Here is a 142,309-nt window from a genome sequence, read left to right on the forward strand (position 1 = left end):
CCGCTTGGCGTCCCGGGTTATAAGATACCACACACGTATTCTTTACTATCTGTATCCTAGCTTTCAGAGATGCCAAAGAGCTCGTTAATTAGCTCATTTTCCATGGCACATTTGGCCTTCACGATGGCACCACTCCAAGCTCCCGGCAGCTTTCAGCTCGGAAGGCTCGGATTCGTTCTAAGAACTAAGGAGGAGACGAGGCAGGCTGTCACCGGAATGGGATCTTGGAATGTCATTGACTAAAACGTGCTCTGTAAATTCTTTTGGCCGTGCTGGGATTCTGTAAACTTGAAATCCATTCCCTGAAGTGAGCAAGACTCTGGGCTTGCCAACAGAGAACCGTGATCTCTGCAGGAGGAGCAACGGCTGGCTTGTCACCTATCAAGCTATCCGAGCCATCAACGGCACTCCAGAAGTCACGGGGGACGAGCGTGAAAGTGAATGCAGCTTCCTCACGGGAAAAACACGAGAACAAGGCAAAGGTTGTAGCTGGCCCCACATTTTGGTTTTGTCTAAATGAGGACCTTTTTATCTAATCATTTCATCTTCTTTCCAGGATACTCATGGGCCAGATACAAGGTTTGTCAAAGAGGGGACAGCTCTGGACCCGGCATCAGGGGGCACGAGTGTGCTTACAAGTCTGCTCCTGGCTGCTGTGTGACCTCGGTCCACCCGCTCTGCCTCTCTGGGTTCAGCAGACAACAGGCTGTCTGAGGGCCTCTCCTGACCTAAGAGTCTGTGATTTTTATGAGTCCCGCTTGGAGAGGGGAGGACCACGGGGCGGGGGAGGAAGAAAAACCGAGTCACCAGGACCTACATCTTGGCAGGAAACGGGGGTGGAGGGTGGTGCAGGGCTGAAGGAAGATGGGAGGGTGGGGGGGGGGTCTCCTCACAAACTGCCTGTTCCGGTCTACTTGTTGGGGTACCTTCCGGAAAGTCTTTTCGAGAATCCCATTATGACCGACCAGTAAGGATGCCTGTGCCGGGACTGGTGTGCACAAGGGGCAGGAGCCTGCCGGACCCCTTGTAGCTCTGACATCAGCCGGGACTGATTCTGAGCCCAGCCGTTCCTGCACTCCTCCTGGGGCTTTTAAAGAGCTCTCTGCAGTGCCCTGTGGGGCCTTGGAGATCGGCCCGGAGGCCTCAGGAGCTGTCGTGGATGCTGGGGACGCTGCCCAGGCAGAGCGGGAGGGATCCCAGGCCCGGCCCTGTGTCAGCTGAGCTCGGCTTTTAATGTACCAGCTAGACTCTCCCCTGCTAGGAATTCATCTGAAAGAGGGTGCTGTTGGCGGAAACTCTTTGAAAATCACAGCTTTAACCTTAATTCAATCAATACAAAACTGAATTTACATCTCTGTCCCCCCGCCAAAAAAAAAAAAAAAAAAAGACCAGCCTACCACCAGCCCTCACTCTCCTCCTTGGGTTTGCCGCTCCCAGATGGACGGTCCCGGAGACGGCCAGACCCCGACAGGTGCACGGACACCCAGCACCTTCACTCGAAGCCCACCTCTGGGAGGAACACGGGGCAGTTTTCCTCCCAATGGAGGCTCTGTGCATGGGGCACCCCCTCTCCCCCCGCCTCCCATCAGGACGACCCTCCTCTCAGAGGCAAGTAACTCAAAGCCATCCCAGGCCTTAAAAACCTGCACGCAGGACGAGCTATGACCCGGGCTATGGCTAAATATTAGCAAGGACGCTTCATACCTGCCAAAGCAAGGCACGCAGGAACACGCTCCGCTTAGGGACTCCAGCCAGACAGACACCTGAGTTTTGAGGACACGGCGGAAGAGAAAAGCGTGCTTAGGACTTGCAGGAGAGAAGGGAACCCATGGAGACAGCAGGAAGAGGGACGCTGTTTCCTTGGAGGCCCTCGGCTGTCTGCAGAGTGGCCCATTCAAACCCCAATAAAAGGGAAGTGACAAGACTCCTGCCCCCTGGTCAGGAGCCTTTTTTTATTATGCAGACACACGCATCAGAGTCTGGTGACGTCCAGCTGTGGGAACAGCAGTAGGCAGTAAACCAGGAGCCAGAGGAAGAGAATAAAATACATCATATCCGGCTGCTGGACAAACTGGGTCAGAGAGTCGCTCTGTGAGCTCTGGCTCTCCTGCAACACGGCTTCGCCAGAGTCGTTGGCCTTCCTGCAGAAGGGAAGACACAGGCAAGGCAGTCACAAGCGGGTCCCCGGGGGGATGGGCCTCCCCTGCCTCCCCAGCCTGCAACCTCACTGCCCAACCGGAGAGTGGAGGGCGTCCCAGTGGCGTCCCAGTCAAGTGGCCCCGAGGGGCGCGTGCAGAGACCCAAGTGTGCACGACCCTAAGGGGGTAAAGCGGTCGGCCCCATTGCGAAGGCGGGCATGTTAAGACTCGGGGCTCGGGGCTTGCTCGGGGCCACACAACTACCACTCCCCCGTCCGGGACACCTTCCTTTATACCACAGTGCCCTTAACGCAAAGCTGGGGGCTGATGGCACTGCGCCATTAGTGTGTGACAGAGGGGATGTCTTTTGTAATCTAAAGGAATAAATAGAGTTCCCTGATTATAGATCATTTAAAAACAGCCTTCAGAAACAAAGGCACGCCCTCCCCGCTTCTCTAACCCCCCCGCCCCACCCCCACCAAGTTTTTGATTTTGGCTTTGGAACAGAACCTCAAAAATAATCACTAGATTTGCGTCTGGTCAGACTTGTCTTCCCTCTTTTCATTTACAGAAGGTGGGGTGAAAGTGACATTTTGCTTTTCCCTGGCGGCTAAAGCCCAGTTCTCCCTAAGGCAAGGGCTGGGGCCATCATCCGGTTGCAAAGGGGTTGGGGGTCTCTGCTTATAGAAGCCTAGAGCGTAAGCTTCTTAGGGTGGTCATTTGGGGCATGCGGTGGAGATTATGAGCCGTGGAAACCAGCTCAACCCGAAATGATCTCCTGATACAGAAAAGCGAGGCCAACAGTGGGTTAAACGTTTGCCTTTTGGCCTCGAAACGGATTCACTCGTGACAATGGACAACGGACAGAATTTCTCTTTCTTAGAACCGTTTCTAGAAAAAATTTAAACTCCATTTTTTATTACAAAGCTAATAATCAACGCTCCAGAAACACGGAAAGCATGACTGCATTTCTCAACCTTCTAGTTTAAATTTTCGAGGTCTCTATCTCCTAAAAGCGAAACACACTCCTGTCCTCAGAGTACGTCATGCCTGGTGGGACGTGAGTTAATATTCCCATCTTACGGCCTGGGGGGGAAACAAGTCTTGCCTCTTTTTTAAAAGCCAGACGGGGGAGCTTCTGAGGATTACACTCGTGGGTGTTGGATTCACAGAGGCTTTCCATTTCAATAATCTAAGGCCTTCCCCGCCCATTGAAATCCGTGGCAAGTATTTAAAAAAAAGCAAATCAATGACATTAAGTGATTCGATATCTTTAAGAGGGATAGGAGCATCTCAGAATTGTCAGAGTTTTCGAGATTGCTCGGGTTTCCTAGGTCCTAAGTGGGCGGTTTTATGCCAACTCGGCAATATCGGACAAGGCCATCGAGTTCTCGAACGGCAAGAAATACTTTCATAGACATCCTGGTATGTTTGCACTCCTTCTTCATATCTGCTCTGATGCCATAAAACTGTAATATCAGCTCAGTGAGCTTCTGAGTATTGTACCTGCAGGGGCGACACAGAAGGAACAGGTGGTCAGGTGCTACACGTGGGGAACACACACAGCATCACGTCACTACTGCCTGGCTCTACCCCTGCATCGTGTAAAGGCAGCTGCGGGGCTGGTGACCCACACCCGGCTTTACACGGAAGCCCATTTTCTGAGCCATTCCCCGCCCATCGACGTTCATCCGTTCCCACTTGCCCTCCTACGTATGTTCGGTTTACATTCGCTTGCTCTACATGGTTTCCTGCATGACCTCTGACTACGACTATCGCCATCAACAAAGCCTAGTTGTAGCCACGCCCCCAAGGGAGGCTGCACAATTAAAACAGGAAAGGAAAAAAATCTTAAACCCCGCAAAACTCGGACTAAAGCCACCAACCTGGTTAACATTCGGTTCCTTCTGTCATCCTGATCTGCCGCGTTCCTCAACTGAACATAGCTAAAGTGGTCCTACAGTGAAATTTATAAACAAAACCCCCGCAACCCAATTAGTAAAGATGAAATCTCTGAAACAGAAAATAAAACGATTTTAAACATACGAAGCCGAGCATGCCACGCTTTTTCTCAATATCGCAAGCATTTAAGTTCCAAAATCAAACTGCTAACTGATTCTCTACCGGTGTTCTACCCTCTCCCCCAGCCCCCGGCGGGTGCCCCACCGCCCACAACCCGAATCGGGCTGCGCCCCCCCCCCCCCCCCGTGCTTTGGGCCCCAACACATCCAGGGCTAAGTAGCTGCAAAGGTAGACTGGAACCTCTACCTACATTGCGCTTCTGTCTTTGAGGGTGGTCTTTCTGGGTGCGTGTGCGGGGCTGGGTGGCAGGTCTTGGATGCGTTTTTTACAACAAAGAGGACTTCGAGGTTTACAGCCAGTACTTTATTTACATCCCCTAGAACCCCAATTGGACATCCGGTGGGACTGTGCTCAACGACAAGGTGTGAATTTGCTTGTCTTCTATCCAAAAGTACATTGGTTGCACGTCAGTAATTTCAAAGCTCTGGGCTGGGAGGAGGAAGGACGGGAAGGGATTGGTTTAGCAGGGGCCACGCAGAAGAAGAAGAAATTCCCATACTAACCGATTCCAAAGACCTGTTAGTATGTCGTCGAATGTAAATGCTGGAGTCACTGTGACTAGTCCTGAAAAATAAACACACGTTTTGAATTGGTGCCACCGGGAGCTCTTCGGGTCCCCCTGTACGGCCACCCCCGCCCCAAGTCTTCCACACGTGGGTTTAGGCCAGCTATGACTTCAGGCCCAGCCACGGAAAGGAGCAGTTGTATCCAACATGCCCACTTGGGTTGGAGTGTGCTTACAAACAGTAGGATGGATAAGAGAGAGACACATTGTGGCCTCATCCACAAGAAAGAAAAAAAAAAGCAACTGAGAATTTTAAATAGAAAGCCGACCACGTAGTTTTAAAAGTCATAGGGTTTCAAAAAAAAAAAAAAAAAAAAAAAAAAAAAGTCATAGGGTTTCAGGGAAGAAACAGAGGGCCTTCTCTGAGCATCCCAAGATCTGGGAATTGCCAAAGGTCCTCTGAACGTTCATGTCAGGCATGGGCTGAGACCTGCTATCCAGACTCCCTTTCTAGTGCTTTCTAGGCACAAGGCTGCTCTCTGTCCAGCTCTCGGGGGTCTGTACCTCTTTTTCTCTCATGCACGAGGAGGCCGATTTTCTGACCATATCTTTGAGGCTGATGGGGAACGTATCTCAAAGTTGGTTCACCCAGGGCGGCGGCCGAAGATGCCCAGCCAGTGGCCTGGGCTGTGTCCCGGCTCCTGGTCGATTAACTGGCAACCTTCGCCAAGTGTTTTTTATGTCTCGGATCAGTTTCACTCATCTGTAAAATGGATCATCATCCCCACCCCGACTACTTCATGGGGCTGCGGTATTGGTGGGAAGTACGGTATACACGCCAGGTCCCGGTGGCCCTGTCTTGCCACTCAACAGGAGAACGAGGTTTTGGGGATCAGAGACAATCACTTCCGTTTCCTCAAGGCAGACGTACCATGTGGCCATCCGGGGGTCCAAGGAAAAGGCATCTGACCCACGAGCTTATTGCCAGGGACTTCATATCGGCAGCCTGGCTATTCCCGCCCACTGGACCCTCACCAACCTCTTCCCCTGCATCGGGCATGTTTCCAGCTAATAGGCATGAAGCACCTACTACGTGCCAGGCACTGGGCCAGCCTAGGCGAGCGAGTATCACGGCACGGACACGACACAAAACGCACCACAAAGAGAAGAGACCGTCAGGTGCCTGGGCCCCAGCAATGTCCCCTAAGTGTTGACTCAACTCACGGGAGTACCTGGAGACACAGGTAACTCCCACCTGCGGATCCTATTTTCTAGTAAAAGGCGGGTCAACATCAGGAAGGGCTCCTGCTCTTTCTTCTGCTAGCTTTCGGCGTCCCTTCTTGCGGGTGGTTTCTTTGTTCTGGTACCATCCGCAGGAGGCCGATTCAGGTTGGTATCCCGAACTCCCTCCTCCCAGCAAGCATCATCAAGCGCCTACTGTGTGCCGGGCACTGGGCCGGGCGGCTGAGGGCCGGGCTCCTCAGGAGCCTGCCCTCCACAGACTAATGAGAGAGCAATGCATTTATTTATTCACATTCACCCCTGAGAATGTTTATTAAAGGCCAGCTGCAGCACTGGACCTCTGCTGGGTGCCCTCCCCAGCCTCCAGGGAGCTGCCTCACCGTCTAGGGTGAAAGCAGATGACAAATACATCCTTACACAAATAATTGGAGACATTCCTGTTTGGGTTAATGCGGTGAAGAAAAAGAGTAGAGACCGTGAGAACCTATAAAGGGGGATTAAAAGCAGCCTGGAGGAATCTAAGAAGGCTGCTTGGAGGAAGTGGTTTCAGGAGCTGAAACCCAGGAGCAAGACAGGGAACAGGCTGGGGACAGAGGGTCCTCAAAGGCAAAAGAGCTCGAGGGGCCATTCAAGGATCTCAACTAAAGCCAAGGTGCTTGGCGGGCTGGGGAGGAGGACACAGGTGACCAAGAACGGACACAGATGAGAGCCGGGGAGACCGGTCGGGAAGGCTCGGGAACAATGGCCCTTTCTGCCCAGAACAATGGGAAGCCCCAGTCAAGGTACAGCCAGGAAAACGCGCTGTGTGTGCCTGGCAGGGAGGTGCCCGGGGCTCTGTCCAGTTCGAGAGCTTTGGGCGAGGCACTGACTTCTCCGAACTCACGTTCTCGGTCACGAGAGGGGGGTGGTGGTACCTGCCGGACTGCAGGTGAAACGGCTTGGCACAGGGGAGGGGCGCAGGGGGCCTCACTCGTTCTCTCCACGAGCACACCCCTGCGCCCTCTGCGTGCGTTGGCACGCAGCCTTCCCCGTGGCTGAAATGCGACGGAATGATTACAGCTTTGCCCGAGTGGGATGGGAAGCCGCCGCCGAGGGGACCGTTGTCTGCTCTACACAGAAGGACGTGCACGTCGCTCAAACCTCTGCCGGGAAAAGTCAACCGGGCCTCACTCCCACACACACCGACAGAACGTTGCCTTTTGAACATCCGCCCCCTCTGTCTCATCTCCTCTGGGACGGGTTTTGCTTGATGTCTGGCTGCAGCAGGCGTCCCAGATGATCGATCCCCCAGTGTTCCTTCCCCTGCCTCTCCCTGACCCCCTCACATCCGACCTGCACGTCCTGGGGTGGCTGCTGTGTGCCAGCTGGGTGCTCAGGCTCTTTCTCCCACCCGGAATGCCTTCTGTCCCTCTCCCAAGTCCAGATCCCACTATCCTTCTGTACCGAGCTCGAAGGACATCTCAGCCTGCAGGTGCCCCCGACCCTCTCTCCACCTGCCTCTGAGGTCCACAACGTGAAATCCGCGCGTGCCTCTTGGCACCTAAGGTGCTCCCCTCGGTTCCAGCCCAGAAGAGGGGGCGCGCCTTCCCTCCTGCTTGCCTGAGCCCCCGGGGGGCTGGAGCCACGCCTGCATCTTCCCCTAGTGAAGAGGGACAGCCGTCTGGAAATGACCCGTGGCCCCTCCTCGAGCGAGCTGTGGTGGGGAAGACGGTAGCCTGGGCCACCTGCCCATGCGGGCCACCTGCACTTAGAGCCGGGTCCGGGCTGCACGCCAAGACACGGATGTCTGCCGGACGGTCGCGACCAGGTCTCTGCAGGGAGAGGGACTCCGGGGGTCATGGGCAAAGTGGGAACGCAGCGTTCCGCTGTGCCTTGCCCCTCCTCACCTGGGCCCCCCCCCCCCCCCCCACCTATTTTCCTTTTGTCCCCTGTAGCCCAGGAGCAGAAACAAAGCGGAGGGGAGATGGAAGGCAGGACATCCGCCAACTCTTCCTTCTGGTTCTGTCTGCCCTGGCTTCTCCCCACTTCCTCCCCAAATGCCGATCTCAACAACCTCCCTTTCGCGGCCAGTGTGGCTCCCCCGCCGCCGGCAATGAGGGGTCACGGAAAGAATGTGGGTCACGGAGCCTGACGGGTCTGAGTGCAAGACCCCAGCTCTGTCATCTCCTGGGCTGGGAGGTGTCCCCAGATCCCCCCCCCCCCCCCCCCGCGCCCACGGTGATGAAGCATGGTCCCTCCTACCCGCCTAAGGCGCTGCTGTGAGAACGGATGAGGGACCGTATGCAAAATGCTAGAACACATTAGGGCAGGTTCGACAGTGGCCATGGTGGCGACGAGGGACAGCGGGGAGAAACCAGGATCTTCTGACATTTCAGCAGCCAAGTGTTCTCCCTGGGGCCAGTCCGGCTCACCCGGTGCCCTTGGAGTGACCGAGCAGATGGGCGCTCCGAGCTTCCTCTCCCCCCCCCCCCCCCCCCGAGACGAGTCAACTGGCCTCACTTCCTGGGACCCAAACTCACAGGTGAAGCCACGTCATTCACGTCCGGCTTCCGTGTGACAGCCATGAAAGGTGCCCCCCGTGCCTAGGGAGCACATTGCTTTGAATTCTGTGAGATGCTTATAAATGGCTAGGCTGGCTCTCTCCCTAGCCCAGCCAGGGGGCATCCGGGGGCACCGTCTCACACCCCACACCTACTCCGGTTCTGCCATCATGCCCCCCACTTCCAGTTTCCGCCCAAAGGTACTCGGAGAGGGGAGAAGGCGGGCTTCGTGTCCGCCGGGCCCGGCCACGTATGAGCGGGCCTGGTAACGGGGAGGCCGGGCAGGGCCGGGAAGCAGGGTGTAGACAAGGAGGACCGATCCGTTTCTGATTCTGGCAAATGAATGACCAACTGGCTGGATGCCTTTTTGTTTGAACCTGTGTTTCCCTTGCCGTCCGGTCCCGTCCCTGTGTTCCCCCCACCCACTCCCCCCCCCTCCCCTGCCAAATCAGAAACCAAGAATGACATGCACTCAGGCAGTAACTCTCTAGCTCGGTCTCTAGGGGGAGAAGACGGTGATAAAATACCTGGAGAGGACTTTGTGGTCACCCGTGTCTCCTTCCAGGTCCTCTGAGGATCGGACGGTGCCGGGTGCTATAAATATTGAACTTTCTACGTGGTCCACGTGCTTCCTTTTTTCCTTTTTTTTACTGCTGATTGACTCTCCCGTTACCTTTTCTTCTAAAGAGTTTGCTAAGTTTCCCGAGTTTTCAGATTCCTGGGACTTAAGGACAAAGACAACCAAACACAAGTCAGCATTTGAGGCTGAGTGCTGAGTGCATGACACCCCCTCCCCCCGCCCCCAACCAGCGTCGCTCGGCTCCACCTGAATTCTAGGAAGCTAGGGCGCCCCCTCCCGGGGATTCCTTCCAGCACAGCCCGCCGTGGAAGAGAAGCCCACCCCTGGTTAGAGTGCCAAGGCCACAGACTGTAAAAAACAGCATGGGTTTCAGAGTCACTGAGATCTGGCTGTGTTAGTTACCTTAAGCAACCGGCTTTCTTCCTCTCTCTCCCTCACTTGCCTCATCCATCAAATGGGTATAATAATTATCGATCTCTTCTCACGATACCACACCGGGTTTCCCATGAAGGATGGGCCATACAGTTGGGCGATGCTTGGGCCCTTCACACAACCATCACCCACTTAAAGAGAGGAGCGAATCCTGGAAGCCAGTGGGCCAACAGGTGCAAAGGCGACCCCTGGGCTGGGAGAGGTGCACACACTGGCAAACAGACAGCTTGTGGGATGACATCTTCCCCGTGCCTTTGTTGGATCATAGTGCGACATCTCTGGCATTTATCTGACAAGGAAGTGGCTTCGACCACCGTCTACACCAGGCACTCCGAAACCCCGCGGCAACGTTCCCGAGTGAAATCGAGAAGCGTGGGGGTGGTCGGAGCCACCTCTCAAGAATCCCTTCGGGGGCCGTAAGACACTGCTCTGCAGGTGTCAGAATATGAGGATGAGAGTGGCCTGTCCCGTGCACCCCGGAGAACAACGCTCCGTGCAGGAATTAAATCTGCTCCCAGCAGTGTGAATGCCCATCCCCCCTCCGTCATCCATGGGCCAATGCTACCTTCTCTGAAAGGCGAACTGAAAAGACTTTTTTTTAAAGACTAGAAGAAGAAGAAATTTTCCATTTTCTCGTCTCATTGGAAGGTTTTTTTCTCCTTTTTAAAAAAAAAATTTTTTTAATGTTTAGTTATTTTTGAGAGAGAGAGAGAGAGAGAGAGAGAAGCGTGAGTGGAGTGGGGGCAGAGAGGGAGACACAGAATCCGAAGCAGGGTCCAGCCTCTGAGCTGTCAGCAGAGCCCGATGTGGGGCTCGAATCCACAAACTGGGAGATCATGACCTGAGCCGAAGTCGGACGCTTGACCGACTGAGCCACCCAGGGGCCCCGTGTTTTGTTTTTGTTTTTTTTTTTTTCCTTTTTAAAAGAAGGGCCAGGTATCAGAGAAATGCTTCTGTGTTGTCTTGTCTGCCAGACAGACCTCACCTGTCATCCCTGGTGACAAGCCCTCCTTGCACTCACTTGGGTGCACTCCTTGGTCTCACTTGGGACAAGAGGGGGCCTGCTCACCGGATGGGGGGCAGCCAGAGGAGGCAGCTCAGAGCCCAGAGAGGCAGACGGTGGCAAACCGTAGCCAGGAACGGAAGCTCTCCCCAGGGCTCACGCTTAGTTCAGCGTAAGGTGGATTGAAATCTACATCTCCGGGTATCATTCCCAGCCCAGGACCCCTTCAGCCCCACCCCAAATCACCTGTCCGCATGCTGGGCACACACACCTTGCACGACCTGCTCTTGGCAAATGACCTTCCTCTTTGCAAAGCAGAAGAGAATGAATCGGCCTGTGTGCAGGCCGCATTCAGTGGGTCCAGGGAGAGGAACTGAGCTGCTAATAAGCCATTTTAAATAGCACGGAGCGGCAGAGATGCCACTTAGGCTTATCTCCCTGCCACCCACTCGGTCCCCTAAAAGATCTGCTGCCCAGAAAATCGCCACAGTTGCTGTCATGGTCCCCCAACCTGGCGACTCTAAGACATGATGTCACTGAGGGCCATATCCACCCCGCTGAATCTTGGAATCCCCTGCTGGAAGGGCCTGCTCGGCCGGGCTGGCTTCCAAGAAGACAGCAGGTGGGAGGTGGTGGGGGCCGGGGACTGGGTTCCTCTCCCTGGGGGCAGAAGCGGCAGCTGGCAGGTGGGTCCTGGCACCTGTGGGACGCCCCCCTCTCTTCTCCATCCAAAGGCAGACCCAGCACGGGTGGCCCTGCCACGCTTGCTTCTAGGCTGTTCGTCACTGAGAATTCTGCTCTGCCCAGCGCATCGTCTGGGTTTGGCGAAAACACCAAGCCACCGCTTCCGGTCCATCTAGACCCTAAATGTCTTTTAAGGCCACTGATACTGTCCCTTTCTCTTGCAGCCCTCCAGGTGCAAGGATTTCTCATTCCTCTGAGCATCTTTCCGCCCCTCACTCAGCCTAGACTCCCCCCTGCCGTTAGCCAGAGCATCACCATTTATCTTGGTGTTTAATTTACCCCGTGTCCACCTTACACCCCCAAACCATCCTGCAATCCACGTTTGTTTCCTTTCCACTGCAAGCCCTGCCAGGCTGCTCTCCAGAATCCGAACATTAATACCTCAATGCTCACTCTCTCCTGGGAGGGAAAATCACAACCAGACTAGTGGCAGAGAGCTGTCCCGTGTCACTGGCTATAGATGAGAAGCAAGGGCCTCCGGGGGAGAAGCTGGGAAGGCTCCTAGGAGGAGGTGTCATTAGCATTGGGCTTCGAAGAGGAATGAGTACTTGCCAAGTGTAGCATGGGGGGAGGGGCAGAGCAGAGTGGGGCGTGCCCGGGAGGTAGGGGGGAGGCTGGCTTGGCTGGAGGGGAGGGAAGGGAGCGGACCAAGAGGAGGAGCAGGTCAGGGTCCCCTGCACCCTCTCACTGCCCCCTCCGGGGGCCCCTCGAGCTGCTGGGCCAGCTGAAACGGGAATACCACATGGCTTGTGCCCAGCCGCTAAAACTCAGAAGTGCGTGCCCCCCACTTCTAAGCCCAGGATAACTGTGCCACCAAAAACCAAGGCCGGAGTCAGATATGAGGTCCCACTTGGTTTTCTCAGGCTGCAGGAGGCGGGGGCTAAGGTTTGCTAAGTGCTTTGATCGCCGTTTCCAAGTATCACCGCTACGATGCTGGGCCCTCCAACACAGCCTCTTTCTATATCCTCTTGGCGGCCTCGTGGGCAGGGGCAGGGCTCCTGGAGGCCAGGGAGGCCCCCCAGCCTCAAAATCTCAGGAGAGCTCCTCTCGGGGGCCAGCCCTGCCCGTGCCCGAGCCTGAGTGAGCGAGCGCCTCCTCAAACTGGCCGAACCGCCTGCGATGGACGCGACCGCTTCCCCGTTTTGTGGAGGCTGAAGCTGCGACAACGGCAGAATCCCTGTGCAGGGCCCAGGGTCCCCGCATCGGCGACCGCCTACCTGATGGCTCTCCACAGGGCCGCCCTCTTCGGCCTCCCCTGGCTGGTGGCCTTCTGGAGGGGCTGGGGGTGCGGGCTCCGAGGCTGGTCTGGTGCCCTCTGCACCCCCGTCGGTACTCGGGGCCGGGATGCTGGCCTCAGGGCCCTCCTCGCCCGGCCCCGAGGAGCTACAGCTGTTCCAAGAGACCTCGGCCTCCTTGGCCTCCTCGGCCTCGGCCCCGGCCCCCAGGTCATACAGATAGTCCTCCGGCTCCAGGTCCTGGTGCTTCAGGTCCTCCGAGCCTTCCGCATAAGCCTCCAGAACCGCTGCCAGGGGCACCTCGTAGTGCGGGTAGTAGAAAAGGTCGTGGGGAATGACGGAGACCTTGGACAGCGGCGGGGAGGGCTTGAAGTCCAGGCCTTCCTGGCTGCGGCTGTGCAGGGTCTCCAGGCTGAGGCTGCCACTCGGAGGGTCGGAGGGCAGCTCGCCGTCCGGCCCCTGCGGCCCTGCGGCCTCCCCCTCGTCCTCGCCCCGACGGCGCCGCGCGGACTTGCGCTTGGGCTTCTCGTACGCCTCTGGCTTTTTTTCCACCGGTGCCTCCTCGGGGGCCGGAGAATAGCCTGGGTCCTCTCGCCCAGGGTCCTTGTGGGGTTCCTGCTTGTCCGGCCTCTCCGGGGACTCGTCCGAGTCTTTGCGCTGGTGCGCAGATTTGCTTCTCCTCTTTCCCAATTTCTCAGCGTGATCCTCCGGAACCTCTTCCCCGACAGGTCTTTTCTCACGAGGCGGAGGAACCTCATTGAAGGCCTGGCTGGTTGAGGCAAAATCTATTAGGTCGCTGTTGAACTTAGAGGCTTTTAAAGGTGTGCTTTCAAAATAGTCTTCCTCAGCCATAGCTTCTACGGTCAGCAGCTGGACCTTGATCTCCAAGGAATCGGCCATAACCGCGTTGTCCCCGAGGGGTGAAAGGGGACGGCTCTCCTTCCCCCCACCGGCCGCACCCTCTGGCGCCCCGTTCCAGGAGGGACAACTCTCCGAAGTCTGCGAATGATTGATCTTCCTGTCCACCAAAGACTCGACCCCCGGTGACTCATCAGAGGCCGCTTCCGGAATCCTCGGGGCTTCCTGCTTCGGCTTTTCCTCGGCAATCTCAGCTGCCAGGACGTCCCCATCCTGCTTCAGCGAGTCCTTTGTCCCTCTCGGGCTCCCCTCAAAGCGAAGGTCTTGACTGTAGAAAGGGTCTTTACTGCAGGAAGCCTCCTTGTAGGTGTCAGCCTCAAAGTGCACGGTCTTCTTGATTGGCAAAGAGTTGGACCTCCGGTTGTCCTTTCTGGAGGATAAAATGGAAGATTCCGGAGATGGCTCACCGGTGCTGCTGGCCTTCCCCGGGACCTCTTGGAGGGCCTGGTCGATGATCTGGTGCATGAAGTCAGTGGAGCTGTCTGAGAGCGCCTGGCTGGGCATGACACTCAGGTAGCATTCTTTCGCGCTCTCGGACTTGTCACAGACAAAGACTTTGGAGGGCGGCGGGTGGCTGGCTTCGTGGTTGACGGTGTAAGCTCGCTCCCCATTCTCCGTCAGAAGGAAGACGGTGCTCTCCTGTTCAGAAGGGGTTTCTTTGATGTGGACAAAGGTGGATTCAATAGGGGCTTCTTTATCCGAATCCACGAGATCCTCCTGTGAAGGAACACAGGGCAACATGAAATCAGAGGAGTGTTTGAGTGCAACGTCTATTCCCCCCCCCCCCCCCCATAAAACAGAAACCAGTGTGGACAAAGCCATTTCAGAACTAACGCAAGAAGTGCTCTAATTAAGAGATGGGGCTGGTTGCTCCTGCTGAAATGTGAAAACACCAGATATGTCAAAAAAAATAATAATGTGTTTTCAAAAGCTATGGATGCAAAGAAATCTCAATGAATGGAACTCTAGGGAAGGATGAGCCCTTCCTGACTGTCAGCTCCTTCAGACTGGTGGGCTCCTGCCTAGTCTGAGCAGGGACAGGAGAGTGAACTGACCCAAGATAAGGAAAGATTAGCCAAATCTTTACTGACTGCATGGGCCAGTGTGAGGGATCAAACACAGAAGGGCCCCAAATGCAAAACCAATTCTCGTCATATACAAATTCTCGACACACGGGGACTTTTGTTAAGTAAGAAACAGCTGAGAGTGAGAGCAGGGCTGGAGAGCACAGAGCAGTCTTGGTGGTATTGTAGTGCTTGGCTCCCAGCGTGCTGGTGGAGAGTTGGCTGACCCCACCCTCAAATCATTTGAAACCAGAGAGCTGACATTAAATAAACTGCAGTGTCGCCGTTACTGACTCCTGAGAAGGTCAACACGGTCAGCTCCTCAGTCAGGTCCTTGTTTGGGAACAGGCTACCTTCTCTGGGGGAAAAAGATGGCAGGCCCTCAATGTCTACTCTTATAGACCAAGCCTGGCATAAAACAAGAAGTTTTAAGACATGGAGAAGCAGGAGAATGAGACCCACAATCAAGAGAAACAACCATCATTAGAAGTAGACTCAAATATGACCCAGTGTTAGTAAATGAGAGAGTCCAAAGGTCATGGTTTGAAGACCACAAGAAATACAAAGGAAAGTGGTTCTGCAGGCTGAAGGGAAGTGACCACAGATGGAAGCTTGGGTCTGAAGGAGGGAATGAAAAGTACCTCATATGGAAACTATATGGTCAATACCGACGGCCATTTAAACGCTTTTCTTAAAAAGTCTCCTGACTGTTGAAAGCAGTAATAACAAAGCACTGGCCATTAAAACATATGCAGAAGTAAAGTAAATGACAATGACAGCACAAGGGAATAGGGAAGTGAAGGGAATTACATTGTTACGTAAAAATGCATAAAATACATGTTTTACCATAAGTGGTATAATAGTAATTCAAGGTAGGCTAAAGTAGGTTCAAGATGAGTTTTATAATCCCTAGAGAAGCTACTGCAAAGATAAAACGAGAAGATGTGGCCAAAAAGCCAACAGAGGAGATAAAATAGAAACCAAAACATAATCAAATAATCCAAAAACAGTTAGGAAGGCCAAAAGAGCATAGCACGGATAGGACCAATGAAATCAATAAGCAGGATGGTAGGTTAAATCTATGTAAATAGTTGAGAAATTCACTAATAAGGTGACACACTAATTTTTGTCAGAAGAGTTAAAAAATAAGACCTATTTATTTTTGAGACAGAGAGAGACAGAGCATGAACGGGGGAGGGGCAGAGAGAGAGGGAGACACAGAATCGGAAGCAGGCTCCAGGCTCTGAGCCATCAGCCCAGAGCCCGACGCGGGGCTCGAACTCACGGACCGTGAGATCATGACCCGAGCTGAAGTCGGACGCTTAACCGACTGAGCCACCGAGGCGCCCCAAGAGATATGCTTTAACTATAAGCACACATACACTGTGAGGAAAAGAGAAAGAGATACACCACGTGTATACTGATTGTAAGAAAGCTGGTATGGCTATCTTCCTATCAGACAAAGCAGACTTCCAGGCAAAGATCGAAATTGCGGGAAAACACAACGATCGAGCCATCAGGAAGATACAACAGTCTTAAACGTGCATGATAGCATAGCGTCGACACCATAAAGCAAAAACAAACAACCGAGAAACAATTCCACAACCACAAGTTGGAGATTTTTAACCTTTTCCCCTCACACTAATTGATAGGAAATGTAGGAAAAACATCCGTATGTGTGCAGAATATTAGAAGAGCATATTAACCAACTCAATCTAATTGGTATTTAAAGAATGCCAATTCTTTTTTTCCTTTTATTTATTTATTTGCGAGAGAGAGAGAGAGACAGAATGTGTCACTACCTAAGACACATTCTTTCGAAGCACCTACGATATATTTACCCAAATAAACCATACGTTGGGCCATGAAGCTAGGTGCAGGGTCTGGTTACATGGCTGACCAGGGCTTAGCAGAGATTTATTAAAACGAACTAAACTTGGGGCACCTGGGTGACTCAGTCCATTAAGCACCTGACTCTTGACTTCAGTTCAGGTCACGATCTCGGGGTTCACGAGATCGAGCCCCTGCATCAGGCTCTGCGTTGACTACACAGCCCGCTTGGGATTCTCTCTCTCCCTCTGCCCCTCCTCTGCGTGCTCTCTCTCAAAATAAGCAAATAAACGCTTAAAATAAGTAAGTAAAATGAACTAAACTCAGCTGAGTTGTTAAGGAAGAGTTCAGTGGGTGTCTAGATTAGCTGGGACGGCCCATCTGGATTCCCTTGGGGGCAAGGACACAGCCAGTGCCGCAGCGGTACACGGTGTTTTGTGAATCGGGACCGCTTTCTCCAGGGGTCATATTTCCTTCAGTCTCTCTCGTCCCAGCCCCAGCCTCTGACCCCAGCACTGGGGGAGATCCAAGGGTAGGATTTGCTGAAGCCTGGCAGTGACCTTAACTCACACAGACATGGTAAGTTTCAGCCGGTTTCAAACTCTGCCTACAGCTTAAGAGCTCGGGGCTAATAAAAGCCTTGGAGTCTAGTATTTCCAAATTTCATGAGGGCCTAGGAAAACTGAATTACAAAAACGGTGACAGTCACCGCCATTTGCTGAGCGTTGACTGTTGTCGCGGGCAGAAGACTGCATACTCCACATCGTCTATTTACTCTTGACCCAACTCTGAAGCGTGGGTAGGATTTTCATTTCACTGCGGACACCTCTCACAGACGTGTACCAGAGACGTTAAGTAAGCAGCTCAAGGTCACACAGCTTCAAGCGGCAGAACTGCCGTTTCCAGCCCATGGAATTCCTGCTTCTAAAGCACCCTGGGAAGTGATCTGTGGTGCAGGGACAGACAGGACACACGCACACAGAAAGGGAATGGAACCAAAGGCGTAGCCTCGGACTAGCTCTTCGGAGCTGCACAAAGTGGGGCCTGGGTTCCAGCCAGTGGTTGTAAGGGACCCAAGAACCAGAAGCGTGGAGTCACAGAGAGTGTGGTTTGACCCCAGCTCTCTACTTGGTAGCCGCGATCCTGGGGAGGCCCGTAGGCTTCTTCGACCATCTGTATTCTCATCTATAACACGAGGATCGTGACACAAAGCCACGTCTGGACGTAGGGGGCAGTCAGCCCAGATGCATGCAGGGCGCTTACCTGACCAGCCTCCAGCTCAAAGTGCAGCCCTGTCCCCCCCTGGATTGGCTCTTCATGCTAATTTGGTTCTGGCTAGTACCTCCCATTACCCAACATTCTGTGTCTGCTCACTTGTCGACTCTTTGGGCTAGGAGAGCGAAGCCGTACGAGGTCAGGGACCTCATCCATCCAGCTTACTGCTGAGTCGCCCTGAGCGAGCCCAGTAAATTACCAAGGATTTCAATAAAGGTCTATCGTCACATTGTTGCTGTCACTATTACCATCTCAAGGTTGGGCACGGGGTGGGTGGAGGTTCAATGGAGCCACGATAACTTCTGAAAGGTCTGATTCTGTTCCAAGTATAGTCTGGGATTCTGAAAATAAGAAGGCATGCCTTTTTTTTTTTTCTTTAAAGAAGACATGCTTTTGAAATGTCATTGTCCTCCATATTTTTTCACACTCGGATAAAATCTGGTAAACTGCTAGAATGTTCCATCTGACGGCTAAAGTATCAGGTGGCCAATCCACATCACAAGGGAGCATCGTTTACAGTCTTAGCAAAGTTTGGTTTGGGAAGACATTGGCAAGAGGGATGGCTGCCCAACTTCCCATCCTGCTTCTAAATGTAAATCATTTACAGTGATTTGTAGTCAGGTAAGCCGCTGACTCCGGATTTCAGCTCAGGTCGCGATCTCACGGTTTGTGGGTTCGAGCCCCGAGTCGGACTCTGTGCTGATGGTGTGCAGGGTGGAACCTGCTTGGGATTCTCTGTCTCCCTCTCTCTCTGCCCCTCCCCTGCTCACACGTGCTCTCTCTCTCTCTCTCTCTCAAAAATAAAATAAACCTTTAAAACTAATAAAAAAAATAAATGTAAAGCATCTTATCCATGATTCTGAAATTAAAATGTGCCAAGGCAACACTCGAGGGACCTGAGACCCAGTTTTGATTATTACTGCTCATTTCATCAGCGCTTCGTCTGACGGCCGGCGGGTGTAAATTGTTTCTGAATTAAAGGTAAGGAAACAAACATACAGCTTCCAACTCCGGGAAATGTTCCAGAAACTGTGCCACGTAAGTCACGATGGACTGCTCGTCTGGCGTGTCAACCATGATGTCTGTTAAGAGAGACGCAGGAGTTAGTAGGACGATCAACACGTGATTTTTAAACAGGATCGAGGGACACCTGTGGCTGAAGAGTCCTGCAGACCATTGAGGGTTTTTTCTCTTTATTTTATGCTTGAGAAATTTACGCCCAGGGAGGATGAATCATTTGGCTAAAGTCTCACATCCGGCTGATGAAGAGAAGAGGCGGGATGTGGAACCCAGGATTCCTCATTCCCAAGGCTGTCCATTATTCCCTGCGGTCTGAATTCCCCCAGCGGGAGCAGCCAACTCTCAGCTGGCCCCATCAGCGAGTCTGGTGAGCCATGACCCTTACTCACTGCTGCAGGGAGTCCCAAATCAGCCCAAGTCGTGTGGAAATCAATCTGACAGACAGCCAAGCACCTTAAAAAGGCATGTACTTTCCAACTCTGGTATTCCGCGGATGGGACCTGGGCCCGAAGGAAATAATCTTGAGATGCACACTGAGCTCTATTCAGTAAGAGGTCTGCCGCGTGTTGTATGGAAACATGACTCTTTTCGAAACAACCTCAATGTCCACCAGCGGTAGACCTAAGTAAATTTGGGGACGCCCACTAGATGGACCGTTGTGCAGCCATTAAAAACACATAACAAAGACACGATAGCAACGGGCGAAGGGCTTAGGTCATCATTAACGACTTAATTCATTAATTAATCAATTCACTCAATGGTGAGTAGAAACAAGCTACAAATACGTGATGGGGATGACGAGTACGCTTATCATGGTGACCACGGAGCACGGTAGAGTTGTGGAACCCCTACACGGCACTCCTAAAACTAATAAAACACCGTGTGTTAACTCTACTGGAATTAAAATTTTAAACACGTAGTAAAAAGTCGTAGATGCACAACCACAGCTGACTCTTGAGCAGCACGGGTTTGAATTGTGTGGGTCCGCTTACGTGCATTTTTTGGGAACCTTTCGGTACAGTCCCGTAAATGTATTTTCTCCTCCTTACGATTTTCTTAGTAACGTTTCCTTTTCTCTGGCTTATGTGTATAACACGTATCACATACAGAACACGTGTTAGTTAACTGTTCACGCTATTGGTACGCCTTCCAGTCAACAGTAGGCTATTGGAAACTCAATTTCTGGGGGGCCAGATGTTATATGTGGATTTTCTTTTTTTTTTAATGTTTATTTATTTTTGAGAGAGAGAGAGAGAGCACGTGTGAGTGGGGGAGGGGAAGAGAGACAGAGACAGAGGATTCGAGGCGGGCTCTGTGCTGACAGCAGCGAGGCTGACGGGGGGCTTGAACTCAACGATCTGCGAGATCACGACCTGAGCTGGAGTCAGGTGCTCCGTCGACTGAACTACCCAAGTCCCCTATACATGCACATTAAACCGTGGGCAGGGGGCAGTCAGCACCCCTAACACCCGTGTCGTTTAAGGGTCAACTATATACATATACTGAATGATCTCAATTCTGTAAAAAAGACTATAATGAGATGCATCGAAAAGTATTAAGCGGTGGAAGTACAGGAAACATAACAATGTCTTCATTCGATTTTCCTGTCTTTTCCCAATTTTTCTCCACGGACGGCGTGTGTTGCAGCTGTAATACAAGTTATTCAAAAGACAGAAAGAGAAAGGGAGGGAACCAGAGTCACCTTCCGGCTCCAGGAGCCTGGGAATGTGAAGGGCCTCGTGCGCCACGCGGAAGGCCTTCTCCAGGTTTTCCCGCATGGAGTCTTCCAGGGCCTGCTTCATGTCAACCAGGCTGGGGTCGATGGCCTTGATCACGGCCAGGAAAGCCATCCCGCTTCTCCAGCTGCCCGCGAAGTCCTGCACCGCCACGCCATACCTGAAGGAGAGGGGCCGCGGTGGCCGCGACACAGGTCAGGAGGTGAATCCCCTGAGAGGTCACACGCGGCAGCCTCGAGGGTCCTCCGAGCGGGGCCAGGAGCTGCGGGCTCGCCAGGGGCGCCTCAGGCCCTGAGTCCCGGGACAGCTGTGCGCAGAACTCCCCCTCCGTTCCCAGAGACACAGAACGGAAAGGTGTATGTTACCCACACCAGCCAAACCGGACCTTGTGTTCCCAGATTCCCAGACACGTAAGGAGCAATTCCACACGCTGCTCACTCTTCAGTGGCAGGCAAACCAGCAAATAAGGGTGTGCGATAAAAATGGAGCCAGAAAGGCCCAAGTTCACCTCCCGGCCGTCCCGCCCCCCCGCCCCGCGTGTTCCCAGCGCGATGCCCTCGGGCCAGTCACATCTCCCTGGCCCTCAGACTCCTCCGTTGTAACGCGGGGGCCCCGTCTGGCTGTGACCGCTTGGCAGCTGTTGTGGCAAAGCGTTAGATCTTACCCGTCAGAACGGCCATGGCACGAGGTCAACCTAACGTGTGACGCAGGGTAGCACACGGAAGCCACCAACGATCCCATTTCACAGAAACAACGTCAACAACTTAAACGTGAGGGACAAAGAGAGACAATCCTGCCAGGCGCCAACTTCCTTTGAATGCATCCCGAGACCCCGCCCATCTTCCAACGGTGGCCACTGAACTCTCTTAGAAGAAATCTGTGTATTTAGCAATCATCTGGGATTCCTAAGAAGCTGTAAAAGCGGTACAGAGCTCTCCTCTACCGTCCATCTGGCCTCCCTCGGTGCACCTCACATCACCAAGTGCATCATCAAAGGCAGGTGCTACGAGCCATCGAGCCACAGGCCTTGTCTGGATCGGTCCAGCGTCACTCCCATGGGGGTGGTATAGAGTCCAGGCCACTTTGTCAAGGACAGACCCTGTGGCCGCCACCGCCACGACGGAGACCCAGGACTGTTCCATCACCCCCACGGAACACGTCCTCTCCCTGACGGTCACCCTACCTCCTGGCAACGAGCCCTCTTCGGGTTGCTTTATTTTTAAACCACATCTGACAGATGTTTACGTTAATCAACTCTACTACGCTTGATCCCTCAGTCAAAACCCAAGGATCCAACTCTCTTCTTGTTCTTTTTTCTTTCATGGTTTATTTCCGTATACACCCGGGAGAGAGGACCCGACGGGTGAGGGAGTGCTTATTAAGTGCTGGTAAAGCACAAGGCGCTTTCTCGAGCTGACTCCGCGTCGTCCTAACTGTCCTGCAAGGCAGGCGGCGATAAGTGACCATCTCGCAGACGTGGCCGTGATGCACCAGGAAGGCCCCCGGTCTGTGCGTGGCAGAGCCGGGTGGCCCCGGGTCGGGTGTGGCTCTCCCCTAGCTTTCCAGCTGTCCCCGCCACGGCCCAGGGTCCCAGGGTCCCAGGGGCCGTCGACTGGCTGCATAAGACCCTGATACAGCACTGCTGAGAGCCCTGGCCTGCTGGTGCGGGGGTCACAGCACGTCACAGCCTCCACTGTTATTAGAGTTTAGTAGGTACAGACTCTGAAAGTCACCCCGAAGCTTAACAACGAATATGTACGTGTTATAAGGATCCAAGAGCCCTTCCCGCTTTGGGATTAAATGGGGGCAAAGCCCTTTCGATCTCGTGTTCAAATTCCCCCGTCACTTTTCTGCAAACCAAACGTTCTGCGAAGACAGCTCTGCGCGTGCAGAAACTGAAAACGCACAGCGCTCCCTGCTCTCGGAGTCTGTGTGAAGTGACAGGCACATAACCTAATACATGCTGGTGCCCCCAACCTCTGCCCTCTCCCAGGGGGACCCCCCTCCCTCTGCCTGACAACAGCATGGAGGGGGGGAGGGAGTGACGGCTTACTTCCTCGTCTTCCTCTGCACCCACGCCAGCAGGGTCCTGATAGCCTTCCTCTGATCTTTCACAGATATCGCCACACTCCTCTCCGCGGTGGGCGTGGGTGGGAAGGAAGAGTCTGAGTCTGTGCCCCCCGAGCCAGGTGACAGGCTGGAAGATGGCGAGTTTCTGCTGAGATTGCCCGTGAGCTCCTTAATCTGGAAAGAAAATGGCATTTCAGACCCCCCCGGGACAGACTTGGCGCAAATCCTCGTCTGACCTCGGGCCACAGGGAGCCTGGCTGGAGGGACCAGCGCCCGTGCAACTGGGTCTCCACGTGGGCAGAAGATGCTTCCGGTTTTATGTGACTCGTGGTGCCTACCGACACCTCATAGGAAAGCTCACCTCTTTCTGGAATCTCTCTCTTTTGTGCTTTGGCCACGCACACACGCCGGTCTTCCTGACCAGGTTCCACCTACCCCTTTCCTCTCCTGCCTATCGGTCTCAGAATGCATGATGCTGTTTCAAGGCCCATGCCTATGTGCATCCTGGTACCGCTCTCTGGATGTCCCTTCCCTCCATCACCAAATCCCCGGCTACTCAAAACGTAGCTCCTAACATGTGGCTCTTGTGAGAAATGCGGAGTCCCAGGCCCTGCCCCTGCCCCACAGCATCAGAATCTGCATTTCAACACCACTCCCAAGGAATCCGTATGCACAGCAAAGTCCGCGAACAGGTCTAACGCACTCCTACTCATCCTTCAAAACCCAGCTCTGATGTCACTTCCTCCAGGAAGTCCTCCTCACTCCCCTCCCTACTCTGGGGCAGTTGCCCCCGCTGAACATTCTTACAGCACTCTGCTCAGAGCTTGACCACAACCTGCACCACAGGGTTCTATGCTATGGGACTGCCCTCTGTGATCCCAGAGAGTCAGGAGGGCAGGACTTTGTGTGTGCAGAGCCTGACATAGGAGAAACTCAACAGACATTTACCGAATGAATGGATGGATGGATATCTGGGCCGGATTTAAGGGCTTGCCTTTGCACACAGCATGTTTCCAGAATCTATACAAGAATTTAATAACAAACATTGGTCGCTGAAGCCTGTGTATAACACGGTACAGTTGACAGAGGGCTTTCCCACAGAGCTGACCACTGCTCCCATTTCACAGATATGGAAACTGAGGCTCGGAGAGACAGCCTGAGATGTGTTAAGTTCAAGGCTCCCATAGAACTGAGTCTGTTGTCCCTGAACCTTGTTTGCACACATTCCCCTCGGCAACACAAGCAAGGAGACCAAAGCTCAAGCGAATCACCTTCCTGCAGGTGATTTTTACTCTTAGGAGGGCAGCTAAATAAGGATTTTCTATTTCAGAAGAGGGCATTTTAGAAGCTGAAACATCAGCTTACTCTCTCCTATTCAGGGATAAAAACTCGTCAGCACAGAGCCCGACGCGGGGCTCGGACTCACAGACCGCAAGATCACGACCTGAGCCAAAGTCTGACCCTCAACTGACTGAGCCCCCCAGGCGCCCTGAGACTTGAGCAGTTTTAAACGCCACCTTCAAACTCCAGCCACAGATCCTGTGCTTCCCTATAGAATCTGCATCTCCAAACAGAGGCTGGAGTTGGCCAAGGACAGAGAGCATACCACAGAAGCCTCTTCCTACTGCTTTCACTCCGGCTGTTTAATTACATCTGCTGTGCACGCGTCGTTTTAGGAAAGTAACTCCAAGTTTGATTTTTGATCACAAGCCTTTCCCAGTGTTTGTGACACTTCAGAACAAAATTATTTTCTGAAGCAAATATTTAACTCTTTAAGTCCCAAGAGGATGGCTAGACTCTTCTGGAGAACAGAGCTCGCATCACTATTAAAATCACACGGACTTTGGCAGCCGGGTTTCTCTGGTTCTTTCTCAAGAAACGGAGAAGTCAAAATATATCAGAAGCAGGATCTCCCAGTCTCCCTCGATCTGGCCCCGCTCTGTTCTGTTGGCACTAAGCGGGCTCAAGGAGATCGTTACCGTGCGTTACGGAGAGGAAATTACTTTACCTGGAAGAAGAGAATTATGTTCCATATCAGCCCAAGAACCAAAGAGGGGTTGCCGTCTGCTATTTCCGCTGCGTCGATGCTAACCAGTTTTACCTGGGGAGAAGCAATTTATGAGCTTAACACGGGGTGTAACCTGTTGTTTTCTGATGCCCTCACAGACCTGTTTCTCCTTCTCGTCTGTATCGTTCAGTGCTGCCCAAGGCCACCTCTGGGACCCCAGTGTGCAAAGCGAACGTGATTGTATTTAATAAACACGTATATTGCATTTACCACGTGCAGACCCTAGCCTCAGCTCCTTGTAAGGATGAACCCGGTTCGACCCACAAGAAGCCCACAACGCAGGTGCTCCTATTATCCCTACATCTCAGGGGAGGAAGTTTCACAGAGGCCACGTGTAATGTGGCTGGGACACACAGCCAGGAAAGGTCTGAGTCACTCTTTTCAGGGAGGGCTGGGTACGTGTCCACCGGGTCTGTCTGTATGCTACCCTAACAACACCAAACCTCCACATTCAACGCATTTTTGGACAAACGCAGAACACCAACATCAGCAATCGTGGACCGCGATGGATAATTCTCCATTGCTCATTACAAATAGCGTATTGGGATAAGGCTTCTACCCCGAACTTCTGCATCATTCCAAAATATCCCAGTTAAAATGCATCTATTATAGACACCCTCAGGGGATTACCTATTTATTTAACTACGTTCTGACCATAGGATGATGCTTTGGTGAATCCCGAAGGCGCTGGTTCTCAAACTATGCTCCCTGGGCCAGGGGTAACAGCACTGCCTGGGATTTGGTTAGACGGCAAATTCTCTCCTAGTCCTACTGAATCAGGAAGTCCCAGAGTAGGGCCCAGGCACCTGCATTTGAACCTGCATTTGATTTTTTTTTTTAGTATGAAATTTATTGTCCAATTGCTTTCCATACAACACTCCGTGCTCATCCCAACAGGTGCCCTCCTCCATGCCCCTCACCCACCCTCCCCTCCCTCCCACCCCCCATCCACCCTCAGTTTATTCTCAGTTTTTAAGAGTCTCTTATGGTTTGGCTCCCTCCCTCTCTAACTTTTTTTTTCCTTCCCCTCCCCCATGATCTTCTGTTAAGTTTCTCAGGATCCACATAAGAGTGAAACCATATGGTGTCTGTCTTTCTCTGTATGGCTTATTTCACTTAGCATAACCCTCTCCAGTTCTGTCCACGTTGCAACAAGAGGCCATATTTCAGTCTTTCTCATTGCCAAGTAGTATTCCATTGTATATATAAACCACAGCTTCCTTATCCATTCATCCGTGGATGGACATTTAGGCTCTTCCCATAATTTATCGCATTCATAATTGCACCAAGAATCATAAAATACCTAGGAATAAACCTAACCAAAGATGTAAAACATCTGTATGCTGAAAACAATAGAAAGCTGATGAAGGAAATTGAAGAAGACACAAAGAAATGGAAAAACATGCCACGCTCGTGGATCAGAAGAATAAATATCGTTAAAATGGCAATACTACCCAAAGCTATCTATACATTCAATGCAATCCCAATCAAAATTGCACCAGCATTCTTCTCGAAGCTAGAACAAGCAATCCTAAAGTTTGTACGGAACCACAAAAGACCCTGATTCTGATGTGCACGCTCAGGTTCAAGGGCCTCTGGCCACGTCATCATTTTCTCCTGCAAACAGAATCTGAGTACACAGATCAGGCGTCTGCACACTTCTTCTGTAAAGGGCTGGGGAACACACACTTAAGAGCTCGCGGGCCACCGCAGCCCTTTATCACGCTCGCTGCTTCTTCCTTCACAAGTCCTTTACAAAAGCGAGAAACCATTCTTTGGCGGGGAGAGAGGAGAATTCAAAGTAAGTCAAGGTATGCTCTCAAACCCACCCTGCGAAATTCTGCCAGCAGACTCCGGGAAGCAAGCACGGGGACAGCGTCTCGCACAAATACTCCTTTCTCCCTTTCCCTCGGGCCTTTTACAAACGTTCCACACCGCTCTCCGATCCTATCAGCTCGCCAGGGACTTCTGACAACCCCGATCAGCAGGGCTGGGCTTTCCTAGGCAGCGGGGAGAGACTCCTGAGCTCCCTGGCTGAGGTCTGTCTCGCAGAGAGTTTATAACTCGGGCAGCGGGAATTCATCACCGGCAGGCCGGGGCGAGTTGTCAACATCGCGAATAATACGGCTGATCAAATTCAGGTCCAGCGTTTCCTCCGCACACGTCAGGGGTGTCCCACGTGAAGGTCACTGTCCCATGTGATGACTCATACGCGGCCTGCTGTCTCCTGACCCCCAGGCTCTGACAGCCCCCTCCATTCGGTGGCTCACTGCACTCTTCCAATGCGGGGCGATCAAAGCGCTTGACGTGATCGTCCCGGACTTCGCTCCTACCGGGAGGAAGTCACGCGTGGCCCTCGGAGCTGAGCTTCGGGGGAAACGTTCCGAAGTGAGGAAATGACAGAGCTGCCATGTAGGGAGGCACTGAGTAGGACGGTGGGCCAGCCCCCGGCGGGTGACAGAGGCCAGGCTTTCCTGAGCTAGCTGTGGGCTTCCCCAGGGCCACACCCGGGCGGGGGCCAGTCCTGCCCACGCTGCCCGCCGTCCTCACCTGCCTGCCACCGGTTTCCGCTCACTGCTGCCCTGTGTGCCCCTGGTGTGACAGCACACGCAGCATCCTGTCCACGGGAGGCCTCTTTCACCGGGCTCAAAGCTCCTTAAACGTGCAGATGTGCTTCTAACGCAGTTACGTGTCCCCAACACAACACATGCGTCCCCGGCCCCGCAGAAGACACTTGCTCAATGTGTCCTGAAGGGCCGTTGGAAGCAAGCCCACCATCTACACGGGTGGTTCTGACAGACGCAGTGGGAGAGTGCTGCCTACATTCTAGGCCCATCAAGACGAGGCGGCTGATAGGGCAGGGAAGCCCTTAGGGGTTGACCAGCCGGAAGAGCGAGGACCACCCCCGGCAGCTGTTCCAAGGCCCTACGTTGTCACAGAAACAAAGCTCCTTGGGATGGAGGGGAGGCGCTGCTTAGAAGAGCCATGCCCAGAGCTCCCTCCCCACAGCAGAGGTGCAGGGGGCAGGGAGGCGGTCAGAGCAGGTGCTAACAGAGCCCTCGTCCCGGGCCGAGGCGCTTGGCTGAAGGCGACCCGGCCGGACACCCTCAACCCTCAACGACGCTCGGAGGCGCACTGTGGTTTCTCACTTCCATTTTACAGATGAGGGAACCAAGGCTCGGGGAGTCTGCCTAATTCTCCCAGGTTGGAAGTAGCAGCCCCATGAGCTCGGAGGAGGCCAAGGTGAGGCCAACTCCACAGACAGGCCAGCCGTTTTCACAAATATGTGATGTGTTTTTTTTTTTTTTGCAACAGCTTTATCGAGCTGTAACTCACGTTCCCTTCACCCATTTAAGATACAGCAGTCAATAGTTTTCAGCATATTCCCAGAGGTACGCACCCACCGCCACAATTTCAGAACATCTTCATCGCCTCCATAAGAGACCCCCTACCCTTTAACTGTCACCCCCGCCAGTCCCTAAGCAGGCACGACTCTATTTTCTGAGTCCAGATTTCCCAGTGCTGGACTCTTCACAGGAATGGAATCATAGAATAAGTGGTCCTTTGTGTCTGGCTTCCTTCACTCGATGTAACATTTTCAAGATTCAGCCATGCAGGAGCCCGTGTCAGTACCCCGTTCTTTTTCACGGCTGAGTAATATTCCACGGCGTGGACAGACGCCATATTGTTCGCCCACTCATCCACGGATGGACACCTGGGTTGCCTCCACCTTCTGGCTACCGTGAACGACGCTGCTACGAACTGCACTATGCTCTTTGGCTGCCACCATCGGAAGGCCCTCCTGTGTCTGGGGCTTTCCCCACGGTACGGGAGACAGTGCCCACCTCCTTCTTCAAAAGCCGGAAGTGCTTTCTCTCCCCAATGGCAGCAGCGGGAGCATGCGTGGGATCCAGACACGGCAGCCCAGGCCTTCGAATCTGAATGTGTGACGCTGAGAGCTCCTTCCCGGGCGGGGGGCAGTGACGTTCTTCTCCCAGAGGCAGCGGGGACAATGGCAGTGGCTGTGCGCTGGGGGGAGGCGGGTCTGCAGCGGTTCTGGCACCATGAATTCCTGGGCCCCCTCCCCGACTCCACAGTCTATTAGGGCATTCTGTGCACTACTGGGCAGCCTTTTAACAAATTCCTTTTCTGCTGACGTCAGCCAAGGTCAGCTGCTGTTGCTCACCATCAGGAACCCCAAGTGGACCACGCCTGCTGAAGTCTTATTGCACGTGCCGATGCATCGGGCAAGCTGAGAGGGCCTTTTACCCGGGTTAACAGGTGAAACTTAACGAAAGAGGAGTTCTGGAAATTTCTCCCCTCTAGACCACCCCTGCTCGTTTGTGAAGGACACGAAACAGAGCCGAAAGCACAGAGAGAACCAATTTAAATCTAGAGAGTTCTATCCAAGAAAGAAGACATGTTGGGATTCCCCCCCCCCGTCTCCTTTAGCCCCGCTTTGCTCCTGCTTCTCAGATAGTCTGTGTTCTAAGAGAGAGTCGCCCAAGGTGGCATGCCCACGGTCCTACTATTCAAAGGGATAAAGAAGCAAACGTCAGCTGCTAAGGGCCAGTGAGCCAGTCAGTGCCCTGGGCCGCCCTTTCCAGGCTGGGCGTCCGTCCGAGTCGGCGTCTAGGTGATCAGAGAGGGGCGGGCAGGGAGGCCAGGACTATCTCTCCAGCTGAAGGATTACCTGAGTGAGTCCCGTTAGGTTGAAGCTTAGTTTCATTCTGCCATTTTCGCAGGGTCCCCCTTTCACGCTTTCTCCCGCGACCGGCACTGAACTTCAAACTATGTCCCTTTCGTCCCAAGAAAAGCATGTGTGTTTCAAATACTTACATTGCTATCTTCCAAAAACTTAAGTGCTTTCGCTATGTTGTTCAACCGGAAAATACGATGGGATGAGGACTTGTACTCATGCAGCTGCAACACAGAACAGAGCAAAGGAGAAGTGAGCCCTACGAGACTCTCAATGCCCGGTGGTGCTGGGGGGGTGGCGGTGTGCCTTTCTTTGTCTTTACCGTGTTTGCATTAATCTCAAGAGACGGTTTGGGGCTCGCAGCTGAAATCCAGCTTATTTATGGTTCTGGGGACTTAACTCACTTGAGTCTGTGCGGGAAGGGGGTGCCCAGGCAGGTTAAACAGGGGACAGATTTGTCAAATTTTTCTCTCTGACCCGGCTCCTGGCTTTGACATTCCTCCTTCTCCGGAGACCTCCAGGGATGTGTTCTCCTCGCTGCTCTGACGGTTTTGTCAGGCAGGGAGCATCGACCGGGGCGTCCCCGCAGCTGCTAAATCACCCGGCAGGTCCCTCCTAGAGGTGGCAGATGTTTCAGTTTTCTGGCCGAGAGCTTTGTGGACACTTATCCCAGGTCAGAGAGAGAAACAGACAGACAGAGACAGCCAGGCAGAGACAGACAGACAGGCAGAGATACTGAGACAGAGAAACAGAGATGGAGACACAGAGAGAGACAGAGACAGAGAGAGGGGAGAAATGCAGACAGAAACAGAGAGATGGAGAGAGTCAAGAGACAGATACGCACAGAGACAGAAAGCCAGGCAGGCAGAGACAGAGAGAAGAGAGAGAAATACAGAAACAGGTGGAGAGAGAGACAGATGAGACAGAGAGAGACAGACAGGCAGAGAGAGAGGAGAGAGAAATACAGACAGAAACAGAGGGGTGGAGAGAGAGAGAGACAGACAAGAGAGACAGAGAGAGACAGGCAGGCAGAGAGAGATAGAGGAGAGAGAACTATAGACAGAAACAGAAAGACAGAAAGAGACAGAGAGCTAGGAGGCAAATACAGAGAGGAAGAGAGGTGCTTGCAGAAGCTAAATTTTTAACAACAGCAGCTGAATATCCCAAGGAAACTCTGCCACCCTGAAGCTCACCGAAGCACCTCCAGACGGGTGGCCGACATTACAAGGCAAACCAGTGGGGACCAGCTGCACCAGCTGTGAGCTGCCAGCCAAGCTCATGGGTAAGCAGAGGCCTATTCTCAGCCAGGCTCCAGAACCGAAGGCCCCCAACACAGGCCCAGCAAGGACATGGCATCTATCAGCCAGTGGCCCGGCAGCAAAGTGGGAGCTTGTGTTGCTGGGAACACAGAGCAAGGAACTGGATACGCTTTCTCAGGGAGCTCTGTGGGGACTGTGCTGTTGGCTCATTGCGGGACCTGCTGAGACACCAACACTGTTTTTACCTCCACGAGTCCACCCTTCGTGAGAGTTCATGACGTGACTCTGCACAGCCCCCCGGAGCTGCTAACAGGTGTCTCCCGTTTTGCTTTTGGGAGGGTGAAGACAGGAAGAGTTAAGGGGTGTGATGAGATTCTAGCTACATTAGATCTGAAAACAGGAGGGGCTCTTGACTTCAAGCCTGTAGCTAGAACTGGATCTGGGCAGCGGGCTGGTAGAGTCGGGACCCGCATTAGCCACAATGGCTCACAGATGCCACATCAAACGCTAGACTCTACAGAAGGGTTTCTCGACATCACCACCACTGGCATTTGGGCCAGGTCATTGTGCCCTCTCCGTGGACATCTGGCAGTAGTATCCAGTGACATTTTTGGCCGTCACACCTGGGGGTGCTCCTGGCACCCAGGGGGTAGAGACCATGAATGCAGTGCCCAGGACTGCAAATGTCGGACCCAAAATGTCAACAGCATTGAGGTTCCCCACTCGGGGAATGGGAAAGAGATAACCAACCCATACACGGCAGACATAAGCGACATGGACATGTATGGTGAGGGTCCCAAATGCAATGAACCTCAAGATGGGCTGGTTCGATTCAATGTGGCTTATACAGCAGCCCCTCCTTACTCGTGCTTTCACTTTCACCAGTCTGTCAACCGCGGCCCGGAAGCAGATGATCCTCCTTCCGACGAGTGGTCAGAGGGTCAACAGTGGCCTCATGCTATGTCACAGAGCCCACATCACTCACCTCATTTTACCTCATCACATGGGCCTTTTATCACCTCACATTGTCACAAGAAGGGCGAGTACGGTACGTTGAGAGAGACCGTATTCAAATAGCTTTTATTACAGTGAATTGGTGTAATTCTTCTAATTTATTATTGTTAATCTCTTCATGTGCCTAATTTAATTTTTTTCAATGTTTGTTTATTTTTGAGAGAGAGAGAGAGAGACAGTGTAAGCAGGGGAGGGGCAGAGAGAGAGGAAGACACAGAATCTGAAGCAGGCTCCAGGCTCCGAGCTGTCAGCACAGAGCCCGACGCGGGGCTCGAACCCACCAACCGTGAGATCATGACCTGAGCCGAAGTCTGCCACTTAACCAACTGAGCCCCCCGGGTGCTTCTTAATGTGCCTAATTTATAAATTGAACTTAATCAGAGGGATGTACGTATAGGAAAAAACAGTATATATGGGGCTTAGTACTGTCCGCAGTTTCAGGCATCCACTGGGGGTCGTGGAATGTATCCTCCGCAGATAAGGGGAATGATTATACTACTGAGAAGGTTCTAGAAGCCAGCAGTTGTAATGGAATTCAGTTGGTAAGACAACTTTCTCCTGAATCTTCCGGATCCTTCCTATCGTTCATGTTAATACAATGGCTGAAGAGCTAAAGTTTAACGATCTAGTTTCAATCTTTACCCTTCAAAGACTTACAGAAAACACTGGGCATTTATTTATTTACTTACTAAAGTATATTTACTTAAAAAAAAAAAAGGGAGGACACTGCTTCGTTACACATGATTGTATCACTCTTGGTCACTGGGAAAGGAATGTCACCCTTCCTAAGTTTGTCACAGGACCACGCATGGCCAGGTGGGTGCAGCTACGTACAGTTCTGTGCTGCAAAGAAACCTTGATCAGTGTTTGCCTTCGCCTTTTATTTCTCCCTGACTCTTTCGTGACATACGTACCAGATTCCGCCCAGACAGGACTTCTAACAAAGCCATTAGGATTTTGCCATCTTGGATATCAATGAATAAATCTTTAACTTCTAGGGGTGGGTCGCACTGTGGAAGAAGAGGGGGGAGGAAGCTGATTAGTGACCCGTATAATCCCCAAAACTGTTCCCAAGCTTCAATTCTCCCCCAAGGGAAGATGTCCGGACCTCCAGATCTGTCTGCGGGCAGCCCCCGGGGGCGAGAGGGTGCCGGCAAATCAAGGGGGAGACTCAGCAGCTCAAACAAGTGACCCTGGAGGGCGTTGGGACCCTGAGATCTGAGACCCCCCCCCCCCAAGTGCCATTGTATCCACGCTTCTCTTTAAGGGGAGAAAAGAATGGCATGTCTTGATGACAGGCCTCCAAAGACTAAAATAATGCCAGTAGGACTCACGTGAAATTACCTGGTGTAAGCCCTTCGCTTTAGATTTGGGGATACTGAGGCTCAAAGAGGCTAGGTGACATGCCCAGTGTTTGGTCAAATCGGCTCTTTGTACAGTCAGTCCTGTTTCTTCATCGGGACTCACTGGCTGCGGACAGGCGGTGCCCAGATCCCCACCACGATGGCATGACCCTGGGTCAGTGACCCTCTGGGCCTCGGTACAGACGTCAGCAGGGCTCCCCCTCCCACAGCCTCCCCCGCTTCTCCGATACTGCTTCGTCTCTGTATGTGCATCTTCCTGAGGTGCCGGCTGACACATCAAGATTCAGTCTAACTCCGGAGGCAGTGGGACCCTTGGCAGAGGAAGCCAGGAAGGTCGCTAGCGTGTGTGACTCAGTTGGGGGCAGTGGGGACCGGGTTGACAGACTGCTGGTCTCCCGAGTGGCTGGACGGTTGGGGGGGGGGGACCCTTCGTCCCCACCAAATGTGTAGGCCTGTTCAGAAGTCAAAGGTTGGGAGGCTGATTTATCTGTAGATGTTCTTGTCTATTTATATGTTTAGATACAAAAATAATACATTCTTACCGATCAAACTAACTAAAATCATACTAAAAAGTTAATCAGCATTTTTTTTTTAATTTTAGAGATAGAGGTGGGGGGAGAGGGTCAGAGGAGAGAGAGAGAGAGAGAGAGAGAGAATCTTAAGAAGGCTCCACACTCAGCATGGAGCCAGACTTGGGGCTCGAGCCCATGACCCTGGGATCATGACCTGAGCTGAAATCAAGAGTGGGACGCTCAATCGACTGAGCCACCCAGGAGCCCCTTAAAAAGCTCATCAGCATTCTGAATGCCACTCTCTCTGTTCCTCCACAAAACTGGCTTCTTAAGTAAACCAATGTCATCTCAGGACGAACTTCTTACCTGCTCCACTGAGAAGCAAGGGAGTCAGACATACCTGAGTTCAAGTCCAGGATCTACCCTCAACAGGGACTCGGGCATCTTCCTGACCCTCCCTGGGCCTTAGAGGCCTGTTTTGCAAGATCTCAGAGCACAGGGGCTAAAATGAAACGAGATCCTGCAGGGACAGTGCCTGGCACAACTCCTGCCTTCCCAGATGAACGAGTCAGGAAAACCAGCTTGTTAAGTGGCTTCTTTCCCGCAGAGTCTTGGGGTGTTCTCTGCAGTGAGGCATTTCATCCAGGGGGTGCATGTCTCATGGCTATAAGTGGGAAAAAGGAGATGATCCTTGGCTGGAACCCCTCCACAGGGAACGGCCCTGAATCACCCTCTCTCCGCCCCACTGGCTTCTCTTTCTGGGTTTACCGGGTTCGCCCAAGTTCCGGCCTCTCGCTGGGGGCAGAGGCAACTGTGCTCACATGAACTGGAGCGTGAAGGGGGCCTGGGTGGGAAAAGCCGGAGAGGTCCACTGTCTAGGGGAACTGGCACCATGCTGTGTCCACCGAGAGTCTGGCTGGACGTGTGGCCTGGAGCTCCCGGGGCTGCCTGGAACTTGTCGGTCAGACGCTCCAGCACCGGGATTTGCAAATGTGTTTCCCGGAACCCTAGACTTTACTGGAGCAGCTTCAGGGTCCCCTGTGGGGACCGAGGGGTGCCGAGAAAGAGTCTGACCTGCTGCACCCCCTTTGGTCAGAGAGGCTCCGTTCTTACTGGCCTTTCTTTAGGGTTCCGAGTAACACTTTGCTTGAAGAAAGGTTTCTGTTGACTGAACCAGCTTGATAATACTTCCTTTAATGCAGTATGATTAGAACTTACTGTACAGAATCTCAGGGAATGGCGGTTCCAGAAATGTGTATTTTTTTAATTTTATTTAATTTTTGAGAGAGAGAGAGAGAGTGAGAGCAGGGGAGGGGAAGAGAGAGAGGGAGACACAGAATCCAAAGCAGGCTCCAGGCTCCGAGCAGTCCGCACAGAGCCCGATGCGGGGGCTCGAACTCACGAACCGCAAGATCATGACCTGAGCCGAAGTCGGACGCTCAAGCGACTGAGCCACCCAGGCGCCCCAGAAACGTGTATTTTTAATAAGCCCCAACCCCAGCATGATTCTCTGTTTCCCTTTTGGTAGTGGGGTTTTTGGCAACATTAGAACAGCTGGGCAGGGCGCCCTCTGCGCTCCTGGGTACATGAATGAGGTGTTCACACAGGAGACACGATCTCTGTAACCGGCCAGAGACCCAGGGGTGAGGGAAGTGTCAGAAACATGGAGGAGTTTTGGTCTGGGCACCTTTCCCCTCCGGGAAGGCCTCCTTCCCGTGACAGCTTTGGAGAATTCCTGTTTTTGTTTTTTGTTTTTTGTTTTTTTATTTTAAATTAAAAAAAATTTTTTTTATTAAGGAAGGTGGCATTTCCTTACCCCATATACGAGCCCCTTGACCCCCAGTTTGTCCAAATACAGGGCGATTTCTCCCACAGGTGCACAGAAGAGGGATTTGCTTCAAGGGCAACAGCGACTTTGAACCAAGAGGCAAATTATTTTCTTTGCAAACTCCCACAGATCCTTGGGCACATTCCACACGGAACATGACGGCGTCGGGTTACGGAGACTCTTACGGAAATGTTGTTCCTGCTAATGCGAGGCAGAAAACGTGATGCCCGAACAGAACACCCCCTGATAGATGGACTAACAAAATTTCCAGTTACCAGCCCCGGCCGTGGCCAAGCCTTGCTTTTGAGTTGAATCTGGAGGGTAATTTCCACTGACAGTGTCTGTAAGAGCCTCGGCGGCAGCAAATGGGGCCTTGGCCAGAGTCCATCCTGCGAGATGGCAGAAGGAGAAATTGAACCTGTTCCAGCGAAAACACTGCTCGGGCCCCAAACGTTCCACGGGCTTCATGAGATCGGTATGGCCGAGTAAACAGCACCCCCAGGGCTTTCTTCATGATCTAACTCCTTCGGTAAATTAAGGAATTTTTCCAGAAGCCCGAGACTCAGTAAATATTTCTAACGGCCTTCAAATTTCAGTTAAGCCCAAGTCCCCGAGGGGTTCCCGGGTTTCCTTGACATGAAAGGTTGGCCTTGAAAGTCTCAGGGTTGGAAACATGGCTGTTAATTTTGCCCTGTTTATTAGGCATCGGTTTCAGGTGCTATCTGATTTATCCTCAGAGCGGGGCTACCCACCTGCCCCGGAAAAGGGACAGGAGCGTGGCCACGGAGGCAACCCCCGATAGGAGGATGCTCACAGAGGCTCGCCGAGGGCGGTGAGTGAGTGCGTGGGTATTTGGGGCCTTACCCGCTGTCCTTTTCTGTATTTATTTTTCAATTAGAAAGAAAGAAAGAAAGAAAGAAAGAAAGAGAGAAAGAAAGAAAGAAAAAGAAAAAAAGAAAGAAAGAAAAAAAGAAAGAAAAAGAGAAAGAAAGAAAGAAAAAAAGAAAGAAAGAAAAAAAAGAAAGAAAAAAGAAAGAAAAAAAAGAAAGAAAGAAAAAGAAAAAGAAAAAGAAAGAAAGAAAGAAAGAGAAAGAAAAAAAAAAGAAATATGCCATAGCCACACTCCATCCACCAGGAGGAATTTCCAGCTATCCTGACGCACATCAGGCATTAATTTAGGAGTTCGGCGAACTCAGATCGGGGGAACGGTTTTCCTTTTTTTCCAAAAATAACACTTCGTTTTATGAGCACTGCCGAAAATGTACCAATAGTCAAAACAAGTGGCAAATGATTTACGGTGCTTCATCCCAAGGAGGTCGGGAGTCCTCCTGGGTCAAGGGGAACCCATCGTCCAGGTGCCAGGTAGAGGTGTGGGTGGTCAAGGGCTGCTCGGGAAATATTACGGGTCTAAAGGTAAACTACACGAATTAGAATTCTGGTCAAGCGCTGCGCTTCCGAAAAACCACCGTTCTTTTCTCGGGGATCTAATCATTTCAGCGATTTCCTCCATGAACTTTTCTTTGGGGCTACCTCCACGGGCAGTCAATACTTGCTCTCGTACCTTTCAGGTGGAGAGAAGAAAATCCATACGCCTAACCTCACTGAGAACGCTACCAGCTCTACAAGGAGACGAGGCGACGGGGCTGCGTCTATGTGGAGAAGCAGATCGTGGAATTTAAGAAGAAATGACAGGACTGAAATGAATCCTGATAAATCAGCTGTCTTGTGAAGAGAAAAAGAATCTCTCCTTCCCCAGCCGGGGGATGAGGGTTGTCATGGGGATAGAAGGAGATGTGTGCTGCACTAAGCAGGGTGCCTGATGCACCAAACGGGGCAGGTCACACTGTTGATCGAAAGCAACATTATGTGACTAACCAGGGGATCTGGCTTTGTCACAAGGTGTCGAGTCCTTGCATACATCAATCCGGATACCTACAAATGGCTCTGGCTGAGAATCCCCTGCCATCCTCCCAGTACGGGAAGCCCAGCCCTGTCCCCACCCCAGTCCCTGTGTCCAGGAAAGCCCTTGGGGTGTTCAGGAATAAGTGTCTTCTAACATTTGTTCATTGATTCCTATTTAAAGATAGACCCTCTCCTTCCCCAACTGGGCTGACAACCCCATGATGGCAGAACCACGTTCCCACACTGAGCTTGACGCTTGGTGGTTAAAGGCACTCAAGCAGACGTTTCAACGAACGGGCGCAGAAAACGACAGCCGGAAATACAGAGCCACCCTTTCCCCCCCTCCCCGCACTACGGGGGTGTGCGCTCGGTCACGGATGAATCTATCACTTAACAAAAACCCACGCGCCCCGCTTACCTTCTCTAGATGCAGATTTACCCATCGAGTAAAGGTTCTCTTCTGCACATTTTCCCTCTCAACTGAAAACAAAGAAAAGCCATTAGCTGGGTATAAAGAACTGTGTGCAAAACGCTTGAAACCCTGCTCATCCCCAGCCCAACCCCACAGCATCTTCACTGGAATAAATAACCATGAATTCAGGGGCGCCTGGGTGGCTCAGTCAATCATCTGACTTCGGCTCAGGTCTCGATCTCCCGGTTTGTGAGTTCGAGCCCCGCCTTGGGCTCTGTGCTGACGGCTCAGAGCCTGGAGCCTGCTTCTTCGGATTCTGTGTCTCCCTCTCTCTCTCTGCCCCTTCCCTGCTCACATTCTGTCTGTTCTGTCTGTCTCTCTCTCTCTCAAAAATAAACATTCAAACAATGGTTTTTAAATAGCCATGAATTCAGATACACGGAACAAAACTGTCACGCAATTAGTAAGGTTACTCGCATTTTACAGATTAAGAAACGGAGGATTAAATAGCTTAAATACAGCCAAGTTGGGACCCGGACCTGGATCCTGTGTGTGGCATTGGCCGGCTGGCTGCCCAGGACCCGGACCCTGGGTAAGGGGGCTAGCGCCTAGGTCTGGTTGCTCAGCCGGACACAGAAGCAGCCTCCGCAGCCCAGGCTTCTAGGCCACTCTGGAAGCTTCCTTGAAACGTCTGAGCCAGATGACTCCTGAACCACTCAGCTCTGGATTTCAACATTTTGGAAGAACGCGTCGCGTATGCTTAAAACCATTTCACGTTTCTTTAGCAATAAGAAAATGGGAGGCAATTTATCTCCCGGGGGGGAGAAAAAGGGCTACGGTTTTCTGTAATGGCTATGGTTCTTTTTTCCTCTCGGCCTCATTATTAGGTAGATAGCGGTGCCCATAAATCAAATTTTAATATTGTAGCTTTCAATCTTTTTAATTGAAGATCTGGCAGACAGTACTTAGGCGCGTAACTGCTTTTCTCTCGTTTTTCCTCCTTTGCTGTAAGAAAAGGTCACTTAGTAAGTCGGTGTAAGAACTCAAGAGCTAATCCCAGTAAACTGTGTTTTGTGGGTAGAAGAGGAAGAAGGGAAAAGAGGTGGGTAGAAACGGAGCTGCGGGGGGGAGCATTTGCTGAGGGCCACGAGGTACAGAGTCTCGGAGCTTTCCAGAAGACTGGAGAGTGCCCTGACCCCGGCCCCACTTGAGACCTTTCTGCCTGTGTATCATTTGCTGTGGCGTGGGTGTTCCAGAGCTTAGCCGCCGTCCCTCGGTTGATGGCACTTAGCTCTTTCCACTTTGTCACTGTTACGGGCCGTGTTGCAGCCAGCACGATTGCACGAGTGCCCTGCTGCCTGGTTCTTTGTGCACAAGCAGACGAATCTATGTCTCAGGCCTGACAGCTAAAAGCGGGGCTGCAGGGTCTTAGTGGTGGGCACATTTACAATTTTAATAGCTACTTCCAAATTGCCCTCCCCAAAGGCTGCCCCGGTGTATACTTTCACCCCCACCTGTCTTTAAACAAGTTTATGGGATTGTAAAGTATTTACACACACATTCAAACACTCAGGCTGGTTTCTCCATATGGCTTCAGGGAGAGCGAAGGACGTCCCCTGAAACAGAAGTGCATTCAGTGAAAGCCTGAGAGAACCTCATTTGGACGGCTGGTTTAACTGTGTGGAAGGAAGTGGGTGTCTATCCATCCACCCACCCCATCTGTCTGTCCATCCATCCATCCATCCATCCAACCATGTATCCTTCCTTCCTTCCTTCCATGTATCCATCCATCCATCCATCCATCCAACCATGTACCCATCCAACGTTCCTTCTTTATTTTCTTCCTTCCATCCATCCATCCATCCTTCATTCCTTCCTTCCTTCTTTTTCTTCCTTCCTTCAACCCATCCATCCATCCATCCATCCAACCGTGTATCCTTCCTTCCTTCCTTCCTTCCTTCCATGTATCCATCCATCCATCCATCTAACCATGTACCCATCCAACGTTCCTTCTTTATTTTCTTCCTTCCATCCATCCATCCATCTATCCATCCTTCCTTCCTTCCTTCCTTCCTTTTTTTCTTCCTTCCTTCAATCCATCCATCCATCCATCCATCCATCTATCCATCCAACCATGTATCCTTCCTTCCTTCCTTCCATGTATCCATCCATCCATCCATCCATCTAACCATGTACCCATCCAACGTTCCTTCTTTATTTTCTTCCTTCCATCCATCCATCCATCTATCCTTCCTTCCTTCCTTCCATGTATCCATCCATCCATCCATCCAACCATGTACCCATCCAACGTTCCTTCTTTATTTTCTTCCTTCCATCCATTCATCTATCCATCCTTCCTTCCTTCCTTCCTTTTTTTCTTCCTTCCTTCAATCCATCCATCCATCCATCCATCCATCTATCCATCCAACCATGTATCCTTCCTTCCTTCCTTCCTTCCTTCCTTCCTTCCTTCCTTCAACCCATCCATCCATCCATCCATCCATCCTTCCATTCTCCCAGCTGATACTTAGTCCATAACCATTACATGCCAGGAACTACACCAGACCCTGTGGGCAAAATCAGAGAATAAAAAAACATGCTTGGAATCTGTACTCCAAGAATTCACAGCCACGTAGGAGAGAAAACATGGATGCTACAGGGCACATATGCAAGGAGACATAAGAAATTTCCAGGGCTGATGGGGATGAGGGGAGGTGATTTCAGACCCCAGGGGGTACTCCTCCGGGGGCCCTACGAGGATCTCGCAGTAGAAATGGGACACGGAGGGGCTCCTGCAGGCAAGGGCAGTGTCCCAGCCCCGCCCTGGTCCACAGTCAACCTGTGGGAGGCCTCATGTCCATTCCAGCCATGGCCTGGGGGGCGGGGGCGGGGCGGGGGGGGGGCGGGAATCTGAGCACAGATTAGCTTCGACAGCAGAGCTGACCCACGGGAGGGGAATGTGATGACTGAAGATACCAGGGGACCGTGAAACTAAATCACAAATAACAGATGAGTCCCAAACTGAAATAGGGAATGGAGACCATAATTTCTGAACCTGAAACTGGGACACATCGCTCGATACACAGGGGAGAGAGAGAGACGGTGAGAATTTGGGCTGCCTCAGAACACCCAGCTGAGAGCCACACACACCACTAGCTGTGCGACCTTGGGCAAGTTCCTGACTTCCAAAATCCCTTTGCCTCAGTCTCCCCTCTACAGAAGGGGGAAAGCTGTGCCTTCCTCGCGGGCATGCGGTGAAGATTCCAGGGCATCGCCCCAAAAGGCAGCCCCGGTGGTTGACCTCACAGCCACACAGCAAGGCCTGGAATCGCAGTATTTCGTTCGGTGTCTCACCACAAAGGTCCGACCGTGACCTTCTCCATTTCGAAATGCCCACCCCCATCCTGCAGGCTCTTTCTACTTCTGGCCTGCCAAGACTCCGTAAACTTTATATAGTTTCCATAAATCCAGTGGCCCCTTTCTTTCCGCCGCACCTATCACGTTGTAAAGGTGTAGGGAACCATTTTTCTGGAAGGGTCTGGCCTTCTCACGGAGTGTTTGTGGGGCCCGGTGCGGGTTTGCGGGGCAACGGCGGGGCAGTAAAAGGGCTGTAAAATCGCCATCACCGGGTCTGCCTGGCTGGCCGGGGCGCGTCCAAGCGCCCGGGCAGCGTGGAACGGGAGGAGCTGGCTGGACAGGGGCCCCAAGAGACAGAGACAGAGAGGGAGGCACAGCCTTCTGGCTCAAGGCCACCGTCCCAAATCCCCTCGTGTGACTCTGGCCCCTGCTTTACCAAGAACAGATAATTTCAAAATATGACCTTCCTCCCTTCTCCAGGCCACCACTGGTGGCCAGCTCAGGACTCGGGAGCCACGGAGTGGGAGACGCTGACTTGGGAGTTAAAACAGATTCATTGACACCGTGCCCTTTTTTCCCTATGTCCACACTTCCGCTAAACCTCTTTCCTGGGTAATATTTCCTCTATCATATTTCTGCCCTTCCCCACCCACGAGAAAGGCTTCATGGCTTATCTGTTTATAAACATATGCTCATGATAAAAAATTAAAACAAGACGGGATAGAGAGACGTAGCTAAAATCTGTTGAAATCACGTTACACTCACAGATCACCACTATTGATATTTTACTGATTGTCCTTTTAGAACCACACACACACACACACACACACACACACACACAGCTAAAGCACCAAGATATTCATGTACACAATTCAGTGTGATCAGCTAATGCCGTGGCATTTTTCAAAGTCTGGTCCACGGATCGCTAACATCAAGAGGTTCTGGGGTGACGGTTAAAATGCTAATCCCTGGACCCTATCCAAGACCTGCTGACTCACGCTCTCTGGCCCCAAGGCCTGAGAACCTGCATTCAACCAGCTTGTGGGGGAGATACTGCACACTTTGAAAACCGGGTCTTACTGGGAAGAGACAAGTGGCACAATTTCTTGGCCATCTTCAGGCAGGGTGGAGGATGTGACTGGCGTGCCACCTGGCGTAGAAGGAGCAGGCGGCCCGGAGCCAGGTACACAAGCCCCACCACAGACGAAAAAAGGGGGACACACATATGTCTCCCGGGCTTGCCTACCGGCAACGGGCAAGACAAACGTCATTTCTTTTTCCTTCGTCGTCCAAAGGGCTCTTCCCGATAGTGGCCTTTAGTCACTGAACTCATACAGTTTGGGGGGGGGGGGGTCTCTGACTCCCCTGCGAGATGAACCAGAACTGACGAGGAGGACTGCAGACCAGAATTCCCGCAGGAGACGCTCATTCTGTGACGTCCATTCAGGCAGGTCAGCTGGGAGTTCTTTCCAGCTTCAGCCACCCAGCCTGGCGAGAGGCGGGAGGCAGATGGACGGGCTGTGGCCTCATCGCTCTCCTCCTCGGCCAGGCTGGTGGTCTCAGTGCCCCAAAGCCACCTCCAGGAAGTCCTCCGGCTTTCCAGCTGCCCTCGCCCCACTCCCCATGTTGGGAGCGCCCTGGAAAGGCTGGAGTGTCCCCAGCGGTGCCCAAGCAGAGGTGCCTCGGCCCCTGGGGACATCTGGTGGCATCTGGAGAATTTTTGACTGTCACGACCAAGCGGAAGGGTTCGGACTGGCATCTAGGTGGGTTGAGGCCAGGGATGCTGTTGAACGGCCCCCTACCACAAAACAGATTTTTCCGGCCCAGGGTGTCAGCGGCACCAAGGGTGAGAAGCCCTGGAGGGCCTAAGGGACCACCCAGGCTGCTCCAGTGTCAGCCTTCCCTGCCGCAGAATACGGGGAAAAGCTTCAGCAAACGAGAGGTCTGCCAGTATCGTCCCCGAGTGCCTCCGTTTACCCATCTACACAATGGGTCATAGTCCCCGCATCATGGGGTTGTGAGGGTCAGATGCACCTGAGCTGGCCTTACCCCGCCACGGAATGGCTTCCCCGCGGTGCGGGGAGGGCACCATGCGCTAAAGTTATCCGGCAGGTCACCCGGCAGCGCGACAGGTGTGTGTCACGGCTCAGGAGCCAGACCTACCTGTCCTCACAGTTTGTGGCCCGTCACGGGCACAGGCATGGCCCTGCAGATGGCTTTCCTTAACTCCTCACGGGGACGGGCTCCTTTCGGGCGGGTCAGTGCTTGGGAGGCGGCAGCAAGGAAGGGGGGGGCGGGGGTCACACACACAGGACTGGGACAGCGAGGTCATCCGGGGCAGGGGCTACGGCTGGTGGGTTCTGCCCATCCCCAGTGGGAGGGGCGCTGAGGGCCAAGGCTTCACCCACCCGTCTCTGTCCAGGAGAGAGGGTGGGGGCAGGCAGGGGGGTGAGAGGCCCGACACCTTCCCACCTCTGCTTCTGTTTTGTGCAGGGGCAAGGCCCCGGCCTGCACCCGCTCCCAGCCCCCAGGCACTGTTTGCCGTGAAGCGTGGCACTATACAGAGGCCATCTCAGCCCCAGGGGACAGCCACAGCCCCAGCCTGTGATGATCTCTAAGGGGTTCCTCCTCTGGCAAGCTCTTGCCCAACCTTACGTCAGCGGCCCCCTGAGATGCTCACAGAGACTCTCCCACTCTTGCCAAACGCTCTTCTTCTCCGTGGCTCAGACCCTCTCTCATTCCAAGAGTCCTCCTCGGCCCCCTTCAGCCAGGCCACCCTCCTCCATCGGCTGGGGCTGGCCCCGGGGGTCTTTAAACAGAGATGGAGAGGCCGCTCCCTCCGGCTGGTCGCCAGGTGGACCGCCACCAGACCATGCGAGGGCACCTCTGGCCCCACAGAAGCCGGCACCCACGGAGGCCAGCGCCCGGGGAAGCCCCCACCGGCCCCTCCGGCCCCGGGGCTGCTGGACCCCCCCCCCCCCCCCCCCCCCCGGGAACCCTTGGCCACCCCGTCTGGACGCGGTTTTTGCTCTTTTCCCGTCTTTCAACACCTCCCAGAAACACAACCTCATTACGTGGCCCCATGCTGGTTCACTTGAGACATAAAACTCAGAAACAAATTAAACGGCAATTTCTTTTTAAACAGGAGAGGGGCCAGGCTTCAGGAATACCAGGCCAACGTCCCTTTGGTTCCGACTCCTGGGGGCCGCTTCCCCCCACCGGCTCTGGTGGTATTAAAGCCAAGGCCTCCATGTGGTTTGCACCAGCAGCGATTTTGCGTTTAATTTCCTTTGTTTTTCCTCCCCGAATGTTTGCTCTGACCTGCGTCCCTTTTATCAAGACTCTGGTAATAAAATGCAAAACCCTCGCCGGGACCGGAGGCCGAGCGGCGCGAGACTTACTACAGACAAGCGTACAGACAAGCGGCAGGCCAGAGCCGCCAGAGCTCCGTCACCCTCTCTGTGACTCCCGTGCTGCCTGCTCTCCTCCGTCCCTCGTGCCCGTCGCGGATGCGCCCGCGGGCATCGGGATGGAGCCCGGGTACCTGCTTGAGCCGCCGGTGCAGACTGGTGGTCTCCCCAGTATGCACCCGGGGAGACCCCAAGAAAGCTGCCAAGCGCATTCTAACTGGGGACTTAAATCCAATTCTCTCACAGGTCCCAGAGGCCACCAATTAACATACCACGTCCTGCCCCGCCGTGCCCTTGCTTCTCGGCTGCTCCAAAACCCATAACCCAGGGCTCCAAAGAACTAGTCCCAATTACACAGCAAATTAAGTTTTAAGCTATATATATTTATATATATTTAGGCTGGTGCCTGTAACAGAAATAAAAAAAAAAAAATAAACCCTCTCTAGTTTTTTCTGTGAGTGATTCTGTCTAACCTCAGTGCTAAATCTCAGTCCCCTTTTATGATGACGGATGACGCCAGCCGGCCATAAAAACCCAAGCTGAGGAAAAGGGATTTTTAACATCCACCCAGATGGGAAGACCGGGTCGGCTGCCCCGACGTGTCCAGCTGAAATCGAGATGGGGATTTAAGTGGCACGGGACAGATCCTTCCCATACGCATCCAGGGAGCCGATAACGATGACGATGCTCAGCCACGGATAATAAGACGTGGACCCCTGTCCTGACAGGTCCCACAAGGAAGGATGGAGAGAGGGAGAGGAGGAGGGAGGGAAGAAAAGAAGAAGGAAGGAAAGGCAGAAAAGTATTCTCTTCACATACCGCGGAGGCTCACCGCATGGGCCCTTGACACCGAGATCCTTGCGGGACTGAACTCTCCATCACGGACCACAAATGTTGGGGATGTTGTTTTTACACCAGTGTTTTCGTGAAAGTGTTCTGCCTTCTGAATTCTGAGTAACTTCTAAAGCGGTGTTTTCTGGAGCACATTCTGTAGACTGCTAGTTCTCAAAGGCCTCTCTCCAAAGAGGAGTCCAATAAGTCTGAGAAATAGCGGTATAGTAAAAGCCCTGATAAGTCCTGCAATAAAGAGATTCCTTTATTTTGAAGATCACTGGAAGCCAGACCCCTTTCCTGTGTAAAATTAACCACGACTTCCTGTAGGAGCCTACTTTGGAAACACAGACATGTTCATTAACGGGGGATGTCTCCACGGGGTCCTGACGGCCAATGAATTAGGCGGCTACACGTCCTGTGACAGAGGCTACCAAGTGTTTGCCAAAGCCTGTTTCCTTCTCCTCTTGGGCACACAGCCAAACTACATTTCCCAGCCCCCCGGCAGGTGGTGGGGGCCTCGCCACGGAGTCCCGGCCGACGGAAGGTTAAGTGGGTCTGAGGTACGCCACTTTCAGACGAGGCCTGTACGATCCTCGGTGCTTTGTGCCCACCCCCACGGGGACAGTTCCAAGGACACAGAGGATGACGGAGTCACAAGAGGGAAGGAGACTGGACTCCTGAGCCTCCCCTTCGGGCAAGGATCACCCAGCAGCGCCGCCCGATGATGAATATCACTGTTGGACCCCAGTGAGTCAGAAATACGTGGTCACTGAGCGAAGACACAGGCATCTTGGGGTTGTTGCTGGGGCAGCTGCCTACCCTAGTGGACGCCTGCCTTTTTGACATTTTTTTACGATCTATCTATTTATTTTGAGAGAGACGGAGACGGTGTGAGTGGGGGAGAGGCAGAGAGACAGGGAGAGAGAGAAACCCAAGCAGCCTCCCCACTGTCAGCGCAGAGCCCGATGTGGGGCTCGAACTCACACACCACGAGGTCATGACCTGAGCCGAAACCGAGAGGTGGATGCTTAACCGACTGAGTCACCCAGGTGCCCCTAACATCCGTCTCGAGTGAGAACCAGGCTCCCCAGGAAGGAAGGGAAGAAGTCAACGCTAAGCCTCTTCCTGACGCAGTGAGAATCACCAGATGTCCGCCGTTGAATTCTCCCGGCCACCTGCGGAGGTGGCCGAGGACGCCGAGCCTCAGCCAGGACACGTGACTTGCCCCAGCCTTGGCGGTACAGCTGGGAGAGGACCCTAGCCCGGTCACCATAAGCCAAAACTCTCCCGGTGGCACCGGGCTGGTCGAACTCCTTCAGAGCTATCATCTTACTGAAGGACCTTCATGAAGATTCTGTTTCATGCCCAGGTTGTCCAACTGAGGTATAAAGGCTGACCTGGTGTTTTATCCACAAAACAGGCCTCATAAGAATCAGCTCAACCTCTGGGTTCAGCTACTTATTCTTGACCTTAATTTGCATTTTTAAAATATTTTTTAACGTTTATATATTTTTGAGAGAGAGAGAGGGTGAGGGAGGGGCAAACACAGAATCCGAAGCAGGCTCCAGGCTCTGAGCTGTCAGCACAGAGCCCTACATGGGGATCGAACCCACAGACCGTGGGATCACGGCCTAAGCAGAAGTCGGACACTCAGCGGACTGAGCCACTCGGGTGTCCCTTAATTTGCATTTTTAAGCACATCTGTCTTCAACAAACCCCACACCTGACCTGAAATACCAACGTTTTCAAGTACGAACAAAGGCAAACCCATTGCGAGAATCTCAAGTATCAGGGTGACCAGCCGTCCCGTTTCGCCGAGGGAGACTGAGGGGGTCCTGGGACGCGGTGTGTTCAGTGCTAAAAACTAGGGAAAGGCCCTGGCCAACCGGGACGAGTTGGTTATTCTGGCTGGTGGACACGGTTCTGCCTCCAGAAAGAGCAGGCCCCAAGGGGACAGCGGCCGGGAGGGCAGAAGGCACTGGGCTCCACATGGGAGACACAGACCTTGGAAGGCAAGGTGGTTAATATTTGCTTTAAATGCGAGGGATAAAGCAAACTGTGAAATTCCCATTTACAACTCTCGCCTGCCCACAAAAGTGACACCAGTGTGACTTTAAATTCCTACCCTGAGCAAGAGACGTAGGGCTGGAAACCTGTGATGGGGGAAGGCAAGAGGTGTCAGGTTCTCCTCCAGCTGGAAGTGTCACCAACATTTCACGTTAATTAGCAGGAGAGAGGACCAGCTGCCTGGGCTGGGGCCCTGGGACCGAGCTGTGCCGAGGTGACAATTATGAACGCTGTCACGAAACCCTGGTTCCTTTTGTTTTTTTAAAGTTTACTTATTTATTTTGGAAAGAGAGAGAGAGCGCGCGCAAGTGAGGAAGGGGTAGAAGAGAGAGGGAGAGAGAGAGAATCCCAAGCAGGCTCCGCACGGTCAGCGTAGCGCCCGACGCAGGGCTCGAACCTACCAACCATGAGATCGTGACCTGAGCCGAAACCAAGAGCCAAACGCTTAGCGTACCGAGCCACCCAGGCGCCCCAACACTGGTTCCTTCTCGAGACGCGTTCGTTCGAAAACGGACAACAGTTACCTACTTACACGAGCCACCCTGCTGCGTGTCCCCGTGTGCGTGCAGGCGTGCATGTGGACAGACTCGGCCCCTCACCGTAACGCGGCTCACCTCCAACCCCCTTCAGGCACATTTAGTCCCCGGGGTCACTGTAGGGATTTTATCATCAGAGGTCTCCCTCAGGCAATAGACAGGTGGCTCAGACCTAAGGGCTGCACTCTGACTTCGAGGTCAAGGTTGGATCCTTGTCCTTGGGTAGAAATCCTGGAGAATGGCAAATCCCAGTTCTATAATCTTAAAAAAAAAAAAAAAACAAAAAACAAAAACCCACTGAGACTAAACATGTGATTCTCAACTTTGGCTGCAAAGGACAGTCACCTGGGGAAACTAAAATGTAGGGATGCCTGGGCTCCACTCCAGACTAATTGAATCCAAACCCCTGGGGGCGGGGCCCAGGCATCTGCATTTTTTAAAGCTCCCCAGGTGATGCTGACACTGAGCCAGGGCCGAGAGTCACCGCTCTTGACCAGGAGTTGGCAATTTTTCCCGTCAAGGGCCAGACGGTAAACGTTTTAGACTTCGCCGGCCACATGGTCTCCAGCGACTTGTCAACTCTGCGGTCCTGGTGGGAAAGCAGCCAAGACAATACGTAAACGGGCATGGCTGTGTTCCAATAAAACTTTATTTATATGAACAGGCAGTGGGCTGCGGTCGGCCAAGCCCTGCTCTAGACTGCACAGGCTCCGCCGCCCGATTTAAGCGGCCGTCCTACGACTTCCTGGTGGCCGGACCTCACAGCCCAACTTTTAAAATTCGCTTTGGGGCTTCAAGAGCCGTGGTGGGGTGGGGGTGGGGGGTGGCAGGCATGTGGGAAATGAAAGAAGCAGACAAGTTGAGTGTGTTAAGCATCAACTTTGGCTCAGGTCACGTTTTCATGGTTCGTGAGTTCAAGCCCCATGTCGGGCTCTGTGCTGAGAGCTCAGAGCCTGGAGCCTGCTTCGGATTCTGTGTCTCCCTCTCTCTCTGCCCCTCCCCTGCTCATGCTCTGTCTCTCAAAAATAAAGAAACGTCAAAAAGTTAAAAAAAAAAAAAAAAAAGAAAAAAGAAAAAGAACATTTGGGCAACCAGACTTGGACGTGCCTCTTGCCTTTGCTTTCCTTCTTCAGCAGCCAGCCTTCTCCAAGACTCATAGCGCCTGCTCTTCCCTTCCCTCACCCCTACTGAAGGCCTCCTTTGTCTGAGGAGCCCAAGGAAGCAAGAAGAAAAAGGGCCCCAAACAATCATCGCTGATTTTTTTTCCCCTCCTCTTCTGTAAAGTTTAAATGGAAACAGGTAAAAAAAAAAAAAAAGCAGTTATTCAAATAGGCTACCTCCACCTTGTAGGTCAAGTTTCTCAGTAGATGAAGTTTTGTTCAAGGACCGTAATCTTCTCTCCCATGTTCTGAGCACCACGAAGAATCCAGGGTTACTCCTTCCTCAGGGCAGTCTAGTGTTCCGGTTGGAGAGGTCCTTAAATAAGCTTACTGAAGGTTGCCTCTCATCCAACCCTGTCGTTAAGGCTGTCATCCAGAGTGTACTGGAATGCCTCTCAGGACGAGGTGCTCAGCACCTCTCCAAAAGCAGGCTTCCACGAGCTCAAAGCTACCTTTTGGAAAAGGGGCAAATTCAGCAGGTACAACAGTGAGGACACAGAGAACAAAATAGACGGCCTTCAGTTTGATATCAGGAAGGCAGGCCATCGGAGGTGACCAACAGCGCAAGGGCCACCAGCAGAGGCCAAACGTTTCCAGGCTTTCTTTTATTACTATTATTTATTTTGGGGAAGGCACAAGCCGGGGAGGGACGGAGAGGGGGGAGGGGGACAGAGCATCCGAAGTGGGCTCTGTGCTGACAGGCTGACAGCGGTGAGCCTGTTGTGGGGCTCGAACTCACGAACTCACGAACTCCAAGGGCTCCCAGCTGAGCTGAAGTCAGATGCCCAACCTACCGAGCCACCCAGGTGCCCCTCCAGTCTTTCAAACCTTAGCATTTTAGAAAGAAACCAAAAACTCACAGATACTCTATAGCAGCTGACTGGATAGAAAGCCTGGTAGATGGTTTTCAAGCTGCTGAAACACCTAGTGAGCGACGAGGTTGACAAGGTTTTGTTACTTCTGAAAACGATTACGATTCCTCCATCCAGATAGGGAGGATTTCTTAGGGGGCACAGGTTGGTCGCAGGTTTCTTGCCACAGGATTCTTAGGGGCACATTTTTCTTTCAAAATGAAGCTGTGCATTTTTGCAGCAGACGAAAACACAGGAATCCACCAAAAGAAGGGACAGATCCTATCGCCAACGGCTCCTGGAACAGCTTCGCATCCAAGGTGCAGGGGCTGCTGCAAATATTCAGGTTTTCCTCGTTGGGGCAACCAAAATCTCACAGCCAGGTATATTTCCTTTTATTCGCTTTGCTGTTAAGAGATTCTTTTTTTTAAAATTTTATTTATTTTGAGAGAGCGCGAGCGAATGCAAATGGAGGAGGGGCAGAGAAAGAGGGTGACAGAGAATCCCAAGCGGGCTCCGCATTGTCAGCACAGAGCCCAACGTGGGGCTCGAACTCACAAAACCACGAGATCACGACCTGAACCCAAACCAAGAGTTGGACACTTAACTGACTGAGCCAACCACGCGCCCCCTGTTGATTTTCCTTTTGTTTTATGGATCGGGTAAGCCACCTTACATGTTTTTGTTCAAGAAGGTAGGGTTGGGGTGCCTGGGTGGCTCAGTCGGTTAAGCGTCCTACTTCGGCTCAGGTTATGATCTCGCGGTTTGTGGGTTCGAGCCCCGCGTCGGGCTCTGTGCTGACAGCTCGGAGCCTGGAGCCTGCTTTGGATTCTGTGTCTCCCTCTCTCTCTGCCCCTCCCCTGCTTATGCTCTGTCTCTCGATAATAAGTAAACGTTAAAAAATTTTTTTAAAAAAGAAGGTAGGGTACACTCAATGAATGAACACGTGAATGAGTAAATATGTTAATAGAAAGATTCTCGTACATTGCTGTTGCCCCTGCCCCCTACTCCGCCACGCCCCAGTGCCTGGCACATGAGTATAGATGTTGTTCAATGAGTGGAAAACCCATCTACCAGTCTGCTCATTGCACTTGGCCTCCAAAACCACCACACCCGTTCTGATATAGCCTGGATCACTCACGTTCCAGCTGCAACCTTGACCTCAAATCTGTCCATCGACCCTCACCTGCGTGGCTCTAGGAACAAAATCTGGGTCTTCGCCCTGTTTGTACCTGCTCCCTGCAGCTCCCAGCTCCCAGCACTGTTCAGGCCATTCCTGTGAGCCAGAGCCTCAGGTGGACCCGACGGGCCGGAACCAAGAAAGCCCGGGTGAGGATACCCAGGAATCAGTGAGGAGGCCAGCCCTGCGGTGTGTTGGCCCTGGAAGGTCACTAAGGCTCTACCAATGGGAGCCTGAGCTGGAGTCTAAGTCCATGGGGTTGTTGGAGGCACCGAGCTGCCACGAAAGGATTTCTCCCAGGCCGGCATGTTTTGCACACCCATTCAAGAACCAAGAGGATGAGCCTGACTGCCTAACACCCACCTGCACAGCGGCCAAGGGTCACGACTGGCCCACGTTAGCACTGGGCACTTGGCTTAACTGAACAGCCAATTAAGAAGCTGCATCTGACTGGCTCTCAGGAAGTAGGGCGCCGGGCCGCGTAGCACCCTTGCCCTTGAAGTGAACTTCATGACTCTTGAGAGGTTTTGGTGGTCTGGTTTTTCATGGCTAACGGTGCTGTGTATTCTGGGCTCACTAAGTGCCCCACACCGTGCATGTCTCGTCTCTTTTCTCTGACCCAGTGGCCCCACGAGACGGGTACGATCATTATGCTGCGTAGACCCCGAGCGCTCTGCCGTCGATTCAGGGGCTAAGGGCAGTGGAAGGCTGGAGGCCAATGACACGGCCACTGGATCAAAGCATCTTCTTGGGAATCCAGACTGGGGTTGAATCCAGCCTCTGTCTGGCTGGTCCCCTGAATGGAGCGGGGGTCTGGAAGCCATTTGCTGCCACGCAGACCGGAGGGCAAAAAGAACAGTCAGGAGAAAGAGAGAGTGGGGCAAAGTGTGCAAAGGACGGTTCTGTTCTGGCTTTTTCCTCAGGCTCTGCTACACCCTGGCCTTTGGATTCGGTGGACCTCTGCCTTTCTCTTAAAGGCAGTTTTTCTTAGCTCTCCTGCTCTCGTGGGTTTCCGTTGGCTACAGTTAAAAGCATCCTCACTAATTTCTTCAACGAGCAAACTACGAAGAAGAAGGAGATGAGGGAACACCTATGGATTAAGAAAGGCTTAAAGGCTTAAGAGACACCAGCCAAATGCAACGTTTGGCCCCTTATGTGGATCCCGACTCAAACAAACGTTTAAAAACAAAACAAAATAATTGTGGTTTCAAAGTTCAAAAACATAACTAAAATAAATTCCTGGAAAAACACAGAATGTCAAAACGAGGGCAAGAGGAAGTAGGGAATTTACATAAATCAACAGATGTTAAAACAACAACCACAACAAAGAGTCTTTGCTGTGAACATCCCCGATTCCCATTTGACAGATGCACTAACCAAGGCAGAGACAGGTTGGGTCACCCCATCTGGTAAAAAAAAAAAAAAAAAAAAAAAAAAAATGGAGCCAGGTTTCACACCCAGGCCTGGCCCCAAAGCCTGTGGTCCTAACTATGACGCTGCCTCCTGACCTTGTCCATGACCGACTCAGACTTCCCGGTAAACCGGGACAGAAATCATTAACGAAACTATTCCAAGTCCTTGCAATTTAGGTCACCGCCTCCTGCCACACTGCCTGCCACCTTGGCGGGTCCCCCTGCGGATGGATGCGTATTTGCGGGGGGCGGGGGGGTGTTATCAGCAAGTTCACATATTTTACCCAGTTCTTCCACACAGAACCACAACCTGGGCAAGAGAAGAACCCTATCTCAAATTTTTTAAAAACGTTTGTTTTTGAGAGAGAGAGAGAGAGAGAGAAAGAGAGAGGGAGGGAGGGAGAGAGAGCATGAGTGTGAGTGAGGGAAGGGCAGAGAGAGAGGGAGACACAGAACCCGAAGTAGGCTCCAGGCTCTAGGCTGTCAGCATAGAGCCTGATGCGGGGCTCGAACTCACAAACTGTGAGATCACGACCTGAGCTGAAGTCAGACACTTCACCGACTGAGCCACCCAGGCGCCCCAAACCCTATCTTAAAAGTCTAAGAGCTGTAAAAGGGCTTCCCGATGGGAACAGGCCAGAAGGTGGGGAGAGCTGGTGGAGAAGGCTACAGCTTTCATTACAAGCTCATCTGTATATTTCAGCTTTTTAACCACATGCCTACGTCTGGTAGAAATTTTAAGTTTGGGGCGCCTGGGTGGCTTAGTCAGTTAAGCATCTATCTGACTCTCGATATCGGCTCAAGTCATGATGTCACAGTCCCTGCTTGGGATTCTTCTCTCCCTCTCTCTGCCCCTCCCCTGCTCTCTCTCTCTCGCTCTCTCTTTCTCTCTGAGAATAAACACAATAAAAAAGAATACAGAAATGTTATGTTTTACTTAAAAAAAACTGCTATGTACTCAACTCCGTGCGTAGCACGACGTCCTATTCTTCTGTCCTCAATACCACCGGGGTGAAACGTTTACGAATGTGATATTCGACAGAAGGATCTTCTGTTCATAAGATAAATACCCGTAACAGACAAAAATTGGAAAAGTCAATAACATGAATTATTCCAAGACCGCTTATTTCCTTCCATTTTTCCTTCTACGGGGTTTTTATTTTCGCTTGCTTGTTTGAACATAATTTCGACCATATTACGCCTGCAGCGTGGTATTCTGTGTGGCCTCGCCAGTATCTCTTCTCACCTTCCCTGAATGGTAGTCATTGTTGCCGCTATTATTTATCCCGCTCCTTCTCTCCATCACTGTCCACTGGCTGTGTTAGGGGAAGCAGGCCGATAACCTGTCTTTTCGCTTATAGGCACAAGGAACCAGATGCGTTCAAACCTGGCGTGGAAATTGCCACAGCTCTTCCCGATCCTAGATCTTGACCCCTGACTGCAGCAGCAGGATGAAACTTTGTGGCTCTCCCCTTGGAGGAAGGTGAATGAGTTCTGATGGGGTGAGAAGCTGTGTACGGATGATGGGCAGCTTAGGGAGGGCTGCAGCAAACACTATTAGGTGCCTCCCCAGTAACCATTTTCCTCTTCTCAACTAACAGGATCCTAACTCTGAGCCAGCAATCTGCCTAGTTTAAAAAAATTTTGTTAACATTTTATTTCATTTTTTGAGAAACAGAGAGGGACAGAGCATGAGCAGGGGAGGGCCAGAGAGAGAGGGAGACACAGAATCCGAAGCAGGCTCCGGGCTCCGAGCTGTCAGCACAGAGCCCGACGCGGGGCTCAAACCCACGGACTGTGGGATCGTGACCTGAGCCGAAGTCAGACGCTTAACCCACTGAGCCACCCAGGTGCCCCTAAAGTTTATTTTTTATTTATTTATTTATTTTTTAAAAAAACTTTTTTTTTAATGTTTATTTACCTCTGAGAGAGAGAGCATGAGCAGGGGAGGGCCAGAGAGAGAGGGAGACACAGAATCCGAAGCAGGCTCCGGGCTCCGAGCCGTCAGCACAGAGCCCGACGCGGGGCTCGAACCCACGAACCTGAGCCGAAGCCGGACGCTCAACCGACTGAGCCGCCCAGGCACCTGTCCCTGCCTAGTTTAAAAACGATCATTTCCCCACCTCCCTGGTCAGGGGCCGTCCTGGGACAAGGCCTGGCCCACAAAGTGCAAGTGGAGGTTAGGCTGGGGTTTCCAGGAGTGCCCGACAGAAGGTCAGCGGAGAACACTGGAGTGTGCCCTCTTTGCCTCTTTGCTAACCCTCTGGCTTCCCGTCACGGAGCCATGGAGCTAGAAACACAAGGGCCAGAGCTCTTGGTTAAGCAGCGGCCAGACGTGGACCTGCTGGGTGGCAGGCTGGTGTCTCTGGGCTTCCTCTTGCACGAGATAGACAGCTCCTCTTGGGTGAAGTCGCCGCACGTTGGGTTTTTGCCACTTGCGGCCCAACACGGCCCGAACTGGCGCAAATCGCGTTCTCCCGCTTTCTCGAGCCCGTCGGAAACCCATCAGGGCTGACTCACCCGCGTCCCCCTCGTTGGCAGGGAGGCCAGTCGCACTGTCTTGGGCTGCTAAAAACTAACCCTCAGGAATAAGCACCATCACGAGGAGCACTCGTGGGCCCTTACACGCTTCTACAGCACCTTACGGCCTGCAAAACTCTTACACACGTACCCCGTCCTCGGTGGGGAAGCCAGGGGAAGATGATTCAGGACAGAATGGCTCAGCGACCAGATGACAGGCAGCGGGTTCCCCATGATGTCTTTTCTCTCCTTGATGTCGCCCCCCCCCCCCGCCCCCCGCACATCCGAGTTGTGCTCAAAAAGCCATCCAACTTCCACACGTCCACGCGAGACGCGAGAAACAGTTACAGACGGTGAAGAGCTGGGGACGCGTCGTCTGGGTTTGAACCCCTGCGGATTAGCCCTACGGGAGGTCGGCCCGAGAAGCCAGGAAGCCTGTGTCTCTCCGCAGGGTGCAAAGAACGAATGAACGAATGCAAGAGCTTGAGACACAAGGAAGGATTCATAAGGACTGTATATTGCCTCGGGCCTCTGAACAACACGGGGCAGGGTTGGGGGTGGGGGGGACTGGACAAAAGCCTCGGAGCTGATGAGCCAAATGGTTCTGCGTGTTGAGGGGTGAGCGGGTGGAGTAGGGGGGGGACATGGGGAAGGACAGGTATTAGAGAAGGTGGCAAAGACCGTGAGATCTTGAAAAGGCATTAGGCTTTTAACGACAATACAGGAAATCTGGTCGGGGGACCACCTGGAACCAAACATCACCCCCTCTAACCTCTGGGTTTCCCGCGTGCACTTTTTATTTCCCATGTGGTATATGCGCTCGGCGTCTGCACGAAGTGATCCCACGTGTGTGGGGGGAAGGGGACCGGTGGGGGGGTGGGTGTTGAAGAGCCAGAGGCAACGTCCACCTTCTTGGTTCTTCGACGGTGACCACAGGACCGCCACCGGCCATCTTGCATCCTGGTGCAGCTGATGTTCGTTTTGGGAACGGGATCCAGTCACCCTGGCTGGAAGATGCACCCCGTATCCTCAGGAACTGACCCCATAAAACCAGAGACTCATCTCCCAGTTGAGGGGTCTTTGTGTCTTTCAGCCGCCTCGCTTCCCTACCTGCGCCATTCCGAACGTCTTCAGTTTTAGAAACAGAACTCATGTGCCACAGAATGAGGAGGGCCACAAGAGATCACAAGCGTCATCTGTTCCCCTCCGTCGTGGAAACCAGAAACCTCAGTTTATTAAGGTGCGTGCACTGTGCTGGGTACTCGTCAGGTGGGTGTTGTTTTCTCCATTTTGCAGAGGAGGAAACCGAGGCTTAGCCAGGTCAGGGAAGGTAGTGCTCAGGGTCACAGAGGGAGGAAGGGAAATTCTCAACGTGGGGAGCAGATTCGCTCTGATTCCACAGCGGTGGAATCGCGGAGAGAGGTTGGTGGGGCCTTCGTGGGAAAACAGCCCCTCCTCCTGCATTCATTCTTTTCTTCCAGAAGGAGCAGCTGGGGCTCCTCCGGCCTGGTGGTCTTCTGAGACACATTCCTGCACTGCCGCTGTTCTCAAAGCTGCAGGCCCTTGTTCCACACGCGGGTCCGAGGGCCCGAGCCAGGCCTGGGGTCTCTTCACGCAGAGAAGAGTTTTCTGCCCTTGGCCCCCGCAGAAGGGAAGGATTAGCGCAGCAAAGCCCAACTTGATTGAAAAATAACTTCCCTCCAGGCTGCTTTATGGCTTTGCACCTCTTCCAGCTCTCGCTGAGTCTGGCCCCGAGACTGGAGGACTCAGGGTGGTCCTTCCCTCTCCAAGGGGCCGGAAATTACCCAAGGAACGCCAGGGGGTGCTGAACAGGCCATCTGAAGGAGGCCAGCAATGTATTAATGTTTTTTAAAAGTTTTAAAACTAATCGCCAACTGGAAGGGGTCAAAGCATTCTGGCTAGTTCTGCGATGGGGGGCAAGGCGCCTCCCTCCCCTCGCTGACCCCATCTGTAGCGTGTGTGTGTGGAGGGGACTCGTCTACGGCCCCGTGCCGCTGGTGTGGAGGATGAAATGATTGGCGAAGTTCACAGAGGGCCGAGAACTGCCACATGGCAGTGACCACGGATGGTTCAGCTCCAGCCCTCCGCACTTACATTCACCAGACCAGCCAAAGCCAGTTCCCGCCGGGACGCTGCTGAACAGCACAGGATTTGGCCTTGGCCAAAGAGAGGTCTGGCGTGCGCCCTGGGCTTCTGGGAGGTGATCTCGGTGTATGTGACAGGAGTGTGTCTGGTTAGGGCAGGGGCTGACTACACCGGATCCCAGTGTGGGGCCGGCTGTGCCAGAAAGACCAACCGTGGGACAGAGGGGGGTCACACAGTATCGGCTGGCCTGGACACCGAGTTCACCAATGAGGGCGATCAGTCAATCAATCAGTCGTGCCGCGATCAAGAGCGTGGGCACCACAGCTCAGCGAGCTTCCCTAACGGGCAATGCTCTGCGTGTCGGTCACACATCGGTGTCAGAGGGTAACGTGAGTGCGGGAGCTTTCAGCGAGTGCTGTTCTAACGAATGATCCCACCGGCGGCTGGTTCTCGGAACCCCTTGAACTTGCGATTGGTGTCGGGAATGAGGGCAGTCTTATGGGGAGACCGCTCCCTCAACCTCAGCAGTCCGCCGACCCTGGGAAACTTCTAAAACACAAGCCTCCTGAGTTCCATGCCCGCTGTCACTCCCAACCACCCAAACTGGGAAGGATGGGGCTGGGGGGGGGGGGGCGTGCAGGGAGGGTGCCAAGGGAGCTCGTGCCGGCGCTAAGTGAAGCGCTTTCCAGAGGCCAACTCACGGGTGCCTCGGTCTATGCATCTGTAACACGGGACCCACCGCGCCCCCACCTCTCCAGGCTGCTCACCTCTCCAGGCCTGAGGGCCCACAGCTAGGGAGCAAAGCACACGATTCACCTCGACGGCCGGAGCACTTAGCTTTAACCACCTCTGCTGGCTGAGGTCAGCTCGGGGGCGAGACAGGCCCACCTTCAGGAGCAGGTCTCACTCACATGGAAAATGCCGGCTCATACATCTGAATCATCATGATTGCGAATATGGGCCAAGCGTCACCTCCACGCTGGGAGACGTAGGACAGCGTCCCCTAACACTGCCTGGTCGTGTCCTGACAGTCACCTGGGGGCTGCCCAGGCCCAGGCCCTGACAGGATCCAAATGCCAACAGGGGAGCCTGGGAAATCTGCAGGTTTAATATCCCCTGTGGGCTGGGTCTCTTGCAGGGGCAGATTTGAGAACTGCTGTCACGATCAGAGGGGCCTGGGTCCCCCGCAAACCCCCGACAGCACAACTGTTGGACAGGCCTCAGGTCCTGGGCCTGTTTCCCCCTCTACGCAAATGGGGGTGGGAGTTATGGCTGCTCGTTCTCCCTTGTCCTACAGCAGCGAGGATGAGACGCTCGGGCCCGGCCAGCACCGTGGCCAGGAGCCACGGTCAGTCCCAAAGAGCAGCAGCACATAGCACTTGCCGTGCAGGACAGGGGGTACGGCCAGTCCCCATATGACGCTCGCTAAAAAGGCGAATTCCTGCCAGCGCGATGGGTATGTTAGGGAACAGTTTAAGGATGACACGAATTTTGCATTTGCTGATGCAAACGTGTGTGTGTTATGCGTTCCTATGTGGCTCTATTTAGTTCCGATCGGTTAAATAGAGCCACGTGGGAATACACAACACACACACACACACACACACACACACGCTCATGTGTGCACACCTCAAACATCTACTAGCCACCTTTTTCACTGCCTGTGCTATGAGCCGCACGCATCCACATCTAATGTTACAAGTTGCTATGGGCTGACTAGTGTCCTCCCCAAATTCCTCTGCTGAAGTCCTAACCCCCAGGCCCTCAGCGTGTGACTGTATTTGGAAACGGGAGTCTTTTTTTTCTTTAAGTTTATTTATTTATTTTGAGAGTGGGGGTGGGGAAGGGGCACAGAGAGAGAGAGAGAGAGAGGAGGAGAGAGAATCCCAAGCAGGCTCCGCCCTGTCCGTGCAAAGCCTGCCGCGGGGCTCGAACTCACGAACTGTGAGATCGTGACCTGAGCCGAGATCGAGAGTTGGATGCTTAACCGACTGAGCTACCCGGGCGCCCTGGAGATAGGAGTCTTTAAAAGAAGCGGTTTAATTAAAATGGGGCCGTTAGGATGGGCCCTGGTGTCCTTATACGAAGAGGCAATCCGGATACACAGACACCAGGGCAGGTGCATGTAAGACCGTGTGAGGACACAGCCAGAAGGCGGCGACCTGCAGGCCAATGGCAGGGTTTACCCCGTAGAAAGCGCTGTCTTTATGAACACAGTTTTACTCCCTGAGAAGAGGCCACCATGGGGAGCACACCGCACCTGCTGTGGCCAGGGGAGGGCGTTTGCCCTGTGCTCCCCGAGGGCTCCACACCTCTCTCCTCAACCATCTCTTAAACACTCACTCAAGACTCTTAAATGACCAGAGAACAGCGGGTGGCTTGGGGCTAGATGTCCCTTAGTTTATTTACTTAAAGATGAAACTGGACAAGGGCCTGGACCCAAACATGCATTGTTTGCTGGTCCGGGAGAAGAATTGCCACATACTGGGTCCCAGTCCACACCCTTCAGGGCAGGGACACTGGTAAACTGTGGACGGCAGGAGAAGGGCTCTGCCGGGGGATGGGGCCACCAGCCTCAGGAATGTCCCAGGTGGAAAGTGAATTTGGAGCGTAGACTTGGAGGTCCTGGGGGCCCTCAGCAGATGGGGAAGTGGGGTAACAGTAACGACATAAACACTGAACGATGGGTTCTGAGACTCACTAAGCCCAGCTCCGTGGCAGGTAGGGGAGGAGGGACGCTGGGGGAGAGCCTTGAATGCCACCCAAGGGGTTCCTTCGGACCAAATATACAATGAGGCCATTCTTTATCTGGGTTCCTTAAATCAGAATGTGTGACCTTTCATTCTGGGTTGCAGATCACGTTAGTTAGAATTTGAGAAGTACACCAGAGGCAAAAGAGGCAAGAGTCAATTAGACGATTTATACATTGTTCATCCAATTAAACAATTGTCGAGTACCCGCTGCCAGCTGCGTCTAGACGAGGAGCGATTTGCTGCTGGTTTTATTCATTTTCTGTCTCCATCCTCTACCAAGAACGGGTGTGAAGTCATTCTCTGGGATGTGAAGGACGCCACCCGTACATGAAAGTATCTATTCACCGACAGAGACCCAGCACCGGCCATTTAAAATATTGTGTTAATAGAATAGCTATGTTTTGATGTTAAAAATATTTCAACGGCACCTCATTAATTCAAATTAATCTCCTTCAATCCACTCGCATTCCATTAGGGGCGGGTAGGGGAGAAAGGAGCCGACATTTCCACAGGCAGGCAGGGGGCTAAGGGCGCCCCTGAACACCACTCATTTCATTCCTGCAGTGCTGGGTGAGCGAGCTCCCTCTTTCAGGCCACCTCCGTGTGGCTCTGAGGAATACGGAGCTACCATGTTTGAATTTTTTCTGAACATTTATTTATTTTGGGGAGACAGAGTGCAAGCGGGGGAGGGGCAGAGAGACTGAGAGACACAGAATCCGAAGCGGGCTCCAGGCTCCGAGCTGTCAGCACAGAGCCCGACGCGGGGCTCGAACCCACAAAGCACGGGATCGTGACCTGGGCCAACGTCGGACGCTTAACCAACTGAGCCACCCAGGCGCCCCAAGGAGCTGCCATGTTTTATTTAAGGGAACCTCACATCCTAGGCCATGACCCTGCCCCATGTCAGAACCCGGTCCCTCTTGGTCACAGAGTGCCTTGGAGGACACGGGACCCCAGCTGAGCCAACCAACCAGTTTCCTGGGAGCTTAGGACTTGGGGCTACGGAGACCACGAGAGATGTCTCCCATGACTGGGGCTGTGACGTGAACTTGGGGCTTAATGGCGGCCATATTTCCCACTTGGTGGCAAAAGCCGGTCTGGAGAATAAGAGGGAATTTGACCGAATGCGTCGAGGAGGGAACAGCTGTCGATGTCGGAGTCCTGGTTTCCTTTACCCCTGGGGCCCAGCCACATCCCTGGCTTGCTAGTGGCCCAATCAGTATCTCCTCCTTGAAATCCATAACCAGACTTACTCCCTTTTGTGCTTAGGTGAGTTCCAGTTAGGTTTCTGTCACTTCACATCAAGAATCCTAACGGGCAGGTATCATTAATTATCACCATCTCACCAGGGAAGAAACGAGGCTTGGGATGCTTGCCCGAGCCCTTGCTGCTAGGAAGTTTCAGAACCGGAATCTGACCCCTGAATCTCTTTCGTTTTTCAACATACCTTTGGGTACATCCAACAGAAAGAACAGTCTCCATGACTGACACCAGGGGTCATTCTGGTTGGAAGGTGGGGGGATCCCCAGAGCCAAGGAACTAAAGGCGGGGATGGGAGGCTTCAGCACCATCCTTTCCCATCAAGTCCCCCCCCCCAACCACCCGGGGAGCCTGGGTGGCTCAGCCGGTTAAGTGCCCGACTTCAGCTCAGGCCACGATCTCACGGTCCGTGGGTTGGAGCCCCGCGTCGGGCTTTCTGCTGTCAGCATGGAGCCCTCTTCAGATTCTCTGTCCCCTTCTCTCTCTGCCTCTCCCCTGCTTGCATTCTCTCCCTCGCAAATAAACAAACATTTTTAAAAAGTGCCCCCAACCCCAACCACTCCCCCAAAGCCCTTGTCAAGATGGCCGCCGTTGAGTGCTGCTCTGGCCCTACACGGCCTTTGACGTCTGCCAGAAGCTCGTCTTCTCCCAGCCCCGCCGCCCAGCTCTGCGGTCAAGGGCAAACTCTCTACGATAGGCTGAATTACGTCCCCTCAAAAATTCATATGCTGAAGTCTTAACCCCTAGCACCTCAGAACTGACCGCCCTGGAGATACGGTCTTTCCAGCGGGAATTAGGTTTAAAATGAGGTCACTTACGGGGGGCCCTCATCCAAGATGACTGGTGTCCTTAAACACGCACACAAGGAAGAGCCTGTGGAGACACAGGGAGAAGACAGCCGTCTACAATCCGAGGAGAGAGGCCTGGAACGGATTCAGGCCTCCCGGCCCTCGGAAGGAACCAACCCCGACGGGACCTCCAGATCAGTGAGTAAATAAATGTCTCCTGTGAAAGCACGAGGCGCTCTGTGACTACTAGACTCTCAGAGATGCCATCCTTTCTAACCGCGGGATTACGAAAGCAATGCGTGTGGTCCCGTGGTGCGGGGGGTGTCGTGGGAAGAATTAAAAAACAGACGTCAAGGCAATGATAGCATCGGGGTGCCGTCGGCAGTGGCTGTTTACGTTCTAACGACGCTGCCCAATGGGCCGCAGACATTTCTCTGCCCTTTGCTAGTCCTTCTAGGAATCCCGTTGCTTCCTCGGTAGCAAGGTCTCAGGAGGTGACACGGGTCCCTCTCTCCTGAAGAGACTGCTCGGGTCCGGAGGGCTCTCGGTAGAGCCACCTGGGTCTCTGCGTACGAGGGACGGAAACGCTGCCAGGTGTTGGCTCATCCCAAGAGAAGAGGGAACGGAAGGGTGCGTGGTTCACTGGCTGCCCCCAAAGAGCCCGGCGTGGAGGGGAGGGGTGACCTCAAACCCAAGGGGGGCGTCCACGTGGCTGACAGCAACAGGTACCGGCCAGAATCTTTAGGCGCCCCCTCTAAAGAGAGTGGGGAAAAGAAAGCGCTGACAGGAAATATCTCTGAGGAAGTAGGGAGCAGGTGGGGGTTGGCACTGTGGCCTCGGGTAACAGTGCATCTTGTGTGTGTGTGTGTGTGTGTGTGTGTGTGTGTGCACGCGCGTTCAGGGGCTGTTACGGGCCGGACACGGGAACAATGAGGGTGGGCCAACCAGGGCTGGGGAAGGAGAGGGAGCAGCTCACAGCGCCCCCTGTGGGGAGGAAGGGAGGGACATGATGCGTGTCCCCTTGGCTGTGACACAGGCCAAATCTGGAGAGCTCAACGGCTGGCTGGCTGGGCCCCCCCCCCCACCCCCGTCATCCACCGGCTCCCCCCCACCCAGGCCTGACCCCAGGCACGGTGCAGGGGGGAAGTGCTGCATGGAAAAGCCTGGCAGGTGCCAGAACGGAGTGCTTCACAAGGACACGGAAGGACACCCCCCCCTCCCCCGCCGGGGCCCTCCTGGGGTTTCAAGAAACATTTGAGAGGAAGCGAGATGGCGCGGTTCCCACAGAGCCGCTGGGAAAGGGCCGGAAAAACAAGATCTTGATCTGTTCGGGGATCCTGTTTTTAGGCCTCGCTGGCTGGGCTGGGAGAGAAGTTTGCGGCTCGCCCTCTCCTGGGTGTGAGCTCCGGGAGGGGGTCCGGGAGGAGGACCGGGAGGAGGACCAGGATGCCGTGTGCCCGTGGGCCCTCCCACCGGCCAGCACGGGACAGATACCTGCTCCTCATTGCGCACATGTGCTGCTGAGCTAATTAAGGATAAAAGTATCGTGTCCAACCGCAAACCACTGAGCGCTTAAACCCCTCAAAGGCTCTTGCTAACTCGGGACCCGCTCCCGTGCGAACACTCGGCCCCTGGGGCCCGGCCCCGCTGCTTGTGCAACTGCGTCATCCTTTCCCCTCCCCACTCCCACCCCCGGACCTCATCCCCTTTGCTGCTGCGCATCTCTGAGGTCCCCTCACCACCTGCTGGTCACGCCTCTGGGCCTTTGCACGTGCTTGCCCATGCTGCTTGGCACGCGCTCCCCGCACTTCTCCACCCGCCGGTCCGATTTCCCAGGATGCCTTCTGTGCCCGTCCTTAGGTGGGAGAGCACCTCCTCTCTGCTCTCCACTCTCGGCAGCACCCAAGATTCTGGGTATAATGGGTACCAGGCATTCAGGGAGCACATCATTCCTTCCCTCCTTCGTTCAGTCGGTCCCACATGTAGTCCTTCGTTAAGAGGAATTGAACTCGCAACTCAAATTGATGAATCGAATATTCGCAGAAAGAATCAAATGATTCCAGTGACTGCTACAAGTAGGGTCCAAAGAATTATAAAGGCCACGTTCCACATTCTCCTTCAGGGAGGGCATGCTACTGTCACACAATAGGAGAAATAAATGTATGGGGATAATGACCAACATCATGCAGTCTATATCATGTGCTGAATCAATGATAAACATGTGGTGGGGTGAAACAGGTTTGGGGACAGATCTTTGGAGGCTGGAGAGACCATGGGAGGCTTCCCGGAGGAGGTGGCTTTCCGTCAGGTCTTGAGTGACTACGTGACCCAGTTTATCCCTTTTGACTAAAGATAATACAGTTGAGTCTCATTATTCACAATAGTGATGCTCCAGAAAGCCGCCTCGAACACTGAATTAGCAAATACCGAACGCTTGCTCCAGGAGAAATACAGCGTTGGGCTCCTGCAAACATCTAGTCGCAACATTTTTGTCAACCAATCAATACGTAACATGGGTTTGAACCGCAGGGATCCATTTGTACACAGATTTTTTGCCAAAAAATCCAGCAGAGCACTGAAAACGTAGTTTCTCTTCCTTACAATTTTCTTAGTTACAAATTTCTTTTCTCTATCTTACTTTATTTTAAGATTACGGTATGGGGCGCCTGGGTGGCTCAGTCAGTTGAGCGGCCGGCTTCGGCTCAGGTCACGATCTCGCGGTCGTGAGTTCGAGCCCCGCGTCGGGCTCTGTGCTGACCGCTCAGAGCCTGGAGCCTCTTTCAGATTCTGTGTCTCCCTCTCTCTCTGCCCCTCCCCCGTTCATGCTCTGTCTCTCTCTGTCTCAAAAATAAATAAACGTTAAAAAAAATAAAAATAAAAAGATTACGGTATATAATATACATAACATACAAAACATGTGTTAATTAACTGTTTATGTTACTGGGTAAGACTTCCGGTCAACAGTGGGCTATTAGCAGTTAAGTTGGGGGGTGGTCGAAATTCATACGTAAATTCTGACTGCGCGAGGCGCCAGCCCCCTGACTCCTGTGTTGTTCGAGGGTGAACTGTATATTGTTCACTTATTAACATTGAACTCGTGGCCAACAGCGTTATAACTGCAGCCTGAACGAAGCTTACATAACGCAAGTATTTTTTCCGTAAGGTATGTCATTGCCTTCTTGCACTTTAGCGCTGTGTGCGGGGTGGGAGGGACGTTTTCAACAGCAAAATCGCCAACAAAAAGCACAAAAATGCTAAAAATGTGACACTAACTAGACCTCGAAAGAGACACTTGTTTACGGGCTGAGAGCTGAAACAAAAGACGGACTGTCGCTTTGTTCTGACTCGGCTGGGGCCACGTGCGTTAGATGACTCAAACTTTTTGCCACCGTGCCCGCCTGTGAATGGCCAAGAGAGCACCACGACTATTGATCTTAGGGTTACCAGTAATGTTAGCGAGGGAGCGAACGGCAAATACGGAATGAGCGAATAATGAGCGTCTCCCGGAATTAACGACATCCCCCTGACCTTGGTCACCGAGGTCTCAGAGACCCACGTCTCTGCACGGGGACGCAGCGAAGCACACAGTGGCTGTCCGTGGCCGCCCACAGGTGTGCTGGCTCCTCCCACACCCCTCCTCACCCCCCCCACCAAGGCCTGTCCACCTACCGCCAGGACCTGGACGCCGTCCCCCCACCCCCCTCTGCCCTGGCCTCCGAAGGAAGGCAAACATCGGCTTCATTCTGAGAAGGAACGAATCCTGACAACCTGCAGGTAACTCCCTGTCCCAGATGCCTTTTCTGGGACTTTCTCCTCCGGGCAACAGGTCAGCCCATGGCTCAGGAGGGCTAGCATCAAAACCCTGGGTGACAGGTGCCGAAGCCGGGTCAGTGTCTGCATTCCCAAACATCCCAGAGGATCACAGTGAACTCCACGTGTTCCCTGAGACGCGTGGGGCGTCCACGATCAAGTGTCATCGCCTGTTCTCAGAGTCGGGCTCTGGGGGACTCTCCGGAAGCCGACATTGGTCAGGGCCCTGTACCTGGCCCGTGGTTAACCCAGTTTTTGGCCTGGCTACTGAACATGTAGCTTTTCTCCAGCTGTTCCGCTCCCCAGAAGGCCAGCCCCACCTCCCTCCGCAAAAGACAAACAATACATTCCAGTGACCAGAGGACAGCTCAGCAAGCTATGGCCTGAAAAATAATCTAGAACAAGCAGAGTGTCGGCCAAGAGGTATTTATTAAATGCCTAATAAAAATAGATACCATTTCTTGAGCGCTTGCCGTGGGCACGCAGGCGCTGTGCTACGTGCTTTAGGGACATTACTTTGTCTGATCTTGCTAAGTTCGAGGTGGGTGATCCTCTTTTCTTCCTTTTCTGGATGGGAAGTTTGGGCCTAGAGAGCCTGGGGACGGGCCCCAGGCCACAAAGCTTGCTCTTCTGGGACAAGGGATGCAAAGCCAGGGCTGGGTCCCCGAGTCCGGCCCTTAACAATCATGCAGTGGGTGCCACTCCCGCTCGGCTTGTGGCGGCTAAATCAGCAGCCCTGTGCACACGTGGCTCCTTGGGGCCAGGCACCCTGCAGGCCCGAGTGACCCGGATACCGACGGGAGAACGGTGCAGCCACACACATCCAGAACAAGGGCTCCGGTGTGGATGGAAGGTCTGCTCACTTCACCCCAAGTGCAGAATCTCAGTGATGAAGCCGTAACATTTTTACTTGCGAGGTGATCACACGTTTAGAATAATTGCATATTAGAGTTGGATGGCCGGGGGGGAGGGGGCAATGTTAAAGACTGAATGTCCCAGAATTCACACGTTGAAACCTTCCCCCTAGTGGGGTGGTGTTAGGAGGCGGGGCCTTTGGGGGGTGAGTAGGTCACGTGCGGGTGGAGCCCTCACGAATGGGATTAATGCCCTTATAAAAGGGACCCCGGAGAGCTTCCTTGTGAGGACACGGTGACAAGACGCCATCTAGGAGCCACGAGTGAGCCCTCACCAGCCACTTGGGTCACAGACTTCCAGCCTCTAGGACTATGAGACATGCATTTCTGTTGTTTGCAAGCCACCCCATCCGTGGCACTGCGTTATAGCCCGAGACAGGCAGGCTTTGCAGAGCCCGGCACGGCCACAGGTGAGGAGGTGGCCGTGCCGGGCGAAGACGGAGACTTCAAGTAAGTCACATAAGCTGAGCCTCAATTCCCTGCAAGATGAGGGTAATCGCTGCCCCCACCTCGTGGGGCTGCCAGGAAAACCAAATGGGTCAGTTCCTGTAAGACCTTGCACAAACGGCCACCACGGCAAACGCCCGGGGAACGTTGGTCGCCGTTGTCATCGTCACCATCATCAGGTGGCCTTTCAAGTCCACCATTCCCGATGGGGCCTTTTGGAAAAGAAACCTATTCCTGATAGTGCCAGGCAGGTGCCAGCCTTGTGCTTGGTAGTCTAGGCACACACTCGCATCTGGTCGAACTAATCCTCACCCAGCCTGGTGCGTATTGGCGGGGAGACCGTGACCTCTGAGCCAGACCTGGCTTCCACACCCCTCTTCCACTCTGAGCAATACAACGGCCGGGACGGTCCCTTAAGATGCCCTCTGCCTTTAAACCGGGGAAGAATCACGAACCCGCCACACTCAGGCTCCACCCACGGCCAGCATGTTCACAAAGCCGCAGAGGATCAGAGAGGTCAAAGTCACGTCCCTAGAAAATTCAAGCGGAGAGGTTCACACCCCGGCTTCCCATCATCCGTGCACTTTGCAAGTCAGTTTGCTGCTTCTGTGAACACGGGTGGATTAAGCACAGTGTGATGGTTAATTTCATGTCCTGACTCGACCAGGCCATGCCCCCTGGTATCTAGTCAAAGGTTATTCTGGATTCTTTTCTGCGAAGGTGCTTTCTGAATGAGATTAACATTTAAATTCTCAGGCTCTGAGGAAGGCAGGTTACTCTTCATGATGCGGGTGGGCCTCGCCCAATCAGCTGAAGGCCTCAACGGAACAAACACTGCACTCATCTGAGCAAGAAGGGCCCGTGCCAGCTGACGGCCTCTGGACTTGACCTGCAGCTCCTTCCGGGTCCTCAGGCTGCCAGATGGCTCTGCAGAGTTTGGATTCACCTGCCTCCATAATCGTATGAGCCAATTCCTTAAAATAAATCTCTCTCTATATATATGCCTTATTGGTTCTCTTGCTCTGGAGAACCCTAACGCACCCAGGTAGGAACTATGGCACGTATGAGTGGCAGGAAAGGGGTGGGGAAAGGCACTACCTGGGTTTCAGACCTCCTATCTGCAATAGTTTGCAACCCTCACGTCTCATTTCCATGTCTCGGTGAATCTCATTTCCACGTCTCGGTGAATCGTATTTCAAGCGGCTAGCTGAGATCAGAAGGAACAGAGCATTCTTTCCGACACAGCACTGTTGAACCTACACCTTCCAATAGCCTGGGGGAGGCAGGAAGGAGGAAGGGCCTCCCTGTGATATTCTCCAGCCCCAAGGAAAAAGAACATGCTGATTTAATGAATTTGAGTTTGAATATAATCAGATTTTCTCTATAGCAACGGCCCAACAACACGAGCCTTCCGGGGGGCCGCAAGCGGCCATCTCCTGGTGAAACACATCACACGCAGGCCACAAGAGAAGCTGCCACCAGCACCTGAGACACCAGACCCCGGAACGGGACGGTCACATCCAGGTCTCAGCTGTAGACCAGCACGGAGGGGGGACAGGCCAGCTGCCACAAGCCTTGGGTTAGGCACTTGATAGGTGTTCACGTAAAAACATGCTTCCCCTCTGATTGGCAGACCTGAAAGGTGGACAGACGGTCTGACCCAAGTCAGAACCCAAAAGACGTTATCCTAGCTCACAACCCATGGTTAAGGTTATAGTGCTTTGTGTTCCTATCTTGCTTTCCAATTCATCAAAGGGCTTATTCCCATGGTCCAGCTGGACAGTAACGTGGCCTCCTGACTGGCCCAAAGGCTCTGTGGACCTGACCCCCTGCCAGCCTCCCCACCTGGATCCGTAAACCTGGCTGCCTGCCCACAAAGGTTCATGCTTCCCCTCCAAAGCGTGGAGACATCCGCAGGAGGCAAGTATATCCCTGGCCGCTCTAGCTAGCTGGGTCACGTGACAGAGTTCTGATCGATGGAATGGGATGGAAGGATGTGTGTCACTCCCAGCCTGGCCACGACACCCCCTACCGTGTGCTCTCCCGTCCCCTATCCTGGCTGGAAGGTGGACTTTGCATGAGTAAGAAATGAACTTCTGCCAAGGCAGACTGCTGAACGGGAGACGATGTTCGCAAATGACGTGCCTGACCAGGGATTAGTATCCAAAATACGTAAAGAACTAAGCACCACACAAAATAGATAATCTGATTAACGGTGGGCAGAAGACCTGAACAGACGTCCAGATGGCCAGCAGACACACGAAAAGATGTTCCGCATCACTAATCATCAGGGAGATGCAAATCAAAACCACGGTGAGATACCACACTTGTCACAATGGCCAATATCAAAAAGCCAAGGAATAACCGGTGTGGGCAGGGCGGTGGGAAAAAAGGAAGCCTCGCACACTGTTGGTGGGAATGCAAACTGGTGCAGCCACTGTGGAAGACAGGAGGGAGGTTCCTCAAAAAGTTAAAAATAGAACCACCATATGATCTAGTAATTCCACTGCCAGTATTTACCCAAAGAAAACAAAACTACTAATTCGAAAAGATAAATGGACTCCTATGTTTACTGCGGTATTTACAATAAATAGCCAAGATACGGAAGCGACCTAAGTGTCCATCCATACGTAAATGGATAAAGAGGATATGGTGTATATACCCAGTGGAATATTAATCGGCCATAAAAAAAACATGGGATCTTGCCATTTGTAACAACATGGATGGACCTAGAGAGTATTAGGCTAAGTGACAGAAGTCAGACAGAGAAAGACAAACAACCGTATGATTTCACTCATGTGTGGAAGCTAAAACACGAAGCAAACAGAAACAGACTCTTCCATTCAGAAGACGGGTGGTTGCCCCCAGGGGAAGTGGATGGGGGGGATGGGAGAAACAGACAAAAGGGATTAAGATTGACAGCTTTCCAGTTATAAAGTAAATAAGTCATGGGGATGAAAAGTACAGCACAGGGAAGAGAGTCGATAACGTGATAATGTCGTGCGGGGACAGGCGGTAGCTGCACCTGTCGCGGTGAGCCCTGAGTGATGCCCAGAACTGTCGAACCACGCTACGTTGTACACCCGAAACTAATTTCACATTGAACGTCGATTATACTTCAATAATAATAATAATAATAATAAAAACCCTAAGTGTTAACTTTTAGTTCCCGTTATGTCTGCAAAGTGCCTTATTCATTTTTTAAAAATATAATTCACGTGTGATTCCCTATTGAAAACACAGCTCAGAGGTTTTTAGTATATACATGGAGTCCTACAAACATGACTACAATCTAATTTTAGAATACTCAACAAAAGAACTCCCATGCCCAGTAGCAGTCATTCCCCAATCCCCATCCCCTCCCCAGCCCCAGTCAGACACTATTATACTCTCTCCCTTGATTTAGGACGTTTCATTTAAATGGGAGTCATAATATGTGGCCTTCTGTGACTTGCTTTTTCATTCAGCATAATGTTTTCAAGATGCATCCCCGTTGTAGCATAAATCAGTGCTTCAGTCCTTTTTTTTTAAGTTTATTTTGAGAGAGAGAGAGAGAGAGAGAGAGAGAGAGCACGCAAGCACGCGCACAAGTGGGCGAGGGGAAGAGAGAAGGAGAGACGGAATCCCAAGCAGGCTCCACGCCATGAACACGGAGCCCGAGGTGGGGCTCAAACTCACGAACTGTGAGATAGCGACCTGAGCCGAGATCAAGGGTCAGATGCTCGGTCAACCCACTGAGCCACCCAGGAGCCCCGGCTAGACGGTTTCCTAAAGCAGCTACACCACCCACGTTCCCACCAGCAGTGCGTGAGGGCTCCAATTTCTCCGCATTCTTGCCAACATTTGTTATTTTGTTTTTTTTTTATTTTAGCCGTCTAGTGGGTGTGATGTGGTATTTCACTGTGGTTTCTTTTTTTTTTTTTTTTTTTTTTTTTTTTTTTTTTTTTTATTTATTTCTGGGACAGAGAGAGACAGAGCATGAACGGGGGAGGGGCAGAGAGAGAGGGAGACACAGAATCGGAAACAGGCTCCAGGCTCCGAGCCATCAGCCCAGAGCCTGACGCGGGGCTCGAACTCACGGACCGCGAGATCGTGACCTGGCTGAAGTCGGACGCTTAACCGACTGCGCCACCCAGGCGCCCCTTCACTGTGGTTTCTATTTCATTTCCCTGATAACTAATGATAGTGAGCATCTTTTCACGTGCTTATTGGCTATTTGTACACCTCCTTTAGAGAAATATCTATTCAGATAAAACTTTTGCCCATTTGTGAAATTGTGTTGTTGGGGTTTTTTTTTTTTTTTTTTACTATTGAGTTACAAGAGTTCTTTATACATTCTGGATGCAAGTCCTTTTTCAGATATATGATTTGCAAATATCTTCTCCATTCTGAGTCGTTTTCACTCTCTTGATAGTGTCCCTTGGAGCACAAAGGTGTTTAATTTTGATGACACCTGTTTCATTTTTAAAAATATGTTTACTTATTTTCAAGGCGGGGGCGGGGGGGGGGGGTGGAAGGGCAAAGAGAGGGAGACAGAGAATCCCAAGCAGACTTCATGCCGTCGGCGCAGAGCTGACACAGGGCTCGAACCCTCGAACCGCGAGATCACGACCTGAGCCGAAATCCAGGGTCAGACGCTGAGCCAACTGAGCCACCCCCCCCACCCCCCGGTGCCCGTTTCATTTCATACGTTATTCCTGATGAACTAAATTCTTCGGAACAATTCAATCCCCAAACAATAAGGGACAGTCCTGCCCTGTCTGCCGAGGCCACATCCTCTAAAAGCACAAGGACGACCTCCCGGGTATTGGGTGCCCCCTCTCCTCTTACATCATTTCAAAACGGATGCTCTACTGGGAACAAAGCTGGTCTGAGGGTACAAATGACACGCACATAACGGAATGCTATGCAGCCACAAGAATCGCGACGCAGGTCTACGGCATGGCAGAACGTTCCAAAGATGCAGTGCAAGCATCAGGGAGCAGAGCGGCTGTAAAACACAGGCTCTTCTTGATTTCTCCCAACGGAGGCGTAACTTGGTATAATAACACATGCAAAAGTTACGTGTAGATAGCCGCACGAAATTGCACACACGTATATATCTGTGCAACCGCGTCCCAGATCAAGAATACACAATATTTCCATTACCCAGTAAGTTCTCCTGCGTCCCTTCCCAGTCCCTCTGCACCTGGCCCAGGCCAAAGGTATGGATTCTTTGGACTTTTGTCACCCTGGATTAAATTTGCTTATTCTTGAGCTTCGTGTACATTGAATCGCACAGTATATGATCTCTATCTCTTTTGTTGTTGTTGTTCCATGAATGTTTTCTACAGTCATCCAGGTTATTACGTGAACCGATACTGTGGTCTTTTAAAAATTATTATTGCTGTATATCCTTCCATCGTATAACTTTTGCCCAATGTGTTTATCCGTTCTCCTGGGGATAGACACTAATCCTGCCTTCTTTTAAAGAAAAATATGAATATTTTCGTGGATAGTGGCGTGGCAGGAGGGAGGAAGTGCGGGCTGTGACGGGGGAGGGTCTGCCAGGTGGCAGGCGGCTGGTGGCAGGGGAGGAGGAGGGCACCGTAGGCAGAGGGGGAGGTATTTTTTTTTAATGTTTATTTATTTCGAGAGAGAGAGAGAGAAAGTGGAGGAGGGGCGGAGAGAGAGGGAGAGAGAGAATCCCAAGCAGGCTCCCACTCTCAGCGCAGAGCCCGACTTGGGGCTCGAACCCACAAACTGTGAGATCATGACCTGAGCCGAAACCGCGAGCAGGACGCTTAACCGACTGAGCCACCCGGGTGCCCCGGAAGAGGGGGAGGCATTAAAGTATCTCTAGCTGCTGTAACACAGAAGCCCCAGCCTCAGTGGGGGCCGGGGACAGCAGTCAGCCATCCGTGCACCACCCAACAGATCTCTCCTGCCCACCTACTACGCGCCAGGCAGGAGTAAACTCATCAGACTCTGCGTGTTCCTTCACACCTGGGGCAGCATTCAAAGCGTGGAGTTTGGCGAGCACAAATTCAAGTTCACTACTACGATCATCAAGCCCTATGTCCTGAGTCAGTTCATTCTTCCTTCCTTTTTTAATTTTCTTAATGTTTATTTATTTTGAGATTTTGAGAGAGAGAGAGAGAGAGAGAGAGAGAGAGCAAGCAGGGGAGCAGCACAGAGACAGAGACAGAGAATCCCAAGCAGCCTCCGTGGTGTCGGTGCGCAGTCCAACGTGGGGCTCGATCTCACAGTCCGTGAGGTCATGACCTGAGCTGAAATCAAGAGTCGAGGGGCACCTGGGTGGCTCTGACTTCGGTCATGATCTCCTCAGGTCACGATCCCACGGTTCGTGGGTTCGAGCCCCGCATCGGGCTCTGGGCTGACGGCTCAGAGCCTGGAGCCTGCTTCCGATTCTGTGTCTCCTTCTCTCTCTCTGTCCCTCCCCTGCTCATACTCTGTGTCTGTCTCCCTCTCAAAAATAAATAAACATTAAAAAGAAAAAAAAAAAAAGAGCGCTGAACCGACTAAGCCACCCAGAAGCTCGAGTTCACTCTTTCTTAATTTACCAAACAGTTAAGTCAGGCTGTGTGCCCAGCCCTGTGGCTGATTCTAAAGAACCAGGTTGACATGGCCCTGCCTGTGTGGGGTTCATATTCTAGAGGGACAGATGAAAAGCCAAACTCAAGTTGAACAATAAAATAATTGTAAGTTGTTCATATGGCTCCAGAGGTAAAACCCTCTGGGGCCAAATTATCAAAAATCTTCCGTCATTGATGTTAATGTAAATCTGAATAAACATTCACACGGTTCAAAATCCAAAATGTATAACCACAGTGAATAAAAAAATAATAAATAATAATAAAACAATAAAAGTGAGCTCCCTCTCTCCAGCCAATTTCCTTTCCCCAAAGCAAACAGTTTCGCTGTGGTTTGTATGATCTCTTCCAGAAATATTTTTGGCTTTTATAAACAAATGCATATATACACACACCCACCCTCCCTACCCCTCAATTTAGCATACTCTAAAGGAAGGACTCGACCCTGAAGGGGGAGGAGGAGTCATTCCTGCAGAGGGTGGTGGGAAGAACATTCCAGAAAGAGGGACCAGCGGGTGGAAAGCCCCAGAGGACATTCAGACCCTGCGGACGTCGGGGTGAGCTTATCCGTTACTCACCCCTGCTTGGGAGGGTTCATCATCTGGTATTGATTGGGCTGTGTGCTTATCAGCGAGGAGAAGGAGGCGGCATTTATGACACTATCGTTCACTTATAACCAGGAGCTGCCCGTGGCCCGCTCTGTCAACCTGAGGTTGGCTCACCCCTAAATAAATAATACTCCCAATGCAATGAGCCGCATTCAGGAATAGCCCCGAAAGGCTCAGTGGTCTTTGCGACCGATCAATAACAATCACCCTCGTCCCGCACTCCCCACGCCCCTGGCTGCCTCTCGGGAAGGTCATAACCTTGAAGGTCTCAGCCTGCCGCTGGGGGAGGTGGAGAAGGGAGGGCAGGTGTATGTGCATGTGCACTTGATCTCTGGTTCTGCACGTACCTCCTCTGCCCTCACCTACCTCATCTCCACTCTGACTACGCACCTTAGGTCAACGGCAGTGATAACAGCTACGATCTCTCGAGTCCTCACTATTTGCCACAGCCCGTCCTACGATGAAAGGACCATGTGAGTGACCCTCCCGAACCTCTCAAAGACCTGCCACCAGACCCACGTCTGCACTCAGAGTCTCACGACACCGGCTCGCTCTGAACTCAGCGACCTTGTCAACTTTCCAGGGCTACGTGGCACCCAGGACCACGAAGTCAGGCGACACTTTAACTGCCACCCCTGCCCAAACCTTGTTATCATGGCCTCGAGATTAGCCGTCATCGTGTCACCATGTGGTCAGTGGCACACTCACCCCTGCCCAGGGGTGGCTCCCGGGTGCACTTCCTGTCCGCTTCCTACCTGGGCACATGGCCGTCGCCACCGTCCAGAGCCCCCAGGAAGCCGGTCCCATTCAGCGCGTGGCCTCGGAAGGAAGTCTCCAAGCCTCCTCACAGGGGAGACTCTGACTGCCTTCCTCCTTCCACATGTGTCCTGCAGTGTCACTGAACAGTCCCTTGTTCATTCAGCCCTTACGATCCCTCCTATGGCCCAGCCGGTGACGGGGGACACGCAAAGATGAGTATCGGACAGACGACACGGACAAAAGTCCCAGACGCGTGGCACTTACGGTCTAGGATGGAGAAGCCAATGATCCATTGCATAGGGATGGAAAACGTCTACTCTGTTAGCCGGGGATAAGGGATAAAGAGAACAATTTTAAACAAAAAGGAAGGGGGACAGAGATTAAGTATGGAGCCGGCAATGGGTGGAAAGTGGTGATTTTTCTTTTCCCCAATTCCTATTTAAATTGGTTCTCAATCTGAGCCGATTTTGCCCCCAGGGAACATTTGGCAAGTCCTAGACCTGTTGCTGATTGTCACAACTGAGGGGAGGGTCGTTACTGGCCTCCAGTTGTTGCTAAACATCCCACATTGCACCGGGCAGCCCCCCCCCCCCCCCCATGACGTGGAATTATCTAGCAAACACGACCACAGCACTGAGGTCAAGAAACCCTGATTTAAATACGGTGGCTACTGAGGTGCCTGGGTGGCTCAGGCATGTAAGCATCCCATTCTTGATTTTGACTCAGGTCATGATCTCACGGTACTGAGATCGAGCCCCGAGCTGGGCTCCGCACCGGGCGTAGAGCCTGCTCAGGATTCTCTCTCCTTCTGCCCCTCCCTTGCGTGCTCTCTCTCCCTCTCTCTCTTTCTCTCGCTCTCTCTCAGAAACTACATATATAATACATACATACAGCAGCTAGGGAGGGCCTTAGTGAAAAGGTGACATTTGGGTAAAGACTCAAACAAGGAGCACGTACCAGATTTTCATGGTCACACACGCGCACACACTCATGTGTAAGCTCACACACGTGCATACAGGTGAACAGACTCTGACAGACATCAGGCACCTCACCTATGTGTTTTTTGTGAGCCTCACCTCTACATCTTTGTGTCTAGCTCAGACCACGCATGCTGGGGGGACATTCAGGATACAATAAAATCGGGGCGTGTGGGTGGCTCTGCCGGTTAAGCGTCCGACTTCATCTCAGGTCAAGATCTCACAGGTTGTGGGTTCGAGCCCCGCGTCGGGCTCTGTGCTGACAGCTCAGGGCCTGGAGCCTGCTTCCGATTCTGTGTCTCCCTCTCTCTCTCTGCCCCTCTCCCGCTCCCACGATCTCGCTCTCAAAAATAAATAAACATTAAAAAAATTATTTAATAAAAAAGTATGCAATAGAGTAAACACAGGAGTAAGGAGGCGCTTGTCATGTAAGGCAGAAGGACACAGAAGCAAGAGGTCCAGGAGCTTGGGCGGGGCAGGGCAGGCACCCCGTCCCTCTAGACCCTCTGAGAATTTCCAAGCCCCTCCCTGCCCCCCGAAGCACTTCTAACTTAGGACCTGGGAGACCGAGGAACCAAGTACAATGTGCAGCCCTTATCTGGATCCCCAAGTAAACAACAAAGGCAAGAAACAAAACCAAAACCCAATCCTGAGCGGGGGGGGGGGGGGGGGGGGGGGGAATCGAAACGCTGCTGGGTTTGGGTGATATTAAAGGGTTTCTGTTTGGTTTTCAGGTGTGATGATGTTGTGGCAGTTAAGTTTCAAAAGCGTTCTTCCTTTAGACTTTGCGCTCAAAGGTCTGTGGATAAAATGATATAATGTCTGAGATCGGCTTCCAAATAACCAGGGCAGGCAGGCGGGTCACCGGTGGCACAGGAGTGGTCACAGCTCCGTTACTGCTCAAGCGTGAAGGACACAGGGACATCACTGTCCTGTTCTATGTTGGGGAATACTTGAGATATTCCAGAATCATGTTTTTAGAATTAATAGGAATTAAGCTGTGCAGGAGCTCTAAGAAAAGTTCTTGGGGGTCAATTTTCTCATCCCCTCCCGGCAGGCAGAAGCGGGGGGGCGGGGGGAGGGAATCTCTCCCCTGGGGTCCCAAACCGATCCTTCTGGTGCCAGAATTACAGGGACACGGGAGGGAGTGGCTCGTCACGGTGCTGAGGCCCCTGTTGCTGGGACAACTCTGTTACCTTCCCTGAGGCCCCTGTTGCTGGGACAACTCTGTTGCCTTCCCGGCTGAGCAAGGCCTTAGCCCGAGGCTGGCCTTTTGGGCAGGCCATCTCAAGGTGGCCCCACAATAAAATAGAGTTGGTGCCGAGAAGCTTCGCCAAGCGCCCAGGAAGCTCTCCCGGTCCCCTGCCACGGTGAGCATCTCACAGACCGGGGACCCAGGCCTGGCTGAAGAAGAATAACCAAGCCTAGAAGCCAGACTCTTGATTGACTGACATTCTGGCAATGCGAGGGCGTCAGGACGCTTAGGTGCAAGTTCACGTCCTACCTGCGCCGCCTCTGAATCATCTCAAGGAAACGGCACTTCATGTAGGCGGCCCCTGGGACAGAGAAGGTTCGAGATAACCAAGGCTGCATCTCCCAGTGATCCAAACAAACTTCTTCTGATGGCAACCTTTGTAAACACGCTTAGTTCCCTTCTGATGTTTCCGATATAAAGTGGCCGTGACTCTGGTGCAACAGCTCAGGGCTGTGCTGAGAGAAGGTGAGGCTCATGAAGAGAAGGAACCGGAAGTGAACCCCTGAAATAGGGAAATGAGGGCAAAACCCAGCGAAACAGGTGTGGGCTGGGGGAGGGGGGTGGGAGGGGACAGCGAGGCGATCTCCCCTAAGTCCAGGATGATCGGTCAGTAAACAAACTCCGAGCACTAGCTCTGTGCCCAGCACTGTGTTAGACACAGGAAAGAATGGTTGCAAACACACCCTCCCCACCCTCCAGGAGGTTCACGGACCGGAGGCGGATAAGCTCCAGCTACCAACTCTGGTGGCAGGAAACTCCTCACCCCCTTGATTGGGGGTATCAGGGAAGATTCCCTGAGGAGGTGATGCCTGGCGGAGCTGGGGACGCATACGTGCTCCCCAGGGCAGTGCTCGGACGCAGGAATCCCTCAGCCTCGCAAAGGCAAAGTGTTCTCCCTACCCAGAGGGGCCCCGGGGCTTGGGGGGGGGGGGATAAGGTGGCAGGTATTTCATGCTCCACAGGTGCAATCCACCAGCACACGGGGCCAGAATCAAGTGTGGGAAACGGTCCTGACACTCCTTGTCATCTGCTAAGGCCACAGTTCTTGCCTTGAGATGAAGGTAGTCCCATTCGATTGCGTTCTTAGCTACAGATCTTTCTACGCATGGGACCTTGGAAGACAAGTTGGAGGAGTTCTGACTTGCCACCTCCCATGAGCCTGTGTGACAGTGTGCTGTCCTTGCACGGAGGTGAGCTACTCCAACACTGGCAGATGAAGGGGGAGAGAGAAGCGGGCAGGTAGGTGCTCCACCCCTCGCCCCTCCCCCCCCCCCCATGGGGAATTCCCCCATGGGGAATGGCCAAGACTTAATTCTCATGAACATTACCCTGGTGGCATATGGAGAGGAGACTGGAACACGAGCAACGAGTAGCCATTTAGGAATCAACGTGAAACGAGACATGACTGATGGGGTCTTGAAAGAGCAGGGGCTGGGGGGGAGGGGGGAAGGGTCAGATCTGAGGAAAGACCCATGATTCGTTCAGGGTTGACCGCGAGGCAGCGTGGGGTGAGGTGTTGCAGGCTTAAACGTGTCCAGGATGCAGGCAGGCACCGGGCGGGAATCCCACCCCAGGGCAGAGTTAAGAGACCCAATTTCCAAGGCATTTCCCGCCTTGGCATTGGAAATTTTACATTCCTCCCAATCGAGGACAGCCAGCCACCAAGAAGACCAGACGGGGGCCCTGAAAGGAACAACAGCGGCCATTTCTAACCACCCCCCTGCTTTCTCTTTGCTTATTAAAGTCTTCTCTTCAGCAGGACCAGCCTGCACGTTGCTGGAGCAGGAGCAGAGCCATCAGAGGCTGAGCTGGTGGAGGGATCGAGTCGCGCAGAGCCCACGCCCTTTTTGTACACAGGGCAGCACAGGAACCGGGGAGGGAAAGTGACCCACCCGAGGTCACAGAGGGGAGCTGAGGGGGACCCATCCTCGAGGCTTCAGTTCCAGGGCTGTTTTCTGTCACAGGATGCTATAGCCTCAGAGTTTGATTTTGAACTGGATGGAAACTTAAAGCCTAAACCACCAGTCCTTAAGTGGTGCCTAAAATTATACCCATTAGACTCATTCCTTTGGGTCACTGAACTCTCTCCAGGAAATGAGAGCATGAAATTCAGGTGTGTGTGTGTGTGAGAGAGAGAGAGAGAGAGACAGAGACAGAGACAGAGAGACAGAGACAGAGACAGAGAGAATGAATCAGCCCAGGAAGGCAGGGCCCACGTCTGGATGCTGGGGCTTCTGGGAAACAATGCAGCTTCTTCTGTGCTGTTGACACAGTGCTTGGTAAACACTGCATGACTTGTAGACCATGTCTTTCTCCTCTGGAGACCAATGACAAGACCCACGAAGTCCAACAGAGGAAAAGATTAACGATGAGTGGTTGAACTTATCAGGTCCTTTTAGAAGAGCATACATCTGAGTTGGGTATTAAACAGGGAAAGATCTGGGGCAGGGGGGTAAGGGGGGAGCAGGTGGAATGTCACAGAAAGTGTATAGGTGACTGGAGGCCTGAATAAAGGCAGACAGTCTCTGGGACCTGTGGCCAAGGGGCAGGCTCCACCCATGCCCATGGCAGGCATCGCTAATCAACCACAGCACTCTTTCCCACCGATCCCAGGCTTGACTTCAAGATCCTTTTGTGCGGAGCACTCCAGACAGCCACTGACAATCGAGCCACAGGGGACCACGTGATAAAGTCTACACAAGATCTCCCATCTGTGGGAGGAGGAGGAGGAGGAGAGAGGATGAGGAAGGCTTGGGTGTCAAGAGCCAGGCTGCAAAAACCTCTGGCCGTTTGGTGATATTCAGAACCCCTCATTCATTGGTTTACATGCAGCCACGCTTTCTAAAGAGTCCTTATCTTTCAAAGAAACATACTAAAATATCTGTGGATGGGTGGGTGCAATGTCTGAAATTTATTTCTTTTTATTTTGGAGAGAGAGAGAGAGCATGAGCTGGGGAGAGGGGCAAAGGGAAAGAGAAGGAGAGAGAATCAGCATGCTCGGCGTGGATCCCGACGCAGGGCTCTGTCCTACGACCCTGAGCCCCTCAGGCTCATGACCTGAGCTGAAATCAAGAGTCAGATGCTTAGCCCCTGACATTTACTTTAAAATGCTAAGTCCCAGATAGTGAGGCAGGACGATGGGGAGGGGGAATGTAATAGCCATACCGCAGAACATTATTTGTCCATAAAAAAGGAATGAAGCCCTGACCCATACTACAGCGTGGATGAACCCAGACCACATCGCGCAAAACGAAAAAAGCCAGACATCGAGGCCACGTATCGTACGATTCCATTTATATTTAACATCCAGAGCAGGTAATTCCCTAGAGACGGAGAACAGATTTTAGGGGTCACGAGGATTGGGGTGGGGGGGTGGGTCACGGGGAGGAACTGCTAGGGGGCGTGGGGCTCTCCTCTTAGGGTGATGAAAACGTTTTGGAAATAGGTGATGGCTGGACACACCGTCAGTGTGCTAAACGCCACTGGCTTGTACACTTTAAAGTGGCTGATTTTATGCACTTCATTAAAACAAGGCTCCCCCCCCACCCCCGCCATGCTTCTTTTCCAAATAAAGAAAAACTCAGGAACAGCGGTGCCCAGAAACAAGGCGGGGACAGCGGCTGGGTGCGGCAAACTACCTCTGAACCCCCAGCTACCGACGCTGTAGTCCCCAGCCGGTCTTAACGTCCTCCCAGCCACCTGCTAGGTTCCAACCTGACCAAGCTCTTGCGTCCAGATGCGCATTTCATCCTCCCCCAAAGAATGAGAGTAATTAAAAGCGACACCGCCGTGCAACAGGCTTTAGCGGGCTGTAGAGCCCAGGAGCTGGTGTCCCTGGTTACCGATGAAACAGTCCCAAGTTGAGCGGGAGGCGAGCGCTTCCTGTCTGTCGGGGGCTCGGCTCGCCGTCCAGGAAACCACCTGCTGCCGCGCCCCTGCTAACTGGGTGCCCGGCAGCCTAGCGATGGCTCTGTAAACAGATGCCTCCTCCCGCCCACGCCAATCTGCGTCCTCCGGCTCCTGCCCTTCTCAGAGCTGCCTGACAACCGGGACTGGGTGCTGCCCACGCCAAAAACACAAAACCCGGCCACCCACACCCTCCATGGAAATGTCACTGGCCAGAGTAGCCGCCTCTCATCCCCAGAGGCTCCTGGTTACAGGCATGGCCGGGGTTGATCACTCTGGCAAATAAACATCGACCCAACCGGAACACCGGTGAGGGGGGGAGAGGGGGGGAGGTGGCCCCAGCAGCTCCGGCTGGGGGACGCGAAGTGTCGTCGCCCTTCTGAAAAGCAATCTGGTCTCTGTCCCGAGCCTCCGAAATAAATTCCCCTAGCCTGTGACCCGATACGTCTGCCTCTCGGGGTCTGTCCTAAAAGATCATCAGAACCGGGGATGGGAATCAGCGTGCAAGGGAATCCATCATCACAGGGTGGACGGAAAAGGGTGAAAACGCAGAGAGATGAACTGTAAACGGTGGCTAAAGACAGCACAAGGAGAATTCTCACATGGCTACAGAGCGACGTTGACCCCACATTTCAGACCTGGGAAAATTCTGGGAGCATAATACGAAAGGAGTAAGAGTAGGGCCCCAAACTGTATATCTGATGGACCGAAATCACTAACGGTGACTACGAGAGTTTATCACGAGCTCACTGGGTGCCTGGGCTGGGCTGGACGTGTATTCACATGACCTCATTCAGCCTTGCAGCGAGCCTGTGAGGAAGGCCCGACTTCAGGCCCATTTCACAGATGAAGGGGTCGAGGCACAGAGAGACTAAGTCATTAGCTCCACATGGCTAGGCGCCAAGATCACTAAGCAGTGACATTGGGACCGGAATGCAGGTCCAGAATACAGCGTGTGAAGCCATTTAGGTTAAAACCATCAGCACCTTTCAGGAAACAAAAGCCGAAAGAGCAAATGTATCAAAACGTTAACAGGAGTCATTTCCCGGCGGTGCCTTGTGGGGGGGGGGGGGGGGGATGATTTTTATTTTCTTCTTTATATTTTGGGTATTTTCCATATTTTCTCCAGTGGACATGGGCTATTTTAAAGCCAGAAACCAGGCTATTTTTAAAAGGCTCCAGAGATTTCATAACCTTCCCTAGATGGTTTAAATAACAACACCACAAACAAAGACCAGTAATGCGAGGAGATCTGCCCTCCCAGGACTCCCCCGACCCCACAGCCCTGGGTGGTGTGAGCAAAAGCTGTACTGTCTTACACATTGATTTTCCTTCCTGGGAGACCGTGCCCTTGACTTTAAATAGCTTCAGGTCAAGAAGCCTGAGAACAGCTCTCCCCTTCCGCGCTCTCAGGGGGCAGGCGGCACCCTCTTCACCTGCTCCCTGGATTCCCAGGCTGGCGGCAGGGCAGCGGCGGGGGGGAGGTGGGGGGTGTGTGGGGCAGGGGGCGGTCACTGAGCTTGGCCCCCCGCTAAAAACACACCAGCTCTCCCGGGAGCCAGGATTTGCTGGGAGCTAGAGACACATCATCAAGGATTAACCCAAACAAGCTTGGGAGGACACACGGGATGCTGGTGGGGGCGTGGGGACAGGAGGCCCCGAGTCTGTGCACCTCCAAGGACATGGCTAATTCAACCCAGCGCCCCCAACCAGCCATCGAACGTGATCAGAGGCAAGCAGGCAGCAGGAAAAAGAGGTAGGCAGGTGACACAGAGGCGAAGGCAGTTTTGCACGTAGCCTTTCCTGGCTGTGAGAACAAATATAAATGTATCTGAGAGATCATTAAAATACATAAATACGTAAGACGGCAATGATTATGTCAGAAGGAATGGGCTTGAAGACACCTTTCTTTCTCTACTCCCAAGTTTGCTCTCAATTGTTTTGAAATCAAATCAGACAAACATACATGTTTGCATGGGAAGTCTGCCAGGCTCCTGTCTCTTCTCTGTCCTTTCTGGACCCAAGGCCAGGAGCGGTTTCCAGCTGACTCGGAGTGCCTGACCTCGCAGGCAGGAGTAAGCCAGCGCCGAAGGGGCAGAGCCAAGCAGGTGCACGGCCCTCGACGTGGCCCCGTCTGGTTCGTGAAATGAAAAACTGAATCCGTGGCAGCAACAAATCCCCTGGCTGAGCTTTTCCGGTGAGGCTGAGAGTGGGCTCCCTCCCTCCTTGGGGCCATCGGACAAACGTACCGTTCTCTCCTGAAACCGGGCCTGGTGTTCGAAACGGTAAGAAAGGAGGCAGCACAAAGAAAGGAAGGAAAAAGCCCACTCCTTCCTCGGTCTCTCGTCTAACGCTGCAGCTAAAGGCTTGCAGAATGCCAGCAGGGAAGGAGCCCGACCCAGCCTGGCTGGAGGGTGGGCATGGGCCGCACACAGAGGGAGCAGGTGCTGTCCACGGCCTCCTTGGGAATAGATCCATGAGATGCTGGGGGGGTGGGTAACTCCCCAGGCAACCCCCTCCCCAAACCTCCAGCCTGCCTGCTGAAGAATCTAAAATGAACAGGTAGGAGTCCATAAACACCTCCCTATTTCTAGAGGTATTTGCCAAGCACTTGCTATGTTCCAGGCACTGGAGGAGGCTACAATGACAGGCAAGATGCATGGCCCCTGCTTGCCATGGGGAAGCAGGTGTTAATCAAGAAACACAACCGTAGGGGTGCCCGGGTGGCTCGGTCGGTTAAGCGTCTGAATTCGGCTGAGGTCACGATCTCGTGGTTCGTGAGTTCGAGCCCCGCGTCAGGCTCTGTGCTGACAGCTCAGAGCCCAGAGCCTGCTTTGGTTTCTGTGTGTGTGTGTGTGTGTGTGTGTGTGTGTGTGTGTGTCTCTGCCCCTCCCCCACTTGTACTCTGTCTTTCTCTAAAAAACAAACAAAAAAAAAGAAACAACCACAGAATTACCAACTGTGATGGCTGCAATAAAGGAGAAAAAAGCTTGGCTCTTGGAGATCAAACCCCAGGATACCTCTGGAAGGAGAAGGGCTGAGGTGCTTGACTGGCATGCATGGGGCAGGCCTTGCACACAGCCGGTGCTCAGGGACCTACCGGAAGTTGACCTAAGGCCACCAGCTTTTGGGTGGAAGGGTCACACAGAGCAGAAAGACCTTGGAGGCAGACCCGTGTCCACACCCCAGCTCCCTCTCCCTCTCCCTCGCCTTCTAAGCCGTGTGAGCTTGTAAATTACTTCATGGTCTATAAAAACATGCAGAAAGAACACTTATTTCAAAGTGCCCTGTCGAGGAGTAGAATGTAAGTCCCTGCATGGCTCCGTCTCCACTTGTACCTCCCCTCCCACCAATTCATCCTCCGTGCGGGAGGCTGATCGCTCCACAGGCTGCATCCCTGGGCATCCTTGTCCTCTGGCCACCTGCTAGGTTCTTCCGATGGGAGATACCGGCAGGACCACTGGTGGGTTGGGGGGGGGGGGGTCAGATGATTGATCCCATTACAGCCATCCTCACCTCCCCAGCTGTGGTTTTGCCCAGGGCTGCATTCATCCACCTTGGCCCACGGCTCCTGCTGGGGGGACCCCTTACCAGGCAATGGCTTTCTGGGGTTCCTCCAGCTCCCCGCCTTCTCCGTGCCCACAACAGCCCCCCCACTGATGTGAGCCCCCTGAGTGCTGCACATTCCCTGCTGGGGGGGCCTTTCTCCTGCCCCCGCCTCTGGAACAGCCCTTCTCCCACCCTGCACTCACCTCCCTGAGTCCCCTGCTGGGTTCTTGACTGATCAAGCCCCTGTGACAAGCTCAATCCTTTGGGTCATGATGGCAGGGTGGAAGATATCCCCCCGCCCCCCATCCAGGGAAAACGTGTTCGGGCTGCAATGCTTCCAAGCTGGATAGTTCGGTCTGATCTAAGGAGTTGCTAGCTAGAAAGGGTAAGCAGGAGGCCACAATCGGTCCTGAGGTCAGAGCGATCTCCGCAAACCCTGTACGTCCTGCAGGCCAGGCACTGCACCGGGTGGGTGGCTAAGAGCCCCTACTCCTGAGAAACAGCCCTGCAGAGGCGACACAAGCCTGTAAACCAGTACACGATGGGCTAAGTGCGATAAGAGCCCGGAACTGCAAGGGGGGCAGAAGCTGTTAGTCCGCATAGGGGTGGTGGTCAGGAGAGGCTTCTCCGAAGAAGAGCCTCTCCGAACGCGTAGGAGAGTTTGCTGGGCTAAAGAGCACTCAGGGCAGAGGGACAAACATGAGCACAGACAAGGAGGGGAGACGCCTGGTGGGGCAAAAGTCAGCCTTCTCATGCCGTCCAAAGGACCTCGTCATTTAAAGCGACGGCTGGCCACAACCGAAGAGCGACCCACAAACATACCCTTGCCTCAGGACCTTTGCACTTGCCGTTTCCTCTTTCCAAAGCACTTTTCTCTGAAAATCTTTGTACAGTGGCTCCTGCTCGTTGTCCACCTCAGAGGCTTCCCCTGATGGTGAATAGCTCCCTGGATGAGTTTCCTGTTGCTGCTGTAACAAAGCACCAAGCGTCGTGGCTGACGGCAGCACAAGTTCTCCCAGTTCCAGAGGTCACAAGTCTGAAACGAGTCCTACTGGGCCAAAACCAAGGGCTCTATTCTTTTTTGGATGTTCTGGGAAAAATGCATTTCCCTTTTCCGGCTCGTAGGGGCCACCCACATCCTTCGGCTCACGGGCTCCTTCCAGCTGTAAAGCCGGCAACAGTTGGTCAAGGCTTTCTCAGGCTATGTCCCCGGCTCTGGCCTCTTTCACTTGGAAGCACCCTCGGGGCCTCATCGGCCCACCCGGATGATACAGGCTAATCTCCCCATTTAAGGTTCTTAACTTAATCACATCTGCAGAGGCCTCTGTGCCCGGGAAAGCCACGCTTGCAGCTTCTAGGCCTGAGAATGTGGACATGTTTGGAGGGCCGCTCCACTGACTACCACACTCCCCTTACCTTTCACCCACCACTTTCTCTTCCCTTCCCCCCGCCCCTGATTTTCCTCCAAGCACTTCAAACACCCAGGTTCGGATTACTCATGCACTCGTTGATGGCTTATCTCGCCCACGAGGATACAAAGCTCCAGACGGGTGGGGTCTTATCGGTCTTGCCCACCTTGTGTTCCCAGCACCTAGAACGACATCTGGTACGTAGTATATGCTCAATAAACGGGCGCTGGAAGGGATGGAGGGCAGGCGAAGGAGAGCCGCCAGTCAAGCCTTGGCAAGTTCTCCCCCCCCCGCCGCCCCCCCCCCCACCCTCTTTTCTGTCCTGGGAAGTAGCAGTTCTGAAAAGCCTGAACGTCACCTGGGTCTTGCCTCAGGTGGGCCATTGTCACTGAATCCAACCTCCTCCTAAAGTTACCAAAGTTGGCGTCCTAGAACAGTCAGGCTCTGGGCCGAGGGAGAAGGGTTCACAGTCAAGGATCATTAGACAGAGGGAGGAGCCAGCCCAGCTGAGAGCCAGCAGACAAGGAGCCAGCTGGGTGAAAAACAGCTCGACCCAGACACAATGGACGGGCACCAAGGACAAGATAGTGGAAGGAGAGTCGGGGGAGAGGGCATTATAAGGCTGGGGCCCAGGCATCTGTAGGCACCAAAGGGATGACCCTAAGCAAGCAGGAAGCAGGGCCCAGGGCCAGTCCTCTCCTGGGCTCCAGGGAGCTCCTGTCTGAGGGCTTGGGGCAGGGAGCTCCCGGGAAGGAGAGACTCACTTCTGACTCTCAGCCAGGACACAATTATCATTCTGCGCCGGACTCTACCAGTTAGGTGGCCAGCCCCGGGTACGGGTCATAGATAGACTGTCACAGAGATGACTGAGATAATCTAGCCCTGGGACAGTAACTCCTCCACTCTGTGTGAAATACTCCCCATCCAGCACCATGGCAGACATTGCTAATCAAACCCCGCACACCATCCCACTGAGCCCAGAGGGCCCCGCCCCTGACCTAGGCAGTCACAACCAGTAGATGGGAGTCAGCAGCAAAATCCAGCCCTCCACTTCTCCAGGGAAGGTCTCCAGGGAGACCTGCTGAAGACCCACAGAGGGGGAGGCTCCACCCTCTGGCTGGCTAACTTTTTAGGTTTCTCAGGCAGCCTCTGTCAAACAAGGACCTCGAACTCCAAAAGCAGATCGCCATCAAGCCAACACTCTTTTTGTAGTGTGAATTATTCATGAGTTTTAAGAAGTTGCATTTGCATCTAGTAGGTTGAAACGGAGACAAAGACAACTCTAGTTGGGTGGATGTGTCTGCGGGGAAGGCAGGGCTGGGGGCAGGGCTGGAAAGAACGTCTGAGAGCCGCCCCTGCACCGGCAGAATGCTGGAAGCTCATTCTTGGAAAACCATTTTTTCTTATTAGTAAAACTCAACATACTGTTTTTAGAAAAATTAGGGAACACACGAAGCGGAAAGAGGAAAACAGCAGGCGCCCACTGGTGTCTCTACCACCGGGAGAGAGCCACTGCCAGCGGCCTGGGGTCCATCCAGGGGGCTTTTAAATGCAGGGACCTGCTCCCCTCCCCTCTCCTGAGGGCAGGAATCTCCGACAAAAGGTGCCCGTGGCAATCAGATGTGACAGTGAGGGGCTCAGCCCCTCCTCCCACCCTGAGCACCTGGGCGCTGACCACCCACCTGGGTGCTGACCACTCAAACATGGCAGTCTGGTTCAGAGGCAGGACAGAGGTCTTGCTCTACTCCCAAAGCAAAGAACCCAGTGGGTCCTGACATTGAAGGAGGCCGGTCTGCAGAGCAGACCCTCAGCCTGGGTGCGCGGAGGTCACAGAGCCTGTGAGGGCCACGGTCACGACGGGTCCGGCCACTAATAGGTGCCAGGCGCTTTCTGGAGTGGGTATGTCCAGTCTTCTCAACCAGGCCTGGCATCAGGCCCACGACGGGAGGAAAAACAAAGCAGAAGCTCAGAGAGGTTTCACGGCTGGCCAGTGGCAGGGCTGGGGTTTGCATCACCCTGCAAAGTCCGTGTCAGTGACTGCCCGGCGCCCTCCCCGCAGCTGTGCTACTTATTCAGAAAACCAACAGTTCAACGGCAAACGGAATAAACTGCCATGACCTCATCTAGGTCCTTCCCGGGGGGCACAGCCCGCTCTCCACCTTCGCCATCATCTCCCTCCGCCTGGCACGGGCCCCGGCCTCCACCTGCATCCCCTTGCCCTGCCCTGCTGTGCACACTGTCTGTCCCTGCACCAAGCCGTGGGCACCTGCGGTACACCGAGGGAGCCCACACCCTGCCCCACGCTCCCTGGGCTCAAATCCCAGCCCGCCTCTCGCTGATCATGCCAGCCCTGGGCAACTCTCTGATCCCCTCGGTGCCTCAGGCCGAACAGGGATGAGAACAGCATCACTTCAGGGCACAGGGAGGCACCGAGCTCCGTGCTTGGCAAGCTCGTGGCGATACCAGGAAGCTAGCCCCTTGGTCCTGTGGGTCTATCAGAGTTAACTGCTGCGTAAACACGGCTGGAGGGCTGGATCCTGGGCATCTTCAAAGTGTGTGTTCTTTTTATGGCATGCCCTGAAGTGCCCCCTTAAGGACCAGAGGCCACTTCGAGAGAAAATGCAGGAGTAACAATGGTTACCATGGGGAAACTGAGTGCCCCAGGGATGATATACACATCATCTTATTTAATTCCCGTAACAAGCAAGAACAGAAGGAGTTATTGTGCGCACTTTACGGACAGAAAAACTAAGACCTAAAGAGGTCAGACACTGGTCCCGGGCCCCACAGCAAAACCGTGGCAGAGCTCAGAGGGGTCACCCCAAACAGCATTCATCCCTTGCTTGACCCTGATTTATTGTCCCTTCCTCCGTCCCGCTGCCTGAGACACTAATGGTAATGGCTGGAGCTCTAGCAGCCATATCGGATCATGAGGTCAAGAGCCATACCAGGAGAAGGCAGTGCGATGAGCCAGGGAAGCCAGGGTCCCTCAGAATTTGTGGCGCACAGCTGCCATACCAGCTTTGGACCATCCCTGCAGAAATGCGCACCTGTTTGCGACACCGTTATTTGGGGCTTTCTGTAACCCACGGCCAAACCTAATCACGACTGTTCCAGAATCACCCCTAAGTCCATCTCTCTCGGGGCTGGAGAGGACAAAAGCAGGCCAGCCAGTGTGCTTCCAGGGAGGGCTCTGGGCTTGGTGCCTGCTGGGGGCCAGAGTGAAAGGGAGGCTGCCAGATTCCTACCTGTGCCTCTCTCTGCAGGTCTCACTTTCCTAGGCTTGAAAGAACTCTGTAAAGTCTCATTTACAAGGTAAATCTATGCCTGGGGCTCCACGGGGTTCCTGCGGCTTTTATGAGGAAGAGATTTCAAAGATCAGTTTAGAAAGCGCTTACCTACATCAATGGTCACAGAACCAAGAAAGGCCACTTTTGTGCAGCGTCCTGTTTAAATGGACACGGCAGCATCATGAAAACACCTATGATAAGGAGACTCTCAGCTTGTTAATGGTCTCTCTCTCTCTCCCTCCCCTCCCATTACAAGTCAGGTTTATTGAGGCATAGCTTACATATAGCAAAATGCACCCTTTCGTGCATACAGTTCCACAAGCCCTGATGAGTCAAGTTGTGTAACCGCCATACAGAATATTCTATCACCCCCAACAACTTCCTTTGGGCCTCACTGTGGTCAATCCTCGGCCCCTGACAACCACGGACCCATTTTCCTGTTCTAGGATTCCTGCTTTTCCAGAATGTCATATAAAGGAACCACGCGGGGAGCCTACAGCATCTGGTTTCCCTCGCTTGCATGCGTGTGCAATCCACCTGGGTCACGTGCAAGGTCTTTCTTCCCTTCTCACCACTGAGCAAGACAGCTCTGTAAGAGGCACTATGCTCTGGGTATCCATTCACCAGCTCAGGGACATTTGGATTGTCCCCACTTTTTGGCTTCTGTGAAGACAGGACACACAGTGACGTGGGACTACATAGAGAGAGAGAGAGTTGTGTGCATGGACATGTTTCCATTTCTCTTGGGAAATATCCAGGGGGGGAAATTACTGAGGCAAATGGTAGTGTAGGTGTCATTTTATAAAAAAACTACCAGGGGCGCCTGGGTGGCTCAGTCGGTGAAGCGTCTGACTTTGGCTCAGGCTATGATCTCGCGGTTCGTGGGTTCGAGCCCCGCGTCGGGCTCTGGGCTGACGGCTCGAAGCCTGGAGCCTGCTTCCGATTCTGTGTCTCCCTCTCTCTCTGCCCTGCCCCCACTCACCCTCTGTTTCTCTCTCCTTCAAAAATAAATAAACATAAAAAAAAAATCTTTTAAAGCTCCTATGTTACCACGGGTTCCAGCTATCTTAACGCCTCACAGAAAGCCTTCCAGAAACTTTTAGAATTCATTCGTTCGTTCATGCAAATGCTTACTGAGTGCCCTCTATGTGTCAGACACCACTCCAGACCTTTGGGACACATCCATGAACGGACCAGGCTTGGGCTGCCCGGGGTCCTCCCCGTGGTTCCCCCAGGCCCTCCCCCAGCCCAAAGAGGCTTGCCCAAGTCAGGAGTGAGCAGCCAGAGAAAGCCAGAGCCCATAGAGAATATTCTGGGTTCCTTGCTGCCCAGCCCCCACTGAGAGCCACATCACAAGAGGAGGTGCTCTGCAAGCAGGCACGAGAGTGCTCCCCGAGCACACAGCCATCCCATGCGTTAGTTCCGGTGTTTGCTGACCACCCACTCTGCACCAGGCACTGGGGAGGACCCAAGGGACCACAGCAGAGCCCGTGCCCAGGAGGACTCACAACTCACAGAGGACAGCTGTCAACGCTCCCTAGGGGGAAGTGGGTTGAGTGCCGGGGTACTGGAAATAGGGGTTGGGGAATCAAGGAGGGCTGCCTGGAGGTGGTGAACGGCAAGATCAACAGATGGGGAATGGGGGGAGGGGCATGCCTCACCCGGGCTTCGTCGGACCCCTCTGGGCCACTCTGTGAGGAAGACAGGCCGGCCATTTCAAACCACCTTCTTGGGTGAGGAGATTAGGACCACGCGGCCAGGTAGGGTCCCGTGGCTCTAGCCAAGAATCAGTGGCTGCTGGTTCTGGAGGGGATGCTGTATTACACACGTGGGGAGCATCAGCTTATCCACACCACTGTTCTGGGGGGCTATGAGAATTGCCCCCCTTTGTCGTGACAAAGTGCCTTGTGCAAAGTCGTGTCACCCTCGTGACAGACATCAGCTACCGAAAGCCCCTGCCAGGTGTGGAGGCTTTACGGATAGATATCCTCTTACCTGAACAACCCCACGAGGCGGGGGCAAGATTCCCTTCCCTTCGATAGATGAGGCATTTGAGACTCAGGACAGTGGAGTAACTTGTCCGGGTGGCAGGCGATGCTGGGAGGGCACTTCCTGTGATGGGGTCAGAGGTCAGGCAGGGTAGGAGTTCCACCCGAGGGTCTCAGGGACAAACGTGGGGCAGGTGATTCAGAAGGGGGCCTGGGGCTCCGCGACACGGCGCAGGGAGGGAAAAACGGAGGCACCAAGATCGCAAACTGCAGCATTAAAAGGTCCTTAGAAATCACAGTCTGCCTTCGTCCTGCTGAGTCAAAATAGAATGCAGGCCACACAAATTACGTTGTCACCTCGAGCAGCCGTGTTACAGAAAGTCAGACAACACAGGTAAAATTCATTTGAACGGTGTGCTTCATTTAACCTACTGTATCCAAAGTATTTCCGACGTGTAACGTATATTTGAAAACCGTTAACGAGACGTTTTACATCCCTATGGGGACATAGTGGGCCTTCACACTTTGTGCATGTTACACACGTCCATCTGGACCAGACACAAGTCCCCGGTAGTCACATGACTGGTGGCTACCACGGGGGATGGCACATATCCGGGCCCTCGGGGGACACTGCGGATACTGAGGTCAAGAGAAAGAGACCGAAGGGGGCCAGAGCCACCCATGCTTGTGAACCGCCTCGCCGAACCCGACTTTGGCAGGGGACTGGTGTGGCTTAGTGGGAGGGGCACAGGTTTGGGAGCAAGAAATATCCTGCCACCATAACGAGCTGTGTGACCGCGAGCCTGGTACTCGACCTCTCCGAGCCTCAACGCCCTATACGAAAAATGAGCAGTTCTCCTCCTCGTCCGGCTTACGTGTGAATGAAATATAAAATACCCAACGGAGTTCTTGGCAAGTGTTAGGTAATTAATCCGGGGACACAACGGGGATGCAGGTGGTGAATATATTACCACCACCCTCGGCCTCGTCATCTAGGCCGTAATCCCTCCCGACGCAGAAAAACGGCCCTTGAACGGAGCAGCCCCTCCTAGTGGCTCTGCCTGGCCTGGGACAGGGGCAGGAGAAGGAAACGAGATGGACAAGGGGAGAGGAGAGAACACACCCCACAAGGCACCAGAGTCTCAGTGCTTGCTGCGCCCCAAAGCACACAGAAGAGTAAGACAAAGGCCACCCCAGCTCCACGGCCCAGCACCAGGACCGATCTGTGTCCCATCAGTAGTGGGGAGCAGGTCTTTGGAGCTGAGCCTGCTTGAAAGGAAGTGAATCGCAGACCTTTTGATCCCTCAGATGATGGCTCAAAGCCCCATCAGCTGTGCCGAATGGAAAAGATCCAGAAGCCCCAGGACCAACACAGCACCTAAGGCCATCGTTGTCGGCTCACGTTGGCAGAGCTGTGTCTGTGAGCCATGCTCCCGCCACCCCAGCCTCTGGATTACTTGTCCCCTCCGCACAAAATGCTCCTCTCCCCGCTTCCATCTGGCTAATTCCCATTTCAACTTGAAATGTCACTTCGTCTGAAAGTCCCTCATGGCATCTCTACGGGGTTCCCTTGTTGACGCTTAGAATAATCTCCCGTCATTATACCCCAATGGGACCATGGGAATCGACTCCCTGCCACGGGACAGGGGTAAGTCTGTACCTCCCTGGTGCCCGGGAGAGTGCCTGACATCGAGCAGACACTCAATAAATACCTTCTGGGCGCTCTCCTGGCATGAAGTTAACTCAGGAACCAGTAGAACGCCGGTTGGTTTGACGCGGAGAGAAGATGGGCAGTATTTTAGAAAACAGAAATACAAGTTGCAGCACCGGTGCCCGATGCCATACGTAATTTTCCACGGAATTATCCAAAAGGGTCATGGGGTATTGGATCACTTTGCCGGATTCTTCCAACAGCTGGAGAGAGCTTGGGTCAGAATGGACACGATTCACGGAATGACTGTTACGTCAACTATTGATTTTCCGAGAGCCTCAAAGCTGGAGCCTCACATCAAAGAGTCTTTTGAGTGAGGGGCACGGGTCGTCACCGCCACTCTTCTGTGTCCCCAAGTGGAGACAGCTCGGGGGAAGCACGGCTTCCCCCTCTCATTTGCAGACACGTCACCCTGTTAGTCTCAGATGGGTGGCTACCACTCCCGGGTAGAAGCGTGGAGGAAGATTTTGCCGGTCCCATGAGCAGCGTTTCGTGGGCTCAGTCAAGGACGTGAAACCACCTGCAACATATACAGCATCCCAGCCAAAAGCCAATAGTGTCCCCCCGGCACTCACTCACTGAGGAATTCTGGCCCCAAGCCAGCCTAGGAGGCCATGTCCCCAGGGAGAAACAGTAAGAGAGGGAAATGAGTCAGAAAGGTCGCTTGATTACTAATGAGCACCCACCAGCACTGCCCCACTCTGGGCCCTTTTCTCACCCAGGCCAGACCAGTCACCTTCTGAACGCTCCGGCACGTTCCTGCCTCTGCACCTCGGCTCATAACAACTTCCTCACCGCCCCCCTCCCCCCCCCCGGCAGAGGTCATCTCTGCTCATCTCCACTGACCTCTAAATCCCTTCCCAACACAAGAGGCTGCCCTAGGCACCTTGCTGAATGGCTCAGCCCCGATCACGTCTCCCATCTCCAAAAGATCCCAGGCCTCCAACTAGAAAACTCACTGAGTGCCTGTCAACCACTGCCCTGTGGCTCTTCACCCATCCCAAGTATAGACACCAAATCCGAGCTTGAAATGTGGACTAAGTGATCAATCCATTCCCATCATTCAGTGGAACCCCGTAGCAAAATATCCGCCAGCATACCCCCCTCCCAAATTGCTCTGTAAAAGAAAGAACACATTTCTTTAAAAAGTCCTGAGGAGGGGCACCCGGGTGGCTCAGTCGGTTAAGCGGCCGACTTCAGCTCAGGTCACCATCTCGCGGTCCGTGGGTTCGAGCCCCGCGTCGGGCTCTGGGCTGATATCTCAGAGCCCGGAGCCTGCTTCCGATTCTGTGTCTCCCGCTCTCTCTGCCCCTCCCCTGTTCATGCTCTGTCTCTCTCTGTCTCAAAAATAAATAAACGTTAAAAAAAATTTTTTTTAAATAAAAATAAAAATAAAAAGTCCTGATGAGGGTTGGGCACTCAGCATTCATGACTTCACTGAATCCTCCAAAAAAAAAACCCTGGGAGGGCATTACTATCCTTAAAGTCACAGCACAGGTAGAAAAGGTCGAAACTCCTCAGGGACAAACGATGTGGCTAAAGTTCTGCAGCCACAAAGCGAAGGAGCTAAAATTCAAGTTCACACCTGGCTTCAAACACCTCTTTCCACTGGAGACCAGGCAGGCTCTCCTTTCTCTGGTTTTGTTCTTATTCAACAACTATGTTTACTCGATAAGAGCTGCAGGATTAAAACAAAAACAAAAAAAAGGCATCATTTCACGGGGCCTGGAGGGTCACGTATTGACTCCGTCTTTCCCGGTATCTCCAAGGTGCTTCCACAGTGCCCCTCCTCCTGGGTAATCCAACCCACTCCAAACTCTACAAGGTCAAGGGTAGTCGGTCTAGCAGTGTCTGATGGAGGCTCAGGCAGGATAATCTTTAATCTCGCCACGAAGAATGGCTTAACTTTCAAAGCTTGCCACCCGCCAGTTCTCCCCCAGGTAGCCTGTGGCCGTGGGCTCGGGATGTTTTATAAAAGCAGGCAGGGCTCCAACATCGAACGATGTAGAGACCAAACAACCCGTTGCTGGTTTCTCTCTCCCGAGGAGCCAGTACACCCCGTGGGCAAGCACAGGCTCCGGTTCTGAAATTTGCACAACAGCAAGAGCATGATGATTCGCAGGGGGGTGGGGGTCCAGCTAAAACCCCACCTGCACGGCTGAGAGGGGATTTAGCCTGCTGGCTGGGGATTTGAGACCCGGGAGGAGGTCCACGGCAAGTTGGTTGGAAGAGATCCCTCCATCCCTAGAGCTGCACCCCACCTGGACCCCAGAACCCCCCAGGCCTCGAAACTCTAGGTAACCAGAGTGTGCGGCTGGGAAAACAGCCACCAGGTATGACCAGACCCCTCTGTAATTTCCCTGATCTCTCCCGGTAAACAGGGCTCAGCAGCAGCCTCTGGGGAACAGTCAAAATGGAAGGGAACGGAGCCAAGCAAGTATCCTCACCCTTCAAGCCTTCAAGGCTGGGGTGAATGCCGCACCTGCCAGCTTCCTCCCCGGCCGTTCTGAGATGCTTGGAGAGGCGAGGGGGCGCCTTCCTGCAGAGGACTCGGGCCTCCACTCCACGCGGAGGAGGAGTCTGTTACATGCACTATGTATTTAGAGTGTAAACCCGCAAGGACGGGGAGAATGGAAGGAGGGACAACAACAAAATCTCAAAGGGTGGAGAGAAGGGAGACCCGTGGTGACCGATTAGCATCTCAAGACGTCCACACTTTAATGTGGCACCCAGCCCAGTTTACAACCCAGAGGTCTCGAAGGTTCAGGAATTAGTGGTGACAGGTACCTTTGGAAATGGGGTTGGGGCGGGGGGGGGATGCAATAAAAAGACGGGGTCCCTTCATCCCCTCCCCCATGTCTCCTGGCAGGTGTCAGTCCCATCCTCCATCAGGCACAAGACTGGAAGTTTGTTCTTCCAAGAGGATAAAGCAGAAATTCTGAGTATGACTTGAGCTGAGGACTGCACAGTGAGTGACTTCTGCACACTGGAAGCAGAGGAGGCTCCTGCCCCCCGCCCGCTTTCTTCTCCCAGCTCTCAGACCCCCACCCCGCACCCCAGCACCCTGGCCTGGACCCTCCGGACGGAAGACTGCAAGACTCAGTCTGACCAGCCAGGAGGGAAGATCTAAAGATACGGACATAGGGGTTGGTTCCCCATGACACAACCCAGCAGGGCACCCTGGAGAGAGGCTCTGACCAAGAAACCCCACCCCCTGGGCACTGAGCTTTCGCTTTTCAGTCCCCAGCTCTATTTCTTTTAATGTTTATTTATTTGGAGAGAGAGAAAGCGCAGTAGGGGAGGGGCAGAGAGAGAGGACCAGAGAGAATCCCAAGGAGGCTCCACACTTAGTGCGGAGCCCGATGCGGGACTCAGTCCCACGACTGTGAGATCATAACCTGAACGGAAATCAAGAGCTGGACGCTTAACTGACTGAGCCACCCAGGTGCCCCAGTCCCCAACTCTTAAATATGAGAAAACAATCAAGGGCCATGAGCCAGCTAAACAAAGAAGCCTTTAACATGAAAGCTCCAGACCAAACAAACCCACATAAGCAAAGAGAAGGGTAGATGTAACATTCACACGCAGCACATCCAAAGTGCACCAGCATGGCTCTATGCCCTTTGCCTCCAACCACTCATGTCATCAGCACAACCTTTGAGGCAGATCTCAATATTATTACTTTCATTTCACAGATGAGGGGCTTGGAGAAGAACGAGGTTACATAACTTGCCCAAGGTCACAAAGCAAGTGAGTGGCAGTGCTAGGATTCGAACCAGGCTATTTGGCTCCAGGCCTCGGCCATCACGGTCCATCGTGAATATTCCCAGTGTGTGAGAGCAGGTATTGCATTCCTGAAATAAGGCTCCTCTAAAGAATAAGAAAGAGCTCTTGCAAAGTAAAAACGTGGTAGGTTAAAATATGGAATATAAACACTGATGAAATCTCCCAGAAAGTAGAGCAAAAAGCAAAGGGGATGGAAAATAGAAAAAGATAAGAAAATTAGAGGATTAGTCCAAAAGGACCAATGTCCAAATAAAAGGAGTTCTAGAAGAGAAAAACAACGTTAGAGAAAACGTTAGAGAAAAACAAAGAGCAGAAATCATGACCCACACCCCCCCCCCAAATACAAAGAAAATCCAAGACAATTTCCCAGACAGAAGGACACAGTTACAGATGGAAATGTTACACTCAGTGATCAGTACAATGCATGAAAAGAGACCACACCCAGGCAGGTCACCCTGGAGTTTCGAGGTGCTGGGGACAAAAAGAGGATCCTATAAACTTCCAGAGAGAATGAAACAGGTCACAGAAAAGATCGGGAATGGCTTCACACTTCTCAAGTGCAACCCCGGAGGCTAGAAGACAGTGGAACAAGGCTTTTATGCTCCAAAGGAAAATGATTTCCAACCATGAATTTGATGCCCAGCTAAACTAGCAATCAAGAATCAGAGGAGAATAAATTCATTTTCCCATGTGCAAGTTCTCAGAAAACTGACCACTCAGGCGCCCATTCTCAGGAAGGATATGCCCCTGGATTCAACAGACTAAGCCAGAAGAGGAAGGCAGGAAATGGGAGAGCTAACCCAGGAGAGAGGTAAGGGGGCCACAGGTGACAGTGATAGAGCACCCAGGTGACAGCCAGACTCCAGATCTACTGGAGTAGACCAAAGGACCCTGATGTGCTCAAGAAGAGGAAACCGAGAGAATTTTCCTGATGCAGCCAAACAACTTGAGGGGATATCCAGAACACCAACAGAGCTGGGGGGATGAATCAATGAGCACATATGCCAATTCTAACAGTTTTGAACTCCAAGGAAACCAAAAGTAGAACAGGAAAGGGAGAGCGATCATAAGTCACTACGTGCCTCCGCTCCGAATAGTGCCCGCCTAGTAGTAGCATTGTAAACTCCAGTCACTAATCTTACCAAAATTACGATGAAGATATACCAGGCAGCTGGGAGGACAGGAAAGATCGGAAGTTAAAAGAGGTAAACAGGAGATCTATATCCTTACCTTCCACGGTCAGAAACCAGAGCCCTGAACCAAAACAAAACCAAACAAACAAAAAATCAAGACAAAGGAATACATGTATGTTATTCAGAGACCAAGAGGAAAATACCAAAATCATCAGCTAAACAATCTGCAAGTCGATTGCCTCTGGGAAAGGGGACAACGTGGGGGAACTGCTACTTTGTATGCAAACCTTGGAGAACTAGAGTCATGTGTGATTTCGAAAAGGCAAGGTCCAGGGAAACACGTTGAGGGAGGCGTGATGCCACCGAATATTCTTTGTCACCAAAAAGATGCTGTAAGCCTCTGATATCTACAGCTAGTCATTACTAGAGAGTCTGAAACTAAAAACCCTGCTCTGCCAGACTCTGGAGTCCGAACTTTCCCTTTGAGTCTGCAATCACACACTACACAAACGTAAACTGAGCCGAGCACATGCTGAGCCTGGAACAGGAAGACAGACCCTGGGACACAGTGGTGGGCAGGATGGGCCCCAGTGCCCAACCCAATGAGTTTTCTGGTCTACCAGGGCTAACCAGCAGTCAACGAGCCGTCACTAATAACAGATCCCAGTACAGCAGTGCCCACCCTGGGCAAGCAGAGTCTATCAAGGGTAACACTTGACTGATTCCCGGCCTCCCCCTCTGCTAGCCCATCATCAGTCCGTGGCATCATGGCGCCTGGTCCCCACGCCCCCCTCCCCCCAAGCCCCCTACAGGTAAGCCATCACATGCCATTTCATGGCACTTGCCCACAGCAATTCTGGGAACTGGACAGGCCATCATCGGGCCTGCCAACACCTTTGCTACTGGGGCCCAAGGCTTCCAAGCTTTGATTTTCAAGGTATCACTGTTTTGTTTTGTTTTAGATCAGAGTCAAGCTCAAAGGCCAGACCAGCTCTCCAAGGGAGAGTTCCACAGTCCCTTGTGTGCATGAAAGGGAAGTGAATACCTCGGACAGACTGGCCCCCAGCAAGTGCCAGTGGGGGTGGAGGGTCACGGTCGGTCTCAGATAGCACAATGTGAAACGAAACCCCAGACATGCTGCTGTCTGGCTGCAGGACAGGGTCAAGTTTCTGACCTCCTCTGGGCCTCGGTGTCTGCCTCTGTAGAGGGGATACAACCTCAGGGGTTATGGTGGAATTAAAGGCTATGGTGAAGGTGACCTTGCTTTATAATCTGCCACTGCCCTTATCACAACCCATGACGAAGATAACAGGCTGGTTTCCCGTGGCGGCCTCCAGTCAGTCCTGCCATAATTCAAGGTTACAAGGATTTCATTCTGTCAGCCTCTCAAAATGGGACCCCTGCACCCGCTCTTCTCAGCTCTGCTCCCGGGAATCACTAATCAGGAACCGTCAGTTAGGAATTTGGACTCGATTGTGTCACAGTGTGAAGAACCTGGTAGGTACGTGACCATAGACGGCTGAGTCGCTGAGTCCCCTCGGGTAAGGCTCAATACCCAAAGCTGGCCGATTCCTGCCCAACATCCTTGAGCCTGGCTGGTCCAGCTTCCTTCCCGGGTGCCAGGTCAACGTGAGCCCAGCCTGCGGCTTTCAACCCCTGACGGAATGTTACCCAAAGTTGGGAACTGCCAATCAGCCGTTTCCCGAATGCTGTGCTCTCGGGTTCTCAGCAGGCATCGATATGTCACACGAAGTAGAAGACCGTTTCAAATGGCCCGGACCCACTCGCTCGTGTGTCTCAACCCGACCGGAACATGGAGATTAGAACGGAGACTACAGCTGCCAGAGTGTGTTGAATCCCAAGAACAGGGTTCGTGCCTAGAAGCTGCCGGGATGTCACCCTCTCACTGCCACAGCCATCCACACTGCCCGGGGCCACAGAGCAGAGGATGGGCTCCGTGACATGGTCCCCTGGCTGTGCACAGCCCTGCGTGTATCTCAGATCACGCTGAGATTGCACTGCCTGTGGACGCCTGGGTGGAGTCTGCAGGCTCAGGCCAGCCCCCTCTCCTGTCCCCTCAAACCCTGTTCTCCTGCCCTCGGCCAGACAGCCTCCCCAAGTCCCGCAGTCAGCTGGTGGCAGCCCTGTGGCCAGAGCCCCGGTCTCTACACTCCCAGCTCAGTCACCCTGGGTGTCGGCCAGGCTTGATAGCCGCCATTTGCAATTCATTCGCGCATTAGTTTCCTGTTGTTGCTGTGACAAATTACCACATGCTGAGTGGCTTCAAACGACACCAATTTATTATCTAACATTTTTGTAAGTCAGAAGCCCGCGATGGGTTTGACGGACTAAAATCAAAGTTCTCAGCGGAACTGCACTCCTTCTGGGGAACTCTTAGGGGGGACTCCATTTCTTCTCTCTTCCAGCTTCTAGAAGCTGCTGCTTCAGCTCACGGCCCCTTCCTGCAATGGCATCACTATGACCTGCTTCCAGTCATCTGCCCCCCTCCCCCTCTCTTTCTCTCCCCCTCTGGCCCTCCTGCCTCCCTAAGGATGCTTGGGATTCACTGGACCCAGCTGGATAATCCAGGATAATCTCCCCATCTCAACGTCGACATTCACTTAATCGCATCTGCAGAGTCGCTTTACCAAGTGAGGTAACGTAACCCCAGGTTCCGGAGATTAGGATGTGACTGTCTTTGAAGGCACGGGGCTCAGCCTACAGCAACACAGCAAACAGTTCCAAAGACCTAATCCATAGTAGGGGCTCACAGGAGGAGCCACTCAGGGACCCACTCAGGGGTCTCTCCCGTGTCCAGAGGAAGAGGCTGTGATTTCTGCCCAGGCAGGTGCAGGCGAGATTCCGGGAGGCTGCTCTAGGCCAGGTCGTGGTCATTCTCTGCAGGAGTCGTGCAGACAAACGTACAGGGACAAGGACGGGCGGGCCTGGGGTGGGGGTCGGGGGGGAGCGCAGCGGGGTCTGGTTCATTCCAGGAAGGACGGGAGAAGGGTGGGGGGGGGGGGGCGAGCACACAGCAGGGCTCCTTCCTGAGGGCAAAGAAGACTGAACCAGGGAAGGATCTTGGGCCGCCCAGATGAACTGGGATTAGAGGTGCTGGAGGCAGCTGGGCAGTGGTCCTAGCAGTTGAGGAGGAGGATGTTGGCAGAGGCAGGTGAGAAGGGAAAGGCCAGAGGACCAGGGCTGACGCGGGAGGGGAGGGAGAGCGGAGGATGCAAATGTGAGGGCTCAGTGACTTCACCACCCAACCGGCAGGGTCATCTCCGGGCCCCTCCCCACCCCCCGCCCCAGTTCCCAGCTACAAGGCCTCAGAACCCTGCTTTTTAAGTATGTCATACCATCGAGGATTAAAAATAGTTTAAAAGAGGAGAGGGATATAAATATCGCTGAGGTTCCTGCCTACATGGAGAGCCCCCCAGGAGAGAGAAGCAGGAGTGGGGCATGACGTCGTCAGAGCCCTAAAGGTCCTTCCAATCAGACCCCCTAGGTTTGCACACCAACGTGACTGCAGGGCTTCTGTAGGTCCCCCTGATCCTCCCGGGCCTGTCCTCGTCCTCGGGGGACTTTGGACTATAATCTCCCGGAAGCAGTGTCTCAGGGCTCGGGAAGGGGAAGAAGAAGAGGAAAAGGTCAGCTGCACGGGCTACTTCCGAGACCACTTCCCTGTGCTCCCCCCCGACCCCCACCCCGGCCACGATCCTACTGAAGAGCCGACACCCCACCCACCGGCATACACCCCCCCTGCTCCCTGGTTGCACTCTACAGACTGCAGATTTGCAATTACAGAGTTTTCCCCGCCCCCAGCATCCCCCCTGGATTGGGTCTCGCCTCACCCCCAGACGCCTGCAGCACCCCCCCTTAAGCACCCTCAGTCCTAACTGGCTTATCTCAGCCTCGTGATGTGCACTGGGGACTCCTGCAGTGGCCCATTCACCCCTCTGTGCCAGCTCCCCGGATTTCGGGAGGACTCGGTAACTGCTCTTTGGCTGAATGGCCAGGCTTCAAGGACAAGTCCTTTACTAAGGCAGGGCCAGAACCTGCCCCAGGCACAAACCTACCCTCCAGGAAACAAGCCTGGGCCGTTGTACAGGCAACAGGCATCCCCTGTTGATGTCATCCCAAGCATCCCCTACCTGTCCTGTGCCAAGTCTGGGTTTAGAAGAAAGGTCCCTGCCATCCCACTGGAAGCTCTCTGGTTTCCCACGGTCCAAAGATTAAATAACCAAATCGTAAATGTTTTTGGTTCTCTTTTAAAGTTTATTTATTTTGAGAGAGAGAAAGGGAGCACGAGCAGGGGAGGGGCTGAGAGAGAGGGAGACAGAGAGTCCCAAGCAGGCTCGCCCGGCGCGGGGCTCAAACCCACAAACCGTGAGATCACGACCTGACCCGCGACCGAGAGACGGACGTTCAACCAACTGAGCCACCCAGGCGCCCCAGCCTTTTCGGTCTTGTGGGTGCTTCCCCGTCACAACGACGTAGTGAGCGTCGTAGTGCAAAAGCAGCCCTGGACAGTACGCAAACAAACGAGCACAGCTGTGTTCCAATAAAACTTTATTCACCAAAGCAGCCCGCGGGCCAGATTCGGCCTGCAAACCATAGAGTGCCACGCCCCCTGCTCTGATACAATTCATGAGAGAAAAGGAGGGTCCGGTGAGGGGGGACAAAAACCCACCAAAGATTCTTTAAAGCCACATTTGTGATTTGCGATGCCGCCTCTAATTCCTTCTGTGACACAGTCTACCACTGTAAAAAAAAAAAAAAAAAAAAAAAGGATGTGCAGGGAGGGGGTGGGAGAAATAAGAAAAGGTTTCTATGGGAACAGGGAGTTCACTTTGAACGGTTCCATCACTAAAAAGACAATTACTTTCTTTTTCTCACTTCCCCTCTGAAGAGGGCAGGCGTGACCTCAGGCTGCTCGGGCAGGACCGTGCCCAGTGCCTCAGCTGTTCCAGTCAAAAGTTAAATGCCAGAGTGTTCCATGGGTCAGGGAGGGCCGTTAATGTAATCTGGGCCTCTTGGGCAAGGGGCCGCGTCCCCAGGGCGCTGAATCGAGGCAGGAGCTCGGCCTCTCTCACGAGGCTGCCCACCCCAGGCAGCTCTGGGGGGCCCCAATGGCGTCAAGGCCACGGCCACTAATAAGCGTCCCTGCGGCAAAACCTCTTCCCAGGCCCGCTGCCAACTGACCGAGGCCCCCTCTCGCTACCGACAAACCTTTTACGGGATGGCTCCTGAACGCTCTTGTTCCTCAATACAAATGTGGGGGACGGCGGGGGTCCCTACTTTGCCCTGACCGTGGGTGGGTCACGACACCGTCCTGGGCACTCTGCCCCGCTCGTTCAGAGGTGTCCCAGCCCTTCCCCGGGCTTGTCACAGGAGCTGTAACTGAGCAGCCAAGACTAAACCAAGAAGGCACGTCATTTACTGAGGGGTGCTTCTGTAACAAACTTATCAACTGCAACCTTTTCTCCGGCGGACCCTTAGTGGCGGGGAACGGGGGAGGGGAGTCCCTAGCGCCTGACAGTGAAAAGAACCCAGCGGTGCGACCGGCCGCGCTCAGCTTCGCCCACCGTCACATGCCGGCTGCCCGCCTGTGCCAGGGACTGGAACTTGGGTGCCTTTACGCGGCCATATGCTCCGTTCAGGCCGCGTCACTCCTCAAACCACCTTCCAAGGGGCCCGTCCGAGCCCAGCCCTCTCGTCTTGCAATGAGGAAACTGAGGCACAGCCATGGGAAGACATGTGCCAGGACCCAGAGCCAGGCCTTCAGCCTCCAGCTCCTGGCTAGGCCTTCCCAGAGCTGCACAGCACGCTCCGCCTGGAAAGGCCCCCCTGGAGAAGAGTCCACACCCCGAGTTAGGGGTGGAGCCAGGTCTGGAACGTGGTCTTTGGGAGGCAAAATCCACAGTTAACTCAAAGCCTGTGGCCCGACTCCAGCAGGGAGCACCCCCCCCCCCCACCGCCAAAATGTTCTACATGAGGATTTATTCTTTAGAAGAAAGCACACAGATCAGGACTGGGGTCCTTATAGGCAGCGGGTTGTGCATTTGATTTTGTACTCATACAGAAGCCTCTGGCATATTTGCTGCGTCCCCCAAGAGCTGGGGGGAGGCGGGGGCAGGAACGATTCCTCCTCGGTGCCTTCTCTTCCCTGGGTGCTGGGTAACTCTGACCCCAGTGACATCCCTGATCCCCCTGCGGTAGGCACAGGAGGTCTACAGGTATGGAGAGAAGAGCCAGGAGGGCAGGATGCCGGGGGGCTCGGAGCCAGTGGGTGGCCGAGGGAAAGGAGACTGGTGGGCGTCCCACCCCAGACCACAGAGGGTCCCGCGTGCCAGGCTAAGGGGCTTGGACTTGACCGCGTGAGCCAGTGTGGCCCAGCATTTTTCACATCACCGCGTCCACGGAAAATGATGCTATTATCCTGGGATGGACCGGGGTGCTGCCCTCGGCCCACAGTTTGGCCCCGGAGACCCGCCGAAGGGATTAGCGGGGACATGCGCCGGGTGGCTGAGTGCTGGGTAGGCTGGAGGAGGTGACACAGGGCCCAGAGCCATAAAGAGGTCACCATAAAGAGGCAAGCATGGGGAGGGCCTGCTCCTGGGCCGGAGCCATCGCAATCACAGGATGGGGGTGGACCACCTGGGAGGGGCCGATCTTTCTCACCACACAGGCACCGTCCTGCCCAGAGCCTGCCTTCAGGCTCTCCTGACTTTCCTTCCTGCTCTGTGCCCCGGAGACTCTGTGCAGTCAGGCTTCCTCCTGCTCGGCACTCAAGGCCTGACCGCCAACGCCCCTCCTCGGACGGGCCTTCCCAGCTCCCCGCCCTGAGGCTACCAGCTCCTCCCTGGGCGCCCAGTGCACATGACTCATAGAGCTGGTGCCACAGGACGCACGGGCTCCGTCTGACCTGGGTTCACATCCCAGCCCCACTTACAAGCCTGCGACCTCGGGCACGTCATTTGAGCTCTCCACTTCCGAAAACCAGCACCCACCTCAAAGGCCGGCGGAAGACATTACAGGTGGCAGTTAGGACCGTGCCTGGCACTCCGTCAGGGGACCGAGCCATCAGACTGCTACCACTTCTGTCTGGAGGTCAGTCCCAAGTGCCCCAAATCGCAGTTCCTGTTTGCCAAGCCCGGGCGGGACGGCTTCCCGACCGATTGGGAATGAGGGAGACGCGGAGGCAGGGGTGGGGACACTGCTCCGGGGGTACTAGCCAGCAGGGCCCAGCTGGCAGGGGGGTGGGGGGAGGGGAGGCATCGCCCCTACATTCCCCCAGAGCAGCAGTGGGGAGAGACTTCTGTCCGCCCAGGCCCACCTGACTCCATGCACCCCCCAGCTCCGGGTAACAGGTTCTTAACCAAGCTGTTCTGCATTGCCGGGGTCAACGTTCACAGCATCAGACCCAACAGGCGCCAGAGCAACGGGAGACAGCCGGAAGCAGGACGGGTGGGACCCCGTCTGGCTTCAGGCTCCTCAAAGGCAGGGACGAGAACCAACTGAATTTCTCGCTGCCTGCACACGGCTCAGTGCTGGGCACACGTTTGCTGAACAGAACAGAAACGTGCTGGGAATTCTGAGGATGGCGGAGGCTTCCTACCGGAACAGGAGCATCCTCCGAATCTTGGCCCAACACCCCCCCCCCATCTTTGAGTAATGGTCAGACCTGGTGGGACATCAGCTGGACCCTGAGGTCGGGTCAAAGGGGGAAAGGGGGCAGCCAGAGTCGCCTTGTCATTACGAGAGCACCAGAACCCTCACCACCCACGGCCAGGCCACGAGCTAAGGCACAGGATGGTTAACCGGCCACCTCTAACCTCAGTTCTACCCCTCAAGGCCCCAAGGAAGTGGGGCCACCAGGCGGAAGCTGCCAGCATCCTACAAGTCTATTTTCTCCTCCCTGGAAAGGTCAACGGCTTGGGCCACCTCCGTTTCCTTGAAAGGGACCCTGTGAGGGGGTCACGGGCAGCCTTTGCCCAGAGGGACACCCCCCCTGTGCTCTCCACCACCGAGTCCTTGATCTGCAAACACTTATTATGAGCCATCGCCATCAAAGGGAGCATATCAACGAGGGCTTCGTCTGCCCCTGTGTCGGGGACAGCAAGTTGAGTGACAGGCCTCTTGGGAGAGACCGTGCTCTCTATCCAGCTCACCCCGACCTCCAAAGACAGGTCAGGAAGTGTTCGTTCCAGGGTTCCGTGGGAGATGATCTGGTGACATCACAGTCCTCTCTGCTTGGACACCTGATCTCCAGTTCAGGGACATAGACGAAGGGTTCGAGGAGCAAACGTGCAGAGGTCGAGACGCCTCTGAGTCAATTTCACTATGTAGGTCCATAGAAAGATGTACACACAGGGCTGTGCTAGGGAACCGATCCTCCCTGAAATGCAGCGTCCTCAAGACTGACATTTTGGAGCAATGCACCTGGCCCCAGGACCACAGGCGTCAAAGCTTTGTACGAAGAATAGGACTGCCTGACCATGCAACAGCTGCCATGGGCAGAAGGAGGCTGGACATCCTCCTTGGTCCCTCCGATTACAGACTCGTGAAATGCCCACGGCCATCGCCACAACAGCTCTTGACTACCTGTGCTGTAAGCAAACGCACAGCTTTAAGCAAACCACCCTTCTGCCTGGGCTCCTCCTGCCCTCCCTTGACTGCCACCCACACGGCGTTCAGATGAATGAGCCCCCCCGCCCCCAACCCGCCCGTGGCCCGCATAGCTGGTGAGCCAGACATATCTGGGCCCGGCGACACCCACCAGCTGCTCTGGGCAGAGGCTCGAAGCACAGCGAGCGGGGCCTTCTGGACGTGGCCCTTTGGTCGAGACTTCTTGAGTACCACGGAGACAAGGAGAGAAACTATCTGCTAAGCATCCAGTCAAAAGACAGGGGAGCCAAGGGAACATTGGAGAGAGAGGATGCACCCCGGGCCCCACCTCCTGTCCCACGGCAGCAAAGCCACGGGCCAGCAGGCCAGCGCCTCCACAGCACAAGCATCCCCCCAGGGGACGGACAGTTTCACAAGAGCCCCACACCGCAAACAACCCAAATGTCCCTGGGCGGTGAGCAGACCAACAAAGTGGGGTGCTTCCAGGCGACAGAAGTGTCCAATGACAAGGAACTAAGTGTTGCCTGGGTCCGGGGCTGGGAGCTAACAGATGCACACTCGGACAACCGGGGAGCTGTTTCAAGCCGTGAAAATGTTCCAAGACTGGATTGTTGGGATGTCTGCCCAACTCTGGAGACTTACTAAAAACTACTGAATGGTAAACTTAAAACAGGTGAATTTTATGATATGTGAATCGTACCTTAATAGTCTACAAAAACAGAAGAAATACAGGCCAGGACGTGGATGAATTGCACCAACATCCCGTGGAGTTAAAAGGGCCAGTTCAAAAAAGTATGGATTGTACTCTTCTGTTTTACGTGACGTTCTAGAGGCAAAACTATAGTAATAAAGATCAGAATAGTAGTGGCCCTGTGTGTGTGTGTCACCTCCTGGGAAGAGCGATGAGGCACCCATCCAGGGTACTGGAAATCATTAACATCTTGATCTGGATGGTGGTTACCACAGGTTACCCGGAGGCAAAAATTTGCTGGGCTCGCACTAAAGATTAATGCACATTTTATACACACACATAGCCACGTAGAAGATGTATACATAATACATATACACACATTTAAAAGTTTACCTTTTAAAATAGCAAAACCATTTGGATGCTCAAATTATAACTGGCATTGCCTAAAAGTGAGGACAGTTCCCTGGGAGCGGAGAGAAGAGGCCATTCAGTGAACTCCTACCTAACCTTCAGAACCCATCTCAAATTGTCCCCATTCAGTGAAGCCTTCTCTCATCATTCTAGGTATAACTGCTCAAACTGCTGAGCATCCCTTCACAAAAGTCGATCCCCAATCCCCTGTATGCCGGGAGCTGATCTTAGAGCAACGCAGGAAGTTGTTGCATTAAGAATTGGTTAGAATGTGTTTATGAAACACCCACGGATTGCTTAACGCACGCAGACACACGCACAAACACACCACGACGGCCCAAACCACGTGCCATCTGAGCAAAAGACACTAATTCCCATGTCCAAATAGGATGTCAGTTCTGGGGCAACAGGATCCAGATGTGAGGCTTATTATCTAAAGGGATCCAGCCTGATCCTCCTTCTTTCACACAAATCACAGCCAGAAGAGATCAGGGGAACCCAGAGCAAACTCAGGGTCCAGTGTCTACTGTACTAGCCCCCCCCACCACCACCCTATTTCGGGTCACCTTTGCTTGCACTGTCCTCGCACAGCCTAGGGGTGGAGCCGGTCTGAATGGACTCCCAGGGAACATTCCATCAGGTGTAATGTTTAAACTCTACTGACTACCCCGCCACCCCCCGACTGCACCCTGCCTGCTGGGGCTCCCTACCCTCCAGCAGTAAAGGCAGGCACCTGCTGGCGGGGGCGGGGAAGGACGACACCCCACAGCCTTATCATCTCTCTGTCCAGGTTTCCCAGCTTCTCTCTGCAGCGCCCCCAACCTTGGAATCTCTAGAAGCCCAGGTCAGCCCAGGAAACTGCAAAAGAAAGTTCCCCGGCCCAGCCAGGTCTATGTGTCTGAAAAGAGGCCGGAAGTGGAACTCTAGTTCAGCAAAGCCCACGTATGAAAAGAGAGAGAGGCTGGAACCACACCTCCAGGAAAAGCCGCTTTCTTTGGGCGGGTGGGTGGGTGAACGGGTTACGGGGCGACTGTGGGTGACTTTTTCCCTTTAACTATTGTTGTGCTTTCGAAGTTTCCACAATGAATAAACTCTTAATACACTTCACGTGTGGTGGGAGCCACCCCTAGCCCTCGGGACTCAGTGACCTCCCAAGTTTCTCTTTCACCTTGTGACAAGTTAGCCCGGGTCCCAGCGTCCCGGGCCGGCGGGCGGGGCCTGTCGCCCACTCCCCAGTGGAGCCTCGGCCAAGGGAGGGGCCGCTCCCTGCCTCAAAGTGGCCTGAATGGGCTGGGAGCCTGCCGAGCCCGCCCCCCCACCCATCCGTGCCCCTGGCCCCGGGTCCCCGGCCCACCCCCTCAAGCGCCGCCCCCAGCCCGTTCCCTGAGCCTCAGAGGTACTTAGGAGGTGTGCAAGCTCACACACACGCACACGCGCGCGCGCGCACACACACACACACACACACACACACACACACACACACAGTCGCACTTTCTCCTCCCTCCCTGACCTGGGCCACCGCCCCCAAGAGCCCACACGTTCAAACTTGGCCAAACTCGCAGCAGGGGCTTCAGGGGAGCCGTGACGTCCCCCCAAAGAAAGCGGGACCCCCAACACACACACACACACACACACACACACACGCACACACACGCACACACGTGTGCCGCCCCACCCCCTGGGCGACAGCAAATCTAGCCGGGGCGGCCCCGCGGGGGCTCGGGGGCGGCTGTCTCGGCCCCCTCCCCCAGCAAGTGACACGAGCGGGGTCGGCCGGGCGAGGGGCCACCCGACCGGGCGTCGCTCCCCGGGGGGTGGGGGGCGGGAGTCGGGGAGGGGGTGGGGGGGGCCGGGGCGCCTTACCTTGCAGGTTCTGGACGCGGATGTCGCTGATCTGCCCGATGAGCTCCTCGCGCTGGAACCAGTCCCATTCGTGCGCAGCCATGAAGCGCGGGCGGCGGGCCGGGGCGCCGGGGCCGGGCGCGGGCGGCGGGCGGAGAGCCTGGCGGGCGAGGGCGCCGCGGAGCCGGAGCAGCGGCGGCGGGCGGCGGGCGGGGCGGGCGCGCGGTCGGGCCGCCCCCGCCGCGGGCGGGCAGCGGGCGGGCGCGGGGCGGCGGGTGCGGGGCGCCCGGCTGGCGCTCACTCCCCCGTCCGGGGGCGGGGGCCCCGGGGGGGGGGCGAGGGGCGGGGCGGGGCGGGGGAGGGAGGCTGGGCTCGGGCCGGTTTCTTTCCCCCCCCCGCCCCGGGGGTGTTTGTTGCTTGGATTGTTTGGTCGCAAACGGGCGGTGATGAGACACGGGGTCCCGGCCCCCAGATTGTGATGTCTCAGGGGGCGGGGGGCGGGGCGACGCCGCGCAGCGGGGGGGGGAGGTGGGGGGGGAGGTGGGGGGGGGGCGGGGTGAGCCCGCGGGTCCCAGCGCCTGGTCCGCGGGAGGGCCCGCCCGCCCCCTGCCACCCGGCCCCCGGCCCCTCCGCGCACCCCTGTCCCGGGGACGGCCAGGCACACAGCCCTCCACCTCAGGTCCCCGGCCTCCGCACAATTCAGAGGCCACCTCTGCGGAGGGGAGGGCCGTGCGAGGCCGTGCGCCCCCGCGGGCACCTGGGGGGAACGGTGAGAACCCGGGTAGGGGCGAACGAATGCAGAGATGGAGTTAAGGGGGAGCCTCTCCTCTGCCTCCAGACTGGGGAGCCGCAGCAAGAAAGACTTCTTTCTTAGGTTTGGCTATTGGAAACCTTCTCCCTGCGGATCCCGTTCCAAAGATGACCCCAGATTCTGGGAAGCAGGGAGAAGCCCGACACCCCCATCGCCACCACCCCGTGCAGCCGGGGGGCCACCCTCTCTGGGGCTTTACTGAAAATGAGTAAGGGCCTTCCGGGTGGAGGTGGAGGAGTGTTTGTTACTGTTTCTTTTAACTCTTGAGAGTTCCAGGATCTTATCTTGTTTGGGGCTCACAACCCAGACTTTCAGGCAGAGTTCCTAGCTGCTTTCACAAACATGGAAAAAGTGAGGTCCCGGGATCTTGGAATTTACCCGAGGCTGAAGAATGATCTCGGGGTATGAGGTCCAGGCTCCTAGCTCACTACTGTGACCCTCTCCTGAGAACTGTGGAAGGCACGTGGGCGCACACACAGAGACAGAGAATGGCTTATATATGGGGTATTACAAGAGAAAAACAAACGGGCGTAAACATAGGTTGTGTTCATCATTGCCAAGTTCATGCTACTGAACTACTAGGAACCCAGATGGTTGGGCTATTTCCTAATTAACAAATAACTATGCAGCCCCCACTGGTACACAGACCCTGTGTCCTTGAGGCAGGGCCTTGAGGTGAGTGAATCCACTCTCTGACTCAGACTCCTGAGTGAGGTTGGGGTGGGTGGGGGGTAGGCAGTGGAGTGGATAGCCAACAACCAAGAAACAAAAATACAGATGGAGGTGACTTCCAGAAGGGAGAAAATCCACTGGAGGGAGTAGTTGGGATAGGGAATGGTCTGGAGAGATCTCTGGGTGGGGCTGACTTTAGAGCTGGACTGGAAGGATGAGGGGAGACACCACTGGGCAAGCAACTTGGGCAGGGCCAGTGGGCACAGGCCCCAGTGGCTTCCTGTGTGCTGCCCTCTTCAGGTGCCAGGGCCCCAACGGGGACCCAACGTCAAAGCCAGATGAGCTGACCAGACAGTGGGGAAGTTTAACCAGAGGATGCACCGAAATGCAATGTCAAGATGGGAAGCTCTGGAATGATTTTTCTTTCTTCTTGTTCTGTCTGCCAAGTTTCTCACCATGAGCACATATTTTTTATCATCAGGCAGAAGACCAGCAAATTCTTTTTTAACCTCTCAAGATCCTTTCCACGAGTCCCCAGCCTGTCCCAGCTCTCCTCATCTGCGGCTCTGGAAGCCCAGTGGAGGCCCATGGAGCCAATGGGCACTCACGGGTGCCTGGGCGCATGCCTCCCGGATTCGAGGCTGGAGCTGCTTTCTCCCCGACCGGGTTTGAGAGCCTGTGTTCATTTCACACTCCAGGGAGCAAGGTCTGCTTCTGTGTCCTCCGTAGCTGGGTGCTAGTAGCCAGGCACTTAATTTTGCCCCATCTGCTAGCTACCTCCCGTTTTTACGCTTCAATTTATTTTCCATAATTGCTATGGAGGGGGGAGTTCGGCTGAAAATCGTTTTCTTTACAAAGCAAAGAGCCAAGAGAATCAGACTCTCTCCATCCAGAGGCGGGTCTCAGGGAACAGAAGGCTTTAAACAACGAGGTGGGGATGTTAAGCTGCAGGGATGGGCCATTTGTCACGACACAAAGATGTGAATGGAAGTCTGCATCGTTGAGGAGCATTTGTTTGAGGAACACTGTGTAGGCAGTAACAACTCCCTGGCAGGGAGGGGCCGTGATCGCCACTGATTGAGCACCAACTGTGTACTAGATGTCGGTGCAGAGAAATTCTTTGCACCAAGGTGCAGAGAATTTTAGGTGGTTTTCAAGACGGAGTAGGACCCGTCTAAGCACACTAACCAGCACTAAGCGCGAGGCTGGCCCCCAACAGGTGCTTGAATATTCACTGAGCTTGTGTGTCAATATCACCCCTCTTTCCTTCATTCTCTCTGGACCCTGGCCCTCCCTGATTGGTCCCTGTGCCGCCTTCTTGCCCATCAATCCTGGTTTTGCACTTTTCTACCCAGGATGTGGGATTGCATGCAGGGTCTGGCCACACCCCAGTCACCTGCAGGCGTTGGCTCACTCCGTTCCCTTTGAAATGCCCTTGCCCTCCCCTGCTCTGTACTCCTGCTTTACCTAGCACGCCACTGCTAACTCATGTTCATCTCAAGAGAACCTCCTCCAAACCCCCAAAGCCCAGCTGAGTGCCCACCTCCTACAATTCCCAGAATATTCAGCACAATCTCATAATATCCTATGAACCCCTATCTTAAGATGTCACATCATGATTATGTTTACCTGGTGGTTTCCCCACGTAAGCTGTGTCGTTGAGAACAGGGGCTGAGTCTCATTAATTTCTCTGTCTGAGCACTTAGCACACTGCCTGGCACCAAATGAGGTCTCATGTTGAGTGGATGGATGGATGGATGGATGGATGGATGATCCAGCATAGGCCTGAACTCACAAAGCAAGGACCAAATGACAAATAGTTGATCCCCATGTCCTGGGCTCGAGTCAACTTCTGCAGAGGCAGTAAAAAAAAAATATTCACATACCGGCAGCGGGTAAAGCACACATTCCCGGGCCCCAGGCAAGTACCACACTGTACCTTCCTTGGGTGTGTACAACTTCCTGTATCTGGAGCACCAGCTGGGAGAGAAGGTCATGTGACATCCATGGGCATTGACGTTATTTGCCTCTTACCTGAATTAACAGTTCTATTTTTCTTTTGCCTTTTTATTTTGGGGAAGGAAAAGTACTCTGCCTGAAGGCCTGGCTTCCCGGGAGTTTCCAGAAACTGATTTTCTAGAAATTGCCCAATGCCGCTAGAATCTATGCCATTGTTTAAAACTGACTTCTGCCAAGGGAAGGGACGTGGAGTCAGAGAATCGCAAAGAATCCCTGGATAGGACCTCAGAGATCAAGTCCAACCTCCCTCCCTCTGTAAGGACTTTTTTTTATTTTTTATTTTTGTAATTATTTATTTTTGGGGGGGAGAGAGAGAGAGGCAGAACGTGAGTGGGGGAGGGGCAGAGAGAGGGAGACATGGAATCCCAAGCAGGCTCCAGGCTCTGAGCTGTCAGCACAGAGCCCGACGAGGGGCTCAAACTCACAAACTGTGAGATCATGACCTGAGCTGAAGTTGGATGCTTAGCCAACCGAGCCGCCCAGGCACCCCCAGGACCTCTAAAACATCTGGCCCAGGGATTTTCCTGCTTCTGTTAATGGCGATGGATAACTTCTGGCAGATAATCTGGACAGAGGGTTTGCGCATCCACATCTCACACCCCCTTTAGGAAGGATTAAGAACAACATAACCGCAGAGTACCCCCCCACCCCCAGCCACTTGCAGGAGAGGAGTGTGATGGGGCTCCAGCCGGTGGGAAGCTGCCTTCTCTGGTCATGGTCGTGACCCGTTACACGTGCACAGACAGCACTGTGGGTTTGGATGGCCCCTCTTCGGCCAGGGCTCAGCTGGTCTCCACAGTGACCTCATGAGGCCAACCGAGCAGGGTCATTTTTAGGTGGCGCTTAAAGCGGCCCAGACGCCATCCCAAGGTCGCAGGGTAGGGCAAAAGCACACTTTGAACTATACTTCTCACGGCCTGCCCGCATCACCCACATGCGACTGGACTTGGGCTGTGGACCAGACGAACACTTAGCAATTTGGTATTAGTCACGTATACTTAGGTATTGTCGTGTTTACATGACATTTTTGAAAAGATTTCGCTGCCGTATGAAACCTGTTGGGAATTTCAAGTTAATTTCAAGTAAGTCCAGTTAAGAGGCTATAGTGGATCCTAGATAGGTTAACCAATGGTGATTCTTCAAAAAGACCAAGAATACTTCCTGGGCAGAGGGTCTGCATTATGATGTCACAAGGCTTCCCTGTAGCATGAAGACCACCCCCGCCCCCCCCACCCCGCCCCCGCAGCCTCATTTATTCATTGAACAAACACTGGCTGAATGACTACCCATGCCCTGGCCCCATACTAGGACCCAACAGTGGACAAACCCCAGAATCTGCCTGTGAATCCCTGCTCAGGGGTTTGGACTTTGTCTTCAGGGCCGAGAGGAGCCTTTGGAGGACAAAACTGGGTCAGATTGGCCCTTTAGTTGTGGTGTGGAGAAAGAGTCGGAGGTGGAGGCTAGGAGCTCGGGACCCTGTTGGTCTCAGGGACACAGGGGTAAGATGGCGGTAACCCACAGGGGTGCAGCGGCTGTAGAGACAGATTCTCCGGCTGTTCAAGACGGTGGGTTGACCGTACCTGTGGCTGGCTTAGGAATATCGTGGCGTCTGCTTCTAGTATTTGCGCATGTCTGTTAACACCTACATTGTGCAAATTCCTCAGGAAGGCCTTGTAAGCAGGGCCGCCCAATCCATCTTTGTATTTCCAGGGCCCAACACGGCGCTGGACGGTCCTCCGTATGAGTGGTGTGTGTGACTCAACATGTTCTATTTAAACGTCACCAAACCAGTAATTATTTTTTTTTAATTATTAAAAAAAAATTTTTTTTTACATTTATTTCTTTTTGAGAGACAGAGAGAGACAGAGCACGAGTAGGGGAGGGGCAGAGTGAGGGGGAGACACGGAATCCGAAACAAGCTCCAAGCTCTGAGCTGTCAGCACAAAGCCCAACATGGGGCTTGAACTCACAAACCATGAGATCGTGACCTGAGCCCAAGTCGGATGCTCAACCGACGGAGCCACCCAAGCGCCTTACCAACCAGTAATTAGTAAAATTCTTTGAGCCCCGGGCTCCCCAGAAGGGTCAGGGTCTCCTCCATGCCTTAGGAGGGCCAGCTCTCTGCCAATTTTTTTCCTGCTGACTCTTTCCCAATGTTTTCTGTCTGCCTCCAGGAATCCCGTAGGACATGATGCAAAGGCTGGTGGCAGAGGGAGATGCTGAGAAGCAGAAGGAATCAGGCTCGAGCAAAAAGGAGGGAAGATATGTGGTGTGGTGGACAGTGGGCAGATGGTAATGGCCTGAGCTGTGTGACCTCAGGCACGTTCTTAACCTCTCTGGGCCTCTGTGCTTTTATCTGTAAGATAAAAGAGTTCCTGCCTGGCAGGGTGGCTGTGAGATCAAAGACACATATATAGAGAAGAGATGCTCCGGTAAGACTTCAGTAAGATTCAGATCATTTCTATGGCATAAAATGAACCACACTCAGAAGAAAAATTGTCCCTCAACTTGGAAGATTACCTATAATGTAAAATATTAATGTGTTCTCTGGGATTTTATTAATTTTTTCTGGTATGTGTAGGTGTTGATGGGTGGTTTAAAAAAAAAAATCTGCTTCCCTAAGTAGACAGCACCGGATGTCCCAATTTCCACAAATAAAACCCTTCATTTCTTCCAGGTTTGAATAGTCAAAGGCTGCTTCCCTAGAGACAGTGCTGCTAATTTTTTTTTTTTTTTTTTTTTTTTTGCAGACATTAGAACACTATTTAAGGAGAGTATATTTTCCAGTAAAGCAAATGATGAAAACCTTTTCCCCGGCGATGTGGGAGATGTTGGCAATATGGAGAGGTGGGGAGAGACAGGATGCTGTGGACCCAGCAAAAACACCCTCTATTGTTTGCAACAACATTGCAGAAATATATATATATATATATATATATATATATATATATATATATATATAATTTTTTAACATGTTGGAATCTAAAGCAAACTTTGTTGATGATAATCCCAAGAAGGGTGATTTTAAAAGCCCAAATTTGGCGTAAATAGAATCCCTGGGCCAGCCCCTCCAGCTGTCGGGGCCAGCACAGACAAGCCCATTTCAACAAAGTTACTGTGTATCTCTTGTCTGCTGTGCAGCTAACAGCTACTAAGAGCTCACTATTTGCCAAACATTGAGTCCAGTGCTTTGCATTATCTCATTTAATCCTTTGAAGGAGGTTCTATTACCGTCTTGATTTTATTGATGGAAACTAAGGACCAAAAGAAGTTCGGTAGCATCCCCAAGGTCACACAGGTCGTAGGTTAACAGAGACGAGCCTTGACCTCAAATATTATGCAGAAACCGAGTCTGATCTTTCTGCTCTGTACCCTTTTGGAACCTGCCCAGGCAACTAAGTGGAACCATTCATATTAAGGAGTCACTGGAAAATAAATCCAGCCAACTGTTAGCCTTATGGAAACAAGATGACCGGAGGCACCTGTCCCCTAATAGGTCAGGAACAAAAATACTCGCTCCATTGCCCTCTGTGGGGACATTTCTTAGGTTTATGTGAAATGCCGGCAGGCATTTCCACGGCTGACCCCTGGACATCTGAAATGGCAACTTATCTTTGTAAAGAACCCTCAGCGTGGCTCTGCTAGAAAAGTATGTGTTTCGTGCTGTGCAAATGGATTTTAACACGCAGAGTCCAAGGAGAAGGGGCAAAAGTCTGGATCCAAGCCAGCAGCAAGTCCTGTCAAGTTCATGCGATCTCCCCAAATCCATCCTTGGTAGCTAGCATCAGATGTTAACTTTCCTATGTCCACGGCGCTCTGCAGGGTCTCCCTTCTCCCCTAAAGCACCCCGAGCCCCGTTCAGTCCACCTGTTCCCTTCAGTTACTCAAAAGAATTGCTCTACTAGGCAAGCCATTCCATTGCTGTTCTATACCGAGCACAAATGCATACATATTCCTCAAAATGTGTGTTCAAAAGATCCACAACACCTTTACTCTTACTAGCTACAATAACCCAAATGTCCGCCAGGAGAAGAGTGGATGGATAATGGAATTCATCAACGAAGATGAGACAGCAACACAGATGAGTCTCAAAAATCGTGATGTGGAGCAGAAGCCGGGCACAGAAGGAGGCACCCCGTAGGATACCACTGGTCAAGAGTTAAAAAACAGAGGGCGCCTGGGTGGCTCAGTCAGTTAAGCGGCCGACTTCGGCTCAGGTCATGATCTCACGGTCCGTGAGCCCGAGCCCCGCGTCGGGCTCTGTGCTGACAGCTCGGAGCCTGGAGCCTGCTTTGGATTCTGTCTCCCTCTCTCTGCCCCTCCCCTGCTCATGCTCTGCCTGTGTCTCTCTCTCACACAAATAAAACACTACAAAATTAAAAAAAACAAAAGTTAAGAACCCAGTAAGAAGTTCAAAACCACTTCCCTCTCCGTTGATAGAAGTCAGGGTAGTGGTCAGGCTGGGAGGGAGGTGGTGCGGGCAAAGGGCGTAAGGGGGCCCTGTGGGGTGCAGGGCATGTTTTGTTTCTTATGTGGGTCTGGTTACCCTGTGTTTATGCATTACATGATACTTCACCAACTGGTGCATTTTCCTGCGTATGTTCAACAAACTGTTAAAAAATAAACGTGCAGCTCTGCCTCCTGCCAAATGGCACACCCTCTTGGTTCCACCTGGAATTCTCTACCCTCCCTTTGCCTCTCCCTGGTGAATTCCTGCCTGTTGTTCAGATGTAGCTCAGATCTTCCTTCACTGGGGAATCCTTTTCCGGTTGTATCAGTCAGTCTTGGCTGCGTAACAAACCACTCGAAAATGTAGCGACTTCTAGCAATAGTCACAAATTAGCTCGTGACTCTATGGTCGCCAGTCGGGGTGGGTCTGGTGCTGGTCTCACCTGGACCCCTGTATCTGCACCTTGGCTGGGTGGGAAGCTCTGGGATGGGCTCACGTGTGTGGCAGCTGGCACACTCTTGGTGGGGGCGCCTCAGTCCTCCTCAGTGTGGCCTCTCCAGCAGGCTGGCTGGGCTTGTCACATCACGGTCTCAGGATTCCAAGGGCCACTAAAGAGGGCCAGCCTCGATGCATAAGCTCCTCTTAAGCCTCTGCTTGTGTCACACTTGCTACTGTCCACTGGCCAAAGCAAGTACAGAGCCAAGCTCAGATTCAGGAGTGAAAGAAATAAACTCCACCTCTGGATAGGAGGCATTATTGTGGGTATGGCTTCCAAACAATCCACCAGTGCTGCCCTCCTCAACCCCTCCCAGAGAACAGCTTCCCTCTTAGCACCCCCTGACACTTCCCTGTATGGCACCCCCCACCCCCTGTAACCCACTATCTATCTGCGGAGCGGGATGTTCATTATCTTCATCCCTCGCTTTCCTGTGACTCATGTGCAGCTCATGCCCAGAACGGTGGCTGGGATGTGATGGGTACCACGAAATATTTGGTGAAGAAAGTCAAAAGAAGAGGAGAGAAAAAGGGAGGGAGGGAGGGAGGGAAAAGAAGGAAGAAGTCCTGGAAAAATGGAGGCACCTCTTTGGCAGGGGACAGGCTGGACCATCTCCGGGAGGCGAGGCCCCCACACGTTCCCCCCACTCCCCATTCGTTATTCTCATCTTGGCTTTTGCATCTTGGCTGTTCTTCCCACTGGGCTTCCCTCCCACCATCTTTCTTCTGCTTGCTCAGCCCTTGGATCCTTCAGTGGGCAGCCCAAAGTCCTCCCTTCCCACCCCAGCAAACTTCCCTCCATCCTAGATATCTGCACGGATATCTGCATGGCCCAAGGGGTCCCCCGCATTCATGGCCCACAGTGTGTAAAGAACACATGCCCCTCGCAATTTTCAGTTGAACACCCCACCAGCCCCACGCGAAGTCTAGGTTGGCGATACCAACATTTCCATTAAATGGATGAGAACTTTGTCTTGATGGGAGCGGCCTTTGGGGGGTGGGGGAGGGTAATGGGAGCCAAGAGACGCCCTGATGCCGGGAGGGGGTGGGGCACTAGCAGGTTGCCCTCATGGATGCCGGAGCCAGAGAATCCGGGGTTCTAAGCTCTGGGCAACGGCAGATGGAGGGCGGCCAGGGGGACGAGGAGGAACTCGCCTTCTCCTGGCTAGCAAGGGGTTGTCCTGGAATGATCGGGCCCTGGGGCAGACCTGAAGCTGCCAGGGTGATGCTCCTGTGGGCAGTGCGTGGCCACATTTTCCAAAGAATGTCAGGGCAAGCCCAGCCCACTTGCTCAGAGAAGAGATGAGCCCGATTCTCGAGAGGCGAAGGGACTTCCAAGGCCACATCGCAAATTAGGGCAACCTGAGGCTCCCAATTGAGGCCAGTGTCCTTTCCGTCTCACCCTGTCTTATTGCCTTCCCAGCCATCCCCCTTCCCACCTCCACACCCAGCTTCCAGCCTGGTCTGTGACCCACCCAAAGGCACGAGACTAGTCACTGAGAAGGCCAGTTCCCGAGGCCCGGGAGGGAAGGGTAGTGGCCGAGGGAGCAGGCTGACGAGGCAGGGGGTGCAGCCCATAATAAGCCTTCGCCACACGCCTGTCACCGTCTGCAGAATCGCGTTTCAGTAGAAACTTCTGGGTGAGTGTGGGTGCGTTAGTTAACTTTAACCTACACCCTAGGGGCTGGTGTGTGAAGTAACACGATCATGAATTCCCTGTGACAGTACAGCAACCTTCAAATATGGCTTTGCTAAATTGACACCAAAGGCTCTTGGCTAGTTAGCACGGGGGATGTTGCAAATGCTTTCTCATCGGTAAAATGAGCTGTGTGCAAGAAATGTGGTCTGCGACCAAGGCCACACCAGCCCTTCCTCTCTCTGTGAACCAAGTTCAAGGATCCTGTAAGCCCAGTGGCCTCACACCCTTCAGCAGAGTGCTCAGGGCACGGCTGCAACCTGGCCCTTGTCACCGCTGAATGGGGCCTCTGCGACCACGAGAAACCCGGGGAGCCTCTCTTCCTTTGGGGGTCCCACCTTCACTGGGGTCCTGCTTTTGGAAAAGGGTTGACCTTGCCTTGGAGCAGGCTTCGCCTTCGGGGTGCTTATCAGATGCCTTGAAGGACAGTGAGGGGTCCTCGCCGCATGCCTACGAGGTGCCAGGAACAGTTCGCGATGCCTTTCCTGTATCACCTTGTTGAAAACTTCCCACGGTAAGTGGGTAAATGAACTGTGGTACACCCGCACAATGGAATAGGGTTCCACGCAAAAGAAAAGCCAGGGAAAGTGGTAGCAAGTCGAAAAAGCCACGGGGGAAACTTAAACGCATATTACTAAGTGAAAGACGCCAATCTGAAAACAGTGCCTACTGTAGGTTGCAACTATGGAACATTCTGGAAAGGGCAGAAGTAGGTAGACGTTTAAAAAGATGAGCCGTTGCCAAGGGTTAGGGGTGGGGAGGGATGAATAGAGCACAGAGGACGGTCCGGAGAGTGGAATCACTCTGTAGGCCCCTGTGATGGTGGATACGTGTCATCATACATCTGTCAAAGCACAGAATGTACCCGGATGTAAAGTATAGACACTGGGTAACAGACAACATGTGTCAACGCAGTTTCACCGAGGATAACAAATGCACCACCAATGCTGGGGGATGTTGACTGTGGGGGAGGCTGTGTGTGTGTGTGTGTGTGTGTGTGTGTGTGTGTGTGAGGGCAGGGGACTTACTGGAAATCTCTATGTTCTGCTTAATTTTGCTGTGAACCTAAAACGCTAAAAAATTAAGTCTATATTCTTTTTTAGAACTTCACTGGGACCCTATGGCCCCATTTCCCAGAGTGGGTAAGTCCCTTCATCAAGGCCTCCCAGGCAGGAAGTGATGCATCTGGGATTTGAGCCCAGGTTGTGTTGTCTGATTGGAGAACCTGAACTGCGTTCCTGGGGACTGGAGGCCAGCAGGCAAACTGGCAGAGGTGGCTGAGATCATCAGAAGGGGCCCACGAATGTCCTTCCCTTGCTTTGTCCGCTGTCTGGCTCCTGCTCTGGACCAGGCCCTCCAGCCTTGCCTCTCCATCCCCCGCACCACCAAGCACCTGCTCCTGAGATTACCAGGTGGTTTCACACTCAACATCCTTGCTCACCTGGCTGGCCCTCTGCTGCCCTTCCCTCCCCCTCGGCCACCACCCTCCAGGCAAACCCTCACTTCTCACGGCGCCACTCAGACCTCCCCACCCCTACAAAGTCCGTGAGACTGGACAGCCTATGCCCTTTACGACAGACTAACCTGAGGGCCATCCTCGCTTTGTCTCGCTTTGCTGTGTGCCCTTGAACAAGTGTCTTAACCTCTCTGAAACCTCAGTTTCCCTCACCCACACAGTAGGACACTCAAGTTTCCCTCATGGTTGTCGTGTGCATCAGAGAAAACACATCAGGCCCCGGACTTGACCTTCTGCCACATCACTGGAGTTTGAAAAATGGTACTTACTTTTTTTTTAATGTTTATTTTTGAGAGAGAGAGCACGTGCACATGCAAGAGAGAGAGAGAGAGAGAGAGCATGAATGGGGGAGGGCAGAGAGAGAGGGAGACATAGAATCGGAAGCAGGCTCCAGGCCCCAAGGTGTGAACACAGAGCCCCACGTAGGGCTCGAACTCATAAACCACGAGACCGTGACCCTAGCCGAAGTCGAACGCTTAACCGCCCCAATGGTACAGCTCGACATGAACGAAGCTTCCCAGGCACTTAGGCAGGACTCTTGGGCACCGGACAGCCTCTCCCCTTCTCTGTCCCTTGTTTGCTGGAGACCCATCCAGTCTCCCGCCCAGCCTCAGTGAATCTTTGGGAAAGAGGTTCGGCAGAGACCCTGCGGCCCGTTCAAACGTCTGACTTCTCCGTTTTCACGAGCCGCAATTTGCGTGTCCCCAGTTTGCCGGGTTGCTGACCAGGTGCACAGGCATGAAATGGCACACAGGAGAAGACGGTTCGGGGAGGGATTATCCGATTTCCCAGGGTTTCTAGGTGAGGCCTCAGTCCCAGGAAAACCCATAACCCCACAACCCTGTAGAAACGACTGGGGTATACTCAGTACCTTGGTTGGATCCTGGCTCCTGTGAGGTGACAGAGGCAGGTCACCCAGTAGAAAAGACTGGCTCACCCTCCCACACACCGGCGCCTAATTTGGGAAGGAAAGGAATGCAGACACTCTGGGAAAGGTGACCTTCCCAGTTAGGGCATTCGGCCAGGCTTTGGTGACACCTCCCCATTAAAATTGATGTTCCTTTTAATCAGCAGCGATTGGGGGGGGGGGTTGGGGAGGGATTGTTTCTTAAACGCTGCTAAATACGGTGACGGTGACGGGTCCCAGGTGAGAAGGCAGGGCCCTGGCTAATTCTCCGTCGGGATGTCCCGAAGCCGAAAAGGGTTTCTGGGAGCCCCTCCCTGTGGGGAGGGCCTGTTTCCTGAGGTTGCTTGACGTGCATCTGGAAACCGAGAGTTGGCTGGCCCGTTGCCTGTAATTTCCTTTTCATTTCACGTGTCCTTCTGCCCCCAGAACCATTATTTTTGTAAGCACGTGAACAGCTGCTGTTTACCCGGGCACGCACGGGGGCACGGAGCGAGCCCCGCCTTCAAGTTCCACGGATGTCGACGTCTTCCATTTTACGGATGAGGAAACTGAGCCTCCGGGAGGAGGCGCCGGGCTAGACAGGTGTTCATTTTTCCCATCCAACATCGATTCCCGCTCCTTCTGATAATAGTGCCCTGCCATCTTTGAGGGGACTGCCTCGTCCTCCTGATGGGCTGGATGGCGGGATTGTCCATCGAGGTGCCCACATCCTTTGGCCCAGGAGTGGATCTGGGGCCCAGCTCAGCCCGTCGGAGGCTCTGTCTCTCAATCCCTAGAGTGTCCACCTCATGCACAGGGGTGAAATCCCTGAAGATGGCTGGGCCTGATTGGTCCCAGGAAAAAGGGTAGGATAGGGTGCTGAGAAGAACCCCTCGTTGTTTCCTGCTGCCTAGACCGGTCCTTTGCCCCATCGTTACCCCCAGGCAGCCTGATTCTACCTTCAGAGTCTGGTCAATTCAGAGGCTCTCTTGGGCCTGGCCTTTTCTGCCTAAGTTGGCCAGATCGGTTTCTGTCACCTTCTGTCACAGCAGAAGGCTGCTGGGTGGCCAGTGGTCTTTCCACCACGCCGCGTGGCTGGCCCCAGGGTGGTCCTGCCACGGGGAGAGCCTGCTGAAGGGGGGAGAACAGCGTCAACACCGGCTGGCGACAGGAACACACGTGGCATCATTGCCGTGGGGCCGGCTCGGAGGCCAAGGTGCTGGATAGTTCTGACCCGAGGCGGCGTGGGGTGCAAGCCCCAGCCTGGTTTGCAGTCCCGCCCCCGCCCCTGCCTGTAGGACAAGTCACAGAGACGCCCGCCTCCTCAGCGCGCACTGGCCTGGACGAGGGCTGGGGCAGAGGCTTCAGAGTGAGGTCCTTCAGGTTCACGTTCTCGCCCTTGCACCGAACTCACGTCCTGTGTGACGCCACACAGGGACTGAAAACCGTGTCTGTTCCCTACTCTGCGAAAAGTGGGATTAACACCCCCTTCCCGCAGGCTGCGATGAGAGGGGGATGCTCCGTGTCCGGAAGCCTGCTTGGTCACTGCGTAGTCTCCTGTGCCCGTCCTTTTGCAGGCCGATGTATCTGAACCCCTTACAGGTGGTGACCCAGCAGCCCAAAGCGGCTTTGAACGATTCCTACACTAGCCTGTGGCCTACGCCGTTGAGGGTCTCCAGCAGCTAGGGCCAGCCTCTTTTTTCCTTGTAGGAACGTGTAGTTCTAGAGACTCGCTTTCCCAGACTCCTTTGTGGCTAGCAGTGGCCACATGACCAGCCCTGACCAATGAGATGACAGTAGAAGGGTCTCTCTCATCTTATTGGCCAAGGGGGGCAATAACTATTGCCCTGAAAAGGGGTGAGACACTATGGGTCAAGCCCCTTTTTTCCTACCTGAGGGTGTCATCGCTGTGGGGAGACTATGTGCAGACAGGAGGCAGAGGCTGGCTTTGTGCCCCGAGCTTGGGATTTAAGGCTCTGGGGTCAGTGTCCTAAAATCCCGAGTAGTTTTATCTTTGAATCTGTGTTTTGTAAGCCAAGTCCGCTGGGACGGCGGAGCATGGGCTGGACGCGTGGAGCCTTCTAGGCGTGGTTCTGCCCCCGGCTGCCACTCTACCTCCCCAGGAGGGGGTCTCAGCTGCCTGCTTCCCACCCCCTGGTGCTCTGGGCCCCAGCCGGGTCACCACAGGTCAGTCCCGTGATTGGCGGCAGAGGACCCCAGCAGCCAGTGTTCCCAGTTGCGGGGTGAAACGCCGCGGGCCACCTGTGTCTCCTTAAATAGCAGATCAAAACACCATGACAGGTCGAGAAAGACACAAAAGGAAAAAAATTATATTTTAGTGTTTTTTACAACACTCTTATCCTGCTTTTCAGACAATGGGCCGTTCATTTTCATTGTCCTGGTGCTTGCACGCTGCGGAGCTGGCCCCGGCTGAGATGAGAGGCTGGAGGTGGCAGAGACAAAGGATGGAAAGACACTAGAGCCTCGACTGGTTGAGCTGTCAAGCCAGGTCTGGAAGAGCCCCCGCTCAGCTGTCGGCCAAGATAACGATCTTCGCTGTTTAAGCCACCGTCAAGTGGGCACCTTGTTACTTGCAGCCAAGAGCCTCCTGACACAAAGCCATTTTATTTTTTGTTCTCAGGGTGATGCGTGAGGGCCCCCACCGCCGGCTGATTGATAGCACGCGAGACAGCAGCGTCTGCGCACGTGTTGACCCTGACACGGGAGGACCCGCTCAGATCGCCAAGCAGCAGTTAGCCCGGGGCCTTTTTACTAACAGCAGTAACAACGTCATGACTCCTTTTAAAGGGCCATCTTACAGAATTCTGATGCCGGGATTACTTTCCTGACTTTTCAGATGTGGAACATGAGGCTCAGAGAGGTTATGTGGTTTGTTGAAGGTCACACAGCTCCTAAGCGTTGGAGGCGGAGATCAGATCCATATGTCACGGCTAGAAAGATGAGGATCTTTCCGCTACGTCTCAGTCTCTCTTGAAGGAACAACTGGTTCCTTTACCATTTCGTCCTCTCATCCATCCCCCGTACCTGCTGGAATTGTCTGTCATATGCATACTATGTTGCTCCGGGGGGGGGGGGGTCACTCTCTGGCTGCCTGTCTTCCTCAGGGCCCTTTCCCCAAAGTTGCTGCGGGGATGAGAAGGCAGTGAGTGGCCATCAAACACCCGCAGGGCCCTGTCCTTTGGCTCACGGTCCGACATCCTGTCAAGATTCCCTTGGTTCTCATACCCGAAGGAGGTGTTCCTCTGACACACCATTGACATCTAATCAGGACCCGGAGGGCAGAGGGCTGATGCCCACCTCTGTGCCAAGGCACGGCAGCAGCCAGGGTGAGAGAGCCCCGAGGCCACCGGTCTTTCCCTTACGGGTCTCCAGAGCTCAGTTTCTCTCCCCGCACGTTTTCCAGGACCCCCGCTTCCTCTTTGCCCAGAGACCCTTCCCAGACTCCCCTTTTGCTTGTCTCTTGGCCAGTGGTAATCCGTGCTGAAGCCTGAGTCGCGGTCAGTGGAAACCCTTGGAATTCTCTTTGCCCTCCCACCAGCCCCGTGGGACCCGCTCACACCCGCTGTCAGGAATGCACCTCGGGGGCACTTTGGGGGAAGCCAGGCAGCCCTTAATGGTAATAGTCCTAACTGCAGCCAATTTTCGGTAATTGATGGCATTTGCCAGGGCATTCCTGCCTGTCGCAGCTGCTCCTTTATGCCGGCTTTGATCTCCACCAGTCTCCACCGAGAGACAAAACACTGTTGTCATTTCCAATTACTGCAAGGGGCCGCGTGGCCTTGACCTTGCCACCGAAAGTCCCCAGCCTGCATGAGGCAAGCAGCAGCCACGGAGGGAGGCTGGGTGGCAGGTGAGGGGAGTCTCCAGGTCCATTCCTGGAGGCCAGGCCCTCTGGAAACCCAACTGACATTATATGAGCCGGAGGGCCTTCAGGGAGGAGGGCCGGGGGGAACGTGCTAGCAAATCATAAAGAGTACAGACAGGTTCCCGAGCACCGGTTTCTGCCAAGCACTTCTCTTCTCTCTAGAGCTCTCAGTGTGTCCCCTGCTAGGACGTACAATTGTCCCCATTTTACAGAGGAGGAGGCTGAGGCTTAGAGAAAAGCCATGGCTGGTGGGCGGGGGTGGGAGGGGCGTGTGGGGGGAGGGGACCCAGCCCAGGTTTGCCTGGCTCTGGCCAGAGGTCTTTCCACATCACACAGCATCTTGGGTCTGCAGGTGAGAGGCAAGTTCCGTCTCCCCGACCTCGAGGACAGGAATGGGGTCTCCTTCGAATCCGTGCCTCCCACAGCGCCTAGTACAGAGCTGGCCGCGGTGTGAACCCTCAGCCAGGGGGATCCAAGCGTGGGGATGGGTCCTTGGCTTCTTTTTTCTACCACACTCACTTCTCAGGGGTGCCATCCAGTCTCCTGGGTTTTATATATGGTGTATAGTCTGACACCACCTACGTTTCTGTCCCATGTATCCAACTGCCTGTGCGATGTCCCCGCTGGACGTCTGACAGACACCCCCAATTCACTACGGCCCCGACTGACCCCCTCGGGCTCCTCCCACACCGGCTTCTCCTGTGGTCTTCCGGCTCCCTGTCTTTGGGTTTTCTGGGATATTCTGTGGGTTTTATTTTTAAAACCAATTCCGCAACCCGACGATGTCACCCACCTTCACTGCCAGCGTCACCTCTCGCTGAGATCATCGCAACTGCGCCCCGACTAATCTCCTGCCATCTGTCCCTTGCTCCCCCGCTGCACTGCGGGCTCGGTCCGGCAGCTGGATGGATCCTGCGAATAATTCAGATGTCGTTGCTGTTCTGCTCCGACCGCCCTGCTGCTCGTCACTCCTCCCTGGGGAGATGCGCTGGGCTTGTTGACTTAGCGCCTGGCATCCCTGAAAAGCCACTGCCCTGCTCCGTGGAATGATGAGGGCCCATAGCTTGGGGCCATGGAAGCGCAGGGCAGGGGGATTGATTCTGACCGCGGTATATATGGGAAGGCTTCCGGGAGGAGGTGTCATGGGTGCTAAGCTTTGAACCCTGAATCTATCTGTGGTGCCGTCCTGGACTTGAGACATGCAGAGAGCAGTGGCTGCAGGTGCACGCTGGTGAGTGTCGCTGAAGGCTGATCCCACCAAAGGCTCTAACCCAGCTTCTGGGCATGCACGTATTCGCACCGCGGAATCTTCCCCAGTGCTCCTTCGGTGCGCTGACACTGGGCGGGCTCTTGGGATTCAATATCCTTGCTCCCTTTATGGAGCACGTATTCCAGGGGCACCTGCGTGGCCCAGTTGGTTAAGTGTCAGGCTCTTTGATTTCGGCTGGGGTCGCGATCTCACAGTTCGTGAGTGCGAGCCCCGCATCCGGCTCTGTGCAGACAGTACGGAGCCTGCTTGGGATTCTCTCTCTCTCTGCTCCTCCCCCGCTCTCCCTCTCTCCCTCTCTCTCTCAAAAATAAATTAAAAAAAAACATATATTCCAGTGAGGTAGACAAGGAACAAGGATGCAAATGAGAAGGCTCTTTGGGAGTAGGACGAAGATTATTATTATTTAGTATGCAAAAATAAATGCCGGCACCCGCTCCTTCCTGACGCACTGGCGCAAGTTCAAAAGACACAAATCACTTTTAATATTGGCTTGAACTAACGAGGGTCTGCCTCCAAAGCAAGAATTCCAAGTCAGCAGCAGCCCAGCCCTAACAACCATGCTCGGCTTTGTGAGCCGGGAGACAGACCCATGTGTGTTTCGTGAAGATACCCCTTCCTCCCCACGTGGTCCTGCAGAGTAAATCCTATTTTCCGGGCCCAGGGAGGGGTCACAGGGTCACAGGGTCACAGGGTCACAGTACCAGGATTCATACCAGATCCGTTTATCACCCCCCCGCCGGCGCCCGCTCTCAGCCTCCGCACGGGGCCACCAGCCTGGGAGGCTTGCAGAGCCGCAGAGAGATCACATGCGGATTTCCTTCTTTGGAGACGGAGTCAGGACCCATGGCCTCCCATCTTCGAGGTGGGTGAGCACCCGTCTGACCCGAAGGGCTTGTCCCCGCGGGTTTGTCCCGCCCTTCCCCCACTGCATTGCCTGCTGCTGCCATCCCAGCTGCAGGGCACGCTCCCAGAGACCTTTGCGCTGCACTCGGGAAAGTTATTCACCAAGAAACTTTTTGCATCTTTCTGTTTCCCTTGCCAGAGGCTTGCGCATACGTAATTCTGCAAACTGCTGCGCCAGTTCCTTGTAGAAACCTAAGCAGTTTTTATTCTTATTCTTCCTTCTATTTCAATTCCCTCTAAGTATTTCTGTGGCTACTTCCTCCCCCCCCCCACTTTTTTTTTTTATAATTTATATCTTTATAACTATGCCCGCACCTGTATTTATAGCTGTACGTAGGTGCGATTCTCCTGCCTTTATTTAAGCATTTCAAAGGAGGCAGCACTCTAAACTACAATCGAAGACTGTCTGTTTATCCACCTAAGAAATCTCAGAAGTAATTCACAGCAAGCAGGTCAGGTTCAATGCGATGCCTCCCACCAAATCAAATTCCAGACCCAGGAGCATGAGGTAAGACTCGGAGTGCTGGGGAAGCTGGGGGTGGGGTGGGGGGTAAGTGCGGCCCTGACGGCCCCCAGCTCTGTACGTGTCCGCCTACCCCTCTCTGTGCAGAGGGACAGGTAATGCGGTGGAAACCATAAGGGCTTCGACATCAGCAGGACTGGGATTCAAATCCTGGCTCTGCCGGTTCTGTGGGCAAGCTCCTTAACTGCCCTGGCTGCAGTTTCCTTGGTAAATAGTAACGATGATGATGTGTACCTTGCACGGGCGTGGGAGGATTGATGTCATAAAGCCCACGAAGGGCGGAGCACAGAGCCGGACACATAGCTGGCACTCAGCCCCCTCTGTGGACTGCGGGTAGACTCTGGAAACATCAGGTGTGTGGGTGGCTTTTGGCAAACCCACAACACTGCACTGAAGGGTTCTGCTCCCTGCCTGGGGCATGTTCTCTGGCAGCGAGGCCCCAGAAAGGGCTCCTGGAGGGATGAACTGAGCAAGTGTGCGCTTATGGGCACGCACTGGCTCACACCCAATCACCATCACGATGGAGAAGTTTTCCCAGGGGCTTGTGAGACAGCTTGTGGATTTTGCAGATTCCTTGCTTCTGTTTTTTTTTTTTTTTTTTTTCCTCCCCTCCAGCAACTTAGGGGCTGGTCACTCTGTGTTTCTGTGCCAGCCCCATCTTGGTAAGCAGGGGAAAGGACGTGACCTTTGAGTCAGTCTTTTCCTCCGTGTGCCAGCGACACTGTGCGTGGGGAGGAGGGCAGGGACACAAGTATTTACTGAGTTCCTGGTTAGTGTCAGACACTGTGCTAGACGCTGGAGATCCAGCAATAACAAGACGTCACGGAAATATGGAAGACGGAATGAACAAATGCACGTATAGTTAGTAAGATGGCAATGGCCGTAAGAGCTATAAAAAAAATATAAAGCAGGGCAAGGGGATAAAAAAGGAATGAAAGGAAGGTGTGGAACTCTGTTGATAAAGGGGCTAAGCAAAGACTCTGAAGAAGTGACATTTGAACAAAGAAGAGAATATTTAGGGGGAGAGCTTTTCTGGCAGAAGGTAATGATCCAGAGGTGCTGAATTAGTCAGCTATTGCCCCACTAACGCTGCATAACAAGCATCCCCAAACTCCGTGGCTTAAGACAACGACTCTTTATTCTTGACGATCCCGCTGCAGGTCAGTTAGTGGTTGGCTGCTCCAGGGTGGTCCAGGGTGGTCTCGGCCAGGCTTGGCTCCATGCTGCAAATCTTTGTTTCTCATCTTCTTTGGATCCAGCACACTAGGGAGAACGTGTTCTCAATTTGGAGGCAGGAAGGCAAGAGGGGAAGCAGAAAGAGGGGAGCTGTCATAGAGCGTAGGCTTGGACCAAGCACACCGAGGCTTCTACTGATATTTCGTGGACCAAAGCGCATCACACAGGGAGGGGTGGTCAAGCTTAACACCAATGGGGCAGAGAAGTATGCTCTACCCCTAGCAGGTACAACTGTGAAGTGCATAGACAGAAGGGTGAAGAATTGGGAGCAGTGATGCTATTTACAAAAGATGGACACCAGCTTTGTGTGTTTGAGTATCAGCCACAGGCCAGTGTGGCTAAAGCGAATGAAGTGCAGAACTGTAAGATTTGAGGCCAGTGACTGGGCAGGGCCATATCATATATGGCCTTGATAAGAATTTCGATGAGTGTGATGAGAAGCCACTGGGGAGCTATGTGTCTTTCTTTTAATTCTAATCGGAGCAGAGTGCGTTCGATAAAGTACACAAAAATTAAGTATACACATCAGGGATAAATGTTTCCATAGTGAAAGGTGAGTTTCACCTCTTTTGAACCACATATAAACAGAATTGGCATATATTTCTTTGTGCCTGTCTTCTTTTGATCGACCCTATCCGTGAGATTTATCCATATCCTTACGTGCAGCAATTAGCTTCTTTTCTCCCTCACCACTATATAATGGTCCATTCTATACTATCTCTTAAACTGTTTATCCCTTCTATTGTTGGTGAACATTTGAGTAGTTTCCAGTTTGGGGCTATTAGTAAAAAATCCTGTTAATATTTTTGTTCATGGTTTTTGACACACGTATGTAAGCATTTCTGTTAGATACATACCTGGGAACGTGTATGTATATATTCATTGGATATATGTACAGTCTAGGTTAGTAGGTATGACCAAAAATGTGATTATTGGGCATACGCATTACAAGCGTCTTCTCCTCCTTTATGGCTTGCCTTTTGGCTCTTTTTAAAGGGTCTTTTGGTGAACAGAAGTTCCTGATTTAAATAAAATTCAATTTATCAGTCTTTTTCTTTGTATTCAGTTAAAGAAATCTCTGCTTACACAAAATCATAAAGATATTCCCCCTATGTGTTCTTCTAGATGCTTTATTATATTGTTTTCAACATTTAAGAACTTGTATTAAAAATATTTAACAGGGGCGCCTGGGTGGCTCAGTCGGTTGGGCATCCGACTTCGGCTCAGGTCATGATCTCGCGGTCTGTGAGTTCGAGCCCTGTGTCGATCTCTGTGCTGACAGCTCAGAGCCCGGAACCAGCTTCGGATTCTGTGTCTCCCTCTCTTTCTGCTCCTCCCCTGCTCATGCTCTGTCTCTCTCTGCCTCGAAAATAAATAAAAACATTAAAAAATATTTAATGAACTTACAAAATAGATAAGAAAAAGACAGACAAACCTATTTTTTTAAAATGAGTAAAATTATTGAAGACGATCTTCACAAAAGAGGACATCCAAAGGGCCAATGAGCACATGAGAAGGTGTTCAACATCATTAGTCATCAGGGAAATTCAAATTCAAACTCTTTGAGATTCTACTACATATCCACCAGAGTGGCTAAAATGAAACAAAACAGAAAATAGCAAGTGTTTATAAGGGTGTGCAGTAATTGATGGCAGAAGTGCATATTAAATACAGCTTTTTGGAAATTTCCAGGTGGTTTCTACTGAATCTATACCCTGTCCATATACATCTCAGATGGGACCAAGTTGAGGGTCATCCTACAGATTTGTTGAAGACATGGAAGATAGGGAAAGAGTAAGAATTCATCCCAGATTGGAGGAAACTGGAAAGACATGAACACAAAATGCAAGTTGATATTTCTCATGACCAGACTCTATTCTGACAGTTTTGCTTCTTCTTGTATACTTTTAATATTTTTTCTTGCTTTATTGCATTGGCTAGGGCATCATGTGAGAATTTTAAGTGGATGAGTGGCATGATATGATTTGCTGCTTTGAAAGATGACTCCCGTGGCTGTTTGAAGAACCAATGGGGCAGAGTTTGGCAGTAATGGGGCCAGTTAGGAGACCGTTGCTCATCCGGGCAAGAGATGATAGTGAGATGAATCAGGGCAGGAGCAGAGAGGAGAGAAGTAATCAGAATTCAGAGGTATTTCAAAGGAACAGCCAATAGAATTTCCAGTGTGAGGTACGAGGAGGAGAAAAGGGAGGCAAGAACGATGATGCTACGTTGTTGACGTGAACATTTGGATGAATGATGCTGTCATTTACTGAGATGGATGAGGCCAGGGGGCTGGGACAGGCTTAAGTGTGATGAGGTGAGCAGTGGGAATCAAGAATCTAAAGTGTAAAGGGGCGCCTGGGTGGCGCAGTCGGTTAAGTGTCCGACTTCAGCCAGGTCACGATCTCGCGGTCCGTGAGTTCGAGCCCCGCGTCAGGCTCTGGGCTGATGGCTCGGAGCCTGGAGCCTGTTTCCGATTCTGTGTCTCCCTCTCTCTCTGCCCCTCCCCCGTTCATGCTCTGTCTCTCTCTGTCCCAAAAATAAATAAAAAAACGTTGAAAAAAAAAAAGAATCTAAAGTGTGAGACATTCAAGAGAAGGGCAGGGTGTCAAACAGGCAGTTGGGTTTGTGAGTCTCAAGCTCAGAAGGGAGGACCAGCCTAGTGATAGATATTTTAGAGTCCTCAGGGCAAAGTGATATTCAGTGCCTTGAGAATGGACAAGGTCACTAATAGAGTGATTGTAGGAGGAGAGGAGGAAAGGAGAGGAGAGAGGAGACCAGAGGAGGGCAGGATCTAGAACGAGCAGCCAGCTAAGGAGAAGGAAAACCAAGAAAGTGTGGTGGCCCAGAAAGTAATGGAAGAAAGTGTTTAAAGCTGGAGGAAATAGTGATCAATTGTGTTAAATTCTGCCAAGAAGATGAGAATGAAAGTTGCCCATTGGATTGGGCAAACTGGAAGTCTAAAGACTATTAACTCCAAGTGAGACTGGGCAAATGAAGCCCCTTCATAAACTGTCAAGGGCAGGGCTTGGTCTGTCAGACACAGTGTTCATGATCATGGTTACCAGTACTCATAGGGAGCAGGTCCTACGCACCTCTTGAATCTCCGAAACGGTGACCCCAGTGAAATGTGAAGGAACAACCATTGTCATTCAAAGTACTGGTTTTAATGGCCTCAGAACCCCCGGGTTTGTCAGAGTCGGGGCCCTAGGGTGCTTGGCCATGAAGACCCAAAGGGAACCACATTCTTGCTATCACTCCCCAGTCTTTATTTTTAGGGGAATACCGAAGAAAACTCTAGATAATTTTTTTATGCAGAGCCAGCCCCCAGCTCCATTTTAGTCATCAAGGCCTCATTGAAATGCTCAGAGGCTTGGTCGCTTCGGGCAGGGTTGACTGAGAAGGATTTCACTTCCTTTACTAGCACGTTGATTGGTTGATTGGTGGGTTGGTGGGTTGGTTGGTTTTTTTATTCTTCATCGATTCTTCATTGATTCATTGATTCATTCACTTATCACTTATTTATTCAACAACACTTGCCGGATACAGGTGCACTAGGGCTATGTAAAAACCTAAGGCCTGGTTCAAAGTCATATGTTGGTGGTGGGGGGGGGGGCAAGATAGCATATAAAGTCCATGCAGTGGGTGGGATTATGCCGGGAGTGGAGGCAGGATAGTTGCTGCAGGGAGCACCAGAGTAAGAGAGGGGTCAGCTCCCTCTGGGGAGGTTGAAACCGCCAGCCAGTGAGGCCAAGGGCTGCCTGGGGCTCGCCTCGGGTCCCCCAGACCCTAGGGTCCCCCTGGGAGGGGGATAGGGATAGGGAGGTGTCCAGAGAGAATGAAGTAAGGCAGGAAACTGCAAGGCATTTGCAGAGCTTAGACCATAAATGGAGAGAAGGCCTGTAAGAGCCGAGGCTGGACAAATGATGATGGTAATTATTGTTAGTAAAAATAGCACTGCCTAACATTTATTCAGTTAGTTGAATAGCAACATTTATCGGGTGGTTGAGAACACTGTATCCCGTAGTGTTTGGGCGGAACGATTTTATTCTCCTTTTCTAGCAAGGCCCTGAGATGGTGGCTCCAATGCTTAGGACTCCCACCTTCTAGAGCGGATACCGCACTGCCTGGGTAGGACTTGCAAAGGAGATGGCCCATAACTGATTTCAGGACCTCTGTCTGTTCATCTGCCCCAGAACGCAAAAGAGAGGCCAGGAGGTGGGAGGATTCCTTCAACGAAGGGGTCCCTGGCGGTGAGCACTTCCCCACTCCTACCTTTAATCCCTCCTCCAACCGGGGACACACGGGTGGTGCTTTTGTCTCCAAGGAAGCCTCAGAGAGACTGTCATGTGTCTTCCACGGTTTCGGAGGTGCAGTGGCCCGGGGCGTGGCTCACCCTCAAGAGGGCTCAAGGGCTATTTAAGAGGCTCCTGGAGCGGCTTTGGCGGGCAAGGAGGGAACAGCACAACAGTGCTTGCGTTGATAATGGGACAGAGCGTGCAGAAGTGTTCCCCGGGGACCGCGATGCTTCTAGCCTTTCGCTTCCTGGCCGAGGGAGGAGAAGCTTTAACTCTGAATGAAGTAAAGAGTTTTGATCACTGTACTGAATGAACCCAATATGTACTCAAATGAGACAGGAGACCACTGTGATTCTTATTATCAGTGGCGTTGTCCCCCACTGAGCAGGTAAGCCAGGTAGGGCTGCGCAAGATTTCATCAAGGGGCGGGAACCGGCCCCCAAGAACCGCGGAAGCCACGGTGGAGTGACAGTAGTCACACGCTTTTCAGCTCTGCCACATGATGGGCCAGGTACAGGCCTTCCAGATGTCCAGTGAGGTCAGTCCTAGTATTCTTACCAAGCTACAGGTGAGGAAACTGAGGCTCAGGGTGTTGAGAGGATAGATTGGAGGGGAGGCTTGTGGCAGCCCCAGAATCCCAACATTGGAGAGGCAGACAGGTCTCCCTGCCAGTGGAGGAGGAGATCGGAGACGGCTCATGAGGCTGTTGCCTGTCCCCAAGACCAGCCGGCTGTCCTCCTTGATGTTACATGGAGTGGCTTGGGAGGGCGGAGGCTGGTAGAGACTGAGGCTGGAGATGATGAAGCACCCCCACCCAGAGTTGGCTTTGGGGCTCCCCCGGGATGAGATCCAGGGCACCGCAACAGACCTGGGTGTGCGGACGGACCCTGCCCTTGCGATGGAAATCCCAGAAGGAATTCAGGAGACGCCAGAGGTCAGAAATGAACCCCAGAGTGGGGCTGGAGAGAAGACAGATTGCGGGAAGATGCCCAGACTTTTGCTTCCGAAAAGAAGCAAGTTTCACGCGGGTGGGGAGAAAAAGCCTAACAACCATGAAGCAGGCGGCCTCAGAATCGGTGGGGAGATGAGGCATCTAGAAACCTGAGCCCCGGGGAATGGAGACTGGGCACCGTTGTCCTCTGCAGGGCCCGGGCCGGGGGGGGTGGGGTGGTGGGATTGAGCTGGGGCAGATGACACAGTGGGAAAACCTTGGCCTAGAACAGCTCCTCAGCACCCCCTTCCCCTGGTACCGGTTGCCTTCCGGTTCCTTCTTTGTCTAGCTGTGTCGCCCTGGGAAACACCGCTCTAGCCTTTAGACACCCTTCAGATGTTGACACAGGTTTGGAGAGTAAACCAAGGGCCCATCCCTAGAAGCTCACCGCCGCCAAAGGTTGTTTCGGGCCCCTTTCCACAAAGGGGGTAGTCCCGCCCCCACCCTCGGCCCCCACCACACCTGCTTGGCCGGGTCTCCAGGAAGCAGCCTTTAGATTCTACACGATAGCCCTTATTTGTTTAACATTTTACGGGCCCCACCTGGCTCCACGGATATTTACAAGTGTCCATTATATGGCCAAAAGGCCCCAGCTAAGCCTCCAGCATCCGCAACAATTTTGCACATCGGCCTCCGTCACTGGCGAGAGCAACTGGACCCTTTACAGCCCAGGGTGCAGAGGACAAAGATTTGGACATGTCTGCCGTCCCAGCCTTGCCGATCACTGGGGGGCCTTGGGCACGTCACTATGTCCCTCTTATGAACAGTTTTCTCCTCTGTGAAATGGGGGTGTAATTCTTACCCCAGGGTCTTAGAAGATGTTTCTGAAGATCAGAGGAGACAAGAAGTAGGGCTTCACTAGTGGTAAAATCCGTGCGCGAGCAAAGTCCTGGGTGTTCTTCTAAACCTACAAATACGTAGGTCCTTCTCCTCTTAATATTTTACTGTGGTACTTGGGTGGGTGTGAATGGATTCTGAGCTGTGTATGGGTGTAGGATCAGAGAACAGTGCGGGGGTGGGGGGGGCGGTGTTCTCGGGAGCCTTCTGGTCCCCCAGCCTGGTCAGAGAAGGTGGCCGGGTCAGCACAAGCCACACCCAGGGCAGATGTGACTGATGCGGCTTTTCATCAGCCGCTGGGACCTGAAACCCTCCAACACCCTGGGGGTGGGTGTTACATGTGAATTGCCTGGCCCCTGGGGGTGGGTGTTACATGTGAATTGCCTGGTCCAGACTCACGCAGCTGATGAGTAGCAGAGCTGGGATTTAGAGGCTGCCCACCTTAGTGCCCAAGCTCCTTCCCCTACCCCCCGTTTTCCAGCATCAACAGCACCCCCACTCCGTCACTGTGTGAGGGACGACACCTCAGCTGGTGGCACACAGGAGGCTGGCAATCCAGAGCCTCTTGTTCAAGAATCAGAGTCTCTATGGATACTTATTTCTTGGACAACTGATGCTTTTTTAAAAAACCTTGATCACTTTTTAGGTTTTTTTGCTTAAAAAGCTTTCTTTAAAAAAAAAATTTAAATGTCTATTTATTTTTGAGAAAGACAGAGACAGAACATGAGTGGGGCAGGAGCAGAGAGAGAGAGAGAGAGAGGGAGACACAGAATCGGAAGCAGGCTCCAGGCTCTGAGCCGTCAGCACAGAGCCCGATGTGGGGCTCGAACTCACGGACCATGAGATCATGACCTGAGCCAAAGTCAGAGGCTCAACCGACTGAACCACCCAGTCACCCCTGGTGAAAAAGCTTTCTAAATCATATTATACATGTCTCTACCTCCTCAGCAAAATACAGACAACCCTCAAGTTTGTAATAAATTTGATTTCCAATGCAAAGATACTGCACTGAAGTAACATCCAACAAATCTCATTTTTCCATGTAAATGGTGTCATAATGATGGGCTATGTCCCTCACCAAGGATCCGAGGCCCCATTTTAGTAACAATGAACACAAGTTTAGCCAACCATTAATCAATATAATTAGCTGTTGTATCCCTAATATCTCATACAGTGCCCTCACACCTAGTAGGTGCTCAGTAAACCTTTGCTGAATCAATAAAAGAATGACTATGTATTAGATGACACAAAGCTATAAAATAAAATATAGCAATCAATAACAATACTTACTTACTATGTCCCCCAGGAGAGGGGCCGGGTGCCACTGGCACCCTGAGATGTAAGATGTGCAGGGGCTGGAAAAATTATCTGGAGCGGGAGGGAAAGGTAGCTGTGTCTGTAAGCAGGACCCAATACTTTTAGGTTGTCTGTTTCCTCTTGAGTCAGTTTTAATAGGTGGTGCTTTCCACGTAATCTGTCCATTTTATCCAAGTTGTCAAATATATCGATCAGCATAAAGTTATTCATTATTATCCATTGAATCTTTGTAGCATGTGCAGCAATGATCCATCTTTCATTCCTGATAAGCTGTGTTGTTTTTTTCCCCCCTTTCTTTTCTTTGTCAATCCAGCTGGGGATTTATATGTTCTCTTCATCTTTTCAAAGAAACAACTTTTGACCTGCCTGATATTTGCAACTGTTTGCTTTTGGTTTCGCTGATTTCTGTGCATCTTTATAATGAACTTTGTTCAAGTTCAGTCTGCTCCTTTTTTTTTTTCTTCTAACTTTTAACAAGCTTAGATCACAAACTTTAAAACTTTATTCTTTTTAAAGTATAAACATTTAAAGGTACACCTGTTCCTACAAGAAGTGTTTTACCTGCATTCTACATATGTCCTCTTGTTACCTTTTCATTATGATTCAGGTTGAAATATTTTCTTATTCCCTTTGTGATTTCTTCTGTGACTCATGGGTAGAAGTTCTGAAGAAAATAAAAAAAAAAGGTTAACTAAAGAAGGATCAGTATTGCTGCTGCTCTGATCCATACTAGAGCCTGAGGTAAAAGGAAAAATCAGAAATCCTGATCCCGTCTTTATTTAAAATTTGGGTGTTTGGATCTTCATGGATTGTTTGCATTAACTGTGATTTTTTTTAACTTAAATTTTTACATTTTTTTAAAAAAAGGCAATTTATTGCTTTAAAATATTAATGATCTTGATTGCAGAGTTTGTTGGTGAAGCTTTACATTTTGTACCCAGGGTGAGCACCTCACTTGCCTTACACTTATCCTGGCCCTGGTTCTATCTGTTATCGATGGAGTGATTGTCAAAATCTTCAACTGTGATTGTGAATTTGATTATTTCTCCCTTTAATTCTGTGAATTTTTGCTTTACCTGTAGTGAAGCTCTATTATTCATACATATATTTTTAAGGTTACTATGATTTTTAAAAAATGAATGGATCCTCCTAACATTATGCAATGTTCCTCCTTGTCTTTGGCAATATACCTTGACTTGAACTCTATGCTGTCTGATATTAGTATATTGACAATAGCCTTTTTATGCTTAGTGTTTCCCTGTTGTGCATTTTTTTGATCATTTGAATTTCACATCGGCTTCCTTCCTTGTGTTGAGAGTTCTCTTTTGTCAACAACGTAGAGTTGGGTCTTGCTTTAATTTTTTATTGTTTACTCTTTGATCCAGTCTGACAACTCTATCTCTCAGTTGAAGTGTTTATTTTACGTGTAAAGGGTTACTGATATGGTCGGGTGTAGGCCTTCATTTTCTACTTGTTGTTTTTTATTTTTTGTTCTTTGGGTTTTTTTTTTTTTTGTCTTTTTCCCTCTGTTTCTTTATTTCTCCTTTTGACTTTTCTTTTGAGATCACAGAATATTTTTCAGTGTTCCATCTCCCCCTCGTCTATTGACATTTTAGTATTTGTCTCAGTTCTTAGTGGGCACTTCAGGTATTATTACGCAAACTCTGAATTTATCATGGCTCACCCTGAATTAACATTACACCATTTCACGTAAAACACAAGAACTACAATGAATGGCGGAAATCTGTTCACTTTTCTCCCGTCTTTTGTGCTTTTCCTGTCGTATAGTTTACTTCTTCACAAGTTATAAACCCTACAATACACTTCAAATGTGTTTGCCTTGTGTGCTTAAGTGTCTTTTAAAGACATTAAGAAAAATAGTCCTTCTATTTACCTTCATACTTAACATTGTTAGTATTCCTCTTTCCTTCCTTGAGATTTGTATCTCCATCTGTATCAGTTCTCGTCAGCCTGAAAAACATACCTTAAAGACTCTTTGTGAGGTGGGGGTCTTCCAGCAGTGAATTCTCTCGGCTCCTGTGTATCTGAGGTTGTATTAATTTCCGTGCATTTAAAAAAAATATATATATATATATTTATTTATTTTGAGGGAGAGAGAGACAGGGCACGAGCAGGGGAGGGCAGAGAGAGAGAGACAGGGAGAGAGAGAATCCCAAGCAGGCTCTGCACTGCCAGCACAGAGCCCAGTGCAGGGTTCAATCCACGAACCATAAGATCATGACCTGAGCCGAGATCGAGGGTTGGACACTCAACCGACTGTTGAGTCCACCGAGGTGCCCCCATTTCCCTAGATTTTTGAAGAAAACTTTTACCGGCTGCAAAATTCTAGGTCGGCAGATATTTTCCTTCACACTTGTAAAGCTGAAAATCCATTGTCTTCTGTCCCTTTTTGATTGAGAAGGCAGCTGTCACTCCCATTAGTGTTGCCCTGTGCTTAATGTATCTTCTTTTTAATCCTGGAGGTTTTTAAGTGTTTCTCTAGCTTTCATTTTCAGACATTTTGATCGTGATGTGGATGTCGTCACCTTTTTCCTGCTTGGGGTTTGTTGACCTTTTCGGGACTTGTAGTTTATTGGCAATTGGAGAAGAAAAAAATGTGGCCATTGTTTCTCCTTGTATTTTTTTTCTGTCCCCTTACCTCCCTCTTCTTAAGAGACTCGGGTTGAACATACGGTAACCTGCAGGATAGGTCCCAGTCACTATTCATCCAGTCTGAATCGTTTCTATTGTGTTTTCTTCAAGTTCACTGGTCATTTTTTCTGTTATGTCTAACCTGCTTTAAGCCCGTTCAATAAATTTTTACGGCTTTATTGATGTGTAGGTGACATATAATAAATTACACATATCTAAAGTGTACACTTTGAAGAATTTTGACGTAGGTAACAACCCTAAAACCATCACCGCAGTTAAGAAAATGGATTTATTCATTGCCCCAAAAGTTTCTTTGTGTTTCTTTGAAACACATTCCCATATCATGCCCTCCATCCCCAGGTAGCCACTGACCTGCTTCCTGTCACTACGGATTAGTTTGCATTTTCTAGCATCTTATATAATCGGAATTGGGCGGTATTTTTTTTTTTCTTTCTGGATCTTTCTCATGACATGATTATTTTGCACTTCACCCATGCTGTTGCAGGGGGGCAAGAGTACATTCTTTTTTATTGCCGCGTAGTATTCTGCTATATGGATACGCCACAGTTCGTTTATCCGTTCATCTACCGATGGACACGAGTTGTTTTCAGGTATTGGCTATTACAAAAAAACAAAAAAACAAAAAACCCTGCTGTGAGCATTCATGTATCGGTCTTTGTGTGGAAGTAGGCTTGCGTTTCTCTTGCATAAATTCCTAGGAGAATGGCTGGATCACACACAGGTATGTGTTTAGCTTGAAACCACCAAAGCGTGGTTTCAAATGGTTCCAAAATGGTTATACCCTTTTATAGTCCCACCCACCGTGCATGAAGGTTCCTGTTGCTCTGAACCCTTGGCCATGCTTGGTATAGTCAGTATTAAAGGAATGAAGAACACCGGAAATGATAAATACGTGGGTGATTGTAATTTTTTTTTCTTTTGAGGAATTCCTTTATTTTATTTTATTTTTTAACATACAGGGCAATATTGGTTCCAGGAGTAGAATTCAGTGATTCATCACTTACATACGACACAAAGTGCTCATCATTATAAGGGCTCCCCCCTTAACTGCCATCCCCCGCCTAGCCCATCCCCCACCCCCCTCCCTCCAGCAACCCTCTGTTTGTTCTCTATGGTAGAGAGTCTCTTACGGTTTGTTTCCCTCTCTCTTTTTTCCCCTCCCGTGTGTTCGTCTGTTTCTTAAGTTCCGCATACAAGTGAAATCACTCGGACTCTTTCCGTAGTTTGGCTAGTGTTGCTAATGCTGCTGTAAACATCTGGGTGCGTGTACCCTTTTGATTCTATATTTTTGTGACCTTTGGGAAAATACCAAGTGCCGCAATTGCTGAATCGTAGGATCGTTTTATTTTTCACTTTTTGAGGAACCTCCGTACTCTTTTCCAAGAGTGGCTGCATCAGTTTGCATTCCCACCAAGAGTGCAAGAGGGGTCCCCGTTCTCCACCTTCTCGCCAACACCTGTTATTTCTTGTGCTGTTAATTTTAGTCCTTCCGAGGTGTGCGGTGGTATCTCATCGCTGTTTTGATTTGTATTTCCCTGATGGTGAGTGATGTGGAGTATCTTTTTGTGTGTCCGCTGGCCATCCGGATGTCTTCTTTGGAAAAATGTCTATTCATGTTCTCTGCCCATTTCTTAACTGGGTTATTTCTTCTTTGGGTGTTGAGTTTGATAAATTCTTTATAGGTTTTGGATACTAATTCTTTATCACAGAGGTCATTAGCAAATATCTTTTCCCATTCCGTAGGCCGCCTTTTAGTTTTGTGGATTGTTTCGCCTTGCCATGCGGAAGTTTTTATCTTGACGAAGTCTCAACGGTTCATTTTTGCTTTTGTTTCCTTTGCCTCCGGCAACGTGTCTAGTAAAAAGTTGCTCAGGCCAAAGTCAAAGAGGTTGCTGCCTGTTTTCTCCTTTAGGATTTTGATGGTTTCCTGTCTCACGTTTAGGTCTTTCAACCATTTTGAATTTAATTTTGTGTATGGGGTAAGCAAGTGGTCCAGGTTTACTCTTCTGCATGTTCCTGTCCAGTTTTCCCAACACCATGTGTTGAAGAGACTGTCTTTTTTCCATGGGACATGTTTCCTGCTTTGTCGAAGATTAGCTGTCCATACATAGCTGTGGGTTCATTTCTGGGTGTTCCATTCTGTTCCATTGATCTCTGTGTCTGATTTTGTGCCAGTACCATCCTGTCTTGAAGCCTCCAGCTTTGTAAAACAGCTTGAAGTCTGGAGTCATGATGTCTCCAGCTTTGCTTTTCTTTTTCGGGATTACTTTGGCTACTCAAGGTCTTTTGTGGTCCCATACAAATTTTGCGGTTATTTGTTCTATGAAAAATCCCTTTAAAAGATAATTGACTGGGGCACCTGGGTGGCTCAGTCGATTAAGCATCTGAGTTTGGCTCAGGTCATGGTCTCCCGGTTT

The 142,309-nt window shown here is 52.7% G+C and overlaps 1 protein-coding gene and 1 long non-coding RNA gene across 6 annotated transcripts; one reads left to right on the plus strand and one right to left on the minus strand.

The window, feature by feature from the left end:
• Nucleotides 1–1,916: 1,916 nt before the first annotated feature.
• On the minus strand, nucleotides 1,917–109,588 carry CLMN (calmin). 4 transcript variants are annotated; one of them, XM_042944209.1, is made up of 14 exons: nucleotides 109,435–109,588; nucleotides 37,479–37,540; nucleotides 32,369–32,464; nucleotides 29,322–29,405; nucleotides 24,423–24,515; nucleotides 22,398–22,588; nucleotides 20,311–20,504; nucleotides 18,588–18,670; nucleotides 12,484–14,136; nucleotides 9,035–9,231; nucleotides 4,724–4,784; nucleotides 4,025–4,095; nucleotides 3,548–3,644; nucleotides 1,917–2,137 (listed from the first exon to the last, which is right to left on the minus strand). In XM_042944209.1, the coding sequence occupies exons 1-14, from the start codon at nucleotides 109,514–109,516 to the stop codon at nucleotides 1,973–1,975; spliced, it is 3,129 nt and encodes a 1,042-aa protein (XP_042800143.1). In that variant the 5' UTR covers nucleotides 109,517–109,588; the 3' UTR covers nucleotides 1,917–1,972. The 4 variants fall into 4 exon arrangements, 3 of the variants coding, with proteins under 3 accessions (XP_042800143.1, XP_042800144.1, XP_042800146.1); XM_042944210.1 differs by lacking the exon at nucleotides 3,548–3,644 and having other exon boundaries at nucleotides 1,917–2,141; XR_006204038.1 differs by lacking the exon at nucleotides 1,917–2,137 and having other exon boundaries at nucleotides 3,616–3,644; nucleotides 4,025–4,151.
• Nucleotides 109,589–110,001: 413 nt separating this feature from the next.
• LOC122221429 lies at nucleotides 110,002–115,468 on the plus strand. Of its 2 annotated transcripts, XR_006203215.1 has the most exons (4): nucleotides 110,002–110,182; nucleotides 111,378–111,602; nucleotides 112,978–113,170; nucleotides 115,090–115,468. It is a non-coding gene; the product is annotated as an uncharacterized LOC122221429 (long non-coding RNA). The 2 variants fall into 2 exon arrangements; XR_006203216.1 differs by lacking the exon at nucleotides 111,378–111,602.
• Nucleotides 115,469–142,309: the final 26,841 nt, after the last annotated feature.

The sequence above is a fragment of the Panthera leo genome, chromosome B3 (genome assembly GCF_018350215.1).
Source record: "Panthera leo isolate Ple1 chromosome B3, P.leo_Ple1_pat1.1, whole genome shotgun sequence".
Lineage (NCBI taxonomy): Eukaryota > Metazoa > Chordata > Mammalia > Carnivora > Felidae > Panthera > Panthera leo.

What these genes read in the sequence shown, in the direction of transcription:
- CLMN (XM_042944209.1), bottom strand. Translation starts at nt 109,516, where the DNA reads ATGGCTGCGCACGAATGGGACTGGTTCCAGCGCGAGGAGCTCATCGGG. An exon ending in GTGCAGAGGAAGACGAGGAA is followed by an intron (nt 20,505 to 22,397) that starts GTAAGCCGTCAC and finishes CCTCTCCTTCAG; the next exon opens with GTATGGCGTGGCGGTGCAGG. An exon ending in AGGAACCGAATGTTAACCAG is followed by an intron (nt 3,645 to 4,024) that starts GTTGGTGGCTTT and finishes TCGCCCCTGCAG; the next exon opens with GTACAATACTCAGAAGCTCA.